The sequence below is a fragment of the Leptidea sinapis genome, chromosome 15, assembly GCF_905404315.1.
Source record: "Leptidea sinapis chromosome 15, ilLepSina1.1, whole genome shotgun sequence".
NCBI classification, from domain to species: Eukaryota; Metazoa; Arthropoda; class Insecta; order Lepidoptera; family Pieridae; genus Leptidea; species Leptidea sinapis.
The window spans coordinates 14,237,948-14,364,125 of NC_066279.1; the positions used below are offsets into that span (position 1 = coordinate 14,237,948).

The 126,178-nt window shown below is 35.4% G+C and overlaps 1 protein-coding gene across 12 annotated transcripts; it reads left to right on the forward strand.

The window, feature by feature from the left end:
• The first annotated feature begins 34,331 nt into the window (after positions 1-34,331).
• Positions 34,332-111,765, forward strand: LOC126968160 (cuticle protein 1). Of its 12 annotated transcripts, none has more exons than XR_007730163.1 (4): positions 34,358-34,411; positions 57,110-57,230; positions 81,494-81,554; positions 82,246-82,408. XR_007730163.1 is itself a non-coding variant. In XM_050813019.1 (3 exons), exons 1-3 carry the CDS (start codon positions 34,397-34,399, stop codon positions 36,288-36,290), a joined length of 276 nt encoding a protein of 91 aa, XP_050668976.1. In that variant the 5' UTR covers positions 34,332-34,396; the 3' UTR covers positions 36,291-36,487. The 12 variants fall into 12 exon arrangements, 1 of the variants encoding a protein (XP_050668976.1); XR_007730162.1 differs by lacking the exon at positions 34,358-34,411 and adding an exon at positions 56,500-56,616; XM_050813019.1 differs by lacking the exons at positions 57,110-57,230; positions 81,494-81,554; positions 82,246-82,408 and adding exons at positions 35,640-35,821; positions 36,212-36,487 and having other exon boundaries at positions 34,332-34,411.
• The last annotated feature ends 14,413 nt before the right edge of the window (positions 111,766-126,178 follow it).

Here is a 126,178-nt window from a genome sequence, read left to right on the forward strand (position 1 = left end):
TTATCCCGGAGGGTAGACAATTGTCTTTGTCTGGGCGCTAAAAAAAACATTTATTAAGTATTAATAGAAACTCATATTGTTGTGCATTTTTAATTACCGCTATATAAATTTAATGTTACCTGAACCTTATCAATATCTACCTTATATATACATGTTACCTCAATACCAGCTATTCCTCATATAATTATTAACACCTACCTGTAATACGAAAACGGGGATTTTATATTAGCTAATTTGCTATATTTATATAAGTGACCTATTTCATAAATATTTGTACTAACGATTAAGGTATAAATAAGAACTTCAATTTGCAAAATGTAGATAAATGAAAAATACTTTGATCAGCACTTACTGATATATTTCACAATCTATGTGAATATTAAATATATAATTAGTTAGATTTTAAGTCTTCTGTAAGTACTCGCCGTAGCTAGTAAAATTACTGGGCAAATGAGACTTAATATCTTATGTCTCAACGTGACGAGCCCAATTGTAGTGCCGCTCAGAATTTTTGGGGTTTTCAAGAATTCTGAGCACTGGATTGTAATGGGTAGGGCGAATCAATTACCATCAACTGAACGTCCTGCTCATCTCGTCCCTTATTTTCATAAAAAAAGTAAATTGTAATAATTCTTAATGAGAATAAACATCTTGACCTCAACCAACGTCAACTACCTCATCACGAGTAATAGGGCATGCGTCCGAGCACATGTAGAGGCACAATAGATCTACAGATTTAAGTGCAATTTTTACCAATAATAATAATAATTATCTTATCAGTAATGTTACTTGAAATAATACGCCGAATTCTAAGCCGACAAAGTCACAGGCGCACGATAGTGTGGAATAGATTTTTAGTTTGGAAATAATGCATGAAACAGCACGATATGTAACATCCGAATTGCGGCGAAGTAATTGTTCGAACATTGAAAAGATATTTCTGGAATGTTCGATTAAATAATGCAATTTTTAGTTTTTAGTTGCCTCTATATATTTGTAACAATTAAAAGGATGCTTTTAAAGTAATATAGTAGTAATAATAAAGATGCTGTAAAAGTAAGTGCTAAAAGTCATTTAATTAATATCCATAAAATTTATTTACAAAATTACTTTTATCGTTAACTAATTTCCACGGCTTCGTACGCAAAAAGCGAACTTTAGAGAAGAAATGATGCGGAAAATTGTCATGGAAAAATTAAATGACTTTTTTAGCACTTGTGGCATAAAAGGAAAAACCGTTGACTCTCACGACGTCGCCACGGTTTGATCACCTCCCGCCCTCCCCCTTGTCAATATGTTTTTGGTTTTAAAATTTATTTGTACATTCATAATACACTTTAAAAGATCTGCAACGCTCTTATATATAAATATGCAGAGCGCACTGTATCTCCAAAGTTAAACGGGCAACGCTGAAAATCAGTGCTGTTTCATAGCCACGGTAGTGTCACAGATAATCCTGATTCGGTGATCTATTTCCTGGAATGCACAGGAACTCTCTAATATTAAATCAATCACTATTTAAATACGTTCTTTTCCGGTTTGTCTTGTACTTTTTTCTACACCTCTTTTTTATCTGTCATATTTACAGCCACGGTCAGACATAGGTTGGATCATAGTAGGTTCATACAATATGAGGTAATGCTTAGTACTACTATATTACATTAATAATATTTTCATGTTTAAATTATTAGACTAAACATTTAAAAGTGAACTATAGAAAAATCTTGTTAATATAATTTGCTGAGAAGCTGCTAGGTATATTTTGTAATTTTACATTTTTTCACGTTGGCTGTATGGTTGTGTGTACCTTTGCCATTCCTTGTAGGAAAAATGAAACCACTCACCAGATTTAAGTATCTATAAAATACATTTCCCGCCCATTTAAGCGGCAACTCGAAAACTTAATAGTAATTGTTAGTTTTATTTTGTTTTATTTAAAATTACGAAGTAGTAGAAAAAATATTGTATGCGACATGCTGTATAACTAGGTTAAAAAACACGAGTGGTATAATTCATTGTGATCATGTGTGTATTTGATAGTGCATAACCCACGCCACTCGTATTTTTGACCCTCATTATACAACTGTTCCATAAAATACTATTATTTAATTCTATTAAATGAATCCTGTGCATGTTTTGTGAAATGTCTGTTTAACAGCAGTTACATTAAGAAAAATATTTGAACGCATTTATAACATAAATATTATTAATTAAACACATAGTTTTCTGTAAATAAATCCGAGCTATTAGCCCTATCGATAACCTTGATATAGTACCAATTAGTACTTGATACATTTACATAATGTTATATGCATGTTGTAGGCAAATGTTAAATAGGCATATATAAATAACAACTAGTTATTTACAGAATACTTCAACAGGTAGGAATTTATAAGATTCCATTGCAGCATTGATTCAATGAAACTTTAAAATGATTTATTTCAGCAGGATTTCCGGGAGTACGCCCGCGCGTTAATAACTCATGGAAATCTAATACATAGGTAGATACTAGAAGTATCAAAGCTGCGTTAAACATGTCACATGTTGTGACTAAATAATCACCAGCGAGTGAGAAGTAATTTAGTATTAGTCAATCAATATGATTAAGTGATCCAGTCGTTTCGTCCCCGACAATTCGAGCAGCTGTGGTCTGCTCTGTCAAATGGTTTGATCTGATACTGGGGTGAACCAGACCAGAGATGACAACAATATGTGGCCGGACCTGCGCTTTGTAGAGCGCTAGAACGTCGGCTGGCTTGAAGTATTGCCGTGCTCTGTTTAAGACGCCCACTTCGTCGAAGCCAATTTGGCTTTGCCTTCCACGTAACCGTCGAATGCCATCTTCGCACGACACACCACAAGTTAGGATATCATCCCCACCATCTGGATGTGTGGCGGTCCTCCAGTGCGGTTTTCAAGGAACTTTCATCCTCGTACTACAACGCTGTGGAATGAGCTTCCTTATACGGTTTTTCCGGGACGATACGACATACCTTCAAAAAAAGCGCGTACACCTTCCTTAAAGGCCGGCAACGCTCATGTGATTCTTCTGGTGTTGCAAGAGAATGTGGGCGGCGGTGATCACTTAACACCAGGTCACCCGTACGCTCGTTTGTCCTCCTATTCCATAATATAAAAAAAACCGCGGAATTGGCAATCGCTCGAAATTTCGAGACCCAGTATTCCGATACTAGGCGAGGCTTTAATCAGCACATACAACGTTTCTATGATATCTATGGGCAGAACGCTATCTTAGTGACGATCTCCACGAAGATTATTATGATAGTGTAACGACGACACTCGTTACGAAAAAGCCGATTGGCCGCGATGACTTGCTTGACTGTGGGCAAGCCAGTAGGGTCAATCCACCAGGACGCATGCCATCGCGGCGGGTTTGACTCTAAAATAGGCGGTTCATAAAAAACGGCAAAGGCACTGCGGATGACTTCATTAATGCTGGCGTGACGACTGATACGGCCTGCCGATTTAGACAAGATAGCCCGTGACGTACAAGAGGCATTGAAGTGGTTCATTATTTTCTTTTCATTTGTTTTCAAATTTAATTTGTGCAATCAAACCCAGAAGTGAGTGTGATCACTTTAAAAAAAAACAAGTCTCAACATCTCAAGTTAATTTCCTAATATGCAAATATTGGGGTTGAGCAGGTTATCAACTGAAAAGTAGATCCTGTAGATGAAGAGTAGTTTAGTATTAGTTTGTAGTTCAACCTGAGAGTTGAACAAAGACACATCAAGATTTATGAACTTTACGTCACTCGAACGGTTGGTTCAGTGGAAGAGCGCTAGCATGGCAAACGAGAGCTCGCCTGTTGTTCATAAATTTTGTTTTCAAATTTAATTTGTATCATTAGTATTATTCATTATATGTTACCAAACTGTTATTGAAACAAATAATAATCATTTAAGAATTCAAAATGGTTGAGGTGCATCTACAAAAAAAAATAACAAATAAACAACTGACTTCAAAAACACTATTACAAAACTACAGATAATATGCACTAAAAAGTATAAAATAATTGTGTATTTTAATACAATCTAATTAATTAATCGAATTCTAGTTACGATTATTGTAATTTTTAGAATCGGTTTCGTTCCGCCGCGATCTGCTCTCGCCTCTCGCCTCCTCACGACTCAAGCACATCTCACCTATAACTATGTATGTAGTTACAAACTAATCTTAGCTGACACCGACCGAGCTTTCAAATAAAAAAAGAATTATCAAAATCGGTTCACCCAGTCGAAAGTTTTGAAGTAACAAACATAAAATAGAACATACCGACGAATTGAGAACCTCCTTATTTTTTGAAGTCGGTTAAATAGTTTCATTCACTAAAGTAGGTACAGGTTGTATCTCGGACATGTCTTATATTGAAAAATAACGGTTTTTGTTTAATTTATCTTTTACGTTCTGATTTCAAGTCAAACCGCAATGAACACGATTTTGATCGTCTCAAATATCGTAATTTGATAATCTGGTCATAGTTTATTTAATAATAAGCCCAAGGCTATATTTAGTTTACTTGTTTCGTTCATTAGTCTGTGCTCCCTCTATGCTACCGTCCTCAGAAACAATCAACACCTTTATTCTTAAAATCACCAAAATAATGTTTATAAGTTAAATATTACTGAACTCAATGGAAATAAAAAGTAGTTAAAAAAAATTAAAAACATGCTTTTTATAGAAAAGCGAGCTAAATAATAAAAAAACATCTTCTTTTTACTTTGGTTTATTTATAAGAGCATGTTTTTAATTTTTACTATGTGCATTGTTGCATTAGAAATTCTCTTTGGTATGTAATCAGATAAAGATTATATTTGAAATTTAAAATTAACATCATTTCTTGCCTTATTCTTACAAAAAACTTATTTTGCACAATGAAAAATGGAAATATATATCAAAGTAATGTATTGTCATCAGTCCTCGAAGAATCCGTTTAAAGTGGGTCAAAATCGCGCCCTAATGAGTCGGTTACAAACCAACATAAGGTGAAGCAAGGTGAATAAAAACGTGTAAAAAGAACATTTGTCAAAAAATATCCCTGAAAAATAGCAAAATGCGTGCGTGGCATCTTGACACTTCATGGCATCTTTCAGATTTTGTAACAAACGCTTCGTGTTATTTTACATTGAAATTGATAAAATACTTAATATTTAATGATGATATGTTATCCGAGTGTCTTTCGTATTTATTGCATTAATATTTTAACAAAGTTTTACTACGCAAACCGGCATTTTCATTTTAATTAATAGCAAAGTTTAACAGAACATGTGGCACGGCAAACGTCACACATTGTTCGAGAATGTCTCGAGTACGCCCACTTGGTCGTATGTACTAGTTGCCGCACTTTGCGACTACGCCTGCGGTATTTAGTTGGAGTTCAGCGGAGACCAATCCTTAATCTAAGATTGACAAATTCAGACCAATTCACAGTTTCATTAATAAATCATAGCGATAAACTTCGTCACCGCTCTATTCAATCCTCACCACTGTTATATTTAATACACGACAAAATTCATTCATGATCCACTTTGGTGATAATTCTTAGTTTAGATTTGCACGAAAACTCAATAAAAATTTGCACACACCTGCCATTTACGCCTGCCTTCCAGTTGGCCACTGTGATCGGTTCGGTATGCAAGCCATGCGAAATGACTAGCAGTTAGGTAGTTATATTTTTCACAACTACCCTCCAACAAACGAATACACCAACCAAGTATGTCGTTAAAACATTTTTTTTAATGAAAATAAGTGACGAGACGAGTAGGACGTTCAGCTGATAGTAATTGATACGCCCTACCCATTACAATGCAGTGCCGCTGAGGATTCTTGAAAAACCCAAAAATTCTGAGCGGCACTAAAATTGCGCTTGTCACCTTGAGACATAGATGTTAAGTCTCATTTGCCCAGTAATTTAATTAGCTACGGCGCCCTTCAGACCGAAACACAGTTATGTTTACGCATTACTGCTTCATGGCAGAAATAGGCTCCGTTGCGGCACCCATTATCTAGCCGGCTTCCTGTGCAAAGGAGCCTCCAACTGGTAAAACATACCAGTATTATGTGTTTACCTACGTCAGTTAAATGAAAATGTACAGAAATGGACCAACGACTGTTCGATGTTACAAAAACAATCACAGCTGTTAAAACGAAAAATAATTAATAATCAGTATTGATGCAAAGGCATAAGCTTGTTTGTAGTTTCATTAATAATTCAATGTGTTAATAAATAACTTAATTACATAGTCATTCAATATGCCAAGAATTTCTGACGCGCGATTAAGTTGGTCGGAAGTTGTCATGGCATTGCAGATGTTAATATAAACCATAGTTGGAAGCCTGTCTTCAATATCCATACCATCACCTGATATACACTTAAATCATTTATATATCTAGATTGACTGTAGATGTGAAAACGTTGAAAAAAATTGAGGTCAACTGTTGACCTCTATTTTGAGCAATGCACGCACACTAACACAAAGTGATATACAACGATTTGCCAGTGTAAGACGTAGATTGTCACGCACACTAAAGAAATAAACCTGGCCTGTTTTCATCGATTGTCTAGCAGCAAGAGGCTCTATCTAGACGTGTAAATTATCCATGATAATACCTTCACTTTTTTTATGAAAATATGACTAGCAGGTCTGTCAGTTGATGGTAATTGATACGCCCTGTAACTGCGCTCGTCACCTTGAGACGTAGATGTTAAGTCTCATTTGCCCGGTAATTTTACTAACTACGGCGCCCTTCAGACCGAAACATAGCAATGCTTACATATTACTGCTTCACGGCCGTTGTGGTACCCATAATCTAGCCGGTATTCTGTGAAAAGGAGCCTCCCACTGGTAAATCAGTTACTTACGTACTTTCGTTAAACTTAATCAAACCAAACTCTAGACGTGAAAGTCAGTTTGGCTTCTTTAAAGCTTGGTTATTTTTATGGTTGACGAGAAACAAGCGTTAGGCTCAGCTAATATTAATTGATTGCCACCACCCACGTTCTCTTGCAACACCAGAGGAATCACAGGAGCGTTGCCGGCCTGTTAGAAATGTGTACGCGCTTTGGTTGTACGTGGAAGAAATTTTCTTGAGAACCTCCTGTAGAGGCATGCCAGTTATGGTGGGACTGATATCCAACTATTGAATTCAAATTGGTAAAAGCCACTGTGAGTGCAAGTGGGAAGCGCAAATTCCTCATATAGTCGGTTCTCATCTATGTTCGGGGGCGAAGAGTGTCTCGAATCATCACGATCTCCAAACGGCTTCAAAAAAAAGTGCGTTCACCTTCCTTAAAGGCCGGCAATACTCCTGTGATTCCTCTGGTGTTGAGAAAAGAAAAAGAGAATGTGGTCGGCGGTGATCACTTAACACCGGGTGACCCGTACGCTCGTTTGTCCTCCTTTTTCCATAAAAAAAGCGAAATACTGTTATTCTTTCTGTTTCTCAAATTATTCTCTCCCTTGCGATGTTTCGAAATTCGAGAGGCTTTTTGTTGATGGAATGGATTACCATGTTCCAACTGATTCGAATTTTTGAGAACAGAAAAGGCAAAAAGTGCCAGAATGCAGGATGGTATAAAATGTCATCTTCATTAGTCTGTTGGCAGTTCTGTGACACAGTTGCCAACTCTTACTATAGAGATATTTAAGCTACCTTTAAGTATAGTTATGGGTACCACAACGGCGCTTATTTCTGCCGTGAAGCAATAATATGTAGCTGTGTTTCAGTCTAAAGGGTGCCGCAGCTAGTGAAATTACTGGGCAAATGAAACTTAATATTATGTCTCAAGATGACGAGCGCAATTGTAGTGTCGCTCAGAATTTTTTGGTTTTTCAAGAGTTCTGAGCAGCAGTGTATTGTAATGGGCAGGGCGTATTACTTAGCATCAGCTAAACGTCATACATTAAGAATCATTTTTATTAGAACAGTCTTGAAATTATTCAGACAATTCCGTGGCCATCTGGAGAGCAAAGCCAAATTGGCTTCGAAGAAACTGGGCGTCATTAATAGAGCACGGCAATACTTCAAGCCGGCCCACATTCTAGCGCTCTACAAAGCGCAGGTCCGGCTACACATGGAGTACTGCTGTCATCTCTGATCTGGCACACCCAAGTATCAGCACGATCCATTTGACTGCGTGCAGCGCAGAGCAGCCGAGTTGTCGGGGACCCAGTGTCGGGGACCCAGACCCAGTCATTGTGTGTCTTCCACCGCATTTATCACGGGGAGTGTTCCGAAGAGCTGTTTTACCTGATTCCTGTCGCCGAATTCCACCTTCGCACGACACGCCACAAGTTAAGATATCATCCCTACCATCTGGATATGTGGCGGTCCTCCACAGTGCGGCTTTCAAGGAGCTTTCTTCCACATAGGTACTACAAAGCTGTGGAATGAGCTTCCTTGTGCGGTGTTTTCGGGACGATACGAAAACATGGGTACCTTCAAAAAAAGCGCGTACACCTTCCTTAAAGGCCTGCAACGCTCCTGTGATTCCTCTGGTGTTGCAAGAGAATGAGAAGACAACCCACTCGCGATTAGGGTTACCATCCCTCCGAATTAATCCGGACATGTCCGGACTTTTAGACTCTAGTTAAGATTTTGAGCGGCACTCTAACTTGTTCAGATTTTATTTTTAATTAGTAATATAACTACATATTAACTAGTATTTAAGGAGTCTTAAATCTTTACGAGAAATGAAATGTAAACGGGATCAACTTATTAGTCCGGACTTTTATCGAAATGTCAGGTTTTTATCAGGACTTTTCAAATCACTTAATGGTTACCCTACTAGCGATATATCTTATAATACATAACATTAAATTTGACAAGAAATACTTTTCTTTCGTTGGTTTAAGGTCGCTTCCTACTCATGTCTTAATAAGAGAAACTTAATCAACAATATGACAAATGTAACCGATGATACTATCTAATAACCTTACAAATTCCTTCTTATTCAAACCATATACTACACGGGTAATACTAGAACAAAACCACGTAATACACACATCTCAAACGGAATAAATGCATAATTAATAACGTACAATTAACCAAATGAAGTGCAATGTAACATAACAGGATTGAATCATGGAATCCAAAAAGCTCTATTCGCCCTAAATGTAGAAACAGGCATTGATGGAAGATGGCCGCGTTGTATATAAATTGGCGCGAAAACATGTCAGAATTATCAGTCTCACTGTATAGTCGAGAGGATACAAACCATCACATCAACATGTACGCTAAACTGGTGAGCATAAAAAATTTCAATTTAATATCATTGTATAAATAAACTATTAGAAAGTTATTGAAATGCTTCAAAAACGAATTGTAATAAAATTTTTGGTCTCATAACTACAGTTTTTTTTACTAGTGAGAATAGGACTAGGCAATGTTTTGAGACAAACAAGACTGTTCTAAAATTGTCTATTTTGTCATTAATGCAATTGTGTTAATTTAGTAGTCAGAAGTTTTTCATTTCATAGTTTTTCTATGGAGTTATTGGCCTTGAATAGATTTATTTACTTTTATCTTAGTGATTTAAATGTATAAAGGCTATAAAATATATTTATATACTTAAACTCTTTTAGACACTCTTTTCAAGTTGTTTAACCTATGTCAGAATAAATTTTATATAAGATTTAGTACCTGTAACGATCTTAATTGAAATAAAATAGTTAACAATGAAGCTATTTTTAACAGATTGTAATATTAAAAGTTATAATTATATTTGTATAACAAAATCAATAAAGTACAAAACAATACTGATTATTTAAATAAAGTATTATAGGTACCAAAATAACAGTTGGCTAAAAAAACAAACAAGATAACTCTACTGCATTATTTCGTATATTGTAGAACTAATAATAATAATATTTCAAGTCATTAAAAACAAAATTGATGGACAATTTTTGTATTATTTACATAAATACAAAATTTAACATGCCTCACATCAATTTTTTTTCCACTATTTTTTCTGCAATGAAAATTCGAGTTCTTCTCAATTATCATAAAATACAATGAAGTAGGCGTTTCACATTAATTATATAGTATATATAGTCGTGGTTTGCATTAAATCTTAAATGAGCTTAATAAGGTTTTACTTATAAAAATGGCAAAAAATTGGCCTCTTTAAACTTTTCGTATGAATTTTGTCATCTGTCATTCGTCAGAAACTGTGATTATTTTTATTATTTTATTTATTTATAGTATTAGTAAGGAGACCATCAGCTCAAATCAAAATACAATATAAAAATTTAAAACGATTTTTTCAATATATTTGATTGCAAAAAATCTTTGTTAGGCTATGGGAAAAATTTCCTAATGTAGGATCGACATTCTGAAAATCTGATTCTGTCTGTCTGAAATGAACTCTTTCAGCAGAACTTAAACGATAACTTAATCACCTTTATTTATTCATACATTTTACAAGGTTATTCATTTATCTTTCTACACCTCTTTCCTGCCTAAACTTATCTGCGTGCCTGATAATAATCTTATCAAGGATCTAAAGTTTTCGCATCACGTTTTGATCCAATACTGTCCTTCTCTGTCCATACAAAATAATAATTACGTTGGCTGCACTGGGTGGTACAATTAGTAGGCGCAAGGCTGACAATCAAGTGTCATATGAATGTCTAATTACTGATTTAAATAACAATTACGATTACAATTATCATTTACATATTAGGTAGTTATTACACCTGACTGTGATTGGTTTTACTGTAGCTGTAAATAGGTGTTGGTATATAAATATATATATACTAGCTGATCCGACAGACATTGTTCTGTAGATAATAAAAAAATACTGTTTTATAGGAATTTGCCGATAATATTTCAACAAATCAAGAATTATGTCCTAAAAAATGCTCTCTGTTGTTATAATGAAATTGTTTCACAGCAGGAGGTCTACTCGCAAAATCGACAACGATACATTCGGAACGATACGATAATACTCCGAATATATCGCAACTAACCTACTCTAACAAATGTTCGAATTCCTTATCGCTTATCGTTACTATAGACTAATATTTTGATTTTTTTACGATGTTAGTGTGAATGTAATATGTTCAAACCTAAACATTATCTGTGCTTTGTCGCTGTGAAGTGTCAAAAGTCAAAACATAGTTTAGGCGCTAAGGACCATGCCAGACTCTGCACCACCAATTTGGTATCATTTACACATAATGTAAATGTTAAAAAAATATGTAATGAATATAATATGACCATTTAAAATTGAATAAATAATACAAAACTCGCGGATAATAAAATGTAAAAAAAAGTAACTCAACTCTTCTCGTCGACTTCCTATTTCTCAGGCGGCCATTTGCATTATTTCTACGCATAAACGATCAACAAAATGACTTAAATGACTTAGTAGTAAAAAAATCCTCTTGAATAGTAAATCACATATAATTATTTTAGTGATATTTATTAACTATGTATATTGTATGGCAAATATATCTATACAACTTGAAACGATAATAGCAATGACAGCCTAGATGGTGTCGTTGAGATTATCGTAAAAGTGACGTTTGATTATTTGTGAAATTCGAGTATTCGTCTCTGACATTTTCAACTAAGAGTAGAGTAAGGACCGATAATATCGAATAATGTTTCGTTCGTTCAATCATCGTTTCGACATTGAATACGACGTAACTAAGAGTAGGATTCGACACAACTAATGCCACGATTTATCGAATATCGATTTTAGGAGTAGGCCCCCAGAACTGTCAAACTGTGCGTCACTAAATTCTCTAATAGAAAATATGTCCATACGAAACAAATATTGAAAATAAAAACAATTATGGGTCCCAAATCGAAATAAAAAGTATCCTATCTCTCAAGTTGGACCAAACTGCACTCCATTGAGTAATACCAATTAAAATCCGTTCATTAGTTTAGGAGTATATCGCGGACAAACAACGTGTCACGTAATTTATATATATTAAGATATAATAAATGAATAGAATGTAAATATAAGTAGCTATTATAACGAATAAAAACAATAAATTGATATAACATTTTTTGTTTCTAATTTTACAATAATGTAATACTTAGGTAAGTTATCTTTTTATCAGTAATTTAAATATCCGTCCAATTAAATTTTATACTTTTGGAGCAACAGTCAATTATTAATATTTTTTGTATGTCAATTCTATTTTATTGATATACCGTATACACAGATATCTTAAAATTACCAAATAATTTTTAATTCTGAACAAAAAGTTAAATATATCCCACGAAAATAGGAAATCATTGACAAATTATTGAGACACAAGAATATTCAACTACCCCCAACACATTCTTAATTCTTGTTACGTTATTTTTATAGTTGGTAGAGAGATTACGTCCAAAAAAAATCTACATAATTACGATCTCTTAACTACTTTACACTTTTCAACCTTTTATGCTACTTAAAAACTCGTGCTTTTTTACTACACAGTGAACCTTACACTTGTAACATTGTAAAGAAACAGCGGTGCAACATACCAACGTTACTAACTATTTACAAAACCAACATGCAATGCTTAGACCAACCGTTTCGCTCCATTTAACGTCCACGATACATACGTTATTAAAATAATTAGCTGTGATATGCAGGTGAAAGGTGCACCTCATGAGCGACCATCATGGCCACTGGTGTGACCTTCGACGAGAAAAACCATAAAGACTAGATCACATATCTTCGTAGGTGTCGGTTTTTCTTTACCAATAATCAAATCGAATCAAGTATTTTCTTTTACATACATACAATCACACCTATCTCCCGTAGGGGTAGGCAGAGATAACGGACATCCATCGTGTTATGGTGATGGTGTGGTATATGGAAAGAATGGTATTCGTGTTGAAGTCCGATTAACAGGAATGCACCGTCCTGTTACTACTCTATTTTATTTTATTATTATTATTATTACTTCGACAAACCTATATCATAATAGATTACAAGATTGAAATTTATTAATAAGCCAATAGTAAGTCCTATCAGTCATTACAACAATTTCAATTAAGTAACAACAAATAATATAGAAAAACAAACAAAATGTATATAGGGTAATATTAAATAATTAATAGAAACTTAATCTTCGTCCTCACCATTTGAATATTATATATTACCACTACAAAGTGATTCTTAAAGATATAACTTCCACGTACAACCATGCTTTGAAACGAACTATCTTCCAAAGCACTGTTTTATACAATATCTGAAGAAAAGCACTTAAAAAGAGCAGTCTTATAAATATTTTTAAGTGGATTCTGTTATATTTTATAATAAACTCCCAAATTATATTATAATATTACTTAAATAAATTAACATCTAAGGCCTATTATAATGTGAAGGATTATTTGAATGATAAAGATAGTTGGAATTAATGTTTCTTAATTTTGTTAATGAATATTGTTATACTCATTTGAATATTATTGTAACTTTTGTACTTCATTCTGACTTGCACTAAATAACTTAAAAAGTTTTACAGTGAATATAGATTTTTTGAATTTGAATTTGAATTTTATTTAAGAAAACTCATCGTCGCTGATTTCAGCAGCTAAATATTAACAGTTAATAGTTAATTAACAGTTAAAATACACGACATATTCGACCAGCCGTATTACAATCATTGCATTCCACGCCAATTATAACCTGTTATAATTATCCATGATTACATATTACTACGTAGGCGTTAGAATTTCAAACATCCAAATTAGTATTCTGTTGTCATTGTTTTGAATTGGAATGTCATTGCACTAAATATTAGTCTTACATAAATTATACGTTTATATAGAGTCTCTTACTGTTAGACAACCGATAAAAGCAGGCCAGGAATATTAGTTTAATGTGTGTGACAAGCTACATCTAACACCCGCAATTTGTATGACGCTTTGTGTTAGTGTGCGTGAATTGCTCAAAATAGAGGGTACTTCTAAACTCAAAACTTTTTCGACGTTTAAATGATCTAAGATATTTGTACATTCATTGATACAGTGTATGGCTTCTTCTTCTAGCGAGACGACGAAAAAAAAATCATTTGATACAAGCGAATGCCCGCGTCTTTACCGAGCAGATTTTGGCGTACTATTTTCATGTACTTTTTGTAAACAATGGAATGGAATTGGAATGAAACAAAGAAAAAATAAGACAGGTATCTTGCCGAAATACGTCAATGAAAACTACCCGGTTATTTGTTCAGGCATTTTTGTAATGAGCGTGCAAAAACGCACAGTTATTCAATCACACAAAAACACTTCTAGAACTATTTTCGGCCTTGATAACATAAGGACAAAGGTGCAATAATGACATATAAATAAAGCAATAAATTAAAAGACAAATACACACAAACACGCCTTTTTCCCGTCAGGGTAGGCAGAGACAATAGAACGCCACTTGCTTCTATCCTAACAGACTTCCTCTACATTCATTACTCTTTTCATACATGATCGCCGGTTCCAAGTACTATGGACCATTTCTTTATTCAAAACATCCCCAATTTGGCCGACGAATGTCCTACGAGGTTTCCCAACACCGACTTGCCCACACACACTTGTCTTATATATTTGATTAGTCATTATCTGTCTGTCCATTTGGACACGTGAAGCGAATGAATTAAAATTTAATAATGCAAATATTTCATTTCGAAGAGCGAGAAGAAGAATGTGGAAGATTACAAATTATTTAGCATAAATTAATTTTGGAAGTGAAAACTTGTTTAGCTTCGTTGGGATTTGAATGTCGATGAAACGAAAAAGCCACAGTTAAAAGAGACAGACATAAATTGATAGAAAATCAGATAGGAAGCATTATACAGTGTTTTGATACCAGGCGATCATAGTTGAGAAAGAGATTGTCTTATGTATGACGCGAGTTTACCTTAATATATTCTCATATCATGTGCACGACTAATTACTACATAGACACTAAGAGAACATAAATATGGTGATAGTAATGTCTATCATAGCGGTTGAAATCATGTGTTATCCTAGGAACATGTACCAGGACGTCATATGTAGTTTAGAGGTTCATGAACAATGCAGGTTTCACTTCTGACATGTGTAGTTTGTACGCAAGCAATAATTCATAAACTTATTTTCAGTTCGTCGTCTGTGCCCTGGCTGTGGTAGCGCTTGCCCGCGAGTACCCCGCAGGCGTTCACCCCGCAGTTTGCCCCAACTACCCCTTCTGTGAACCCGGCATTCTCGCCCGGTTCACTGCAGATGGCATGCCCATACCAGAATGGATCAACAACCCATCCATCCTACCTGTCGCCCCTGCTGAGTAAGTTTTTATACTTACATCATTTATACGTCTTGATAAACTGTGGCAGATGTGAAAATTTCGAAAAAAAAATGAAGTTGACAGTAAACCATTTACATTGGGCTGTCTCAGCTTATACTCAGTCTGAGCAAAGTTTACTTAAACTTTGCTCTGCTCTAAATTAAATCTATACAAGCTGAATTTCAGACTATTTTTGATGCATCTTTATTTCTTTAATGACATGTAAATCAATCTTTTGTTTTTTTTACAGCCCAAACGTCGCCGCTGCTCGCCAATACCCAGCTGACGTAGACCCAGCTTCCTGCCCCAACTACCCCTACTGCTGGTGAAACCCCAACATCAATGGACATTCCTTAACACCAGACTCTTTTCTGCCAAAGGACCGTCAGAACCGTTACATGCCATTTACCAGTCTCACAGTGACATTGACAGCTCCGTTATTGCCATAGTAAAAAATCTCTCGTATGAACTGTAATACTGAATTGTAAATAATTTGTCGATTATTTCAGTTCTAGTCTTGAATGCTGAGCATTTGGTTTTATAAAAAAAACGTATGTAAAAATGTAAATAAAGATGTTAAGCCTTACACTTTACCATTTTATTTATGTGACCCGTTGCAAATAATATAAACATTTCTCGACTCTACTTATTCCATTTATGCTATAAATAAATTGTATATAAAGCTTGGATAGAGTTTAAATAAATCAGATTAATCTTGAACATACTAACCCCATTTCTATTGTCAATAGAAGTGACGATAGTAATACTTTCTAAAGACTTCTCAACAAAGATCAAAAATGTTTAAAAAAATAACATGTATAAGTGAAAAGATGTACTTATACAAGCATATTTGTTTAGCACTAATAACTTAAATAAATAAAACACTTTTAAAGGATTACAACGTGTGTTAGTAAATTTTATTATTATTTTAGTTAACTTGACCAAAGAGAATTTAAAAACTATGAACCTGACGTTCCCAGACCATTCCAGATCACATCTTCAGGGGGACTGCGGTGGAAATGAGTCATGATAGTAATTGTCATTATTATCATCTTAGATATTATTGTCATTGTGTGTCTTCTACCGCATTTATCACGGGGAGTGTTCCGAAGAGCTGTTTAACCTGATTCCTGACGCCGAATTCCACCTTCGTACGACACGCCACAAGTAAGAATATCATACCCACCATCTGGATGTGTGGCGGTCCTCCACAGTGCAGTTTTCAAGGAGCTTTCTTCCACGTACTACAAAGCTGTGGAATGAGCTTCCTTGTGCGGTGATTCCGGGACGATACGACATGGGTACCTTCAAAAAAAGCACGTACACCTTCCTTAAAGGCCGGCAACGCTCTTGTGATTCATCTGGTGTTGCAATAGAATGTGGGCGGCGGTGATCACTTAACTCCTATTCCATAAAAAAAAAAAGATAATTTATACGTTTAGATAGTCTCTTGCTGTTAGACAACCGATAAAAACAGGCAAAGAATATTAGTTTAGTGTGCGTGACAAGCTACGTTTTACACTAGCAATTTATATGACACTGTGTTAGTGTGCGTAAATTGTTCAAAATAGAGGTAACTTCTTCAATCCAATTTTTCAACATTTTCACAGCTGTCATAGCCTATCTAGACATATATATGATATAAGGTTGTCATTATGAAGTTTAGCGAAATTTATTGCCTCGTACGTGGTATTTGCTGTAGACAGATGGTTTTTGGCAAAATTTACTGACAGTGTCCTCTTATTTTTTGGTGTGTGTAGTTTTGGTCGGTTTTTAATTTAGAGATTATTAGATCCCAGGTGTTATCGAATTTTAGACCACCTTCTCCATTGACATTTGGGTGTTTTTTCTAATTTCAATGCGGGAGTCTTGGGAGAAATCTATTCTCTTTTCCCAAAACTATTGGTTGGTTGGTAAAAGAGAAAAGATTTCTGGGACCTGGGAACTGTGAACAGATAAATATATTTCCGAATCCCGGTAGGTGCAAGCATACTTTATATGATGAATATAGATGTTTGTTTCCGAGTCAAGGATGTTTAAACGTATTTATGTGTGTTTATATGAATATATGTATGTTAGTTAGTATATTGTATTAAATATATCATTGTCTTGTAACCCATAACACAGGCTATATATGCTTAACTTGGGGCAAGATAATTAGTGTAAAAAGTGTGTCAATATTATATATTTATAACGATGAAGTTGTATAATATGTACATAATATCTAAAGTAAAAAAATATACATGCAATAAGATAAAGTCATTATAAAATTCAATAATCTATATAAAATGATTTTGAACTATGTGATTGAGTCATCACGATATCTCTGGAACCATAAGGCTTTAACCAAATAAAACCTAATAAAACCTTTCACCGAATAGAGGTCAGCTAAAAACTTTACTAATTCAACCCGCAAAATGAATGATCTAAATAATATGAAATAAGTTTATGTTGTATTTAAAAAAAATCTTTGTTTTGTTTCAGAACAACGCCTATAGAGTCAGCTAGTTATTATAAAATTCTTATAAGTATAGGTATGAATAAAAATTAATTTAAGAAATTCCGTGGGTGCGATTAAATAGAACTCAAAACTGCATTTTTTATGGAATAGGAGGACAAACGAGCGTACGGGTCACCTGTTGCTAAGTGATCACCGCCGCCCACAATCTCTTGCAACACCAGAGGAATCACAGGCCTTTGAAGAAGGTGTTCGCGCTTTTTTTAAGGTACCCATGTCGTATCGTCCCGGAAACACCGCACAAGGAAGTTCATTCCACAGTATTGTAGTACGTGGAAGAAAGCTAGTGGAAAACCGCACTGTGGAGGACCGCCACACATCCAGATGGTGGGGATGATATCCTAACTTGTGGCGTGACGTGCGAAGGTGGGATTCGGCGGCAGGAATCACACTAAACAGCTCTTCGAACACTTCCCGTGATAAATGCGGTAGAAGACACACAATGAAGCGACATCTCTACGCAACGCCAAGTGATCCAGCCGTTCACAGAGCACTGGGTGCCCGACAATTCGAGCTGCTCTACGTTGCACGAGGTCAAATGGATCGAGCTGATACTGGGGTGCGCCAGACCAGAGATGACAGCAATACTCCATGTGTGGCCGGACCTGTGCTTTGTAAAGCGCTAGAATGTGGGCCGGCTTGAAGTATTGCCGTACTCTATTAATGACGCCAAGTTTCTTCGAAGCCAATTTGGCTTTGCCCTCCAGATGGCCACGAAATTGGCAATCGCTCGAGACCCAGTATTCCTATACTAAGCGAGTTTAGATTCACAATTTTATCGGATGAGAAATGTTTCTTGGAATTATTTATGTAGTTATGTGTTGCTCTGGTCAATTGGATTGTTTAGTTTCAATGAGGTCCAAGAGTAGCGCTGCGATCGCATTTAAAGTTTATTTGCTCTTAATGCATATCAGTCAGCTACTGCGCAGTTGTGCTGCAATCGCATTCAAGTTATATTTTATTTCGTTGTTTTTTAGTACTGGTGTCGTATCTTGGTGTGGTTACAGTTTTATATTTCATTTCATTCTTGCTGTGTGAGACCCGGAAGCTTATGTTGCGACCGGATTCTTTAAATTGTTTCTGTTACCTTTTTGGAATATAAGTTAATTGCGTCGTAGTTTAGTGTTGTTATAACAGGAAGGATCGTAAGTGCTAGAATCACTTATTTAGACGTGTTTATTGAGAATTTTTACCAGTGCCGGTTGGATTATGAGTACCTCAACGGCGCCTATTTCTGCCGTGAAACAGTAATGTGTAAGCGTTAATGTGTTTCGGTCTGAAGGGTGCCGTAGCTAGTGTAATGATTTGGCAAATGAGACTTAATATCTTATGTCGCAGGGCGATCAGCGCAATTATAGTGCCGCTCAGAGTTGTTGGGTTTTTCAAGAATCCTGAAAGGCATTGCATTGTAATGGGTAGGGCAGTTGAACGTCATGCTCGTCTCGTACCGTATTGGCATAGAAAAAAGACGTGTAGGTCTAATTAACAAAAGTACAGATCTTCGCTAATGGGTGTATTCCCGGAAACAGCCGAATCATTCAATCGTAAGAGCCCTAAACATTGCACTTGCATTTTGCACCTTGTGCGAAAGAAATAGGAGTCAAATCATGTGTTCACAATACGAAAACAAATCGGGCAGTCGGATGTGTCATGTGGTAGCCGGTCGGTCAGTCGTCTTCAAGTATTGGTGTTGACTGCACGTGTTCAGTCTATGTGGAATTATATAGAGCTCCTATTACACACCCCTCTTGTTATTATTATTGTAATATAATTCTACTAAATAATGCAAAAGTAATGCATTTTACCACTCTATATAGATATCGTCTCCCGACGGTCGGGAAATACGACCGTTGCCGGAAAGTAGCGAAGATCTGTATGCGTATTATTAATTTGGGAGCACTGTAGTTGACTTTTGCTTACACTTTACCTCTACCACACGTTATGTAGTAAGCCGACTTTGTTTTTCAGAAAATATCAGATGCCATTATCTTCAGATATTTGACTCGTGAGACTTCAATGATAACAAAATTTTCTAAAAAATTGTCTCTTTTTAATCGACTTCAAGAAGAAGGAGGTTCTGAGGTCGCTGAGATTTATGAACCGATTTACGGGATTCTTCTTAAGTTTGATGCGGAATAGTTGCCATTTGTATCCCATCGAACAAAAAATTCAACATCCCATAAAAATTTCATATAGCTTGGCCGATTACTTTTTATTTTATGAATATTTTTTCTTTTTTTTATTTACGTGGATGATGTTATTGTTTACGTGGATGATGTACTTTTATTTAGTGTAAGGCTTCTTAGGAGTTTTCATTTAGGTTGATTATATATTAGCCGCGTCCCAATAATTGGGTTTTCGGCTACCTGTCATTCATTGGTAACAAACTTTTTTCACGATATTCCGCTATCTCACAACAAGGCAACAGCATTTTTCCGTTTCCGTTTATTGGGATCTATATTTTTTAAGGCGCAAGGTACTTCTCGTAGGCCTAACCTATCTAAAAAAATACTAATTAATGTATTATGACAATATAATGCAACGAAAGATTATAGTTTACCTATGTTATCGAGAAAAAACCTAATGTAGTTTCCAGAACAATCTTTAAGAGACAATTTTAGAGAATACTAAGGTTAAAGACGGTTAACTGACATAGATACGGCGAGATTAGTATACTTTAGTTATTTTCATAGTATTATGTCCTATGGTATATTGTTATGGGGCAGTGCGGCCGATATTAATACTATCTTTGTGCTGCGGAAGAGGGCTATTCGCGCGATTATAACCTAGGTCCTAAAGAATCATTAAGAGAAAAATTTAAAGAAATAAACATTTTGACTGTTGCTTCTCAATACATTTTTGATAATGTTTTGTATGTTCATAAGCACATTGAGGAATTTTCTAGAAACTGTGGCATTCATAATGTTAACACGAGGAACAAACATAAACTTGTTATGCCTACTACTCGGTTGGGTCGAGTTAGTAAGTCTTTTGTTGGGCGATGTATATGCTTCTACAATATGATCCCAGAAAATGTACAAAACAAATGTGTTACGAAATTTAAAAGAATTGTTAAAAAACGTTTGTGTGGGAAAGGTTATTATAGCATAAACGATTTTCTTAATGACACCACGGACTGGGAATAAAGCGAACACCCTCAGGCTCTTTAATTATATATGTTTATTGTACGATATTACATTGTAATCCATATTTTATATTAAAAAAAAAGCCCGCTGAGTTTCTTGCGCCCATTCTTCTCAGGTCTGAGGCAGTCTCTTTTGAATGGGTGGTAGATTTTGACGTTCAATAAGTGATTTTATATCCTATTTTGAATAAAAATATTTGAATTTGAATTTATTTTGTTTAGGGTTTGGCACTGACTTTAAACTTATCAATATGTAGCACATACAAATAATAGTATTTTTATAATATTAAAGGTTTATAACCTTTGAATATGAGGTTATTACATTATTACGTCATTTTTTATAGCTGCAGTTTGTTTAAATGTTACTGTACCTAATATTTCTTCAATTAGACAACCATCTTTTGTTTTGCACTGAGCTGCTTCGTGCATTTTGGAGCCTGTTATTCGTCATAGCTCTTTTACAAGGAGACATCTTGATTCCTTCATTTCTTCTCTCCTTCCAGAAGTTCAGAACACTCCTGGGGTGTTCGCAGACTTCCTGGAGCGACCTTGTATTTACTAAGGTTTGTGCCCGTTGGTTGGCCACCCCAGCACATTCCAGGATTACGTGAGTGACCGTTTCATCTTCGGTTAGACAGCCCCTGCACTTAGGACTGTCCGTAACGCCGATTGTAAATAGGTGTTTGTTCAGTGATGTGTGACCCGTTAGGGTGCCGACCATAATGCGGATGTCATGTCTGTTTAGGCTAATAAGTCGACGTGTCAATTTGGGCGATAGTGCAGGAATCGCCTCTTTCGACTGTCTGCAGCCTGAGACATTTGTCCATCGGGTTCCATGTAGGTTGTTGGTGAGAGAGCGTATCCATGACCGCATTTGGCTGAAGGGTAGCGGCAGGACTGGCCCTGGGCCAGCCACTTGCGTTTCCGACCCCCGCCTTGCAAGTTCATCCGCTGCATCGTTCCCCAACGAACCGCTGTGTCCTTTGATCCATTGCAGAGTTACCCAGTTGTTAGAGGCAGCTCGTTCTAAGGGTCGGTGACACTCGTATATCAGCGCTGAGTTATAGGTGTTGCTCCCCAGCGCAGTCAGTACTGCCATTCTATCGGATAGAATACGGATATAATATCAGTGTATTTTCCTTCTTAGTATCGCGTCTGCAGCTTCCTTGATGGCTATGCATTCGCATTGGAATATGGAGCTGTGTATGCCTAAGGGTATAGAGGTGTGTATATTCAGTTCCTGTGAGAAGATGCCAGCTCCAGTTCCGGCTGCCATTTTGGAGCCGTCTGTGTAAATTCTGAGTTCATTTACACCTGACTGGTCTTCTCCCACTTCGAACAGTTGAATACGGTAATTCTTTTGAAAGATGTGTGTTTTGGGAATTCTATCACAGGGTGCCTCACAGAGTGGGAAATCCTTCCTTACTCTGTTCCAGAGGTTTCCTGTGAGGCAGTCATCATTCTTGCATACACCCATCAGCTTCAGGCGGAGAACCGACATTGTCGCCTCATGTTGGATATGTATGTCAAGCGGTGTGAGCCCTAGAATGGTTTCTAGGGCAGATGTTGGTGTAGTGCGCATGCAACCAGTTATGGCTGTGCAGGCCAGCCGTTGGAATCGCTGCAGCTTGGTTTGTACTGTTGTTAGCTCTGTCCTGGGCCACCAAGCTATTGCTCCGTAGGTGATAATTGGTCTTATAACTGCTGTATATAGATTTACATATCTTTGGAGCAAGACCCCAGGTTCTCCCTACGAGTCTTCTACACTGCCAAAATATTATACATGCTTTTTCCAGCTTGTGGTCTATGTGTTTATTCCAAAGCAGGTTACTGTCCAGTATGACCCCCAGGTATTTAACTTCTTTAGTAAGGCTTATCTCGGTATTGAACAACTTAGGTAATGTAAGATTGCCAAAATTGCGTTTGTTAGTGAAAAGTATTAGCTCAGTCTTTGATGGATTAGCGGTTAGCCGATGTTGTGTGCACCATTCCTCGATTATCTTAAAAGCAGATCTCATGAGATTACATAGGACATTCTCGAATGGACCTGTTATTAGAATGGCGAGATCGTCCGCATAGCCTACTGTGTATAGTTTCTTTCTGTTTAGCTCCGCGATGAGCTCGTCCACCACAAGGTTCCAAAGGAGTGGTGAGAGTACCCCTCCTTGTGGGCATCCAGTTGCCACCACACATCTTGTGCTGGTGTTCACAGTAAAACGTAACGCTCTGTGCCTCAACATGTTGTCTATCCACCCGGCAATTGTAGGATCGACATTGTGTTCAGCTAGCGCTCGGCCTATGCTAGTAAAAGGAGTTTTGTCAAAGGCGCCTTCAATATCAATAAATGAACCTAAAGTTGATTGTTTACGTGATAGACCTTTACCTACAAGTGATGTTACGCAGTAAAGGGCAGATTCAGTTGATTTGCCTTGACTATAGGCATGTTGGTTGATGTGTAGTGGTTTGTGTAGGAGAGCATTTTCCCTAATATCCCTATCGCAAAGTCTTTCTAAAGTCTTCATCAGAAAGGATGTAAGACTGATTAGTCTGAACGATTTTTGATTCGTGTAGTCACTCTTGCCGGGCTTAGCGATAAATACTACTTTCACCTCCCTCCATTAAAGTGGCACGTATCGGTGTGCTAGACAGGCCCTGTATATAGCTGTGAGATGCAGGGCCAGCACCCCGGTGTCTCCTCATTGTAGCAGCCCCGGAAAAATAACGTCAAGGCCACCTGTTTTAAATGGAAGAAAGCTATTGATTGCCCACATTACCTTATCTGTGTCTACCACCCTGTGAGCTGCGCTCCAATCCGTCTGATCCGTTTGAGATTGATCTCCAATCTCTGACTCTGCGACGCCTCATTCCACGACTGGTTGTTGGTGATGCGGCAGCCAGGGAAGTGAGTTTTCAGGAGCAACTCGCAGGTCTCGGTGTCGGATTTGGTGTGCGTTCCGTCAGATTTTTTCAGGCAACCTAAGTCTCGCTCTGGGTCGCGTGAGAGTATGTTTTTAACTTTAGCCGCTTGATTAGTGGATTCTATACTGGTGCAGAAGCGTCTCCATCCTTCCCTCTTCCTATCGCGGATACGCTTCTTGAATCGGTACTGGGCTTGCTTGTACGCGTCCCAGTCGTCTGGTGCCCGGGTGTTCTTGGCTCTGTTGAACAGCTTCCTTACTTTGCCTCGCAGCCTTTCCAGCTCTGGACCCCACCACGCAGATCTGTTGCTTGAAATGGACTTTGTCGAAGTAAGAGGGCACGTCTGTTCATAGCTGTTGATTAATGCATGAGATAAGTCAGTTATATGTGTGTTAATACCCGCCGTGTCGTTGTATTCATTCGGTATGGTGATGGACTGAAGCTCATTCCTCACCAATTTGCTGTACTTGGCGCGGTCCGTTTTGCGCGGATTACGCCTTGGTAGGGCAGGTTTTATGTTTATGTGTAGGTTATACCTAATCCACCTATGGTCCGAGCATAAAAGTTCATCCGACACGTGCCAGTCGGTGATGTGTGTGGATACATGATCGGTTGCTAGCGTCTAGGTCAATAACGGTTTGGGCTCGCGTTGTGACAAAGGTCGGCTCGGAGCCCCTGTTTAGTATATTAAGGTTGGTTGAAAAGAGAAAAGTAAGTAGATCCTCACCTCTTTTGTTGGTGTTCTGGCTGCCCCAGATGGTGTGATGCGCGTTGGAGTCTGCGGAGATGATGAGCTCGAGATCCTCTGTCTCGCAGTATGTCACCAGCGCAGAGAGCTCTGACGATAGTACTTCTTCGTCGCCTGGCATGTAGACCGATGCTAGGACCACACTTGGCAGGCCTAGGCGGTCATCTGCTTGGAGCTTGACAGCGTTTGATCTCTGGAACATAGCTCGTTTATAATGGTAGTCGTTACATGCTTTGGTGTGTAGATACATGAACCTGGTTTACCTTCGGTGGCAGTGTCCACTAGAATTTTGCCTCCGATGTTATTCAGACCACATATTTTGCTATGTCTAATCCACGGCTCTTGGATTAGGGCTATGGTCCCGGTGATTTCCTCCAGCACCCTTCGCAGGTTAGCCGTTGCGGTATAACTGTGCTGGAGGTTTGTTTGTAGTATTTTAAGGAGTGGAGGTGGATGGGTCTGGGCTGCCATCACTATGCAGCAGACTTTCCTCCAGCTCCTTTAATTGATGGTCTTCCCCGACCCCTTGCTGCCACCAGTCCTTGGAGTGCGGCTTGGTCTCTGTGGGAGCTCCACCCTCTTTAGGAATGGTGGTCACAGAGACACCGTCTGTCCCCTGACGGGTGGCCGCAGGGGCTGTTCCTGAGATGAGGTCTTGTCCACCCTCCGGTTCGTCATCCATACGGATGTCGGGCGATCCCTCAGGAGCAGACGAGGTAGGCAGATTCGGCTGCGGTGCCGAGTCCGGTTTGGGTTTCGGAGGCTCGCTGCCCTTACCTTCCTCGTCGGGGAAGTGGAGCCACATTTGTACGAGACTCGTCGGTCTCGTTTTTTGAGCTCCACTACGTCTTCTTCCGAAATACCAAAGACGATGCGAACTTTGCCATTTTCGTCCGGTTCTGGAATATGGTACAGACTTCAGGTGCGGACGTTGTACCAGGGATTTTGACCGGCGAATCTGGTTTGGAGTAGGCTCAGATTTTCGCCCTTGGTAAACCTCGGAATGATCATCACCGCCTTTACCTTCTTGGGAATATCGGCTTGGCGCCGAACAACCAGTCTGGTGTGTGGCAGTGGCGAGCTGATCTTTGCGACCGTTTTTCTAAGCCATTCCACGGTGTACGTATCCTCGCACCAAAGCTTGAGGGTACCCTCACCGTGGTTGGCTCTGCCTCTGAAGCTGGGCAGCCTTAGCGGGTCTGTAGAGGAGGTGGCGGCGCATATGTCTGCATCTATCGCTTCCTCTATAGCCATCTGGATTGCCTCGGCTTTAATATATTTAAAGGGCTCATTCATTATAGCGACTAGCAGGTCGTTAGACTTGCATATGTCCGCATAATTTATGAGACCCTTTTTGGGAGTGGCCCGCGGTTTCATACGCGTGCGCTTTGTGTTATCACGTGGTGACAAAGTGTCATCAGGACGAGCTCGTTTGTTGCCCTTGGGAGGGTGTGATCCCTGCCCGGAAGCAACTCGAGCTTCTGCCCTTTCGTGGACTAGTCTGCCCGCGCGTTTTCCGCGCGGCCTTTTCTGTGCCTGTTTGTCTGTTTCTTTCGGTGGGATTTGAGGCTGCTTGAAGCTTGCCTTGCTTGAAGAGTGGAGAGGTCTAAAGTCTCTTTTGGCGCTGTAGGAGCAGCCGAAGTTTGGGTCTTAGGCAACTTTGCGGTCACCTGAATAAGCGCTCCCGGGAGAGCAGCTGGATCGATAGGCGTATCAGTATTTCTCTTTTTATCCATACTTGAAATTTTTGAAAATTTTCATCCCCGACAGCGCCCCACCCGCCATGGAGCCTCAGTAGGGGACGCCATACACCCTGATGTGCATGGACGCCAGGACTTCTGCGGGGATATAGCGACCCTCACCGTGAATGACTGATGACTGACGGTCGAGAAATGCAGGAGCTGCATACGGGGAGAAGAGAGCCCCCCGCGCTCACCCCAGCACCCGTGACCGGGCCATAGGCACCCACATAGATTTTAAGTAGCTCGCCGGCAGCCCTCTTACGGGAAGCCACAGCCGATTGTTCGAGGGTGGCTGGCCCTCGACCGCCCGTTTAAGAGGAAACCCAGGACCAAAGAGGTGTGTTACGTCAAGCAGGTAACTGACCGACCCGCTATCCGCTCAACCACCAGGATTCCCTGCTCCCTCCGTACGGGTATCCACGCACGGCACAAACACGTGGGTGGTCGAAAGTCTCTTACCCATTAGTGTAATGAGCCTTCGACCTCACGACCACATGAGGTGAAGTGAAGGAGGAAGGGGGGGAGGAAGGGATTAGGGGTTTGTAAAGGTTGTGGGGCGGCCAGAGGTTTTTGTCTAGCCAATTGCCTTAAGTATTTGTGACTCTACAAAGGTAATTGGCCAAAGAACGGGCGGCAACCTCGTGAAGGATAGTCCACTGGCCTTGTTTAGGGGATCACTTTAATGGAACTCCCCTAGACCATTCGCCAAACCCAGCCACAGACGCTGGGAGTAGGGATTGCGTCAATCAATATCTATATCGATTCACTGACGATACCCCCGCCCTATTTATTAGGTAATAAACAGACATATTTTCCACTTCTTTTATTCACATACATAATGCGGGAGCGACCACTGTATTCGAAGCTCTCGAAAATTTGGTACTACTTTGTAAAAACAGTAATTTATTTTCTGCTCTATTTCATGACATCAATCTTTAATATTAATCATCTTCAATGTAGTACCGATATCTGAAATCTTTGATTTTTTTCCAGTAACACTTTACAGAAGTTGTTGAAGGCTTCTAGCTTTTTTTCGAAAATAAGGGACGAGACGAGCAGGACATTCAACTGATGATAATTCATACGCCCTGCCCATAACAATGCAGTGCCACTCAGGATTCTTGAAAAACCCAAAAATGCTGAGCAGCACTACTATTCCGCTCGTCACCTTGAGACATAAGATGTTAAGTCAAATTTACCCAGTAATTTCACTAGCTACGGCGCCCTTCAGACCGAAACACAATAATGCTTACACATTACTGCTTCGACGATGTTGACATTTAAAATGCTGCGGCATGTTTACCACCACCTGGCGGCAAAATCATCTCAGGATAAATTTAAAATTTCTTTCTCATTTTCATCGCTTTCATAATCCAAACTGCAATGATATGATTTTACACGTGTTGCCATGTGATATCACCTGCCCTTTTAACTCACTCTTAAACAATGGCACAATCACCATAGTTGTTTCCTACCGATCAGAAATATTTAAAAAAAAAATTATTAATAATATATCAATTATTAAAAGAATAGTAATAGTAAATCGTCATTATTTATCCATTAAACAGTACATAATATTCGATGTCTGTGATTAAAATCTGGCACGAGACTCAAGAGATTTTGGCGAGACAACACGTCCTGAGGATGCCTCGTGTAGAGGCGTAACACGTGTCGAATTGTTTAAAAACAAATATTGGCGGAATTAACACCAAAGAAAGCTTAAATCATTTGTATAATTATGGATTTCCGCAAAGTAATGTCTACTTCAATAAAAAGAACTAAAAGAATTTGGTATCAGACATGCACTGCTGCTGCGAAGTTAAATTAGTTGAGGTTTATAAAAAAAATATAATTACATTTGATTTTTCGAAATTGTTGTAAGGTTAGGCAAAAGTGTAGCTTACTTACTTTTCATTTTTATTCCTCGCAAGTCGGCAAGATAATCCCTTTTTTTCAAAATAGTGGGCAACGATACGTCTATCTATTTAAGGTATATAATCTGATTACCCATTTCCAGATCCACATTCACTAGATATGAAAGTAACAGTAGTATAATGCACAGACGAAAAAATTCAAATAAGAAATTGCGGCCGCCGAGTACAGTACATACTGAGCGGGCGGAAGGAGTTAGTGTTGACGTGTGACGTCACAAAACGGCTACGCGTCCGCGTGGCAAAGACATAGTTATGGGAATTTTAAATGTGTATTAAATCTAAACTGATTGGTATTTTGTAATGAAATAAAGATAAGTATATTTATAAACATATAGACTTTATTGTGACAAAGTTTCAAGTGATTTTGCATATCCATTAACATTCTTCATTCATACCTGGATAGGATTTTTGTCTAGTGACGAGCAAAACTAAGTTCGTCGCTAAGTAGTAATCACATAATAGAACATATTTAAGCCCAATGAGATGTTTGCATCTAATTATATTATATTGATGCATAATTAACCGCAAATAAAGATAATTGTGAAAAACTTGATTAGATTTATTGTATAAATTGTCACGAAAACTTGTCAGAGTTATCAGTCTCACTGTATTGTCGAGAGGCTTCATACATACCATCACAACAACATGTACGCTAAATTGGTGAGTTTAATTATTGATGATTAAAAGTCTTTCAGATATATTTAGTATAACTGTGATAAGCTATGCATAATAAATATGGCAATTACAAAATATAATGTTATCGATTTAATTTTTCATAATCATCAAATGTATAAATAAATAAGAGTATTATTTTCAGTTTATCGTCTGTGCCTTGGCTGTGGTAGCGCTTGCTCGTGAATACCCCGCAGGCGTTTACCCGGCAGTTTGTCCAAATTACCCCTTCTGTGAACCCGGCATTCTAGCTCGGTTTACCCCAGACGGTATGCCCATACCAGAATGGGTGTACAACCCGTCCATCTTACCTGTTGCCCCAGCTGAGTAAGTTTTTTCTTTCAACAAGAAGTAGGGTTAATTCATTATAATATTAATATAACATAAGTAACTCATATTTTCTTATATAAATGTGTTCCTAGTTAGTAATGACTTTATTATAATTTGGAATATCAACAAAAATATTTATTTATTAAATATATTTATTGTACAGCCCCAATGTTGCCGCTGCTCGCCAATACCCAGCTGATGTGAACCCAGCTTCCTGCCCGAACTACCCCTACTGCTCGTGAAATACTAAAATCCACGGATATTCGTTAATAGCAGACTTTTAGTGCCAAAGTAATCGTGATAGTGATGGTAATATTTAACACTAATGTAAATATGCAAATATATAGTTAAATTTCACAGTTTGTCATTTCATTTTTATGATATAAATAACTAATGTAATCGTTAGCATTTAGTTAGTTAGCATCGAGACGAGCAGGACGTTCAGCTGATGGTAGTTGATATGCCTTGCCTATTACAATGCAGTGCCACTCAGGATTCTTGAAAAACCCCAAAAATTCTGAGCGGCACTACAACTGCGCTCGTCACCTTGAGACATACGATGTTAAGTCTCATTTGCCCAGTAATTTTATAAGTTCGGCGCCCTTCAGACCGAAACACATTAATACGTATAGAGATACGTTAAAAGGATATACTTACCGCAGTCACTTTTTTTTATTTTGACTGTCAAACATAGCATGTGAAAGATAACGAAATATTAACTTCAAATATACTTTCTGCAACTGGTGGACATTCCGATATAATTGGTTGGAAGGATGTCTGCTGTCACAATTTTTAAGGTGTCTCTATGGTTGCGCGTATAATTTGATCATCGCGCCCGCATCTACAGGTCCTACCGACGTAATGCACAGATCAGTAATTGCCTTTTAGTCTGCATTCAAGTGCTTGCTTCCACTCTGCTAAGATCGTAGTCTAGGGTGACAAATACCGTGAAATTTCATAGTGCCGAAAGTATTGGATCAAGCACCATAGACTATGCAGGTTGATTTTGATCTGTCCCTATTAGCTGATACGCCCAAGCAGCTCTCAGATGTCGTCGTCTTTGGATCTTCTGCGGAATACACATCCCGGTAGATACCAGGTATTGGCACGTCCAACGATTGACTGGTCAAGAGTGTAGTGCAAAAAAGAATACTAGGAGGGTTTCTTGCGCCGTTTCTTCTCTCTCAGTACGCCATTTGTTTCCGAAACGGTGTTTCATATGATATCAAAAAGAATTCCAAACCAATCAATTTTGAGAAAATAAATGTATTTTTATCGAAAGCCCGAAAGTTGCAGGAAACCTTAAAAAAGTAACTTTTTTAATTTTTTTATTACTTTTATATTTACACAAGTAAGTCGAAATCGTTGACTAATTTTATTTGTAATTGCTTGCCATTGAATTAGTGTTTCATTTTTTGTAGATAATTTTCTGATGTGGCCAGTGGAAGGCGCCTTTGCACAGGATGCCGGCTAGATTATGGGTACCATAACGGCGCCTATATTTGCCGTGAAGCAGTAATGTGTAAGCATTATTGTGTTTCAGACTGAAGAGCGCCGTAGCTAGTGAAATTACTGGGCAAATGAGACTTGAGATCATATGTCTCAAGGTGACGAGGGCAGTTGTAGTGCCGCTCAGAATTTTTTGGGTTTTTCAAGAATCCTGAGCGGCACTGCACTGTAATGGGCAGGGCGCATCAATTACCATCAACTGAACGTCCTGTTCGTCTCGTCCCTTATTTTTATATAAAAAAAATGTGTTTCTATTCAGATCATATCATCACAGCTTAGGGTATCTCTCTGCAATACCCTAAACATATCAAGTGTGCTATCAAAAGGTGTTAATACATTTAGGGCCAATATTATTTTACCTTAAGAAAACTGAAAAAAAAATTATGAACTTGTTATTGATATAATAAACTTGTTATGCCTACTACTCGGTTAAGTCGAGTTAGTAAACCTTTTATTGGGCGATGTATATGATTTTACAATAATATGATCCCAGATAATGTACAAAACAAATGTGTTAGGAAATTTAATAGAATTGTTAAAAAACGTTTGTGTGGAAAAGGTTTTTATAACATAAATGCTTTTCTAAATGATACCACAGACTGGAAATGAAGCGGACACCCTCAGGCTCCTTAATTATAAATATGTACGATATTACATTGCGATCCATATTTTTATAAAACAAAAGCTCGCTTAGTTTCTTGCGCCCGTTCTTCTCAGGCAGTCTATTTTGAATTGGTGATAGTTTTTTACGTTTAATAAATGATTTTGAAACATATTTTGAAAACTATTTGAATTTACTAGACTTTGAAACCATATGACTATGCACGCGGTCTCCAAAGTGTCAGATGCTCTCATAGTTCCTCTTAATTATTTTGATGTAGAAGCAATGGCTGTTCAAATTTTCTTCTTTAACTCCACACTTTAATAGTATAATTAATATTAAAGTGCAGAGCTTAGAATCGAAAACATATGTCTGATTTCTATACAAAAAAAGTCAGAAGGTTTTAAACACAAGATATCCAAATAGTCTCATAATTCCCTTCTGTAGAACTGCATCTTTTAGTAGAAATTGTTACAGCATGTCTTTGAAGATATATAATAAATTGCCTAATGAATTGAAAGATTTACCTCTAAAAGAAGACTGCATCAGTGGTTAATAAATAAGTGCTTCTATAGTTTAAATGAATTTTTCAATACAAAATGAATTATTAGGTATTATGAATTAGTCTATAATTTACTAGTTATATAATAGTATAATAATTAATTAGTTTGATAATAATATATGTAAATTATTTACCTTTATGACATTGAATTTGTTGACATGATACATAGGTACTAAATGGATTATTAAATTATATGTAGGTATAGAATTTAATGTTAAGTTTATATAAAAATAATAGATATGATATGCACAAAAAAGTATAAAAATAATAAACCAAGTTTTAAATATGACTTAATAATTAATAACGCTGTTTATATAAATAACTAGCTGACCCGGCAAACGTTGTTTTGCCATATAAAGTATAATTCACGCGATAGTTTTATAAGTAATAAAATATTGCCTATATTATAGCCTGTACATCATTTTGTTCCATTGTCAATAGTTTCTGCAGCGCACGCAAAAATAGGTTTTCGATTTTACACCTTGTGTTACAAAATAGCAATTTTATTACGGATCCCTATGATCCTATTTTGAAAAAAAAAACATAGCCTATAGACTACCCAACACTGAAAGAATCATTCAAATCGGACCAGTAGTACCAGAGATTAGCGCGTTCAAACAAACAAACAAACAAACACTGCAGCTTTATAATATTAGTATAGATAATAAAATAAAAGTTAAATAATCTAACAAAATTAATAAATTACAAATAGAAAATATCATTAAGATCGCTATCGGCAGGTAAGGTGCCCATGAAGCTGGCAACGTAACCTCTTTGTATAGCCAAACTTATCCTTAGACAGAGGTACGTAGATTATTAAATTACTTACGTCTTGTAATATAATATCTTTAAATTTAAATTTTATAAATATGTATAAATGATAGAATTGTGAAATCTGACATGTTTCAGTATAACAGTAGTGTGTTGGTATTTAGACAATTTTATAACATATTTTGTATGTCAATTGACGAAACATATTGGATTATCAATAATATTATGTTAACATCTTATGTACAATGTTTCTTGCAAATAAAATTTCGTTTCATTTCATTTCATAGGACAATCTATGTTAAATATTTATGGGATCAAATTAACTTTTTAGAATCACGAAAATCGGATTATAAATGACAGCATAATCATATCATCGTGTTCATACATACAATTTACCAATCAAATTAAAAACTCCTCCTTTTTTCAAAACCCACTACAGTGGTTTAAAAATAATAAGAGGTTAATTATTAATGTTAGGAATCTTAGTGAGTTTGAACCGGAAGTTTTATTGAATACCAGTAAAACATTGCGTGATATCTGAAATTCAATTGAGTAATTCGTTAAAACTTATTCTAGGAAAAACGTGTTTTTGAGTAATCCTTACAAATTTGAGAAAAAAACGTAATATAAAATCTCCATTACATGCGCGAGATTTCTATCGCAATGTTTTCTTTATTTTTATAATTTATGAGTATATTACGAACGGCCAAAGTTCAGGTTAAATTTGTACAAAAATGCATTGAGGAATGTTATATTGAAGGGTCATACTGAATTTGTTTCTTGAAATAATATGTATTTTCTGCATTGATAGAAATCTAGATACAATACAAGATATCTGTCAGTATTTTTTTTAGATAAAGATGCGTTAAAACACCATAATCACGTACGAGCGTTTGTATGAAAAATATGACAGATTGACTTACGGATAAAATAATTATCCAGTCTAACGGCCGTTTTCAATAATGTATCTCTAGTTACGGATACATTGCTGTCACCTTTTAATGACAAGATCTTATCTATCCTTAGTTATGTCCAATATATTATATAGACCAATGCTTAATGTCGATAGGTTAAGTTGAAATGTAAGTAAGCGTAAAAGGATAGATTTGTTTACCTCTAGTTAGTTATACTAAGGATAGATAGTTCATTAAAAACGGCCGTAAGTCATCAATAAATATCAAAAGGCAAACAAATATTATTGGGACTATTCTAACATACTATATCTAGTTTATTTGTAATATATAATAACCATTCAAAAATTCCTGTCAACGATAACATACTCATAATTATTGTAATTACAGAACTTTAATTTTCCTCCAGCCATATAAGAATTCCAGTTAAATTAATATTTAATTTCAAAAATAAAAACACACGTCAACTTCCATATTGTGAATTATTGTATTAATGTGTACTACTTGCGTTGCGTATCTACAACTAATAATAAACAATCAAATATCTAATTACGTAATAATGCATTAGCCACAAATGAAGAGCAATGAACAAAACTCCTGTTTCTAATTAAACCATAAAATACAAAGCATTAACTATTTATTCAGATACATTTATGGAATACCCGTTGTATAAAATGGCGGGAAAACATGTCAGAGCTATCAGTCTCACTGTATAGTCGAGAGGATTCATACATACCATCACAACAACATGTACGTTAAACTGGTGAGTTTAATTAATAATATTTTAATATAATTAGGCATATTCTTGCAATACGATAAAATACTTATATTGTAATAATTGTACTTATTGAACTTTGATTTTGAAAAAGAATGATAAAGGCTACGGTATTGTGATATTTTTATACAGAAAAGTAATTGTTATATCAATATGGATTTTAATTAAGTGTATATAAATAATACAGAATGTATTTTATACGAACCGGCATCTTTGAGTTTTCCCGCGTAGATTTGTTTACATAGCAATGTGAATTTTTATATGAACTGGATTTTATTAACAATTTTCATGAATTTTTTTGCCATAGTTTTAATAAAGTTACTCCTAACATAAAATTATTCTTATTGTTTTGACTATAAGATTGGGCAAAAGACAAAAAGATATAATATTTTTAATAAACTAAAATTCATTGTTTTACAAATTACACTTAACAAAAATTTTTGCTATTTTGACTTAGTGCGTTTGTTGAAAAGCACATATTATTTCAAAAACCTTTATTTTAATTTTTGATCTTTCAATACCTACAACAAACTGCATCCAAATCGGATTAAGAGAGTCTGAGTATAGCGTGTGCAAATAGACGAAAAATTCTAAAAAAGTTTTTTCGTTCTCGGTATCCTAAGTACAATCGGTTTAACATATAATATACATAATATACACATACATATCGTGATGATCGTGAGATCCACTTATCGAATATACCACAAACATACTTCGATCCAGACTGACTCCTACCAGTGGGAGGCTCCTTTGCACTGGATGCGGGCTATATTATGGGTACCACAATGGCGCCTATTTCTGCCGTGAGGCAGTAATATGTAAGCATTACTATGTTTCGGTCTGAAGGGCGCTGTAGCTAGTTAAATTACTGGGAAAATAAGACTTGACATCTTATGTCTCAAGGTGACGAGCGCAGTTGTAGTGCCACTCAGAATTTTTGGGTTTTTCAATAATGTTGAGCGGCACTGCATTGTAATCGGCAGGGCGTATCAAATACCATCAGCTGAACGTCCTCCTCATCGTCCCTTATTTTTATAATACAATAATAACTATATATATATATTTTATAATAATATAGTAGGTTGCAAATATATTTCTATAACTAAAAAAAACGTTGTTACTGAAATAATAGCTTAACCCAAACGAATTGGTTTGGAGGGAACTGATTTAAGAGAGCTTAAGGTGTTAAAGTAATAAATCACTGTTTTATTTTCAGTTTTTCGTCTGTGCCCTGGCTGCAGTAGCGCTTGCCCGCGAATACCCTGCCGGCCTTTTCCCCGCAGTTTGCCCCAACTACCCCTTCTGTGAGCCCGGCATTGTGGCCAAATATACCCCAGAAGGCATGCCCATACCAGAATGGGTGTACAACCCGTCCATCTTACCAGTTGCACCTGCTGAGTATGTATTTCTAAAAATTATTTCTAATATAATATGACTTTCTTATAAAAGAAATAAATTTGAAATGTTAACTCTTATTTGCCCAGTAATTTCACTAGCTACGGTGCCCTTCAGACCAAAACACAGTAATGTTTACACATTATTGCTTCAAGGTAGAAATAGGCGCCGTTGTGGTACCCATAATCTAGCCGGCTTCCTGTAGAAAGGAGCCTCCTACTGGTAAAAGTAAACGTAAAAATATTCTGATAAAAATGATCTTAATTGAAATTTCATTTAAAGTCATTCAAAAATATTACAATTCAATGAATATACTATCATAATTAAGATACAAGTATTTAGGAATTTTCGAGAAATTGAATGTCAAAATTAAACCATTTAAATATATTTCAGCCCCAATGTCGCCCCTGCTCGTGAATACCCAGCAGACGTGGACCCAGCTTCCTGTCCCAACTACCCTTTCTGCTCATGAAGAACCAACAACAACGGACCACTGATTACCAGACCATACTTAACGACGAAGAAGACATTACATATAGTCCTGACATTGACAGCTCAAATTGTGCCATAGTAGTTTAAACCAACGTTATTTCCTGTAAATGTTAATGCTATGCACTCAGTCTTTGTAAATAAAAATTCAAAGATATAAAATATATGTTAACTATTTTATTTGTGTGGCCTTTTTATACATATGGGAATTTTTATGTCAGAGGTACCCATGTCGTATCGTTCTGGAAACACCACACCTGGTAGCTCATTCCACAGCATGTTTGTACGTGGAAAAAAGTTCCGTGAAAATCGCACTGTGGAGGAACGCCACGCTTCCTTGATTCCTTTAGAAATCTTTTTGATGTCACTTTTAACACTAACACCGCCTCGGAAACAAATGGCTCTCTGAGAGAGAAGAAGCGCTGCCCAATCTCTCCCAGCATTTTTTAATAAAATATACAATATCATACTGTCATAGTAATTGCTATAAAATAATCATTATCTAGTCCCAGGCTGTCCGGTCACTTAGGTATTTAGCTGTGGAATAGTTATTTAACGACAGACCCATTTATTTAAAAAGCATTTAAATTTATTTATAGATAATACGTGCACAGTGGCTGGGACTTTATTATAAAAGTGTATACATTTACCCTTGAAGCTATTATGTATGTTATGAAGCCTACTAAAATTTGTTTCAAGCAATCCCTTATTTCTAGTGTAATAATAATTAAAATTACTATTCAGAGCTAAAAGGTGACGACTTTTGGGAATGTAAATTAAATTTTCATAAATGAACAGTCATAATATTAAGTTCCTTAAATTTTTCTTTGAGTGGCTTTTTATTTACCAAGATAGTTCCGCTCAGAATTATTGGGGTTTACAAGGATCCTGAGAGGCAATGAATTGAAATGGGCAGGGCGTATCAAGCTGAAAGTCCTGCTCAACTCATCCCTTTTTCTTTTTCGTGACACTCTTGACAGAATAATCGTGGTAATCACAAGTGACATCTTTTGGGGCAGATGTAATTCGCCCCACGAGCATTCGCCACTTTTCGCTGCTGGCCGACAGCCTGGTACACTCGTTCATTGGACCACCCAGAGAAGACATAATTTGGTCACTCCATCGCATAGGTGATCTTTTTAGCCCTCTGGTGCCCTCCACTTAGCCCTGCACAACAAGGCGCTCAATGGTCTCACTCTCGCGCCGAGAGACGTGTCCGAAAAACTTAAGAAAGCTATTCTGCACTAACACCGACAGGCGTTCTTTTATGCCAAGTTCTTGGAGAATGGAAACGTTGGTGTGAAACCAAACCAAACGAACGAACCAAGAAACTCCTAGCATTCTCCTCCAGTATCCCTTATTGTCTATAAAAAATGATGACTATAACATGAATTAATTTCTTCATAATTGGTACGTCTTAGGAATGGAGCAACAGCCTTTTATTGCAATGAAAATTCTATTTTTAAAAAAAAGCCTGCTGAGTTCTTTCGGTGAGTTCTTCTCAGTTCTGAGGCTAATATTTTCCAATAGATGGTAGATTTCGATGTTTAATCTTCTCCTTGAGGTGCCGTCTCCTACCGGAGGTCGGCTATCATTAGTGCTATTTTTATCTATGACACAGCAGCTCGGGACAGGGATCCTGTGCTAAGGTTGATCCATGTCCGGAAATTCTTAACGAAGTACGCCTTCTTCCGGGAGGACGCTTTCCTTGGATTTTCCCTTGCATGATGAGTTGGAGCAGGTCGTATTTATCATTACACATTATGTGACCAAAGTACTGCAGCTTGCGTTTCTTGACAGTATTCAAGATAGACCGTTTTGTTCATCATCTGCAAAACTCTTTCATTCGATATTCTATCCGTCAACGATATCTTCAGTCGATGTTTAATGATTGATTTAAAAGTCTTCTTTGAAGAAAATTAATTCTATTTTTCCTTCACGGATTCCGGCCAATCTAAGGTTATAAACTCCAGTGCAGGATTGTCACCAACCGAATATTATCGTCACGTTTTTATTAAAATTATAATAATAATATTGACACACTTTTACACAAATTATCTTGCCCAAAATTAAAAATAGCCTGTGCTATGGGTTGCAAGACAATGATATATTTAATACGATATACATACTTAAACACTTACAAAAATATAGATGACAAGGAAACAAACATCCATATTCATCATAATATAAATGTTTACACGTACCGGGTTTCGAACCTATACTCGTATTATAATGCTGACCTTTATGCATTTTTTTCCTTGACTGTGTGTACGTACTATGTATTGTAATTCGAGTAAATTCTAGGTTTATTAATACTGCCTGATCGATCAAGAAGTCAGTCCGAGATAGTTTTCTTTTTTTAAGTTTTGGTCGCTCTATATGATAAATGGCAGATGATCATAACCAATCATAGCCTCATTAACTCCATTAAATTAAACGTGTTTGTTGACGATTAAAATTAGTTCAGAGACTTAGGATGAGGTGAGCGAGATATACCTACTTTTATAGTACGGAAACACAAATAAAATTTGAAAAACAACATTTTATGAACGATGCGGGATTCGAACACACGACCTCCGGCGTTGCGTGCCAATGCTTTAACCAACTGAGCTAACCGTTCGAGTACCGCCTCGTTATAAAATTCTGTTTGCTTTGTTCAACTCTCAGGTTGTGGCTTCATCTACACTCTACAGGATCCACTTTATCGTTGATAACCTGCTCAACCCCAATATTTGCATGTTAGAAAATTGACTTGAGATGTCGCTCTTGTAAATCTAAACAATATGTTATGTTTTCAAAGTGATAACCCTCACTACTAGGATTAATAAACAAATAAAATTTGAAAAACAACATTTTATTATGAACGATGCGGGATTCGAAAACTCCGGAAGTACGGAATCACTTTTGAAAATTATTTTTATAGAGAAAGGGCAGTCTCTCGGCAAGCTGAGGCGGTTCCAAGTGGTTGCTTCTATGTTTTTATATATATATTATAATGTGAAAAACGTTTAGTTAAGCCATTATAACTATAATAACATCTTTTTTGGATAGTCTGGATGATTAATATCACACAAAATATGTACGCGATGAGACAAGCAGGACGTTCAGCTAATGGCAATTGATAGGTCCTGCCCATTGCCCATGCACCAAATGCAGTGACGCTCAGGATTCTTGAACAACCCCAAAAATTCTGAGCGGCAATACAACTGCGCTCGTCACCTTTAGACAAAATATGTTAAGTCTCATTTTCCCAGTAATTTCACTAGCTACGGTGCCCTTCAGACCAGAACACAGTAATGCTTACACATTAATGCTTCACGGCAGAAATAGGCGTCGTTAATCTAGCTGGCATCCTGTTTATAGGAGCCTCCCACTGGTATATTAAATGATCTGTCATTGTAACAAAATTTAGAATTAGCTGGAAAAAAAGACACAGCTGCACAGATTGCACAGAAATATGTGCCGGTCCTCCATAAAGACGCAGAGTAGGACAGATACATACATGTCTGTCCCGTACGTGTTTAAAGGCATAAAAGGCATTAATTTTCTCAAAATTGATTCCTTTAGAATTATTTTTGATGTCATTTCTAATATACTAGATACTACTACCGCTTCGGAAACAAATGGCGCTTTGAGAGATAAGAAGCGGCGCAAGAAACTCTCCCAGCATTCTTTTTTGGGGCTCTTTTCAATAAAAATATACAATTAACAAAATTTTGTGCCGCAGCGTACGTAGTTCTTAGTGAATAATAATAATTAAAAAAATGGTGTTTAGTCAGCATTATGTTCGGAATTTTACTTCTCAACGCTGGTAGACACCGAGACGCAAACTTCGAGAATTAAATATTTATTAATAAAAATAGATATCCAATCCCGCAAGTCAACTGCTACCATAAATATTGGCAATGAAATTTATATATACTAGCTGACCCAGCAAACGTTATATTGCCATATGAAGTAATTAAAAAAACTCAATAATTAAAATATTTAGAGTATAAAAATTAGATGGAACCGATTCTCAGACCTACCAAATATCTAGAACTCAGAACTACAATTAATGTATTCGATTGCCATCTGGCAAACCTATAGCGGTTTTGTGGATGGCACAGAATAATATAAAAATCGCGATACAAAAATATTTGTAGATCGTACAAGGGCGGAAATTTTAAGTTGTATATATGTATTTTTCACTGCTGAAAGTTTGTTTGTTTTTACATTCACCAAACAATTTGTTATTTCAAGATGATATGATTTCCGTCCGAGCGCTCTTACCAACACGAACATTTGCCTCAGTTCACATCGTTCATAAATTTTGGTTACAAAAATTTGTACACTCACCAAAGCGTTGGTTGTGATGCCGATATAAATAAAACCATAGACTTAGAGTATACCAAGCGTATAAGTGACTTGACAGCCCGATGATTAGAGACCATTTTGATTTGTCAATGTGTTAGTTAAATACTCAAAATACTAAGAAGCTAATGTCAAGCTAGGCTGACTGTTTACGACTTTCATCAAAAATTGTTTATAATACACAACAAATTCGCTTAACTTTTCTATCTTGCTGTATCTCCATTATAGATGTTCTTCTCTCTAGAGTCTAGCGCGCTTTGAATTTCTTTACGCAAATATGTTGTAAGTCTATGATTAAAACACTCTTCTATAGTATAATAATACAGCACATAATCTAACTTAATTTGGCCTGATTATGTTATTAAATATATTATAAACAATATGTTATGTTTTTAAAGTAATGACCCTCACTTTTAGGATTAATACACAAATAAAACTTGAAAAACAAAATTTTATGAACGATGCGGGATTCGAACCCACCTACCGGTGCTCTAACGAACTGAGCTAACCGTTCGAGTACCGCCTCGCTATAAAATTCTGTTTACTTTGTTGAACTCTTAGGTTGAGGCTTCATCTACGGCACGGAACGCCGGAGGTCGTGGGTTCGAATCCCGCATCGTTCATAAAATTCTGTTTTTTAAATTTTGTTTGTGTAAATATTATTATATTATATTCTTAATTTATAATTTATTAGATATTGTTAATGATAGCGAACTGAAGTGGCAGGGCATATAGTTCGTCGAACAGATGGCGTTGGGGCAGTACAGTCCTCGAATTGAGACCACGTACACACAAGACACAGTGTGGGTAGCCCCCCCCCCCACAAGATGGACCGATGATCTGCTCAAGATTGCCGAAATACGTTGAATGAGGATTATTTAAAGAATATTGTAATATTTATCTGAGGTTTCGATAAATCTCCAGTTTAAGATTGTTATGTTATTTTTTAAATTAAATAATGCATAATTTCAGAAATAAATTACACGCGCCTTAATGATTAAAATGATTTATGTAAATGTGATATATTATGTTATGTTATGTTAATAATAGAATGTCAGTTTCGAATACTTTCGATAGAAAATTAAAACAAAATAAATATCTCATTACATAATAATGCGTAATTAACCACAAATAAAGTGTAATACTTATTTTATTAATCATTAAAGCATGAAATGCAAAGCGTAAACTATTTATTAATTTAAATACATTTATGGAAGATGGCCGCATTGTATAAAATGGCGTGATAACATGTCACAGCTATCAGTCTCACTGTATAGTCGAGAGGATTCATACATGCCATCACAACAACATGTACACTAAACTGGTGAGTTTAAATAATAATATAGTAATTACACAAAGTTGAATAAGAAATAATGCTGTTTCAAAATGTTGAAAATAATGTCATTGTAGTATTTTTGACGCCTCAGATAATTCAGTGCGTAAAGAGAATAATACGAGTAATTATACCATAATACGTATTATTATTTTTTATGAAATTAAGGGACAAGACGAGCTGGACGTTCAGTTCATGGTTATTGATACGCCCTGTCCAATACAATGCAGTGCCGCTCCGGATTCTTGAAAAACCCAAAAATTCTGAGCGGTAATTGCAATTGCGCTCGTCACTTTCAGACATGAGATTTAAGTCTCATTTGCCCAGTAATTTCACTAGCTACGGCGCCCTTCAAACCGAAACACCATAATGTTTACACATTACACGGGTAGCCGTCTTGAGAGGTTTAGAAATAATTTGGTAAATACGATACCATTTTTACACTGTGGTGAAACTGCTAATTTTCACTATAACTTAGTCTTCAACTCCTTCTGTGAGGAATTTGACAGGATTTTTACTCCAGTAACGGTGACAGTAAACAACAAACATAGTTTTAATGATTGGGCAACAATGGGTATCCACAAAAGTCGTAAACGCTTATATGACCTTTATTATGAGAAACATTACAATAATAGTGAAGAATTTAAAATATATGTAAAAAAATACTCCAAGCTTTTTAAAATAGTTTGTCATGAAGCGAAAACACGTTTCATTGCAGATAAAATTAAAAACAGTAATAATAAAGTAAAAGCGACTTGGAGTGTAATTAACAATGAAACTGGTAGATCGAATTGCCGTAACACCTCTATCTGTTTAAATATTAATAATCGCGTTATAAATTCGGAAATAGAAATTGCAAATGAATTTGATAAATACTTCTCCGAAATCCCGATTGTCACGACCAAATACCTTAACTCTTCGCCAAAAGCAGCATATGATATGCTTAAATTACACGTACCAGTATCTTCTACTGACTTGAAATTTAAGTATGTTACAGGTAGCGATATAATAAAAATCTTCAAATTAATTAACCTAAAAAATACAAAAGACCTATGGGGCCATTCGACTAATATTGTTAAATACATACTTGACATTATAGCACCTGAATTAGCAATAATATTTAATGAATGCATAGATGAGGGTGTGTTCCCTGACCTCATGAAATACAGCAAAGTTATACCTTTGTTTAAATCGGGCAGTTCTTTTGACCCTGCTAATTTCAGACCTATTTCAGTGCTGCCTGTTTTTAGTAAAATTTTTGAAAAACTTTTGCTTCAACAGCTACAAATGCATTTTTGTAAATTAATGAACAAAAATCAGTTTGGTTTCACTAGGGGTTTATCAACAATTAATGCGGGTACTAGACTCATTGAGCACATCTTTGACGCCTGGGAAGAGTCACAGGATGCATTGGGCATTTTTTGTGATTTGTCAAAAGCATTTGACTGCGTCCACCATGAAACTTTACTCCTAAAACTAAAGCATTATGGAGTGAAAAATAGAGCCCTAAATCTGTTAAAATCATATTTAAGCGAAAGAGTTCAGATAGTCGATGTAAATGGCAAACGGTCTTCGGGTAAACCTGTGGGAATAGGTGTTCCACAGGGTTCTATTCTCGGTCCTTTCTTGTTTCTTATATATATTAACGATCTACCGTTTGTGGTAGATGATAGCCATGAGATTGTATTGTTTGCTGATGATACTTCACTTATTTTTAAAGTGAAGCGACGTGCGGATATTGATGACGAGGTAAGCAATGCACTCTCAAAGATAGTGCGTTGGTTTGAGACGAATAATCTGCACTTAAACAGTAAAAAAACAAAGTGTTTACGGTTCATTACACCAAACACAGCGGAGGTAGAAACCAACGTACTTATAAATGACCAGAGATTGGAACTTGTGGACACTACGGTCTTCCTGGGTATCACGTTAGATAAAAAGCTTCAGTGGGGTCCACATATTACCCATCTAGCAGATAGACTCAGCTCTGCGGCATATGCAGTTAGAAAGATTAGAGAGTACACGAATGTTGCGACCGCTAGATTAGTGTACTTTAGTTATTTTCACAGCATCATGACGTACGGTATATTACTATGGGGTCATGCTGCTGACATTGATATAGTGTTTGCTCTGCAAAAGAGAGCTGTTCGTGCTATATATCAGCTTGGTTATAGACAGTCTCTCAAAGAAAAATTTAAAGAAATAAATATTATGACTGTTTATTGTCAGTACATTTATGAAAATTTAATATATGTTCACAAAAATCGTCACCTTTTTGCTCTTAATAGTGATTTTCATTATTATAACACTAGAAATAAGGGATTGCTTGTAACTAATTCTAGTAGGCTTCATAAGATACATAATAGCTTTAAGGGTAAATGTATACACTTCTACAATAAAGTCCCAGCCACTGTTCAGGCATTGTCTATAAATAAATTTAAATGTTTTATAAAAAAATGGCTCTGTCGTAAATCCTATTACTCCACTGCTGAATATCTAAATGATCGGACAGCCTGGGACTAGATTGTGATTATTTTATAGCAACTGTACAATATTGTATACTTTTATTGAAAAGAGCGCAAAAAAAAAGAATGCTGGAGAGTTTCTTGCGCCGCTTCTTCTCTCTCAGAGCGCCATTTGTTTCCGAAGCGGAAGTAGTATCTAGTAGTATAAGAAATGACATCAAAAAGAATTCTAAAGGAATCAATTTTGAGAAAATAAATGCCTTTTATGCCATTACTGCTTCACGATAGAAATAGGCGCCGTTGTGGTACCCATAATCTATCCGGCATCCTGTGCAAAGGAGTCTCCCACTGGTCCATAATTATAGCGAATACAACAAAAATATTATTATATCCCAATACTTCATTAAACATAGGGTACGTTAAGATTTAACTCAAATTTAACGTTAACAATAATGCTGACTATAACATAGACTGCGGAATGTGTGGCACAGCCGTGTTCCATAGTTAAAGTTAAAGTTGAAAAGTTAAATATAAAGTCAATATCGAATATTTATTTGAAACTTTTGACAGGTCGGTATTTTATATTATATTACTTTTTTGTTAAATGCAACATTTGGTTTTGTTCATAAATTATAACTTATTTTTACGATACTTAGGAAGTTATTAGTCACTTTAAAGGAAAATTATAGTCAGTATTATTGTAATGGAATGATGTGTTCTCCTATAATTGGTAGTACATATATACAACTGTTGGAGATCCATACAGATAAATTAACAATAGCTTTAACCAGCGAAGATTCGACGGTTACCGTTAACAGTTAAAATTATGACGATATCTAAAAATTATCAAACGGTGCAACTCATTTTTTGCTTAGCCGGACCTTAATAATAATGTTAGTTGTAGGTAAAGTTAGTTGGTGTAAGTGTGCCAGGCGCACCATGTCAAAAAGACATTAGAAAAAGACAGACATAGAAATTAGAAATAATTAGTTTACTTCAAATATATAATTTCAAGCTCTCCTTTAGGAATCCTGTAAGGGTAAAAGTAATAAATCACCGTTTTATTTTCAGTTTTTCGTCTGTGCCTTGGCTGCAGTAGCGCTTGCCCGCGAATACCCTGCTGGCCTCTTCCCCGCAGTTTGCCCCAACTACCCCTTCTGTGAGCCCGGCATTGTGGCCAAATTTACCCCAGATGGCATGCCCATACCAGAATGGGTGTACAACCCGTCCATCTTACCCGTTGCACCTTCTGAGTAAGTACATATTTATACAAGATTGATGAAAAAAAAACTGAAAGAACGAACTGACGCTTAGAAATTGACTAGCGGCCGTTTTCATAACCTATCTCTCCTAAGTTTAACTTACTAGAGGTAGACAAATCTATCCTTTTACGCTTACTTACATTTCAATAACCTATTGACATAAAGCATTGGACTATAACTATATTGGACATAACTATGGATAGATACGATCGTGTCATTCAACGGTGACAGCAATGTATCCGTACTTGAACCACTGACTTACAATACACTAGCGAATATACAAACAAAGCGCTCTAGAGAGATGATCATCTCTAACGTAGATACAACAAGAGAGAAACGAAAGGAGAAATTAACTATTACTGTAACCGATTTTGATTGACAAGTAGTAAACTGTCAGCCACGCTTGGCATTACCTCCTCAGTATTATGAATATTAAAACACTAGTTAGCGCTCAAAATCGTAAATCAAAATTGTTCACACATTATAGGGCTGATGGGTCGTCTATAAGCTGTGTAGATTTGAACGCTTATAATACATTTTAAAGTCATGTTTATTCGATATCGTACCATATAGGTATGTTATATGTATTATTAGGTTAGGTTACCACAACGGCGCCTATTTCTGCCGTGAAGCAGTAATGTGTAAACATTACTGTGTTTCGGCCTAAACGGCGCCGTAGCTAGTGAAATTACTGGACAAATGAGACTACACATCTTATGTCTCAAGGTAACGAGCGCAATTGTAGTGCCGCTCAGAGTTTTTCAAGAATCATTAACGGCACTGCATTATAATGGGCAGGGCGTATCAATTACCATCCGCTGAACGTCCTGCTCGTCTCGTTCCTTATTTTCATAAAAAACTAAATATACGTACATATATAATAAACATACTTCCACGTCATGGTTTGCAACCTTATAAAGATTTAACTTCAAACGTTACATTTCGTATACAATTAAATCAATTTACGATAAATTTTGTACATTATTGATAATTTATATAAACAATATATCCTAATTAGTGGCAGACTTATTTTCATTTGATTTAAATATAATATGAGTATATACAATAATACAAAAGCAGAATTAACGCAGTTGAGATGCGATCACTGCGTAGTATGTGTGGGGTAAGACTGACTGATAGAATTCCGAATGCGGTTATACGAGCGCGCTGTGGTTTGAAAGAGGATGTTGTGACAAGGACTGAAAAAGGAATGCTGAAATGGTTTGGACACGTGGAGCGAATGAGTGAAGAGAGAATGGCGCATCAAATATATAAGGCAAGTGTGTGTGGGCAAGTCGGTCACGGGAGACCTCGTAGAACCTTCGTCGACCAAATTTGAGAAAAGGAGAGGTTCGAAGCACCCACAACCGGTGAGCATGTATGAAAAGACTAATGAATGTAGAGGAAGCGCGTGAGGTTTGTAAGGATAGAAGCAAATGGCATTCTATTGTCTCTGCCTACCCCGACGGGAACAAGGCGTGAGGGTGTGTATGTGTGTGAGTGTATATATACAATAATTAATAGTGAAGAATCAATCAAAGATGTCTAGAAACTTAAACTTTAGAAACAAAAGATAAAATATGTATTTAATATTTTACAGCCCTACTGCTGCCGCTGCTCGTCAATACCCAGCTGACGTAGACCCAGCTTCCTGCCCCAACTACCCCTACTGCCAGTGACGATCCAACATCCAAGAACATTCTTTAAGGCTCTCGACCGAGCCAACGGCCTTGTGGAATCGATTGGAGCTAGGTTACATCTCTCGCACAAGATCGCCATAGTTTTAATTCAGAATTAGAAGCATATTGAAGTTATTAACAAAACAAATCTTATAACTATATTTACAATGCAATGACTACATAAAATTAAAAATATCATTACGTGGAAGCGTACCAAGAATAATGACAGCATTTTCGAGTTGGATAGCTAAGCTGATCCGTTGACCGAAATAGCTGCCAGCGCTTGGGTTTCCAGTAGGCGCGAAGATGGTATTTTGAAAATTCTCCGCGCCTCTGGGACCCACGGGCCAATTTAATTTATTACAAACATAGTACAATTTTCTTTACAAAAATAACAAAACTATGTCATTTTTAATAATTTTGCATACAGTTTATACCTAGATTGAATGATTAGTATGGCTCCAACTGTAAGAGTTAGGGATACTTTGGTGATTTTTATCCTCAATGTCTATTAAAGATAGAAATGTAAATATAAAATGAATTTTTGTCTCATATTCTGTAGACATATTATAATTATTTTTTGTAAATATAAAAGATTTATATAGACTGTTAGAAATCGTTTCTATTATGCGCTATTTTGGCGATATCTCGGGATAGCGGCATTAAATTAATTTCGTTTTCGCTAAGCGTTACTATGTCCAGTAATGTCAGTAACTACAAAGAATTTTAATTTTTTAAATTGTAATTATTGTGAATATTATGCTTTTGGTTTTTTTTAATAAAAATTATTTAAAAGTTATGTTTGCCGTTTAATTTGTGTAGCCTTTACACACCCTAGCATTCAATTTATTTGTGTAGACATAACGTGGCATTTACAAATACATACTTATGCTTATACATCTAGATAGACTATGGCAGCTGTGGAAACGTCGAAAAAAAAATTGACTTAACTTAAAATTTAGGTTAACTGTCAAAGTTAACTTCAATTTTGAGCAATGCACGCAAACTAACACAAATCGCGAGTGTAGACATAGTTTGTCACGCACACTAAACTAATATTCCTGACCAACCATATTATCGGTTGTTTAACAACAAGAGACTCTATAAAAATTTATTAATTATCTAAATTATCTATCTAATCTTTTTAAATTACTTGATGAACGTCAAAAACTATAATTCGAAAACATATGCCATAGACCTTACAATATTTCGGTACGAAACTCAGCGGGCTAATTTTTATATTAAATTTGGCTACAATAAAATTTCTTATTTAAAAAGCCAGTGGACGGTGGCTCCATTCCCATATTGTGGTATCATTATGAAAGCAGTTTATGATATAGTAGGAAACCTTTACCACAAAAACGTCTTTCAACAGTTCTATTGAATTTTGTCACACTTTTTGTACATTTTTTGGAATTAAATATTGTATACGTCGTGCAGTATATATCAAAATCAAATCAAATCAAAATCAGTTTATTCACGTAGGTCACGAAAATGACAGTAATGAATGTCAAAAAAAAATTTTTCTTATTGAATCTATAGTAACTTCGTAAAGGGTTGAGCTAATGAGAAGTAGTAGCAAGAAACTCATTTATATCGAGATTTACATTTAAGTACATCGATTTACAAATCATTTCAAATTACAATATAATATGTAAAATGATGCAACAGACACACTCAAACGTCAAATACTCAATGTCTTACACGAGTAAGTCAAAAAAGTAAATGTAAATTAATTCAAAAGTTATTGAGTACAGTAGCTGCATCATCCACATACACCATAAATAAATAAGTAAATAAAGGTATTCTGTGAACATTTTATAAGCGATTATAAATAAATAAATATGTATATATCCCTACATATATTAAAACACAATAACTTTTAAGAATCTGAAACTGATATAAGTCTCGATTTAAGCATTACATGTCTTATTCCAGGTCATTTGTCTATTTATGACGGTTCTTTTTTAATCATTGAGTACCTTAGCTATAAGATAAAGTCTATGCTAGGTAAACGTCACTCCAACTTAGCATTATACACATATCAGACCATGCAAATCATTGCACCCGCTTTATCCATCCGAAAAAAAATCTCATAAGAGAATAACTTTCTCCTCTCTCTCTTAGAAATTTTAAAAACATGAAAATTTCACTAGAGAATATAGGCTAAAATTATTTAACTACTGGGATCCAATTTTTTATAAACCAAAAATTAGACATACCAATAACCTCCGAGGCTATAAATGGGTGTGAACTTCCCTGTAATTAATATGACAACTACCTTCTCGACTCCTGTCAACCTCCCTGAAACTATGAGCCTACAAAGGTGACGAAATGTAGGGTTAAATAAATAATAATAGAATTGACGCCGAAACCTAATGTAATAATACAGTTAGTTACAGGGGTTTATTCTTTAGAAAATATTTTATTTAAATAATTGACAGCTCAAATTATGCCACTGTAGAAATAGTCAATTAACTGGATAGTTAATATGTTCAACTGTAACTGTGTCTTTCTGTTCATAATCATCATCATCATATCAGGCGGAAGACGCCTACTACTTGACAAAGACCTCCCCCAAAGATCTCCACGACGATCGGTCCTGCTCTGCCCTCATCCAGCGTATTCTGGCTATATTCACCAGATCATCGGTCCATCTTGTCCTACCAACACTGTGTTTTTTTTTTTTTTTATGGAATAGGAGGACAAACGAGCGTACGGGTCACCTGGTGTTAAGTGATCACCGCCGCCCACACTCTCCTGCAACACCAGAGGAATCACAAGAGCGTTGCCGGCCTTTAAGGAAGGTGTACACGCTTTTCTTGAAGGTACCCATGTCGTATCGTCCCGGAAACACCGCACGAGGAAGCTCATTCCACAGCTTCGTGGTACGAGGAAGAAGGCTCCTTGAAAACCGCACTGTGGAGGACCGCCACACATCCAGACGGTGGGGATGGTATCGTAACTTGTGGCGTGTCGTGCGAAGGTGAAATTCGGCGGCAGGAATCAGGTTGAACAGCTCTTCGGAACACTCCCTGTGATAAATGCGGTAGAAGACACACAATGAAGCGACGTCTCTACGCAACGCCAAGTGATCCAGCCGTTCACAGAGTACTGGGTCCCCGACAATTCGAGCTGCTCTGCGTTGCACGCGGTCAAATGGATCGAGCTGATACTGGGGTGCGCCAGACCAGAGATGACAGCAATACTCCATGTGAGGCCGGACCTGCGCTTTGTAGAGCGCTAGAATGTGGGCCGGCTTGAAGTATTGCCGTGCTCTATTTATGGCGCCCAGTTTCTTTGAAGCCAGTTTGGCTTTGCCCTTCAGATGGCCACGGAATTGGCAATTGCTCGAGATTTCGAGACCCAATATTCCGATACTAGGCGAGGCTTTAAGGGAAGTGTTCTCGAAGAGCGGTGATACGGCAAATGGGGTTTTTTTGTGGTAAACGCGCAAACTTGTGTCTTCTGGGGGTTAAATTGGACAAGGTTCAACTTACCCCATTCCGCGACCTTCTCGAGAGAGGACTCGATTTAAGACACAAGTTTTTCCCGGCACTGGTCGACGTTTTCCCGAGAGAGACCTGCATGGCCCGTGTATACGGCATCACCAGTGCTGTCGTCTGCATAGCAATGCATGTTGGCGGTGTCCAACATATCATTGATATGCAGAAGAAACAGCATGGGAGATAGCACACAGCCTTGGGGCACTCCAGCGTTCACGGGCTTGGGATTCGAGCAATAACCGTCGATAACGACCTGTATGCTGCGCCCAGTGAGGAAGCTGGAGGTCCACTTGCATAAGCTCTCGGGAAACCCAAATGATGGAAGTTTTGCGAGGAGCGCCTTGTGCCATACACGATCAAAGGCCTTCGCTATATCCAGACCAACTGCCAGGCCTTCCCCCTTGGTTTCAATAGCCGCCGCCCATCTATGTGTTAGGTATAGCAGAAGATCGCCAGTCGACCGACCATGGCGAAAGCCGTACTGCCAGTCGTTGATCAACTGGTGACCCTCAAGGTATACCAAGAGCTGGCGGTTAATTATGCTCTCCATGATTTTGGAGAGCATAATTACACCGCAACACCGCGGGATGGTCGGCGGTGTTTTTCCGTTGTCGTCAAGAGTCGAGTTGGAGGCAAAAAGAGTGCACAGGAGATCGGCTTTCTCTTTTGCAGTATGGGCCAGGGTGTCATCCCTCATGTGCAACGGCGGCATGGACGGCTGGTTGAAGTTACCAAGAGCAGCTTTCGACAACGACCAGAACTTGCGTGTTCCGGTCGGATAACTGGAAAGCTGCTCGCCAATTTTGACGACGTGCTTCGATTTCGCACGGGCGATTTGCCGCTTAAAAAATCTGGAGGCACGGTTATATTTCCTCTTCAGAACTTTGCAGTTCGGATCCTTTGAGCCCAGCGCCGCAACCCAAGTTCGATACGCCTGTTTTTTGCAGTCAGATGCTGCTTTAACTGACGTATCGAACCAGGGCTGTGATCTGCCACCGATCGGTACAACAGAGCTTGGTATAAAAATATCCATGCCCTGCAGTATCACATCGGCTACTGCAACGGCGCAGGCACTAGGATCATCCGAAGGGAAACAAACCCTGCCCCAAGGGTAGGATGCAAAAAAGGAACGCATCCTATCCCAATCTGCTGACTTGTAGTGCCAAACGCGGCGGGTCGCTGGTGGTCTGCGACGTTGGCGTCGGATAGGCACTACACTCCTGACCACGCAATGGTCGGACGTTCCGAGAGGGGCGTCGACAGAGACCTGGTAACCATCGGGATGTGTAGTCAGCAGAAGATCTAATAAGGACGGCATGTGGCTATCCACATCCGGGAGCCGCGTCGGCGACTCAACCAATTGGGACAGACCATACGCCAATGCAAAATTATGCACAGATCGCCCTGCGTAGTCTGTGGTACGTGATCCAAGCCATACGGCATTGTGCCCGTTGAAATCACCCAAGACTACGATTTCAGCGGAGGGGATCTGAGCAAGCACGTCATCAAATGCCGCTTGAACGCAGCCCATGAGGTGATCCGTTTCTGCGTTTCCACTATGGGACCTGTAGACACACGCATAGATGCGGACGCGGTCCTCTAAATCTACGCGGAGCCAGAGAGTAGACAGGCCCCCACCCTCAAAATTGCCGAGACGGCGACAGCAGATATCCTCCCTAACGTACACACATACCCCGGCATGAGGCATGAAATTATGCTCAATTTTGTACCCGGGGTACGTTAAATATGACGTATCGCTAGGTCGAGATATCTGCGTCTCCGTAAGGAAACACAAGGCCGGCTGCGCCGTCTCAAGGTGGTGGTGGACGGCGTTTAAGTTGGAGTGAATTCCCCGGATGTTACAAAAGTCCACATTAAGCGTGGAGCGGGGTGCCGTGGTGTTGCTGCCCTGTTTGTCCTGTGACATACGCGGTACTGTGCCCTCCCCAGAATACGAGGGGCAGCCCGAGCGCGAATGCTCGGGGAGGGATTCTCCGGCTCTACAAGAGCCGGTACCCTCCTGGGGTAATTTCTTTTTTAGGACCGCTCTCATATTTTGTTTGGGGGGGGGGAAGGACGGGGGAGAATGGCCTCCGGTCCTCGACACTAACCTATGCGAAACATAGCGGCACTAGGCCGCTACTTCACGCCGGTATTCTGTGCGAGTGTGGTAAGTAACCCGGACGAGTCTGGCCCGATTGTGCTGACGTCATAAGACAGCAGCGTGACTCTCCCACTTTCAAAAAGCCCGTAGTCGCCTCTTACGACACCCTTGGACCTGGGACTACCCTATTCTTTTTACGCCCCGGGGCAGCACAGGGCAGCCTAGCGAAACTGTCTAAGAAATAAGCGATTCACTCGAGTGTATGAAACGTGCTGTGATTAATAGATTGACAGATGACGGCTATAATCTTGTTAAAAACGGAGATCTACTACGTTGTAAGCAAGTTTTCGCTTTTCGTTTCGAAAATTCCATGACACGAATAGTAACAGGTGAAGGTAATACAAACAGGAATTCCTTCACCAATTTCGCGCAGTCATAGATTAGTGATCCCGTAGTAGGTTCGTTATTTTTAAAATATAAAGAATTAATGTAGATAAATAAACATTAAAATATAATATATTATTTATAAATTGACACTGTCACGGCAAACAAATTATTTCTGTCTCTACTTGATGTTTGTTTTACATGATGAACATTTTTTTTTTATGGAATAGGAGGACAAACGAGCGTACGGGTCACCTGGTGTTAAGTAATCACCGCCGCCCACATTCTCTTGCAATACCAGAGGAATCACAAGAGCGTGTACGCGCTTTTTTTGAAGGTACCCATGTCGTATCGTCCCGGAAACATTCCACAGCTTTGTGGTACGAGGGAGAAAGCTCCTTGAAAACCGCACTGTGGAAGACCGCCACACATCCAGATGGTGGGGATGATATCCTAACTTGTAACGTGTCGTGCGAAGGTGGAATTCGGCGGCAGGAATCAGGTTAAACATATGTCAAAAATCGTTCACCCCACCAAAGAACGGTTACCAACCGAAACTTCTCGTCACTTTTTATGATCGGTAGCATGTGATACTGACCTTGTATTTGTCTCGTCTCGTTGTATGTATATCGAATGACAACTTATTCGTGAAGGTTCCGGGTAGCAGCAGTTTCATTAATAACGTTGAAAAGGGGCAATGCACTGCCGTTGATAATTATAAAATTCGAAACACACTTTAGCTTGTATTACAAGATGAAGAACTTGTATTAGGCGTTATAGTATGAAATTGCCATTTTATTGTAATCAGTACTTCGAATTCACATAGAACCTTCATGGTTTCAGATTTTTGAGTGAAACTTTTTCAAATGATATTTATGTAGATCTTTTTTTTAAATGTGCAACGTTCGTTTATCGACTTTCAGTTGTTGAAGTTATACTTCTTTAGGCGCGTTATGAAAAAATTATAAGAATGAAATTTTAAGATGCGCGCGCATGACTGTAACACAAAAGACAAAAAGATGGATACTTCGAAAATGTCGATAGATTTTCGAACACGAGTTTCGATATAAAATGATAAATAATAAAAATTAATTTAAATGTTTCAGTACAAATCGGCAAATTCATACTTCAACCCCTAATACAAACTAGATTAAAATTTTTTGAGAAATAATAAAAGATTGATCAGCGATATACTATCACTTATTAGGATATAATTATCGAATTCAAATACACTAAGATACATTAAACATAACGTTAAAAAATTTAACAATGGTGTACACCATATTGAGACGAGTCCCAGAGAATTCCAGCCCTACGTCGACTCTCATTTCTATTGTTTTAAACTCAGAATATGAAATTAGAAAATAGATCATAATCCCTTTTAGCTTAAAGCTTCCTTGCCATCGAATTTTTTGGAACCTTAAAGTCATCCAAGGTAGGTTATACATACAAGGTAGTTATAGGTGAGATGTGCATGAGTCGTGAGGAGGCGAGAGGCGAGAGCGGGTCGCGGCGGAAGGACACCGATTCCAAAATTAACAATAATCGTTACTAGAATTAGAATTATTAATTAGATTGTATAAAAATACGCATTTATTTTAATACTTTTTTAGAATAGTGTTTTTGAAGTTATTTGTTTTTTTTGTTAAAAATTTGCATAATTTTGGATGAAACGAGTATCCACTTTTGAAATAATAAAGATAATAATTATACATAATAAATATATTATTTGATCTTATTGTGGGTTTATTATATAAAAAGCTTTTACAGAGAGTGAAAAGTGGATGGAGAATATTAGATAAAAATGCAAATAAAAAAATACGCTTTTTGTTATAATATGTTTGACTGACAATGTATTACTTGCTATGTGTATTTTTGCTGTACATATTATTGCCTAGAAATTTGAGTAAGCATAGTCGATGATAAAACTTAATGTTTAACAATTAGGTAGGTTGTTGAGTCAAACAAACCTGACAAAGTTCAAAGTCAAAGTTAAAAATATTTTATTGATTTAAAATCAAAACATTGCTCATCAACGTCAGTCACAAAAAATATAATTCAGATACATACATATTAATTACACAAAATTTTAAACCTATACATATTTTAAAAAAATGCAATCCAGTGAAACAATACAAGGCTGAACCATAAAATCCATAAAAAAAAACAACTATAATACTATTCAATTCCATATTGTAATATCGTTTACGTAATCTTCAATAATGTAATAAGCCTTCGACATAAGTCTGCGTTTGATAAAAGATTTAAATTCATATAAACTTTTTTGGTAATTTATTGTAAAATTCAATTTCATCGCATGTTATTTTACAGAGCCTAGTAGGGGACACTATAAGCTTGTAGTTATTTCTAGTACTCAAATTATGTTTGTCGATTAGTTTACTGTATCAATTATAATGTTTATGTATGTGCAGGAGATTGCTATAAATATATTGACCGTACATGGTCATAATATGAATATGTTTGAATTTTTCCCTTAGAGAGCCTCGTGGGCTCATTTTGTTTATTGGCACGTACAGCTCTTTTTTGAAATATGAAGATGTTTTTTACTTCCGCTGCACTACCCCATAGTTTAACTCCATACGACATAACGCTATGAAAATAACTAAAATAGACAATTCTTGCTATATCTATGTCAGTAAGTTCCCGTATCCTTTTTACAGCAAAAGCTGCTGAACTCAATTTACTAGATAAATTATGTAAATTAGGCCCCCACTGAAGTTAGGAATCTAATGTTATACCTAAAAATACTGCATTATCATCAATTTTCAATTCTGTGTCATTGATATTTACTTTTGTAAGTACCTGCCTTACATTTGGCAGCTTAAATTTCAAACATTCTGTTTTTATTTTATTCAATAACAAATTATTCAACCTTTACATTACATGAATAATATTGAAATACAGTCATACAAATAACTTACGCATATTATTTTTAATGAACCATATCATTATAATGTAATTAAATCATAAAAACATCTCCAAATTAAATACATATAATAAATGCAAAATGAACCGCAAATTGAAATTAATATTCAAAACAGGATTGTACTTAAGAATGCAAAGAGCTCTATAAACTCAAAATAAATTGATGGATAATGGCTGCGTTGTATAAATTGGCGGGAAAACATGTCAGAGCTATCAGTCTCACTGTATAGTCGAGAGGAATCATACATACCATCACAACAACATGTACGTTAAACTGGTGAGTATAATTTAAAAATAATAAATATACCTTTACCGTATACCTTTCAAAATATATTTATAGCGATGATATCATAATATAAATACAAATTCAGACTTTATTTATTTTACTAGATTTGTTTAGTTTATATTATATTAATGTCTAATGTAATAAAAATATTAATTAATAAGATTTTGAATTATTAAAAATTCCTTGGCTTTGTTTGAGATAGCCTTATGACTTATACCATTTATACGTAGATAGACATATAAAAGCTGTGAAAACGTCGAAAAAAATTGAATTTAGAATTAACCTCTATTTTGAGCCATGCACGCACACTAACATAAAGTGTCATACAAATCGCGAGTGTAAGACGTAGCTTGTCACGCACACTAAACTCATATTCCTGGCCTATTTATATCTGTTCTCTAACAGCTAGAGACTCTGCCTAGGCGTATAAATTATATAAGCCTCAAGAATTAAAGTCCATTCAGTGTAATTTAATTATTTCCAGTTCATCATTAGCGCCCTGGCTGTGGTAGCACTTGCCCGCGAGTACCCTGCCGGCGTCCACGCCGCAATCTGCCCCAATTACCCCTTCTGTGACACTGACATCCAGGAACGGTTTACTCCAGGTGGCATGCCCATTCCTGAGTGGGTGCGCAACCCATCCATTTTACCCGTTGCCCCCACGGAGTAAGTATTTTGTTTGTCAACAATAACAAAAGTAGTGATTTTATAAATATTTTACATAATTATAAGCCTATAAGTTCAGTTACAAATAAAAATATGGTTTCAAATCAAATCAAAATAACATTATTCGTGTAGGTCACGGAAATGACACTTATGAATGTCAAAAAGATTTTTTTTCTTCTTATTGAATCTACTGCTACTTCGTAAAGGGTTGAGCTAATGAGAAGAAGTAGCAAGAAACTCATTGCCGCTCTTTGAAGTCAAGATATACATTTTCATCGTTTTACAAATCATTTCAATTACAATTTAATATGTAAAGTGATGCAACCAACATACTCAAACGTCAAATAGTCAATGCCTTATACGAGAAAGTCAAAAAATTTAATGTAAATTAATACAAAAGTTATTGAGTACAGTAGCTGCATCATCAACACACACTTTGGGTAGGTGTTGTCTTGTGACCAGATGCAAACTCTTGCTGTAAAGGCCTGGATATCTTTATAAAAACAGTATTGCTAAGAAGTTTCACAACATGTTCTAACACAGTTTCTTGATACACTTTGACTCGAGTTTTCCGACAACTTGTGGAGCTTCTTTGGAGCTATGTATGTACTCATTGTCATGTTGGTAGTATTTTACATGAATATGATCGATGGCTCTATAATGTTAATAATCATTCCATCATTTTAATTTTATATAAACCTCGAAAAAGTTACGTGAAGTGGTGAATAATTTAAAGTTCTAACTTAATAAATGCCTTAAAATTTTGCTTAAAATATTAGGTTTTAAATGTTTCAATATTTATGGTATAACTAGTTATTTCATTGATTGAACAATATTGAAATCAATAAAATAATATATATGATATATACAAGAATTATTTCGTAATAAATGCTCCCTGTTGTTATAATAAAATTGTTTCACAGCGGAACTGTCAAACCGTGCGTCACTTAATTCTCTCATAGTGAATATGTCCATACAAAACAAATATTGAAATTAAATATAATTATGGGTCCCATATCGAAATAAAAACTATCCTTTCTCTCAAGTTGGACCAAACTACACTCCATGAAGTAATCCCCATCAAAATCCGTTCATTAGTTTAGGATTCTATCGAAGACAAACAACGTGTCACGTAATTTATATATTTTAAGATGTGTTCCTCAATTCCAGTATTTATAAATAGTGGTTAATACTGCGCCTAAGACGTTCAAAAAATTATTATCTGATCTAGTAAAATAATTAAATAATTTTATTCTTTTTCTACAGGCGCCAATACCCAGCTGGTGTCAACCCTGCGGAATGTCCCAATTACCCTTACTGCTGATGAAAACCAATCTTCTTTTGCCAACCTGACAGTGAAATCAACGGCTGAAATAGCCGTTGATTTCACTGTTAATATAATATTTATTTTGTGATAAAAGTGTGATAATGTAAAGTACATACAATTAAATGTAAGATTACCCACGTTTGGCTGTTTTATTAATGTTTAGTCTTTCCGTGCCATCCCTCAGCAAAAATATTATAAGGTTGACTATTTTTAAGATGTTTTAGGATGATATAAATAAGATCCATCTTGTACCCAGTTGCCTCAAATATGTCGTAGACCTAGTGTATCATACCAAAAGAAGAATTACGATCAGCAAGGAGTCTATTTCTGTAAAATAATACTTAAACACTCAAGTGGACTGTCTTATAATGATAATGTATGTATAAGTAGATTAAATTTCACTTTTTTTAAATGTACTACTGATATTTTATATTCTCTTAGTTTTATATTTTTTTTTTGCCTTCATACAGACATAAAATTACAATTTTTATATTATATTATTACTATAGAGAAAACTTATAGTGTCAAAAATAACAATGTTAAATTACATAATTAATACTAAATATAAATATAAAATGCTAACATTAACAACAAACGTGTACTGGAAATAAAGTTAAATATGTTTTTCCCCGTAAGAAACAAGATAACATAAGTTTGTGATTAAACTTCTTTATAAATTATTTTAAGGTAACATAAAATTATCCATATTAGAAAACTCATTATAGAAATTATGTGCTCGTGTTATAAAGCTATTGAAAGCATGATTTTTTTGTGTATTGAAAATATTTAATTTACGATAGATCCGGATGAGCAGTTGGGCGCTTGCTAATCAGGACAGTCAATCTTATTTTAGTTTAGAATTTTAAAGATGTAAATACTATCGATGAATTTGCGACAAAATCAAAATCAAAACGTTTTATTGAACTAAATACATTGATTATGTATTATGATTATTACAATGGCTTAAGTTCAGTCATACACTTAATTTCATAACAATAAATAAATAATTCAAACAAATCAAATAAAATAAAAAACATTCAACGATTAACATCACATAAAAACATATCACACTAAGTAGAGCAATTCAACTCCAGGCTGCTTTATCATTTAAATAATCTTGGATATTGTAATAGCCTTTGCTGCTTTATTTACTTTTTGAGAAGGCTTTGAATTGGTTTATAGACATATTTACTATCTATTCGGGAAGTTTATTAAAGAAACGAATACATTGAGATTTAAAAGAATTACTGACTATATGGAGTCTTGTGGCAGGTATGGCAAATTTACCCTTATTTCTAATAATAATATTATGTAACTGTGCACTTAGTTGTGCGAAATTATTTTTATTCCTTTGCACGATTTCAAATCAAATTCTCGTTAATGTATTGTGAGGCCACTGTCATGATACCTATTTCTTTAAATTTATTTTTTAACTACTTTCTAGATCCCATGTTATAAATGGCTCTAAATAAAAGGATACCATAGCTCATAATACTATGGAAGTAACATAAATATAATATTCTGACCATATCTATGTTAGTCACTTCTCTTATTTTCTGAACTACATATACTGCAGAGCTTAATCTGTTTGCTAAGGCAGATATACGGTCACCCCACTGAAGTTTCTCATCTAGAGTTATACTCAAGAACACTGTCTTATTTACAAGATGCAACATTTCTCAATTTAATTTAATATGTGTGTTAATCTTTTTTACATTTCGTAATATGAATTTGAAGCATTTCGTTTCCTTACCATTAGAAGAAGATTGTTTACTTTGAACCATTTTTCGACCTTATAAATAGCATTATTTACATCTTCTATAGTAGTAGCATGTCGAATAACTTTATATAATAGTGATGTATCATCGGCAAACAATACTATCATATGTGTTCTTTATAAGATAGGTTAGGTCATCACGTCTAACTGAGTTAAGAATTTTATATTTTTCAAGTGAGTCTGCATAAGAAAGAGTTGTATTATTGGAGTGGTAATTTAATGTAATTATAATTTTCTTGTACAATTATTCTATTCGATTTACACGTTCCTAACTTATAGTAAGGTCCATACACAACAACCAAATTCCAGAAGACGTGATCTTACAAATAAAAACTTCTTTTGTTTTTTAATAATACACTTATACTTAAATAATAAATATTTATAGAATATACAGTATTTTACAGTCACGATCTGTCTCCTATCTGTTCCAATGTGCAATGTGTTCAAAGTTATAATATTATATACTTACACAAAAAATCTCATCCTTCGTGGCTTTTTTTAAGTATCACTTAATTCTTATTATTGTTTTATTGTACAAATAATGATTTAATTATCTATAATTATCGAACAATTTGCGTTTAAGTGATAAATTAGAAATAAATAACTATGTATTATTCCTACTTACTTACATGTGATTCGAGAATAATACAAAAATATTAATATACGAACCATTTCATTTTGTGGATTTTATTGATATATTATATTTATGTGTATATTTTAATAATTATTCATAATAATCTTATCAGTGGCCAGAATGTCACCGGGAGGGTACGTCTGGACATTAAGAAAGGGCGTGTTGGTTCCCCGCGTACTCATTAAGGCGAGGTTTTCCCAACACTTTAGGTAAAAATCGCTCGAACGTATTTGGGATCATTTTTTAAATCCAAGATGGCCGCTGCGCAAAATTATGAGTTCAACAATATGGGTATCGTATCCGAGGTTCTCGAGGGTGCAGAGAACTATTTTGCGATCATTTTTGAAATCCAAGATGGCCGTGTCGCAAAAATATGTATTCAACAATATGTTTATCGTATCCGACGTTCTCGAGGATGCAGAGAACTATTTAAGGATCATTTATGAAATCCAAGGTGGCCGCCGTGCAAAATTTAATTTCATCAATATGGGTACCAAATAATGATATTTACGATATTCATAGAGTTAGTTCCAGAAAAAAGACCATTTTAACAGGACAGGTAGCACAATACATTTAATTATTAAATTAGGTGGAGCCCACAAGAATTATAATTATAGAAGAAACTGACTAGCCACTCTCTTCAATACGAAACACATGGATATTCCGCGTAATTTGGGATCATTTATTAAATCCTAGATGGCCGTGCAAAATAATCATATAATTAATAGTATTTAGTAGATAATTATAAAATATTTTATTTCACCTTATTTTGGGTTATTTATACAAAAGGCTTTTACATAAATATTTTTAATACTGATGCCCACGCCGAGAAAAGTGAATGGAGAATATTAGATACAAATGCAGATAAAAAATTACACTTTTTGTTATAATATGTTTGAGTGACAATATAAAACTTGCGTTGTGTATTTTTTCTGTAGCCTAGAAATTTGAGTAAGCATTCGATGAAACAATAAATGTTTATCAATTAGGTAGGTTGTTGAATCAAACAAACCTCCCAAAGGAAAAAATTTAAAATTATATGAATAATGGTCAAATACGGTCCTACAATATAATGATGTCATTATAATATAATTATATTTATTAATTACATCTCCAAATTAAATACATAGTAATTAATGCGAAAAGAACCGCAAATTGAAATTTATGTTCAAAACAGGATCGTACTAAAGAATGCAAAGAGCTCTAGTTACTCAAATTAAATTGATGGATGTTGGCTGCGTTGTATAAATTGGCGCAAAAACATGTCACAGCTATAGTAGCTATAGGCCTATTAGCTTAATTAACTCGATCGGGAAACTTTACGAAAGATTAATTCTCGCGCGTCTTAATCATTACATCGCGGAGCTTAACCTGATACAGTTCGGATTCAGAACCGGTCACTCGTGTCCCCAGCAGGCTCACCAACTCACCGAGTACATCCTCATACGGCGTCAATTTCACGCTACCACGGCAGCCGTGTTTTTCGATGTCGCGAAGGCCTTCGACAAGGTATGGCACAACGGCTTACTATTCAAGCTGTTATCAACTGGGAGTGCCAGACAGGCTCGTGCGCATCATATGAGCCTACCTTACTGATCACTCCTTCCGATATCGAGTAGAGGGCACCATATCCTCACCCAGACTCATCAGATCTGGCGTGCCACAGGGTTCGGTCCTCTCTCCCACTCTTTTCTCGCACTTCACGAGCGACATTCCCAAGTTTCCAAGTGTCCAGCTCGCTCAGTATGCTGACGACACGGCACTCTACTTCGGCTCCAACCGCTCAACCTTGAGCAAGAACATTAAAGTGCTTCAAGGGGAGTCGATGAACTAGGCAACTGGTTCAGAAAATGGCGGATTGAAGTGAACCCCACCAAGAGTGCAGCGGTACTCTTCGGTAACGCGAATAGCCGCGCTAAAAAAACAACCGACCGACGTTATTAAACTGTATGAAACACCCATTGACAAGTGACGTTCAACAGCAATATGAACTTCAGGAAACATATTGATACGGTATGCAATAGAGCCCGATTTGTCCTCAGTCGCCTTTATCCACTTGTGTGTGGGCGAAGCAAACTTCCGCTCAAACACAAAGTGACGCTGTACAAAACCATCGTACAGCCCATACTGTCATACGCAAGCGTCGTTTTCGCGCACACCCGACCGAGCTACTTACGTCGTTTGCAAGCAAAATAAATTCACGCGCATGGCAACCGGAGCCCCGTGGTTCATCCGAAACGTTGACCTTCACCGCGACCTAGAGCTTCCGACGATAGCTCAACACTTTAAAGAGATCTCGCGACGCTTCTTTGACAAGGCGCTTAACCATCCCAACATCTTGGTTAGGAAGGCATGCGGGTACACCCCCCTTCACCATAGTCTCAACCCAATAAGACACGTAACGGTAGACCCGGATTACGACATCACCATCGCGAACGCGACACCCACACAAACACCGACACAGACACGCACACACCTCCTTCGCAGGCGTAGGCGCGGTCAACCACCGCAAACCACTGGCACTCGTCACTCTGACGATGGCCAGCGGCACGAACCCTAGATACACCACACATTGTTTTGATACCCGACGAGACGCTTGTCCTCGTCCTGTAATCATTTCAATACACTCACTCACACACGGAGTGACTGACGGACTGACATCCACCACTTACACAATCACAAACACACTCCACAAACAGACACAAACACAAACATATATGCACACAAACATTTACACTACTTACATACATACAAACATACAAACATACAAACATACAAACATACAATCATAAACACATACATACACACTTACATACATTACACAAAAATTCACCACACTCGCCGGCGAGTGTGTTCTTCTCATCTTTCATCTTTCATCCTCATTTCATCTTCATTTTCATTCTCTCTCCTTCCCACAAGCACACAGCCGGTCTGAGGTTCGATTCTCCTTAGGAGACGCCCCGCGGCTGTTGTTGCATAGTCTTTGCGGCCTCCACGGCCCACGTCCTACTTCGCTGTGAAAGCCAGGGCTGCTAACAGCACAGAGGAGGTTTTAGTCGGTATGGGGCGTCCGCTTACGCGGACACTCGAGTCCGACATACTACGCCCCGTTCCGGGGCGTAAATACATAACAGTATTTCGTCCTCTCAAAAAAAAAAAAAGTCACAGCTATCAGTCTCACTGTAAAGTCGAGAGGATTCATATATACCATCACAACAACATGTACGTTAAACTGGTGAGTTTAATTTTAAAATAATAAACTATACCTTTCTAGAAATATTAATAGCAATGATATGATTATATACGCACGAATTCATACTATATTTATTTTACTGGATTTGAACACGGACGAGTCAAAAAAGGTACGCCGTGATTAACAAGTGAAGCACCGTTATGCTAGTGTGTGTGCGGTTACGGGGGATACTAGTTACACAATTTTTTCTCCCTTAAATAATCATATATGGCCACAAATACATAAATAGTATCATTTTTACACTTTTTCTCTTTTCTTTTATTGAGACGGAAACTGATCTGTCACAGACGATGACAATTCTCATAATAGCCGCCTACCGGCCTGTAGTAGTGTGTGTGTGTGGGGCTATGTATTTACACGTTAATCAGCTTGTTTTGGTGCTACACTGTTATGTAAGGTGACACAGGGTCCTTTATTTTTTTCTAGTCCGTGGATTTGAATAGTTTTTTTGTATGCAATGTCTAATGTTATAAAAAAGGCATTATTCATTAATAAGCAGTAGTTCAAAACTACTTTTTTGAATTATAAAAAAATCATTGGCATTGTTTGAGGTATTTTTAAGGTAGTTTTCATTATTTAAGAATTTCATCAAATCGAGATCTGCGAAAGAGCTGAGAGAGCTGTGAAAACGTCGAAAAAATTGATTGAATTTAGAATGAACGTCTATTTTGAACAATGCACACACACTAGCACAAAGTGTCACAAAAATCGCGAGTTTAAGAAGTAGCCTGTCACGCACACTAAACTTATATTCCTGGCCTGTCTTTATCTGTTGTCTAACAGCAAAAGAATTATTTTAATTATTATTTTAAATTTTTTACGCCTTAAGAATAAAAGTATCCGTTCAGTGTAATTTAATTATTTTCAGTTCATCATTAGCGCCCTGGCTGTGGTAGTGCTTGCCCGCGAGTACCCTGCCGGCGTCTACCCCGCAATCTGCCCCAATTACCCCTTCTGTGACACTGACATCCAGGAACAATTTACCCTAGATGGCATGCCTATTCCTGAGTGGGTGCGCAACCCATCCATTTTACCGGTCGCTCCCACAGAGTAAGTATTTTGTTTGTCAACAATAACAATAACAGCGATATTGTAAATATTTGCCATGATCATAAGCTATAAGTTCTTTAACAAATAAAATGCTTTGGATAGATCTGGTCTTGTGAGCAGACGTAAGCTCTTACTGAAAAGGCCTATATACCTTTATAAAAAGCGCATTGATAGAAAATTTCACAAGCTGTTCTAACACAGTTTCTTGATACACTTTGACCCGAGTTTTCCGTGCACTTGTACTGCACGAACTCTTTGTCATTTTACTTGTTGTGATTAATTGGTTTTGTTGGTGGTATTTTACTTGAACATGATCGATGGTTTGTGCAAGGTCATCACTGTAATTCTGTTTCATTTAATGCTTACATCATTCCATTATTTTGATTTTATATTAACTTCGAAAAAGTTATGTGAAATGATTGAAGTTTCTAACATAACATGCACTCAAAATTTGTTTGAAAAAAATTATGGGGGTATATTTTCTTTCCATTATTATGGTATTACTAGTTATTTCATTGATAAAAAGATTTTGAAATTAATAAAGTAATATATAATATGGACCTATTTTTATAATGGTATGTGTTCCTCAATTCCAGCAGGCTTTTAAAAAAAGTGGTTAATATTGCGCTTTTGACGTTCAAGAACTTATTTTCTGATCTAGTAAAAAAAAATATTCTTTTTCTAGAGACGCCAATACCCAGCCGGTGTCAACCCTGCGGAATGCCCCAATTACCCTTACTGCTGATGAAAACGGATCTTCTATAGCCAACCTGACAGTGAAATCAACGGCTGAAATGTAAATATTTATTTTGTGATAAAAGTGTGATTATGTAAAGTACATACAATTAAATGTTAAATTACCCATTTTTGGCTGTTTTATTAATGTTTGATATTTCTTTACCGACCAGCTTTAGAAAAATATAAGTTTGAACATTTCTAAAATGTTTAAAGATGACACTCATATTCATAAAATTCATCTTGTACCCAGTTTCCTCAAATATGTAATAGACCTAGTGTATCATACCAGAAAAAGTCAGCGAGGAGTATATTTCTGCAAAATGTCTGTCTTATAATGTAATGTAGCTAAAACCTTAGCGTAGCGTAGCACCTTTTCTTTGTCCAGCAGTGGACGTCTTCTGGCTGATGATTATGATGATGTTGATGTCTGAAAGGACTGAATCAAATCCACATAATATACGACTCCTTTCATTAAAACAATAAAAAGGGAAAAAGCAAAAGTACTTGGGAGCTATACGATAAACTAAAAGATGCTATATTTTCTTTTTAATAAGTGTACGTGCTTATGATTTCTCTGGTTTTGCAGGGGAATGTGGGTGGCGATGATCACTTAATATCAAGTCCGCTCATATTTTTTTCATGGAAAAGGAGGCCAAACGAGCCTACGGTTAAGTGATCTCCTTTGCGATTCCTTGCGATTGCAAACGCCAGAGGAATCACAGGAGCGTTGCTGGTCTTTAAGGAAGGTGTACTCGCTTTTTTTGAAGGTACCCATGTCGTATCGTCCAGGAAACACCGCACAAGGAAGTTCATTCAACAGCTTTGTAGTACGTGGAAGAAAGCTCCTTAAAAACCACACTGTGGAGGACCGCCACACGTTCTGATGGTGGTGATGATATCCTTTTTTCGCCTCTTTTATAAAAACAGAAGGATCTTCAACACATTTTATAAATAAACAAAATGTCCAATCCACCACAGGAGCGTGATCTCAGCGAAATATTTTTAGAACGCAAAATAAGGAGAGTTTCTTGCGCCGTTTCTTCTCTCTCAGAGAGCCATTTGTTTCCGAAAAAATGCATTTTATGCCTTTTAGAACAAAGTTTAAGCTTAGGTAACACTAGTAAAGGGGCACGCGCTAACGAAATCACCCAGGCACAACAAGCAGCGTCCGTATACAAGTATCTTGCTCTAACTAGCCATTAAAAAGCATTTATTTTCTCAAAATTGATTCCTTTATAATTATTTTTGATGTCATTTCTAATATACTATACACTATTACCGCTTCGGAAACAAATGACGCTCTGAGAGAGAAGAGGCGGCGCAAGAAACCCTCCCATCATTCTTTTTTTGCGCTCTTTTTAATCAAATATATAATGTTGCACTGTGATTGCTATTGCTATAAAATACTTATAATCTAGTCCCAGGCTGTCGGATCACTTAGATATTCAGCTGTAGAGTACTAGGATTTACGACAGATCCATTTTTTAATAAAAAATTTAGATTTATTTTCATTTTCTAAAAATTTAATATATTTAATTCCTGAACAGTGGCTGACTTTATTATAAAATTTTATACATTTACCCTTAAAGCTATTATGAAGCCTACTATTTATTTATTTTAATCTATTTATTTAAGATGTACCGACAATAACTCAACTTAACATTAACAATTGATTTGCACTTTCATACTAATTCTAGGTTGGTTATTCTAATTAGGTAGGTACATTCAGCATTTTAATTATGAAAAAATTAAGTAACTTAGTAATAAATCTTAATTCTAGAAACTATACAATGTAAATAATTATAATGTGGTAAGTGTGGAATTACAAAAAAATAAAAGTAAGAATAATAAGTCAATGATATTTAAATTTTTTTGTTTTTATAATTTATTTTATTAACTAATAGTGTCAAATTTCGCAATGTTAAATTACATACCTAATGCTAAATATAAAATGTTAAGGTTGGTTAATAATCCTTATAAGGTTGAATATGTTTTTCCCCGTGAGAAATAAGATTACATAAGTTTGAGATAAAACTTCTTATGAATTATTTATAAAGTAACCTAAAATTATCCATATCAGAAAACTCCTTACTATAGAAATTATGTGCACGTGGTATAAAGCTATTGAAATTTACGATAGATCCGGATGGGCAGTTGGGCGCGTGCTGTAAATGATATTTTTAAAGAAACATATGGACAGTCAATCTTATTTTAGTTTAGAATTTTATAGATATACATAATATCGATGAATTTACGACAAAATCAAAAATCAAAATCAAAACGTATATTGAACTAATTACATTGATTAACAATGGCTTAAGATCAGTCATACACTTGATTTCATAACAATAAATAAATAATATCAAACTGATAAAATTATTATCAAACAAATCAAATAAAATAAAAAATATTAAACAATTTAAATCACATAAAAACAAATCACACTTAGTAGAGCAATTCAATTCCACGCTGCTTTATCATTTAAATAATCTTGGATATTGTAATAGCCTTTGCAGCTTAATTAACTTTTTGTGAAGGCTTTGAATTTGCTTATAGACTTAATATTTGCCTATTCGGGAAGTTTATTAATAAGAAAGGAATACATTGACATTTAAAAGAATTACTGACTTTATGGAGTCTTGTGGCAGGTATGGCAAGTTTACCCTTATTTCTAGTATTAATACTATGTAAACCACTTAGTTTTGTGAAATTATTTTAATTCCTTTGTACAGACATCAAATTCACGTAAATTTAATGTGAGGCCACTGTAATACCAATTTCTTTAAATTTATTCTTTAACGACATTCTAGATCCCATGTTATAAATGGCTCTAACGGTTCTCATCTGCAGCACAAATATCGCATTGATCTCAGCATTACCCCATAAAAGGATACCATTGTTCATAATACTATGGTAGTAACTAAAATATACTATTCTGGTCGTATCTATGTCAGTCAGTTCTCTTATTTTATTAACTACATAATATACTGCAGAGCTTAATCTGTTTGCTAAGGCAGATATATGGTCACCCCACTGAAGTTTCTCATCTAGAGTTATACTCAAGAACACTGTCTTATTTACAAGATGCAACATTTCTCAATTTAATTTAATATGTGTGTTAATCTTTTTTACATTTGGTAATATGAATTTGAAGCATTTCGTTTCCTTACCATTAGAAGAAGATTGTTTACTTTGAACCATTTTTCGACCTTATAAATAGCATTATTTACATCTTCTATAGTAGTAGCATGTCGAATAACTTTATATAATAGTGATGTATCATCGGCAAACAATACTATCATATGTGTTCTTTATAAGATAGGTTAGGTCATCACGTCTAACTGAGTTAAGAATTTTATATTTTTCAAGTGAGTCTGCATAAGAAAGAGTTGTATTATTGGAGTGGTAATTTAATGTAATTATAATTTTCTTGTACAATTATTCTATTCGATTTACACGTTCCTAACTTATAGTAAGGTCCATACACAACAACCAAATTCCAGAAGACGTGATCTTACAAATAAAAACTTCTTTTGTTTTTTAATAATACACTTATACTTATATAATAAATACTTATAGAATATACAGTATTTTACAGTCACGATCTGTCTCCTATCTGTTCCAATGTGCGATGTGTTCAAAGTTATAATATTATATACTTACACAAAAAATCTCATCCTTCGTGGCTTTTTTTAAGTATCACTTAATTCTTATTATTGTTTTATTGTACAAATAATGATTTAATTAGCTATAATTATCGAACAATTTGCGTTTAAGTGATAAATTAGAAATAAATAATTATGTATTATTCCTACTTACTTACATGTGATTCGAGAATAATACAAAAATATTAATATACGAACCATTTCATTTTGTGGATTTTATTGATATATTATATTTATGTGTATATTTTAATAATTATTCATAATAATCTTATCAGTGGCCAGAATGTCACCGGGAGGGTACGTCTGGACATTAAGAAAGGGCGTGTTGGTTCCCCGCGTACTCATTAAGGCGAGGTTTTCCCAACACTTTAGGTAAAAATCGCTCGAACGTATTTGGGATCATTTTTTAAATCCAAGATGGCCGCTGCGCAAAATTATGAGTTCAACAATATGGGTATCGTATCCGAGGTTCTCGAGGGTGCAGAGAACTATTTTGCGATCATTTTTGAAATCCAAGATGGCCGTGTCGCAAAAATATGTATTCAACAATATGTTTATCGTATCCGACGTTCTCGAGGATGCAGAGAACTATTTAAGGATCATTTATGAAATCCAAGGTGGCCGCCGTGCAAAATTTAATTTCATCAATATGGGTACCAAATAATGATATTTACGATATTCATAGAGTTAGTTCCAGAAAAAAGACCATTTTAACAGGACAGGTAGCACAATACATTTAATTATTAAATTAGGTGGAGCCCACAAGAATTATAATTATAGAAGAAACTGACTAGCCACTCTCTTCAATACGAAACACATGGATATTCCGCGTAATTTGGGATCATTTATTAAATCCTAGATGGCCGTGCAAAATAATCATATAATTAATAGTATTTAGTAGATAATTATAAAATATTTTATTTCACCTTATTTTGGGTTATTTATACAAAAGGCTTTTACATAAATATTTTTAATACTGATGCCCACGCCGAGAAAAGTGAATGGAGAATATTAGATACAAATGCAGATAAAAAATTACACTTTTTGTTATAATATGTTTGAGTGACAATATAAAACTTGCGTTGTGTATTTTTTCTGTAGCCTAGAAATTTGAGTAAGCATTCGATGAAACAATAAATGTTTATCAATTAGGTAGGTTGTTGAATCAAACAAACCTCCCAAAGGAAAAAATTTAAAATTATATGAATAATGGTCAAATACGGTCCTACAATATAATGATGTCATTATAATATAATTATATTTATTAATTACATCTCCAAATTAAATACATAGTAATTAATGCGAAAAGAACCGCAAATTGAAATTTATGTTCAAAACAGGATCGTACTAAAGAATGCAAAGAGCTCTAGTTACTCAAATTAAATTGATGGATGTTGGCTGCGTTGTATAAATTGGCGCAAAAACATGTCACAGCTATAGTAGCTATAGGCCTATTAGCTTAATTAACTCGATCGGGAAACTTTACGAAAGATTAATTCTCGCGCGTCTTAATCATTACATCGCGGAGCTTAACCTGATACAGTTCGGATTCAGAACCGGTCACTCGTGTCCCCAGCAGGCTCACCAACTCACCGAGTACATCCTCATACGGCGTCAATTTCACGCTACCACGGCAGCCGTGTTTTTCGATGTCGCGAAGGCCTTCGACAAGGTATGGCACAACGGCTTACTATTCAAGCTGTTATCAACTGGGAGTGCCAGACAGGCTCGTGCGCATCATATGAGCCTACCTTACTGATCACTCCTTCCGATATCGAGTAGAGGGCACCATATCCTCACCCAGACTCATCAGATCTGGCGTGCCACAGGGTTCGGTCCTCTCTCCCACTCTTTTCTCGCACTTCACGAGCGACATTCCCAAGTTTCCAAGTGTCCAGCTCGCTCAGTATGCTGACGACACGGCACTCTACTTCGGCTCCAACCGCTCAACCTTGAGCAAGAACATTAAAGTGCTTCAAGGGGAGTCGATGAACTAGGCAACTGGTTCAGAAAATGGCGGATTGAAGTGAACCCCACCAAGAGTGCAGCGGTACTCTTCGGTAACGCGAATAGCCGCGCTAAAAAAACAACCGACCGACGTTATTAAACTGTATGAAACACCCATTGACAAGTGACGTTCAACAGCAATATGAACTTCAGGAAACATATTGATACGGTATGCAATAGAGCCCGATTTGTCCTCAGTCGCCTTTATCCACTTGTGTGTGGGCGAAGCAAACTTCCGCTCAAACACAAAGTGACGCTGTACAAAACCATCGTACAGCCCATACTGTCATACGCAAGCGTCGTTTTCGCGCACACCCGACCGAGCTACTTACGTCGTTTGCAAGCAAAATAAATTCACGCGCATGGCAACCGGAGCCCCGTGGTTCATCCGAAACGTTGACCTTCACCGCGACCTAGAGCTTCCGACGATAGCTCAACACTTTAAAGAGATCTCGCGACGCTTCTTTGACAAGGCGCTTAACCATCCCAACATCTTGGTTAGGAAGGCATGCGGGTACACCCCCCTTCACCATAGTCTCAACCCAATAAGACACGTAACGGTAGACCCGGATTACGACATCACCATCGCGAACGCGACACCCACACAAACACCGACACAGACACGCACACACCTCCTTCGCAGGCGTAGGCGCGGTCAACCACCGCAAACCACTGGCACTCGTCACTCTGACGATGGCCAGCGGCACGAACCCTAGATACACCACACATTGTTTTGATACCCGACGAGACGCTTGTCCTCGTCCTGTAATCATTTCAATACACTCACTCACACACGGAGTGACTGACGGACTGACATCCACCACTTACACAATCACAAACACACTCCACAAACAGACACAAACACAAACATATATGCACACAAACATTTACACTACTTACATACATACAAACATACAAACATACAAACATACAAACATACAATCATAAACACATACATACACACTTACATACATTACACAAAAATTCACCACACTCGCCGGCGAGTGTGTTCTTCTCATCTTTCATCTTTCATCCTCATTTCATCTTCATTTTCATTCTCTCTCCTTCCCACAAGCACACAGCCGGTCTGAGGTTCGATTCTCCTTAGGAGACGCCCCGCGGCTGTTGTTGCATAGTCTTTGCGGCCTCCACGGCCCACGTCCTACTTCGCTGTGAAAGCCAGGGCTGCTAACAGCACAGAGGAGGTTTTAGTCGGTATGGGGCGTCCGCTTACGCGGACACTCGAGTCCGACATACTACGCCCCGTTCCGGGGCGTAAATACATAACAGTATTTCGTCCTCTCAAAAAAAAAAAAAGTCACAGCTATCAGTCTCACTGTAAAGTCGAGAGGATTCATATATACCATCACAACAACATGTACGTTAAACTGGTGAGTTTAATTTTAAAATAATAAACTATACCTTTCTAGAAATATTAATAGCAATGATATGATTATATACGCACGAATTCATACTATATTTATTTTACTGGATTTGAACACGGACGAGTCAAAAAAGGTACGCCGTGATTAACAAGTGAAGCACCGTTATGCTAGTGTGTGTGCGGTTACGGGGGATACTAGTTACACAATTTTTTCTCCCTTAAATAATCATATATGGCCACAAATACATAAATAGTATCATTTTTACACTTTTTCTCTTTTCTTTTATTGAGACGGAAACTGATCTGTCACAGACGATGACAATTCTCATAATAGCCGCCTACCGGCCTGTAGTAGTGTGTGTGTGTGGGGCTATGTATTTACACGTTAATCAGCTTGTTTTGGTGCTACACTGTTATGTAAGGTGACACAGGGTCCTTTATTTTTTTCTAGTCCGTGGATTTGAATAGTTTTTTTGTATGCAATGTCTAATGTTATAAAAAAGGCATTATTCATTAATAAGCAGTAGTTCAAAACTACTTTTTTGAATTATAAAAAAATCATTGGCATTGTTTGAGGTATTTTTAAGGTAGTTTTCATTATTTAAGAATTTCATCAAATCGAGATCTGCGAAAGAGCTGAGAGAGCTGTGAAAACGTCGAAAAAATTGATTGAATTTAGAATGAACGTCTATTTTGAACAATGCACACACACTAGCACAAAGTGTCACAAAAATCGCGAGTTTAAGAAGTAGCCTGTCACGCACACTAAACTTATATTCCTGGCCTGTCTTTATCTGTTGTCTAACAGCAAAAGAATTATTTTAATTATTATTTTAAATGTTTTACGCCTTAAGAATAAAAGTATCCGTTCAGTGTAATTTAATTATTTTCAGTTCATCATTAGCGCCCTGGCTGTGGTAGTGCTTGCCCGCGAGTACCCTGCCGGCGTCTACCCCGCAATCTGCCCCAATTACCCCTTCTGTGACACTGACATCCAGGAACAATTTACCCTAGATGGCATGCCTATTCCTGAGTGGGTGCGCAACCCATCCATTTTACCGGTCGCTCCCACAGAGTAAGTATTTTGTTTGTCAACAATAACAATAACAGCGATATTGTAAATATTTGCCATGATCATAAGCTATAAGTTCTTTAACAAATAAAATGCTTTGGATAGATCTGGTCTTGTGAGCAGACGTAAGCTCTTACTGAAAAGGCCTATATACCTTTATAAAAAGCGCATTGATAGAAAATTTCACAAGCTGTTCTAACACAGTTTCTTGATACACTTTGACCCGAGTTTTCCGTGCACTTGTACTGCACGAACTCTTTGTCATTTTACTTGTTGTGATTAATTGGTTTTGTTGGTGGTATTTTACTTGAACATGATCGATGGTTTGTGCAAGGTCATCACTGTAATTCTGTTTCATTTAATGCTTACATCATTCCATTATTTTGATTTTATATTAACTTCGAAAAAGTTATGTGAAATGATTGAAGTTTCTAACATAACATGCACTCAAAATTTGTTTGAAAAAAATTATGGGGGTATATTTTCTTTCCATTATTATGGTATTACTAGTTATTTCATGGATAAAAAGATTTTGAAATTAATAAAGTAATATATAATATGGACCTATTTTTATAATGGTATGTGTTCCTCAATTCCAGCAGTCTTTTAAAAAAAGTGGTTAATATTGCGCTTTTGACGTTCAAGAACTTATTTTCTGATCTAGTAAAAAAAAAATATTCTTTTTCTAGAGACGCCAATACCCAGCCGGTGTCAACCCTGCGGAATGCCCCAATTACCCTTACTGCTGATGAAAACGGATCTTCTATAGCCAACCTGACAGTGAAATCAACGGCTGAAATGTAAATATTTATTTTGTGATAAAAGTGTGATTATGTAAAGTACATACAATTAAATGTTAAATTACCCATTTTTGGCTGTTTTATTAATGTTTGATATTTCTTTACCGACCAGCTTTAGAAAAATATAAGTTTGAACATTTCTAAAATGTTTAAAGATGACACTCATATTCATAAAATTCATCTTGTACCCAGTTTCCTCAAATATGTAATAGACCTAGTGTATCATACCAGAAAAAGTCAGCGAGGAGTATATTTCTGCAAAATGTCTGTCTTATAATGTAATGTAGCTAAAACCTTAGCGTAGCGTAGCACCTTTTCTTTGTCCAGCAGTGGACGTCTTCTGGCTGATGATTATGATGATGTTGATGTCTGAAAGGACTGAATCAAATCCACATAATATACGACTCCTTTCATTAAAACAATAAAAAGGGAAAAAGCAAAAGTACTTGGGAGCTATACGATAAACTAAAAGATGCTATATTTTCTTTTTAATAAGTGTACGTGCTTATGATTTCTCTGGTTTTGCAGGGGAATGTGGGTGGCGATGATCACTTAATATCAAGTCCGCTCATATTTTTTTCATGGAAAAGGAGGCCAAACGAGCCTACGGTTAAGTGATCTCCTTTGCGATTCCTTGCGATTGCAAACGCCAGAGGAATCACAGGAGCGTTGCTGGTCTTTAAGGAAGGTGTACTCGCTTTTTTTGAAGGTACCCATGTCGTATCGTCCAGGAAACACCGCACAAGGAAGTTCATTCAACAGCTTTGTAGTACGTGGAAGAAAGCTCCTTAAAAACCACACTGTGGAGGACCGCCACACGTTCTGATGGTGGTGATGATATCCTTTTTTCGCCTCTTTTATAAAAACAGAAGGATCTTCAACACATTTTATAAATAAACAAAATGTCCAATCCACCACAGGAGCGTGATCTCAGCGAAATATTTTTAGAACGCAAAATAAGGAGAGTTTCTTGCGCCGTTTCTTCTCTCTCAGAGAGCCATTTGTTTCCGAAAAAATGCATTTTATGCCTTTTAGAACAAAGTTTAAGCTTAGGTAACACTAGTAAAGGGGCACGCGCTAACGAAATCACCCAGGCACAACAAGCAGCGTCCGTATACAAGTATCTTGCTCTAACTAGCCATTAAAAAGCATTTATTTTCTCAAAATTGATTCCTTTATAATTATTTTTGATGTCATTTCTAATATACTATACACTATTACCGCTTCGGAAACAAATGACGCTCTGAGAGAGAAGAGGCGGCGCAAGAAACCCTCCCATCATTCTTTTTTTGCGCTCTTTTTAATCAAATATATAATATTGCACTGTGATTGCTATTGCTATAAAATACTTATAATCTAGTCCCAGGCTGTCGGATCACTTAGATATTCAGCTGTAGAGTACTAGGATTTACGACAGATCCATATTTTAATAAAAAATTTAGATTTATTTTCATTTTCTAAAAATTTAATATATTTAATTCCTGAACAGTGGCTGACTTTATTATAAAATTTTATACATTTACCCTTAAAGCTATTATGAAGCCTACTATTTATTTATTTTAATCTATTTATTTAAGATGTACCGACAATAACTCAACTTAACATTAACAATTGATTTGCACTTTCATACTAATTCTAGGTTGGTTATTCTAATTAGGTAGGTACATTCAGCATTTTAATTATGAAAAAATTAAGTAACTTAGTAATAAATCTTAATTCTAGAAACTATACAATGTAAATAATTATAATGTGGTAAGTGTGGAATTACAAAAAAATAAAAGTAAGAATAATAAGTCAATGATATTTAAATTTTTTTGTTTTTATAATTTATTTTATTAACTAATAGTGTCAAATTTCGCAATGTTAAATTACATACCTAATGCTAAATATAAAATGTTAAGGTTGGTTAATAATCCTTATAAGGTTGAATATGTTTTTCCCCGTGAGAAATAAGATTACATAAGTTTGAGATAAAACTTCTTATGAATTATTTATAAAGTAACCTAAAATTATCCATATCAGAAAACTCCTTACTATAGAAATTATGTGCACGTGGTATAAAGCTATTGAAATTTACGATAGATCCGGATGGGCAGTTGGGCGCGTGCTGTAAATGATATTTTTAAAGAAACATATGGACAGTCAATCTTATTTTAGTTTAGAATTTTATAGATATACATAATATCGATGAATTTACGACAAAATCAAAAATCAAAATCAAAACGTATATTGAACTAATTACATTGATTAACAATGGCTTAAGATCAGTCATACACTTGATTTCATAACAATAAATAAATAATATCAAACTGATAAAATTATTATCAAACAAATCAAATAAAATAAAAAATATTAAACAATTTAAATCACATAAAAACAAATCACACTTAGTAGAGCAATTCAATTCCACGCTGCTTTATCATTTAAATAATCTTGGATATTGTAATAGCCTTTGCAGCTTAATTAACTTTTTGTGAAGGCTTTGAATTTGCTTATAGACTTAATATTTGCCTATTCGGGAAGTTTATTAATAAGAAAGGAATACATTGACATTTAAAAGAATTACTGACTTTATGGAGTCTTGTGGCAGGTATGGCAAGTTTACCCTTATTTCTAGTATTAATACTATGTAAACCACTTAGTTTTGTGAAATTATTTTAATTCCTTTGTACAGACATCAAATTCACGTAAATTTAATGTGAGGCCACTGTAATACCAATTTCTTTAAATTTATTCTTTAACGACATTCTAGATCCCATGTTATAAATGGCTCTAACGGTTCTCATCTGCAGCACAAATATCGCATTGATCTCAGCATTACCCCATAAAAGGATACCATTGTTCATAATACTATGGTAGTAACTAAAATATACTATTCTGGTCGTATCTATGTCAGTCAGTTCTCTTATTTTATTAACTACATAATATACTGCAGAGCTTAATCTGTTTGCTATGGCAGATATATGGTCACCCCACTGAAGTTTCTCGTATAGAGTTATACTCAAGAACACTGTCTTATTTACAAGATCCAACATTTCTCCATTTAATTGAATATGTGTCTTAATCTTTTTTAAATTTGGTAATATGAATTTGTAGTATTTCCTTTTCTTATCATTTAAAAGAAGATTATTTACTTTGAACCATTGTTCTATCTTAGAAATAGCATTATTCACATCTTCAGTAGTGGTTGCATGTCGATTAACGTTAAATAATAGTGATGTATCATCCGCGAACAATACTATAATACTATTAATATCATGTGTGCCAAAGGCAATTTTCAAAACTCTCCATACGCTTGGTATTAGTAAAATATTTGTGTACTGGGCTATTAAGAGGTACAATGAGACCTCCTCTGTTTGAGACAGAAAAAGACCTGACCTTCGTACGAAAAAGGTGGTCAAAAGCAGTAAGGGAAAGAATTCGAAGAAATCCTCACTTTCGGTGAGATTTTAGCCGAGGAAAAGATTTTATCTCGGGAGATGAAGATAACACCTAGAACCATGTCGCGTAAATTAATAGATGACTAAAGACTCGAAGCCTATAAGAGACGTACTGGTCATTTCTTAACTGATAACTTAAAAAAAATAAGGGTGGTAAAATCGAAAGAGCTACTGAAGCGGTAAGCAAATGGAGGTCACAGAAAAATTTTGTTTATGGATAAGATAACTGAGCAACATTTTAACAAATAATATGGCCGTATTTATGCTCAAAGCTCTAAGGAAGCTTCACAATTAGTCGACAGTGTGCAACGTGGGCACTATCCAACATCGGTGATGGTTTGGTGGGGTATTAGCTATGAAAGAGTGACTGAGCCATACTTTTGTAAAAACGGTATCAAAACATCGGCACAAGTGTATCAAGATACCATTCTTGAGAAAGTAGGGAAGCCCCTTAACAACATAATGTTCAATAACCAAAAATGGTCCTTCCAGCAAGACTCGGCGCCGGGTCATAAAGCTCGGTTTACGCAGTCTTGGTTGGAAATGAACGTTTAGGACTTCATCAGACTTGAAAACTATTCGTCGTCTAGTCCTGATCTTAATCCGCTAGATTATGATTTATGGTCAGTTTTAGAAAGTACGTCTTGCTCTAACTCTATTGGCAGTGAAGAATTTTCCCATGGATCTTTCCATGCGTGCGTGTTTCTATTGATAAATGGCCTCAACGTTTAAAGGACTGTATTGGAGACCAATTCAAATAAGCTTTTTATATTTTAAATTGTTTTATATTTATGTATTAAACTATCACACTGTAAAAGTAATAAATGTTAGTAATTGTAATAGATTTTTTTTTCTTTGTTGCAATATTTATGGCAAGACTAGGTTTATTATGTATAATAAAAAAATCTCATTCAATGACTAATATAATGAATTTTAATGCAGCTTGCTTAGGCCTTCGGTAAATTGCCGCTGACGAGCGCAAAACTATAGTTATTACTAGTAAACTATAGTATAATAAATTAAAAAAAAAACGGTGTTCCAAGTTAGTTATAAATCACACTGCGTCAGAAAATTTCTCAAATTGCGTCGCCATCTTGAAGTTGGAATGAATATAAATTACAAATATTCCATCACAGCATTTGTTACAGTTCTAGCATAAGAAGAGGAATTCGTTTGTAGTTAATTGTAGATTAGAGACTCCACTGTAGCATCGTTGCCAACCGAAACCTCTCATCACTTGTTATGGTTAATGGGATGCGATATTGACCTTTACATTTCTCTCGTCTAGTTGTATGGTACCGTAAAAAGGCATGAAAAGCATTAAGTTTCTCAAAATTGATTCCTTTAAAATTCTTTTTGATGACACTACCACCGCTTCGAAAACGGTGTTCTGATATAGAAGAAGCGGCGCAAGAAACTACTACAGCATTCTTTTTTTTGCGCTCTTCTTTATAATATATATAAAAACTTATATGAAAAAGATCCGAAGTGAGGTTTACAAGTGTAAACTTGGGATTTAAATTTTTCTTCGCACTTTAGGAATAATAAAGGATTGATCAGCAGCAAATTATCATCGATTTAATAGGAGATTGAGGCCAAATTTAAATACAGTTATTGAACATAACATAAACTTAAAAACTAAAACAGTGTTACACTCATATTGACTGGATTCCTGGAGATGTCCAACCAGACGTCGACTTTCTCAAAGTAAATAATATATTCAAGCCAATTTTCATAGTGATCGTTTGAATGGTGTGGGATGTACCGAACATCAATTTTTACTTCATAAATCAAGTAGGACTGTTTTATATATTAGTATATCTACATATATAAAAATGAATTGCTGTTCGTTAGTCTCGCTAAAACTCGAGAATAGCTGGACCTATTTGGCTAATTTTGGTCTTGAATTATTTGTGGAAGTCTAGAGAAGGTTTAAAAGGTGAATAAATAGGAAAATGCTGCTAAATTAAAAAAAACAATAAATTTTTTTTCCTTTGCTGAGTTCATACATAATTTCTATGAGAGAATTTATTGACGCACGGTTTAACAGTTCTGCTGTGAAACAATTTCATTACGACAGCAGGATGCATATTTTACGAAGTAATTTTTGATGTTATGATATTATATTATTGACAAATTGATATAAAAACATTATTTAATTTATTATATACAGAACAGCGTCTGTCGGGTCAGCTAGTTGATCAATAAAAATTAGTTTACTACAATTAAATAGGCTAGTGAATAAGATAAACCTCACAACATTCAAACTTATTAAAAAAATTACATGAATAATTCTCATTTACAATTATGCAAATAACTCTCGCATATTTTCTTTAATAGACCATAACATTGTTATACACTAAAATTTTAAAAACATCATCAAATTAAATGCATAGTAATTAATGCGAAATGAACCAACCGCAAATTGAAATTAATATTCAAAACAGGATTGTACTAAAGAACGCAAAGATCTCTACAACTCAAAATAAATTGATGGATGTTGGCTGCGTTGTATAAATTGGCGGGAAAACATTTCAGAGCTATCAGTCTCACTGTATAGTTGAGAGGAATCATACAAACCACCAGAACAACATGTACGTTAAACTGGTGAGTTTAATTATGATTAAAATAATAAACTTTACCTTTCTAGAAATATTTATAGCAATGATATTAACATACATACAATTACAGACGTTTTATAATACTAGATTTTAACAGTTTTATACATGAAAATGTGTAATGTAATAAAAAATGATTTTCTTTAATGAGCAGTAGTTCAAAAATTATTTTCGTATTTTAAAAATTAATTGGCTTGTACAAAGATTTTAAAGGTAGCTTTAGTTTTTAGAATTGGTTAACAATATCATTCTCATGATCGAAACGTGATTGCCTAAGGATAAAAGTATCCATTCAGTGTAATTTAATTATTTCCAGTTCATCATTAGCGCCCTGGCTGTGGTAGCACTTGCCCGCGAGTACCCTGCCGGCGTCCACGCCGCAATCTGCCCCAATTACCCCTTCTGTGACACTGACATCCAGGAACGATTTACTCCAGGTGGCATGCCCATTCCTGAGTGGGTGCGAAACCCATCTCTTTTACCTGTCGCCCCCACAGAGTAAGTATTTCGTTTGTCACCAATAACAGTAGTGATGTTATAAATATTTAACATATTTATAAGCCATTAGTTCTGTTACAAATAAAATATTTCTCTTCAATTATTAAAAAAATTTCATCAGTGACAAATAGGTACATTTCGGCGCTATTCACCTTATTATTAGTGAATTTAGGGCATTTTCCTGTATATCCTGCATGTAAGTTTGGATCTTTGATGATACTTATATGATCTTCATTTATCACGATATTTTTTTTTGTTTCTTTCTAGGATTTTGGTAAATTCTACATTTAACAACATTAACAGCTTTAGCTCTAATAGCGCGCGACCGACCCAATCTTTTATGGTCATCTACAAAATAAATCATGTGTTTGTATATCTTTTGCTAATATAACCTTTGATATTACCGTTTTAAAGTGAATAAGACTGATGCATCAATAACCATGTTCTGCAGGGTCATCACTTTATTAAATCATTAATTCTTTGCTGTGATTTTATATGATGCTAAAAAAAAGTTACGGGAAATGGCGAATGATTTTGAAATAAATAAACTACTGTATATGTTCCTGTTATATATCCTGTTATTATAGTATGTGTTCCTCAATTCCAGTATTTATAAATAGAGGTTAATATTGCGCCTTTGACGCTTAAAAAATTATTATTTGATCTTGTAAAAAAATATTCTTTTCTACAGGCGCCAATACCCAGCTGGTGTCAACCCTGCGGACTGTCCCAATTACCCTTACTGCTGATGAAAACGGATCTTCTCTTGCCAACCCGACAGTGATATCGACTACTGAAATGTAAATATTTATTTTTGTGATTAAAGTAGATACAATTAAATGTTAAATTACCCACGTTTGGTTGTTTAATTTATGTTTGATATTTCAATACCGACCCTCAGCTTTAAGAAAATATAAGTTTAAACATTTCTAAGATGTTTTAAGATGACACTCGTATTAATAAAATCCATCTTGTACCCAGTTGTGTCAAATATGACGTAAACCTAGTGTATAATACCAAAAGAAGTCTGAATCTACGATCAGCAAGGATTCTATATCTGTAAAGTGATGCTTAAGCACTCAAGTGGTCTAACAATGATAATTTAGATAGTTATAATTTCGCCTTTTTTTATTAAATGGACTATTGATATTTTATATTGAAGTGAAAACTTTTTTAGCATCGTTATTATTTGAAAGTCAATAAAACGAAAAAGAGTGACAGTAAAAAGACACAGAAACATAAATTCATAAGATTTAACGTGGGAGAAAATGAGATAGGAAGCATTGTACAGTGTTTTGGTACCAGGCGATCATAGTAGAAGAACATATTATTGGCTTATGTATGACGCGAGTATACTCCAGGAGAACATAAATATGGTAGTGGTGATGTGTAATGTTTTTCATAGCGGTTAAAATCATTTGTCAACATAGCAATTTTATATAATAAAATAAAACATGTAACAGGATTTCATATGCAGTTTAGAGGTTCATGCACATTTCAGGTTTCACTTCTGACTTGTGTACTTTGTACGCACGCAAATTTGTTTTTATTTATTTAATTTATAAATATATCTTTCTCAAACATGCATGGAAATATTGTAATTATTTTTGAAAAAAGAACACGTGAACGTATCGAATTTTCGGCAAAGAAAACAAAATCTATTGCAGGAGCGTTTTTTGAATTTGGAACATTACCACGCTCCTGCAATGTTGTATGAAACGGCGCGGGCTTGCTGGAGTTATTAAATACTCTTGGATCGGATCTATTTTGTCATTCTTGGCACGGCACAGATGATAATAAAAATTAGCGGCAAAGCTGAAAATAAAAATTAAAATGAGTTCCAACGGTTCAGAGAGTGAAATGGAGATTGATTGTACACGACCAGATTTAAGATCAAAAGCCAAATTGGCAATGGAAAACCTGCTTCCAGCGAAGTCAGAAGAAAAATACATGAAAGTATGTGAAAATTTTATGAGTTGGGAAAACGAGAAAAAGGTGAACCTTTTGCTCAGAAACAGTATTTTTGGCGTATTTTAATGAGATTGCTAAAACTAAAAAGCCATTTATATTATGAGCAATTTATTCCATGCTGAAATGTACAGTTCATGTTAAAAACGGCATTAAGTTGAGAAATTATTGGAATTTAACTACTTTTCTTAAACGACAATCGACCGGATCCAAAAGCAAGAAATCGAAATATTTACAGGCGAAAATATAAACCAATTTTTAATTAAAGCCCCAGATGATATACTGGGTGTACCAAAGTAATGGGAGCTGGGAGGGACGGAGAGTAAGCTGCGCAAATTTATGATTTCAACAATATGGATATCGAATTCAAGCTTCTCGAGGGTGCAGAGAACGAATTTGGGATCATTTTTGAAATCCAACATGGCCGCCGCGCAAATTTATGATTTCAATAATATGGATATCAAATCCGAGGTTCTCGAGTGTGCGGAGAACGAATTTGGAATAATTTAAGAAATCCAAGATGGCCGCTGCGCAAAATTATGATTTCAACAATATGAATATCGAATACGGGGTTCTCGAGGGTGCAGATAAGGAATTTGGGATCGTTTTTGAAATCCAAAATGGCCGCCGCACAAATTTATGATTTCAACAATATGGATATCGAATCCGGGGTTCTCGAGGGTGCAGAGAACGAATTTGCGATCATTTTTTAAATACAGTGTCTATATGTGCGAATAAAGTGTCACAAAATGTGGGTCGTTTTTATCCGAGAAGAGGGAGAGGGAGATTGAGACCGACTGAGATAGAGTGAGAAAGGGTGAACGTAGCATGAAGCAAATGGCACCGCTAGTAAGTAGAATAACTTCGCTACAAGCGTTGTATCATGCAGGTTTAGCGTGCGGCCGCGAGTAAGTAGAACATCTTCCATTCTAGAGTTATATCGTACAGTTTCAGCGCGTGGCAGCGAAAACGTAGAACATCTTCCCCACTAGCTTTGTATCGTGAAGGTGTAGCGCGCGGATGCGAAAAGTTGAACATCTTCCCTACTAGCGTTGTATCGTGCAGGTTTAGCGCACGGCCGCGAGTCAGCAGAAGATCTATTAATTTCTAAGATTCACAAAAAACATTTGGTTTAGAGAACAGATTAGGATAATTGATATAAACGAGATTTTCACTTTGTGTACTTTATACGCACGCCATTTTTTTTTTCTATTGACAGAACAGCTCTGTCGGGTCAGCTAGTAAATATTGTACAATACAGTCAAAAGATGTCACCATATCTCTTCCGATGCAGTATTTTTTGTAATAAGTCATTTAATGTACTTTAAGCCGTGCAACAAATAATCATATACTTAAAAGTTTTTTTTTCCTATTACTTTTTTATTTTATAAATAATGCTTAAATTTGCAATAATAATTTTCGACGTAAACAATTTATGAATAAAATAATTGTCTATTATGTATTATACTGGCTTACATGTGATTCAGAAAGCGAAATTCAAGATGACGAACAGAGTCATTGTTTATATTTTTATTTAAAGGAAACATCCAAAAATCTCATGGTAAATATAACCCTCATAAGTGCTTATAAGTGATACGTTGTCTAAGATACAATTGATATAGGGCACGAAGAGCTCACTCTCTCCGCTCTCACAGCGCAAAAACTATATTATTTGAACAGATTCGTTGTACGCACAAATATTATTATTTTATAGATTAAAATTCAACATATTGATGTATGATTCAGGGTGCTTAGTGCATTGTGTTGACGTAAACACGAGAAGTCTTGATAACAAAATAAAGTATTACAACAACCAATAAAGTTTTCCACGAAGTACGAAAACTTATTTGTTTTATTAGTGATGAAAACAAGATCATAACTACGAATCACTTGAGTAGTTTAACTTGAAGTGAACATAAAGGAATATGCCAAAAAAATATGAGTCTTTTATATTGTGACATTTATGTGAATGTCACGGCATAGGGTACAATAGAGCTTGGTCAGTTTAACTCACAGAAGACCGAATGATGATCCGTTTATCATATCACTATTCTTCGACAATAATTCTTTTTTGTGCCTCGTCAAGTGTAGATATAGTAATAATAATATAAGATTTTATTCAGATAGCATAATTTACATTTATATTTACATTATATCCTTAACTAAATATCTATCACTATCTATTTGTCTATTGACAAAGGCCACTTCCAACTTCTTCCACTCTTTTCTATCTGTAGCTATCCTAGACCATGTCTTGCCTGCTATCGTCCTTAGTTCGTCTGACCATATCTTATAGTGTTCAGTTTCATATTTAGGTTTCTGGGATACCAGTCTGTGTGTGATGTCCCGTCCAGCACCATTTAAGTTTTCTTATAGCATAACTAACATTAGTTAATTTTGTGTTGTCCTTTATGTTACTTTGTCTTGTCTAATGTTTCAAACTCTATGTGTTTTATTAATATTCGACATACGAGGAATATTGAATATTACTGGCTCTTTGGCAACTCTCTAGTTTTTTAATCTGTTTTTGTGTAGACGACCAAGTCTGACAATCATAGGTCAATACAAGAAGTAGAGAAGTAATAATTATAAACTTTTCTTTTTATGTTTGTTTTTATTACTTGACATTACTTCTTTAAGTCCCCAGAAAATTTTCCAAGCACGTCCTATTCTTGTATCAATTTCTTTGCCTTGTTCTTTTTGTGATATAACTTCGATATTGTTATTGCTCACCACAATTGGTTTTACTGTCCTGGTTGTCATGGCTTTAGTTTTTAATATATTCAAAGTGAGACCCATTAGGTATATATATATATATTATTAAGTCATCCGCAAATATTACATTACTTAATTTTATACCATTCATATTTAGGCCTTTTCGATCCCAATTAAGATTTAGGAAGATTTCTTCTAGAACTCCGGAAAAAAGTTTTGGTGAAAAGGGGTCACCTTGGCGTCCACACTCTATATTTATTTATTTTTCTTTCTCTGTTTTATTTTAGTTTAGCTTTACTATTTTTGTAGTCATTTCTAATAACTTTAATATATTTGTTTTGAGCTCCCTGGTTTTTGAGAGCCTGTCATATACTGTCATGTTCAATTGAATCTAAGGCATTGTTGTTATCCATAAAAGACTGACCTGTATAAATACCACTGGACAGGCTGTTATATTTGTTTAACAGCTAATTTTTTGTGCCTATTTGAAGCGCCATAATAAATAATATGGCTGCGAAGGAATGTATTATACCTACTCTGAAGTATTTTTGCGTTTTGAATTAATTTCGTTCGTTTTCTGTGTTATTTATACTTCAAGAATCAACGTAATAAAGTACACATTTTTTTTGTTAATAGTTTCCCACCATCTATCGTTGTTTGCTGAGGTTATCATCACTAGTTTTATTACCGCAGACTCTCGCTACATGGCCAATAGTGCCAAAATGGCGAATATCAAACAGGCACAAAAGCACTTTGACAGCCGCCAGTCCAGTGGTATAAATATAATAAAATAGAAATCTTTATATATATTCGAAATTTGGCTTTGGGTTTATAGTTGCCGATATCGTTTTTATTACCTTTTTAATCAGTGTTATTGTTGAGATTTTCCATTGGTGTGGAATGTTTCCCGTGAATATAATATTGTTAAATAGCTTTTGTAAGACAGAAGCGACGATTTCTTTACAGGATAGGAGCATCTCATTAGTTATATTATGTACATATCACAGTGAATTGCATTAATTTACGAAGATTACTTCAGAACTCTGGAATGAGCTTCCTTGTATGTGTTCCATGACAAGCCACCTTCAAAAGATTTCTGGATCCATCAGATCAAATTTAAGAGATGGTTGGCATCAAACACTCACTTTTGTAGACATGGAAGCTACTCTTAAAGTGAAAGGTTAATATTTACATAATCTTAATCCTTTCATATACAGATACACATAGATATACACGCACAAACACACAAACCCACAAGCGCGCACGCTGAACTCTATCGGCCTTACAAATAAAATTGGCATAAAGTTATATTTATTAGTTAAAAATAAACCAAGAATATGTAAAATGTTAACAAATAGACATTTAACTTACGATTGGTTTGTTCGGACGTTTAACGTTTCCCGCGTTTATTTGCAAGGCAGCTTGTCATTCGGACAACTTCAGAATTATCATTGTATTGACAGTGTCATCAACGATATTGTAAACATTTTGCATATTCTTTGTTTATCATCAGTTGTAACTTTATACCAAAATTATTTGTAAGGCCGTATGACTTTTCGCGTCTTATTAGAATCACCATAGAAACTATATTGATTGTCTATGGCTATAAATAGTGTAGCAACCACATGTTCTTTAAATTTGCAATATACTTTTTGTATTTAAACATATAAAAATACGTCCGGTGATTGCTATGATCATGCAAGGGTGTATGAACTGTGGTGATCACTTAACTTGACGCTCGTGTGAACCTTTTTTCCCTAGACAATAAAACGTACAGCTTTAATCAGTTATATATGCTTCTAGAAGCAATAAAATATTTTTTGTTACCAAACTCCTCCCTCCGAAACAGCTTAACCAAATTTGTTTAATTTGTGTGTATATCGGGTAGGTCTGAGAATCATCTATATTTCATATCCCAAAATGATAAGTGTAACCCAACTCTAAATTTTTTTTTTACAATTTTGTTTACTTTTAATTTATTATAATTCAGCATAAAAAAATACATACAACTTCAAATTTTCACCCGTCTACGATCAACGATGATATAAAAATTTTTCGTAAAATAAACGGTCCAGAAGACTGCTCATTGCTGCAAAGGGACATCGAGACTATTTGGCAGTGGTGTAAAAGTAACCGCATGATGCTGAATATAAAAAGTGTCAACTCATTACATTTACTCGCAAGAAAAATCCATTTGTTCATGATTATTTTATCGATGGTAATGTTCTAGATCGTGTGAATGTGATAAGGGACTTGGGCGTCATCTTTGACTCGGATTTATCCTTCAAAAGCCATTACGATGATATTTGTTCAAAGGCAAATAGGATGTTAAGCTTTGTTATTAGAATCGCCAGACCATTTAAACAGGAAAACTCCTGGATATTATTATACAAAGGTTTAGTGAGAAGTATCCTGGAGTATTGCTCAGTGATTTGGTCTCCAATTTATAATGTTCACCGTGATAGAATAGAGTCAATTCAGCGGCGGTTTGTAAGAGTTCTTTGTAGCAGGTTGGGTGTTAGACGTAAAATTCCGGAATACTCTGAACGCTTACGTAAATTTAACTTGCATAGTCTTGATAAACGGAGATGGGTATCTGATATGTGCGTCTTACATAACATTGCGAATGGTTTTATGGATAGTCATCTATTAAGTTTGATAAACTTTAAAGTTCCAACACGATCTGTGCGTATTCCATGTTTATTTTCGATCAATTCCTCAAATAATAATGTATCGCATAACAACCCGATTATGAGAATTTGTAGAGAATTTAACGAAGTGTGTGCTGATTTTGATATATTCTTTACAAATGTAGACATTTTTAAAAATACTCTTTATAAAACTTTCTAGTTTATCTAAAATAATTTAATGTTTAACTAAATTTCGTTATACTGTAATTACTATTGTGTCCACTTATTAATTTTTTATTTTTTTTTACTGTATTTGGTGAATGATGTGTACAATTTTAATTGGATCTCAGGATCATAAAAATATGCTGTACTTGTTATTAGATGATAGTTTTATCTTGTTATCTGTTATTGTACCTACTTGTAAATAAATAAATAAATAAATAAATAAACACCTATTTTTGTATCGAAATTTTAATATTATTCTATTCCATCCACAGATACGCAATAGGGTTGCAAAGTGGCAATCGAACATAATTATTATTGTAGTACGATATATTTGGTAGGTCTGAGAATCGGTCGTCATCAATTTTTATAACCCAAAAAATTTTAATAATTGAATTTTTTATTTTATTTATTTATGGCAATACTACGTTTGCTGGGTCAGATAATATTTAATCCAATGCTTATATTTTTATAATTAAAATAATTATAATATATAATAACTTTTATTGAGATAACCACGGTTAAATGAGAGTTAAGTTAGTAAGTAAGCACGGTTAAAGCCGTCCACGGATGCGGCGAAAGAAAGGTATATGTCAAGGTTAACGCCATTCAAACCAGTGAAATATTGATATGTTTTTAAGTCCTTCGCTCGATGTAATAGATTTTTGCTTTCTACGTACGAAGAAAATTTTTTACTAAAAGTTTTTGAGGGGGCACGATACGAATTTAACTAGACGAGAGAATCGAGAACCCTAGTCCTCTCTGGAGAAGGTTGCGGAATGTGGTTGTTACTTTGGTTTTGGAATCGGTGTTCTCCCGCCGCCTCTCACGTACAACTTCGTACATAGTTACAAACCTACACCTACCTACCTTGGCTGACACCGACTCCAAAAATAACAATACATAATTGTAACTAGATTAATTAATTTGATCATTAAGATTGTATAAAATACGCAATTTCTTTTTACTTTTTAGTGCATTATATCTATTGTTATGGGATATCTTTTTTTAAAGTCGGCTGTTTTTTGTTAATTTTTATTTATTTTTTTAGTTTTAGTGAATCTGAAGTACACTAACTAATAATTTGTCTAAATATGTGTAGACCTAAAATATTTTTCAATACAGTAATGAACTTAAACGCATTGCAATTTGATTACAGACACTTCATCTCCCGAGATAAAATCTTTTGCTTTCGGACAGTATTTCTTCGAATTCTTTCCCTTACTGCTTCAAAGCAGGTCAACCACCTTTTTCGTGCGAACACTACGTGAACGGCCAGATCTTTTTCTGTCACAACCAGAGGAGGTCTCATTGTACCTATTAACAGCCCATTACACAAACATTTTACTAACACCAAGCGTATTGAGAGTTATAGAAATTGCATTTGACTCCATACCTTCTTTGTTTAATGCAATCACAGCGATTCGGTTCTCTTTATCACCCCACTCCATTTTTATATCGCGAAATATTGTACAATGTAATGGCATCAAAATGAGAGCAATGAACAATCATATAAAAACGACAGATTCCAAATTCAAATGGATTGTTTTTTTTTGTAGCAGTATTTATGGCCAGATTTAAATAATAAAGTAATAAAATGATATGCATTGATACAGTATTTGTGTAAACAGTTTTTACATTACCGCTTTATAATTGCCAATTTTTAAAGTATGTAAAATGGATTTAGTATGCCATTGCGGACTTTTCTGTAGAATTATACATATAAGATACACAATTCCACCACCAATACATTATTTTGTTATGTCTCAAAGGTTTTGAACAGCGTTTTTGTTGAGATCTCCCAGAAGGCTTCTTTTTTTCCGATGCCTCCAACAAATATTACAAAAATATAAAAAAATATAGGCAAAAACTTAACAAATTATATACTCAAACCTTCCTCCAGAATCACGCTATCTATTTCTGAAAGCAACATAAAAATCAGTGCAGTAATTTTTGAGCTTATCGCGAACAGACAGACACGGCGGAGGAATTTGTTTTATAACATGTGACTAAGGCTAGGGTTACTATGGATGCGAGTTCTGACAATAATTTGTTCTGACGAGTACGTAACGCTCGAGTGGTTCTGACGACGTCGTGCATGTTCTGACTCGTTCGTCGTTTTCAGTGTAAACACTGTCATTGGATGCCAAGCGTTTGTTTCTTCTGACGAGTTCTGATGGATTCGTCAGAAGAAACAAACGAAATTACTGGGCAAACGAGACTTAACATCTTATGTCTCAAGGTGACGAGCGCAGTTGTTATTTATAAATTTATTTATAAACATATCCCGATCTCTTATTATTAATTCATGCAAAATAAAAAATCTATTTAGTAGTTTTGGCTTTCATAATGTTTGTGAAAGTTTCCTGCTTGCTCCTGTGATGTTTTGCAAGAGAATGTGGACGGCGATAATCACTTAATATCAGATGTACACCCGTACTCTTGTTTGTCATTCTCTTGCAAAAAAATCGCTTATTATTTTAATTATGTTAGAGTACAACGTATTACATTTGAAAATTTTAGTATAAATTTTTATCAATAAAATTATAATGAAAAATTAAGCTGACCTGTACAAATACCATTAAAATAAATACTATCGGTTTAAAAAACACTTTTACTTAAGTTAATCTTATCTATACTCGTAAATGGAAAGCTATTTTCGTTAGGTTATACTGTGAAAACTACTGAACCGATCGAAATAATACTTATATCTAATAATTTACTTATATACGCAATACAAATTGTTTGAAAGTGTTTGATATCAAAATATTAGATACTTCTCGTTGGTTTTACGAAAAGTTACTGATGTCATTTTACTGATTAGGAAATTTACTTTCGATATCAGTCTTAACTTTTTTTGATATCTGTAATAGTTACGGAATAATCGCCTGGTCACACTTAATGATCACATCCTGTATAGTTATAAATTTCCGTAAAATAACGACTAGTTCGCTGTACCAGTTTGAGGCGCCTATGCACACGATGCCGGCTAGAATATGTGTACCACAACGGCGCCTATTTCTGCAACATTATTGTGTTTCGATCATAAGGGCGCCGTAGCTAGTGAAATTACTGGGCAAATGAGACTTGACATCTTATTTCTTGAGACTTGATATCTCAGAATTTTTGGGTATTTCAAGGATCCTTAGCGGCACTGCATTGTAATGGGCAAGGCGTATCATATATACATTAAATGATAAAATAAATGATAAGTTCAGGATAGAGGTATACAAACGAGGTTATGTTTTAGATAAGTTAAAGTATATGAATGGAAAAATAGCTACTTAAGTTTATTTTACTAGTACACTGAGCACAAATTCAAGAAATACATTAATGCTTCTTTGATAAACAAGGCTTACTATAGTAACGTAGATTATATAGAGGATAATGATACATGGTTCCTGTCTGTTTCAGCGCAGGCCACCTAAAATTGTATAATATTATATTATATTTAATATAATATAACAACTTAGCCTATTAGCTAAGTTGTTATACTATTTAAAAGAAATGAGTTTCTTATCAGTTCTTCTCTCCATGATATAGCCCCTTTACAAACTGATGTAGCTTCATAACGTTGACCAAGTGTTTTTGGAGTTTACTCCATAAGAATCGATTTTCATATAAGGCGCCCGGTATGAGAAAAATATGGACAGTTAAATCTGCTCATCAAAGTTTGATAGTAACGTTTTTCTCATTTAAGTAAAAACACTTTGTCAGCTTACAAATAAGACAACAATTAGCATTGTATTTTCCTGTCGGCCACCTAGCGTTACTTTTGAAAATTATTGCAATATGTTATGTTATTGTCTCTATAGTAGATATATTCTATATATCTATTTATTATTTTTAGTTCATCGTCTGTGCCCTGGCTGTGGTAGTGATTGCCCGGGAATACCCCGCCGGTATCGACGCCGCAATGTGCCTCAACTACCCCTTCTGTGACCATAAAATGGCATCTAAACTTTCCGAACAAAGCATGCCCATGAGTGGATGGGTGCACAACCCACGCATGTTGTATATGGCTCGTAATATGTAAGTGTCAATCAACATTAACAATATTATTGATAAATATTTAGGGCTGATTTCACCACCAACACTTCGAACCAAGTTTGCGCTCGTAAACAAGTTTACAGATTCAATACTGATTTCAACAACACAGAGTAAACGCTATTATAGCCTATCAGCCGTTCCCAATATACTATCTACAGGTAGAGATAAATTACTGCCTTCTACTGTCAGTAATTATCTGTCAATAATCTGAAGCTGTCCCAGAATACCCGATAAGTCATTCTTATCGCCTTATATTGGGACGCGTGAATTGCGATTTCCATACATACTTCTATCGCTGGTGAGCTATACGTCGTTCTATTGCCAGACAGCGTATACGGATAAGGTGAGCTACCTCCGATAATTTTATTGGGACAGAAAAGTCAACGATTGTTGCGATTTTTATCTCAAGTAAGAGATAGACTGAATATTGGGAACGGCCGTAAACGCGATTAATTGCTGGCCGCCGTTCAACATAATATTTGGTCGCAATCAAGACCTGACATTGTCGTTATCGTATTAGAAACTTGGATGTGTAACAAATTCGCTTTGTTCAATTACTTATAAATGACAGTTTTGACAGGCATTTGATCATTATGGGTATGTTCCGATATGCACTGCGAGCACTGCACAGTGCTATCACTGTAGAAAATTCGTTCCGTTATGGACTGCCAGTATACTGCCGCAGTACCCTAGGGAAATATATGAGTCATAAATCGCCGCCATATTCTACTGTGAGCACTGGCGTTTTCGAGGTAAGGTACTCGCAGTACTTTGATCACGTGATCAGTAAAAACCACTCGAGTGCCTAAAATATTGATTAAAATATTTTTAATTTGACAGTACTCCAACAAAAGTTTTTTTAATAAACTAGAAAACTTTAATACACTCATTTGAATGCTGTGTCAAAAAATACGGCTGACAGTATACGGGATTGCGTTCCATTTTAAATTGTAACCAGTATAACTGGCTATAAAGGAAGGGCTTCACAGTATACTAAATTGACGTCACACTGTACAGTGGTCGCAGTGCATATCGGAACATACCCTCTATTGTTTATGACAAGTAAACTCAGGTTATGTCAACACACTCAAAAGGTATTAGTGAGATCGCTTTGTGTTTAATCGAGATCAAGACTGTCATTTGAAATCATTTACGTAAAACTTGTGAACTCAGTTTAAGGTGTCATTCGTCAAACATTTTATGATATAATCGATTTTTTTGATAATAAATATGTATTTTATTATTTTGCAGGCGGCTTTACCCTGCTGGTGTCGACCCAAGTAGCTGCCCCAACTATCCTTTCTGCTGAAGAACACGCAAAAATATGCTTACTGTAATCCCCAAAGGACTGTCATCAAAACCATAACTAAAAAATAAAAATCTATAACCGATCAAAATTATTTTTTCATTTGCTGTCACTCTTACATTAACAGAGCCGATGTCACCATACGCAAAAATCTGCCATAACTACTTCAGTGCCATAAAAAAACTACGATTCTCTTAAATTATGCTTAGATTTTCATCAATACAATTGTAAATACCTGTTAAATTTCTATCTTAAGTGTTTTACTTTCTTGACCAAAATCTTACCTTGAGACTACAATTACTTGCCAATTATGAAATTATTTACTTAACGGCTTAACCTTTTTTTTGTTTTTTCTTTATTTCACATCATGTGGCCCGCCGTGGTCGAAGCCGAAGCACGAAAACACCGTATGCCCTTAGAAGAACATGACAGAAGTAAAAACATCATCATTATTTTCAATCCATCATCGTTCATCATTTTGAAACAATAAAACTGTTAGGAGATGTTAAATGTTTTAGTGCTGAAGGGAATGTTTACAAACATTTATAACATTTGAAATCATGACATCAATGACACGGCACGACGCCGAGCATGCTAGAACGTCCCCGCACTCTCTGCATACCCCGCTGTCGCCTGGATATAAAATTTACAAACAATTAATAATAACAAATGTTTTATTTGTTACAATTTTTTATGACAGTAAGGGACTAGACAAGCAGGACGTTCAGCTACAATTTGGTAACTAGCATATTTGTTCCAAAATGGTTACTAACATGAAAAGATTTCATAACATTGTGATCAAATGTTTGTTAGAAAATGTGAGAGGAGGGGCCGAGAAATCGCCAAAATGTGGCTCACGACTTACGTCATGAAAGATACGATCTTCTGGAACTTATTATAATAGGAATAATAGTGAACTAGCAATGCGCGGTATGAAGAGAGTCATAACAGCGAAGTTCGATTGGCCAGCCTTCAGTTGAGAGACATCTGAAAATTAATATCTACATTAAGAAACAACTAAGGAACACTGGAGATAAGCAACAGCTCTTAAAAAGGAATTAATGCACGTTTATTTGACGCTTTCTAAGGTCGGTGATGTTATAATGATTCCTCAGGCGCAGTGATCACATTCTATCTTCTTAAATCTAATATTTTAAAGCAAATGCTTGTTCACTTTAACACATAAAAGTTACTTCATATAAAACATTTTGGCTTTAATAGGGGACGCCCGACTACGGATGCAGGTGTTGAACTCAACAAGAATAATTTCGAGGCCCGGGAGGAATCACATAATGCACTTGGTATCTTCTGCTATTTATCTAAGACTTTCGATTGTGTTCAACATTCAAAACTGGTCAGGATGCTATGTCACTATGGTATAAAAGGATCTATACTCGATCTTCTGATCACATATTTAAATAATAGAATTCAGAGAGTCGATGTGAATGTCAGGAGAGCTCCTGGGTCTCCTCTCGGTGTGGGGGTACCTCAAGGGTCTCTTCTTGGACCGTTCCTCTTCCTAATTTACGTAAATGATGTACCTTACCTTGTAGAAAAAAACACAAGGTAGTATTGTTTACGGATGTCACTTCACTCTTATTCAAGGTGATAAATATCCAAGTTTTATATGACGAAGTAAACAATATTCTATCTGACATCGTGTACTGGTTTAGCGCCAATAGCCTATTGTTAAATAGTCATAAAACTAAATATATTAAATTTACTGCGCCAAATGTCAAAAATTAAATATTTTATTAAACGATGAGGTGGTAAAATTTGATTCCAAATTGCAATGGGGCCCCATATTGAAGGATTAATAAGCTTAGTTTTGCAGCATATGTGACTAAAAAAAATACTTGCATAGATACGGTGCGACTAGTATACTTTAGTTATTTGTTATAGTATTATATTCTATGGTAGCTTGTTATGGGGCAGAGCAACAGATATTAATACGATCATTGTGCTGTAGAAGAGCTATTAATTATAACCTAAGTATGTCGAGGCCTAATCATTAAGAAAAAATATAAAGAAATAAAATATTTTGACTGTTGCATCTATATTCTTGATAATGTTATATATGTTCATAAGCACATTGAGGAATTTGCTAGAAACTGTAACAATCATAATGTTAACACGAGGAAAATTTAAAAAAAGTTGTTGAAAAACGTTTGTGTATTAAAATTATTATACCAAAAATGATTTTCTTAATGATACTATAAACTGGGAATTGAGCGAACACCCTAAGGCTCTTTAATTATAATATTTTATTGTACGATATTACATTATAATCCATATTTTTATAAGATAAAAAGGCCGCTGAGATTCTCACGCCCTTTCTTCTTAGGTCAGAACTAGCCAGCTTTACTTTTTTGAATGGATGGACTTTAAAAAAGAAGAAGGTTCTCCATTCGTCAGTATTTATCGGTGTCAGCCAAGTTAGGTTTGTTACTTCATACTTAGTTATGGCTGGGATGTGCTTGAGTCGTACGCGCGACGAGAGAAGGCAGGAGGCAAGAGTAGGGCGGGAGGACACCGATTCCAAAAATCGTAACAAGAGTTAGATTAATTAATTAGATAGCATAAAAATGTGCAATTATTTTATACTTTTTAGTGCAAATTATATCTATTGTTTTGGAATAGTGTTTTTGAAATTCATTCTATTTTAATTTAATTTTTTTTTAATATAAATATTTAAATTTCACCTTGAATATCAGGTATGTAAGCTCGTTTGTCATACTCTTCCATAAAAAGGCCCTTAAACGAAACTCCAGACATAATGTAGTGTAATGGTATGTATTAATTTATCACTACACTAACTCTTTATATTTCTAACAAAAAAAAAATAGACATAATAAATTCTTAAGAACTTTATTCTTTATTTATTTATAAAACTTATTACACAATACATTAGGGAATACGAGTACACATTCACATACACACTTACTCACACAAACGCTCACATACACACACACCCACACCTTATTAGTGTTAAGTAGGTACCTACTTAGTGATTATAGATATGGAAGAGCGGGATCTTCTGACACAGGTTTTGTCACCTAAAAGAAGGTCCCAACCAATTATATCAGGTAACATAACTGTTGGTACCAATAAAGAAATTTGAAATTTGAATGTAAACAATACACACAGCACAACAAATCGATTGGAATGCTCGTTCAAACTTATTGATGCACTTTGCGAGCGCTTCCGACATAAATAAAATTCCGATAGGTCTGCGTGCAGTGTGGACACAAGACAGGTTGCCTTGATCAAGACCTATCATTCTTCACAATGAAGCACGAACCAGTCCTATCAATAATTAGACCAGGGTCGATAATTTTTTAAACCAAAAAATGGAAAAGGAAGAGAATATGATAAAAATGAAAGGTAAAATAATGAACGGACGATCTGAGTTAAGTGTAAGAAATGAATTATCTCGATTTCAGGCAAAAGTACAAGTCCTATGGAAAAAAAGTGAAATTTCAAAGTTGTAGGTAATAAAAAATCTAAATCTTTGTTCGTTGAAATCTCTACTTCCTGATGGTATAAAAACATACAGTACTTTACAGCAATAAATAGGCATCTACGCATATAATTTTAAGAAGATACTACAACTTTCTCAAAATATTGTAGATGTCTGTCTTCGATTGAAAATTAGGTTCCTTTTTTGATATTAAGTCAAAATAAGGTGAAAAAATAAATATTTGAAATCAAAAACAATCTTAATATACAGGTATATAAAAGTATGTTTGGGACATAAAAAGTTAGGTTTGCACCAAATTTCGTGGAATTTTTTTTTGTTAAAGATAAAAATAAAAAACCAGAATTTGCTTATTAGAATCTGTCACATAAATTTTGAGGTTAGGTACATCAAAAAAAGCGTAAATACAAAAGTTGTAGATTTTTTTATTGCCTACTTTAATGTTTACCTACGTTAATTTTTTTATTACTTTGCTATTATTTTTTTTTCAATCGGATTTGTAATCATTAAGGTCAAAAAATATAACTTATGAATGTTAAATTTGTACATTTTACCATTTAGTTTCACTGCGGCAAAGTTGAGCTTTTTGAGAATATGAGTGGCAAGATACACATCGCCACTGTCTCAAATGAATATTAACTTCAACATTTTACGCAATATTTATGCAACGTTAATGTAAATAATATGTAAAGTGAAGCAAAAAAAATATTTTAACGTTTACAGAGCCTACCTGCAATGTGTGTTATATTATCATTGTCTTGCAACACATAACTCAGGATATGACTAGTTTAGAGCGAGATAATTTGTGTTAAATTGTGTCAACAGTTTCTATTTCGAGCTCTACAAAGTCTAAAAATAATCGATCACATTGATTGTATCACACAAATATTATTAATTTTATAGATTTATGATTGATGCTTAATCCGTTGTGTTTACGCAATCACAAGAAGCCTTGATAGCAAAATACAACAAAATAAAATATTACACCAACCGATAAAGTTTTCCATGATGTACGAAAATTTATTTGCTTTATTAGTGATGAAAACAAGATCACTAGAGTAGTTCAACTTGAAATAAACTTAAAAGAATATGCCTGAAGAAACATGTAAGTATCTTATTTTGTGACATTTATGTGAATGTAAGGGGTAAAATAGAGCTTGGTCCATGTAGCTCTCAGAAGACTGAACGAAGCTAAGCTTGTGCGCTAAGCTTGTGCGCTAATCAAAAAAATATCCATTTACCATATCACTACTCTTCGACAATACCTCTATTAGTGCCTCGCAAAGTGTAGGGATAATAATAATAATATAAGATTTTATTCAGGTTTCATTTACATTTCATTTTACATTTTTAAGTAAATATCTATCTCATCTCTCATAAGCATTCTGTGTAATGTACTCTTCTAAGGACTTATTTATCTTTTCAAGATTTACTTGTAATGGTCAATCATACCAGTGAAAAATTAAAATATTATTAAGTATATCACTCGAAATTTTAATAGATTTTTGTTTTATATTAATCATAAATTTTAATTTTCACTGAGGTTCTACATCTTCCTGCGATTAACTTTTTATTAAGAGTTCCAAGGCAGCATGATTCGAAATTAACAAGACCAAAGTCGTGGGCAAAAGCTAGTAAAGGTATATAAAAATAAAAATAAATCTATCCAGAATTGACAATTAGATAAATCAACTCAAACTAAGATACTAATTGCACCCAGATCTAAATTTTTTAAGGCGCGTTAGGGAACAATAATTATCAGAGTGAATATGCGTGCGCACACCGACACTATATTTCGAGACCCTGACTTCAGCTACCACTAGCCTCTAGTAACTAACATGTTCTGAATCACAACCAATAGAGTTAAATAAATTTCAATATGTATAGGATGTAAAAAAAGCATTTATTTCTAACTATATAAAAATTATTTAACGATATTTAAATAAACTTTATTTAATTATATTTGTTGGTATAATAATATTTTCATTGGTTGTATTTAATACCTTCTTTATCTTTCTACAAACGTTAATCAGCACGAGGACATTTTTTAAGGATTTTTGTTTTGTTACGTCAAAGAACTGAGTACACACTTTTTTATTTTCGGTTTCAAAGAGCTATATTAAAGAGATATCATAATAATATATAATAAACCAATTATATTTAATGAATCAGTATCGAATTCGTTTAATTAGCAGAACCAGAAAAATGGATAACATTGCAAACAAAATAAATAGGTATATTGTTATGTGTAGTTAACCGCATTGACGAATAAATAACACGCAAACAGGATTGAATTGCGGATTCTCAAAGATCAGTTCACTCTAAAAAAAAATTGGTATTAACGTGTATAAATTGGCGGGAGCAGATGTTATTCATCAGTCTCACTGAATAGTCGAGAGGATTCATACATACCATCACAACAACATGTACGCGAAACTGGTGAGTATTTTTAAGTAATATTTTATATTATATCTACTCAATTTGTTATGTTTTTAAAGTGATAACCCTCACTTCTGGGATTAATTACACAAATAGAACTCAAATCAAAATTGAAAACCTGAGAGTTGAACAGAGCATACAAGATTTTATCAAGGATACGTCACTCGAACGGTTGGCTCAGTAGGAAAGAGCGCTCGCACGGAACGCGAGAAGTCGCGGGTTCTAGTCCCACACCGTTGATAAAATTTTGTTTTTAGTATTATTTGTGTAATTATATCTACTGGTTAAACAGTGTGTTTTGCCAGTGATGACACGTGCAGACGTCGTTTCTAACTATGGGCCTTATGAGGAAGCAAATGGTCGCTCAGAGAGCAATCTAGAGGTATGCTCGGAGTCTCAATCTGAGATCGAATCAGAAATGAGGAGATCCGTAGGAGAATCAGTCACTGACATAGCCCAGATAATTGCGTAACTGAAGCGGCAGTGCGTAGGGCACATAGTTCGACGAACAGATGTCCGTTTGGGCAATAAAATCATCGAATGGCGACCACGTACCGGAAAACGCAGTGTTGGTAGGCCCTCATAAGACCGATCATCATGTAGATCTTTGGGGGAGGCCTTGTCCAGCAGTGGACGTCTTTCGGCTGAAGTTATACAAAAAAGTATAATGCCACCAACTTAACTTACTTATTTACCATTCATTCGTGATCACGCTAACTGAAATCTAAGGGAATCATCTAGATACATTTAAAAATTTTTATTTCGAAAAAAATAATATTCATATTCAGTTATAGTATTTTAATGTTTTAATGTTATTTTATCAACAAATGTATAAGAAAAATTAAGCGTATTTGTACAAATACCATTAAAACAAGGAATAACGATATAAAAAACACTTTTACTGACTGAAACCTATACCTTTTTTGTAGTTGTTTAGACTATAGTATTGTTTTTGATAAATGATGATAAAAAAATTAAGATATGTTCCAGAAATCAGATTTCAATTTAGCATGGTATAAAACAATAGATATATATTAAGTAATAAAATGAAATGATATGAATGACGTTATGTTTTAGGATAAGCAAAAGTAAATTATAAATTCTAAAAGCAAATATTGGCGTAGATTCTACAGGATGAAAAATAGCACTCTGTAGCAGCCGTTTTAAGTTAGCGGACCATTATGAGTAAGGGGTTGATCTTAAAAGTAGGTAATTTGGCCATGGGGGTCTGAGGTAAAAGTTCATTTTGGAAAAGGGTTCACTTGTCCAAAATAGTTTGGGGATCCCTGCTGTAGATGAAGCCACAACCTGAGAGTGGCAAAAGGACATCTAAATATTTATGAACGATATCACCGGAACGGTTGGTTCAGTGGAAGAGCGCTCGCACTATACACAAATGTTGTTTACAAATTTAATTTATTAAATAAATCCTAGAAGTGAGGGTTATCACTTTAAAAAATTATAAATTATTTAGATTTGAAAAGAGCGACATCTCAAGTCAATTTCCTAATACTTATGCAAATATTGGGGTTGAGCAGGTTATCAACTGTAAAGTTGATCCTGTACATGAAGCCACAACCTAAGAGTTGCACAAGACATATCAAGATTTATGAACGATACGTCACTCAAACGGTTGGCTCAATGGAAGAGCGCTCGCACTGAACGCGAGAGGTCGTGGGTTTTAGTCACAAATCGTTAAAAAAAAATTATGTAAAAGGAAATAATATTAAATTTATATTATTTTTTTTTAGTTCATCATCTGTGCCCTGGCTGTGGTAGCCCTTGCTAAGGAGTACCCCGCCGGCGTCGATGCCGCAATGTGCCCCAACTACCCCTTCTGTGATGCTAAAATGGAGGCTGAGATGATCGCACGTAGCATGCCCATGTCTCCATGGATGTTCAACCCACTCATGTGGTCTATGGCTAATATGTAAGTGGCAATCTATATTTTTATCTGATTTTGATATTTATCTGCAATGCAAAGCTCATGGTCGCTCAGAGGGCAATGAAGAAGGCTATGCTGGGGGTTTCCTGCGATATCGAATCAGAAATGAGGAAATTCATAGAAGAACCAAAGTCATGGACCCAAATGATTGCGAAACTGAAGTGGCAGTGGGCAGGGGGCATAACTCGCCAGATGGCCGCCGGGCCAATTTTTTATAATAATATGGCATATTAAAAACATATATAATAACTTTAATTTTCAAAACATGAAACTGATTGTCTGGTACAGGATCATCCTGCCATTATAGTATAATGTCCATTGCACCAAAGGTTTATAAATACTTAGTCATATGATCGATTTTATTAATGAAAAATATATCTTTTATTATTTTTAGGCGCCAATACCCTGCTGGTGTCGACCCAATGAAATGCCCCAACTATCCTTACTGCTGATGAAAACCCTACGAATCCGAACACTCAAATATAATAACTGTTATCTCCCAAAGGACTGCCATGACTATGAAAAAAAATCTGTAATTGACTACATAACCAAATTATGCAACAATTAATCTAAAATAAATCAGTTGTAATAAAGTATAAAATTATTTTTTTAAAACAGAGGCGTAAATTCCAATATACATTATAAATTACTCACATAACTGTTTTATTTTACGTGGTCTTATCGTAGTCTTACCTAACCTACACGACAAGAGAGTCACATTTTCCTGTGGCTGCATGTGAAGTTTGCCTGGGTACAACCACAGAGTAGGGATAGGTAGTAAGCTATAACACATAACTATGCTTATCCAGTGGAAAGCTCTTTCGCACAGGCATCCGGCTAGATTACCACAACGTCGGCTATTTCTGCTGTGAAGCAGTAATTTGTAAACATTACTGTATTTCGGTCTAAAGGGCGTAGCTAGTGAAATTAGTGGGCAAATGAGACTTTACATCTTATGTCTCAAGGTGACGAGCGTTTGTAGTGCCACTGAGAATTTATGGGTTATTCATTTAGTATCCTGCCCGGCACTGCATTGTGATGGTCAAGGGCCAAGGCGTATCGTAGCTCTCTGCTATTAAGTCAGCAAGTTCATAGTTCGAAGCCAACCCGAATTGTTTACATTTTTGTGGGAGGGATGGATAATAATAATAATAATACTTTATAACATCTTTTTCTTACACTCACTGCACGTAACTTAATTTACTAAATGTACAATATTTATTGTATAATACTAATTATGAACATCTTTTTATCGTTAATTGCAATAATAATAACATTTGAAAACGGTTTTGCAGTGATATTAAAATGGGTGGACCTCTGACCGCGAAACTAGTTAAAACTGTATCTTCTGGGTCAGTGGTTCCTCGACAAATGACAATGGCCAATGACATAATAAATAGAAATAAAATGTGTATGTGTGTGTGTGCGTTTAATAATTAGTGAGTAGGTTACAGTAGACTTTCCGTTTCTGAATATGATAATTGTTTAAGATGGTTTTTAAGGCGGTGGTTTTCTTTTTTACCTCGAAATTGCTTAGTGTGTAGATAAAAGTCGTCTCATGAATCTTATTGTATAGCTTAGAGGAGAGAGCGTCATATTGATGTTTCGCGAAGGCCGTTTTACATTTTATTATGGGACAAATTTGGGTGCGGCGTCGTCCAAGAACAGTCACGTTGAGGGGTAGGGTCGCATGTTTTCTTAATATACTCCGAAGAATATATAGTTGCCGGAGCGTTAAAACTTGCTATTCTGAGTAAAGTAGGTTGGTAGAGTAAAGCATTATCTTCAGGATAGCTCTTTGAGCTCTTTCCAGACTTAACATAATTGTTACGCGGGCTCCACCCCAAACAGGGATTGACGGTATTTGGATGTTAATGTATAAGTTTGTAATAGTAAAGTTTGTACTTATTTACCTACTTTAATTTGTTTAAATATTAATATTGTCTGTTTTTAATTGATCACTGTCTTTAATATTGTAATTGGTTCACGCCGTTTTATTTAAGTATAAAAATATATAAATAATATAAATAGGTCGAAAATCAGTATAGTCGAAAATCCTATTGGTTGTTTTTAGGCCTCACTCTGGAGTGTACATTGGTTTTCAACATTAACAATAGCAACACTGTAGATCTAACCAGCTGAGTTGCGCTTTAGTCCGACAGCGCTAGGTTTTGAGGTGTAAGTATTGAAATTTTTGGTGCTTCGTATATAGTTTACGGACAATATCTCGCCGTAATTAATCTTATATTTTTTAAAAAGCGCAGTACGCGCAATTTTTTAATTTACTTTCTTAAATTACATTTTTGTAATAATATTCACAATGACACATATATTTTGGTGTTTACCGCCATCTAGCGGTAAAGACACATTATAACCACTTCGTGTATATAATGTATATAACTAGTGGTATATTTAACTAGGTAGGCATTGACTAATTGCCTATAATGTGGCACGCTCTTGGCCTCACTACATAGGTACCTTTTGATAGAGATCCTGCAGAATGCAGTCAAGTCAGGGCACAGCGACATGAAAGCGAAGAGATAGGAGTTCTGCAAGACTGTGTGCTATCTACGAGACTGTTTCTTCTACATATCAATGATAAGTTGGATACCTCCAACATGAACTGTTATGCAATATAGCGGACATACAGGGCAGTCACAAGCAATCACCGACCAATCCGGCAATAAAAATTAATCTATATATTGATATACCTCTGTATTGCAGGCCGCGAAATGTGGTAAAATTAAACTTCTTCAGTTTTTTTTATGAAATTAAGGGACGAGACGAGCAGGACGTTTTGTTGATGGTATTTGATAGGCCCTGCCCATTACAATGCAATAGGTACCGCTCAGGATTCTTGAAAATTACAAAAATTCAATAAAATTGCGGTCGTTACTCGAGATGTTATGTCTCACTTGCCAAGTAATTTAACTAGCTAGGCGCCCTTCAGACCGTAACACAATAATGCTTACAAATTACCTACTGCACGGCAGAAATAGGTACCGATATAGTTTAACCACTCATATTTGTTTAATTAACCAATAATTAAAGGCTATGTAGCGTAGCACCGCTCTTCAATATTACTCCTTTTTGTTCCCCGCCCAGCGGTGTCAATAGAGGGACTAATAATTTCATTAAAACGCTCTATACGGCAAACATCTATATTATAGAGTTTTACTTTTATCTCAAATCTGATGCATACTAGTATCACCACTTCTCTAAACCTCTAAAAACTAAACCAAATCAACGCAGAGCTACTTGAATTGTCGGGGATCGATTATTTTAAACCTCTCCCTATAAATTTATATCTGTTCCATCAACGATTGAGGCACACTACTTCTAATTGAGAAATATAAAACTAGTTTCAATTATTGACAATGTAAATACTAGTGAAGAATTCAAAACCTATATCAAAAGTTCAATCTTTTAAGTGGTTTGTTATGAAGTAAAAACGAGTTTCACGGCAAACAAAACAATAAATATTTTAAAGCAAGTAATAACAACATGGGATGTAATGTCACTGGTAAGCCAAGATTCCACTACGCTAAATTCTGTTTAAGTATTCATCGCATACTTTTAGAGGAAGACTTCTTAGTAAATATTCACTATCGCTTCATAGGAAATAAATATACGTAACCCGAAGACGCGGGTTCGAATCCCTCATCGTCTATAAATTGTGCACTGTGCTGCATATTCTGTGGAACAACTAACAACCTTGTCATCCACGGATGCCATGGACTGGAAATAAGGAAACTGTGTGGGTATAAAGCCAAAACGATTGTCGGTCATTATTCCTGATGATGATGACGGCGATGAAAATACAGGCACGGAATCAACGATGATCAAGGATAATAACCAACATGAATCAATCAAGCAAATTCTAAGCAAAATACGGCATGAAGGACCGTGAGTAACGGCGGCTAGACAACTAATTTATAATTGTCAACGTTTTGTCGATATTTTTTTTTTAATTTGCTTTTCATTGATTTGTATACAACTTTGTTTAAAATAAGATCTATGTTGTAATAACTGTAATTGAAAATAATTGTTCTTGTCTTTTTTAATTTGTGTTATTAAATTGTAAGCGGCTTCACACACAGATAAGCTTCTGAGAGTTTCAGTGTGTGTTATATTTATATTTAAGCTATAAACTACATTTTATTTTAAATAAATATATTTTTTTTTCCATTTCTTTGTATGTATATATACGAAATATGTATCTTTGTCAAACAACATGACCATTTATTAACAAAAGCAAGAGATATTTATCCGAGAAATACAAGAAACGGTGACAGTCTGGTGATTGCACGAAAATTCATAATGCATCCTACGGAAAATGTAGCTATGTCATGCGTATAAAAATATTTAATAAACTCCCTCCAAGCTTACGCGTATTACCCGTCCAACGATTTAAAAAGGATCTTTTTACATGGCTTATAGATAAATGTTTTTATTCCATAAATGAAATGTTAACACATTAGGTTAAATTAAATTGACTTTAAAATATATATTAATTCTAGTCTTTAAATAATGACATTTAAAAATAATAATTATAATTTAAATTGACCTAAGTGCTTAAAATATAGAGTTTGTTAATGTTAAATCAATTATAATAATAACTAAAATTTTGTTACTAATAATTTTGCATGCCAGAAATGGCCGATAACATTGATACAATAAAACTATTTACACCCATTGTTACATGTTTTCAAGCAAAATAATGGATTTATTTATTTAAAAAAATCTTCTTCCACTCTTTTCTATCTGTAGCTATCCTAGACCATGTCTAGCCTGCTATCGTCCTTAGTTCGTCTGGCCATCTATTATATTGTCCTCCCCGTTTCCTTTTAAGGTTTCAGGGATACTAGTCTGTGATTTATTTGCTCCATTTGTCTGTACCACAAAGGGTGCGTCCTGTCCATCGCCATTTAAGTTCGTATAGCATAACTAGTATTAGTTATTTTGGCCGTCAGACTTACCCCCTTATTCATAATGGTCCGCTAACTTTAAACAGCCGCTTAGAAGTGTTTTTTCTCATTCTGACTTAGGTCAATAGAAGAAGATAGAGTGAGAATTAGCAATGCTTTAAGTTAGCAGACTATTATGAATAAGGGGGTTAGTCGCCTGCACAAAAACAGATTATAATACTAGAGACTCGCCAAAGAGCCATGGACAAGAGTACGTTGAATATTAATAAAACACAAAGTTCGAAACATAGATATTAAAGAGAAAACAAAAACAACTAATGACTTAAAACGAATAATAAAATTTTAACGATAACCTGTGTTAGCTTAGTTACAAAAAGAAAAAAACAATCGTAGATTTTTTCTTAGATGTGACATTGACATCCATACAAGCTGTTGCCTGAATTAACGCTAGTAGGCAAGATGTTCTACTTACTTTGGGCCTTAATTTCTTTTGCTTACTGTCTAGCAATTACTTATAGTAAAATCACCAGTAAACATAAGACGACCCAGTCTTTATAATGACGTAACATCCTTTTTCCTAATTCTTTATTGTGGCTCAATATTTTTTTTAATTTTGGTCCATCAATAAAAATTGGAGTCTTGAGGAGATATAAATAAACGAATACTATAATTGGATCAGTTGTTCTCAGGTTATGCGGATACCAACGAACGGAATTTCTTTTTAAGGCTTATTATGCTGTTTGCAAGAACACCTGTAGCTGAATACAGCAAGTTATTTTAAAAACCAATTATATTTTAAAAATTTTTTTACTAAAATAATACGACTTTAAGAAATAATAAACGAATAAGAATTGTATTAATCTGTTGGAAGGTTAAACTTTGCACAAAAGAGATTACAGATAAAATAACATAAATACCAGAACAAAATCTAGAATATTATATTATATACCCACATTAATAATAATAATCCTTATTTGCGAAAACTGCCACCAAATTTTTTACAAGTAGGTACAATAGATAAGAACATTTAACATTATTTAAAGAAAAGAAAATATAACAATACAAATGTTAAAAAACAATAAAGAAAGAGATATTAATGCTTTAAAACATGGAAGAATTATTTAATAACTAGAATGATAACAAACGAGGCAGCAGCGCGATTCGCATTATTTCTAACTTAATCAATAACCATTAATAGTATAATTAATATAGGATGAATGATGTGGCAGATGCAAAATAGGCTTCAGTCATGGAATCTAAAAAGCTCTATTCGCTCTAAATGTAGAAACAGGCATATTTATTGAAGATGGCTGCGTTGTATAAATTGGCGCGAAAACATGTCAGAGTTATCAGTCTCACTGTATAGTCGAGAGGATACAAACTATTACATCATGTACACCAAACTGGTGAGTTTTAATAAAAAAATATTTATTGATAGTAATTAATTGTGGCTTATGTTTAAGCTTTAAAAATACCTTATGCTTTATTAAATTATAAGTAGTTATGTGTTGAAACTATAAACCAAAGAGAATTTAATCATTGCGTTCATTATGACCGCCCGCGTTTAGTTTGAATGACTACGTGAGTAGAGTCATGTCTATTGTCGATGGTTTATTTTGAAGTAAAACTTCCTTAGGCGTGACTTCAGAATATTTCAGGGGTACCTCAGAATATTTTTCTGATGGAAGTAACGTAAGTACTTCATGCAGAAAAGAGTCAATTGAAACAATTTTTAACCACAATTTTTTAATGGTTTAAAAAATTGTGTCATTTGCTCAGTAATATTTCCTGAAAATCTCCAAGTGTATTTGTTCATTTATGACTACTTTTTAATAAATAATTAATAAAAGTTTTCAGTCTGACGTTTGCGACATTCGTTAATTTTGCTTCGTCCATCGGACAAGCAAAAGGTCCGAGCCCATAGAGCCATATTCGTTAATATTCAATAACAACGTTATATTGATATGTGTGATATTAATAATTAAATTATTTTTATTCAATTATTCATTAATAACACGGCTTTAATAAATGTAACTATATATTTAATGGTATAAATTAAATCTTCTTCCAAATTTTTAAGAATATTTGTTATATTTACTGAATGTTCCAGAACAGGTGGGACAAACAAGGGCAAACGAAAATAACATATTTTGTCTATGAGCTTTCAGATAAGCAATAGAAGTATATATATATATATATATATCTGTTAATTATTCCTAAAGTTAATTATGATTAAGTTTTACTTCAATCGCGCGTAATATTACACGCACACACTTTTTTATTTATTTATTCAGTGGCACCGGATGCAATGTCGATGGTTTAAATTCCATTCTGCCATAGACTCCTTCGGTCCATTGTTATTGTTCACTGTTAGTTTTGTTTTCTGGTGTATATTGAATTTGTTCTTATTTCATCAATATTTTTATCTATTTAGCTCCGGGTATAGGAAAAACAACGGGCTTCTCAATAATATTTATTAATTATTTATTTATTTATGGCAGTAGGTGGGTATCCATAGACGGTTGCCTCTCCACTTGAACCCTTTTGCCCGTCCCCCCTCCCCTAATATAAAATATAATTATACATTTTACGACAACTTCGTTCAGAATTAATGAGTACAGCTGGCCAAAAACTTATTGCTACTCCTTTAGAACAGCTTCAATTTTTTTTACATTTTTTTTATAAACAATCTATATGAAGTGATGTACGTAATTAAGTTAAGAAAAAAATCATAAAGAACCTCAATATTATAGATAAAAGAATATAAAGATTAAAGAATGCAGTGATTCTATCAATCCGAATGGACTTTGACTAAATAAAGCTATTATTCGATTTTATCAACATGTGATATAATTAACAATATATTCGCAGGCTATGTAATTACAAATTTTATTGTACAATTATTATATTGTAATGAAATTTTATTAAAAAAACGAGAACCACGAGTTTCTACGCTCGTTCTTCTCAGATCTGAAGATATATTTTCGAATTGTTGGTAGTTTTTGACGTTAGATAAGTGATTTTTAATCTTATTTAGATTTTAATTTTGAATTTTGACTAGCCATCGCCGTCCTCGCCATATTATAGGGAGCCGCGCCACGACGCTGCCATGTACCGAACAAATTTTTTTTTCAGTTAATCATATGCACCCTGGCTGTGGTAGCGCTTGCCCGCGTGTACCCCCCTGGAGTCCACCCTGCCATCTGCCCCAATTACCCCTTCTGTGACACCAGCATCCTATCCCGATTTACAATTGGGGGCATGCCTATTCCAGAATGGGAAAACAACCCGTCCATCTTACCTGTTGCACCAACTGAGTAAGTACAAGGGTATAATTTTTTTATGAGCAGAAGTGACGAGACGAAAAAATTGTTCATCTAATGATAACTTATACGACCTGCATATAATAATTGCGCTCGTCACTTCGAGACTCTCTCTCTTGGGTTATCGTGGTCAGTATAAGGGTTGCACCTGGAACGGATGATCTGCCTCCACCGGTTTCTATCCAGCGCGTTTCTTACAACCGTGAAAAATTTGTATGACGAGTGTTTAATACAGTCCATCTTTTTAGAGAAGAACCGCGCGAACTTTTGTCTTCGGTGTTCCCAACCACATTTAGTTTTTCCAAACTTACATCGCTTCTGCTCACTTTAAGACTATAGATGTTAAAGTCAAAGTCAAAAAACTGTTTATTCACTGTAAAACTTTATATGTTATTTATTGCAAGTCAGGATGAAGCACAGAAGTTACAATAGCATTCAAATGAGTATAACAATATTCATTAACAAAATTTAGAATATTAATTCCAACTATCTTTATCATTTAAATAATCTTTTACATTATTATAGGCCATAGATGTTAGTTTATTTTTTAGGATACATTAACAATTTTAATAGGTAATATTTTAATATCATTTGGGAGTTTATTATAAAATATAACACAATCCACTTTAAAAGATTTAGCAATTTTACGCAGCGTAGTAGATGGAATTGCGAGTTTATGTTTGTTTCGAGTATAGTTAAGGCATATTAGAGCAGCAATATTAAAAGTTAATGTGTTTCCGTTAACACTTCTATATTATTGCCATTTATGGCAGAAAATAGTATATTTATTCCTAAACAAAATATTTAACTTTTCAAATGCGAACATAGTGTCTTACTTTTATCTTATACAAATGCCCACCCGGCAAACGTTGTATTTCGAATATGTAGGTATTTCTAAGTCAAAAAAGTAAAGGTTGCGGATAAGTGATCACCAACGAACATATACAAAAACCATCTGAAAAACACGCTGCATCTTATGGTATAAGTATTATTCAGATCGGTTCAGTAGTTTTCACAGTATAACCGAAGGAAAAAACGGCTCTCCATTTATTAGTATAGATTTAGTGATGACGATACCTTTGTCTACATTCATCAAAAGACGGTTCAACTCTAAACAGATGCTCTCAGATATTTTCAAACAGTTTACCAAACAGATTGAATACAATGAGAACTAAACTGTATATTGTTACAGGCGCCAATACCCAGCCGGTGTGAACCCCGCGGCCTGCCCCAACTACCCCTACTGCCGATGAAAATCCAGCACCATTGACGATTTATAGTATTTGACATTCATCTGCCAAAGGACCGTCATCAAAGTCGTTACGTCATTCTTACATCAAAAGATCCGACGTCACAATACTTACACAAACATCTGTCATCACTGCCACAAAAAAATATGTTTCGATTAGATTATGCTGAGTTTTTCTGCAACATAAATATACTTACTTACCTCTGAAATTTTCTTTTATTTACCTACAATTATACTTACCAGCGATTAATTATTTATTTTAGGGTCTAACCTTTCTTGTTTTTGCATGGAGATTTACTGTGTGGAGCACACGACAAAACTGAGACGTTTATTAAGGCGAGACTAATAATATAGACACAACCATTATCTTTGGTTTTATATTCATAACATTAATAATAAGTGTAAACATGATTGTTTATCAACTGCTCTGGTAAATAGTGACTGAGTGAAATTGACGAGCGTTTCAAGGCCGATAGTAACAGCTCTCTCTAATTAGTGTCAGCCATTCAAAAAAAGTTTATCTAATTTAAAATATAAGCCATTCAATTATCTTACGTTTGACAAGCTTGTAGCAGGTGATACAGCGTATGAGTTGTAGGTATGGTGCAGATCTGCGCGCCGTGTTACACACAAATTGAAGTGATCAACTTCAAAATCAACTTTAACTTCAATTTAAAAAAGGGCGTGTGTACTTTGTGTCAGAATGAAAAGAATTAGTTATGAAGCAAATTTTAATTAAATAAATCCAACGCAGTGTGGTAAATCTATTTTTTTAAGCTTACGGAAGGTGGAGGGGTTTTGCCAAGCGAAACATGTTTTCCACTGTGTTGATCCATTCCTGGATGCTTTGGAGCCATGACTTTCTACGTACAGCGCGATTCTGACTCACCATTTAACTTAGTGATTTTTGTTATGGACACATGAGCGTACGGGTAAGTGATCACCGCCGCCCACATTCTCTTGTAACATCGGAGGAATCACTTGAACGTTGCCGGCCTTTAAGGAAGCTGTACGCGCTTTTTTTGTAGGCCATGTCGTATCGTCCCGAAAGCACCGTACAAAACACTCATTCCACAGCTTTGTAGAACGTTATGTCAAAGCTGTAATAAGCCAATAAATAAATTGCGTGGCGTTGTCTTCTAAGCGCGGTCGAAACATAACTGAACGAAAACTCTGCCTAACATCTGATACGCCAACACCCCGCGAGCCCACAAAAGCCACTTGCAGCTGAGCCGTTTTGGCGCCAAATCCAGCAGTTCGACTTTTTTATTTATAGATAAGGGGGGCAACGGGCTCACGGGATGGGGAATGGTGACGAACCGTACAGGAAGCTCATTCCACAGCTTTTTTGTACGTGGAAGGAAGTTTCTTTAAAACCGAACTGTGGAGGAACGTCGCACATCCAAATGGTGGGGATGATATCCTAATGTGTGGCGTGTCGTGCGAGGGTGGAATTTGACGGCAGGAATTAGGTTTAACAGAACTTCAGATCGCTCATCGTGATAAATGCGGTAGAAGACACAATGAAGTGATGTCTCTACGCAAACGCCAGGTGATCGAGCCCGTCACTGACCACTGGATCCCTGGCACTTCCAGCTACATGATAATGAGAAAGCTGGTGGTCTACTTGCAAAAACTCTGAAGCCCAAATGATGGTAGTTTTAAGAGAAGCGCCTTGTGCCATACATGATCAAGGCCTTCGCTATATCCATGCTATTGCCATGACCGTCAATTGCCGTTTGAACGCAGCCCATTATCATCTCATGGGCATCCCTTCCGTTTCTGCGTTACCACTATGGGACACGTAGACAACGCATAGATGCGGACGCGGTCCTTAAACTATACACGGTGCCAGAAAGTAGACTGTGAGACCTGCCAGAAACACTTGATGTAGTAACCGCTACGTTCGCCGACGACACCGCTCACAATCGCAACAATGCTTCACAAAAGCTCCAGTTTGGACTAGACAAAATTGAAGACTGGCTAAAAAGGGTATGCACCTAGATCAAAGGCTTACTTGGAAAGCACATCCTCAAAAGAAACGAGAGCAACTCAACTATAAGTATCGATAAATAGAATGGTTGCTCGGAAGAAATTCAGTCCTAAGTCTAGACAACAAACTCCTTATATACAAGTTCTAAAGCCTATCTGGTATCCAGCTCTGGGGATCACCATGCAACTCCAACATTGCAATAATACAGATAGCTCAAAATGGCATCCTTAGAAATCTATCGAATGCCCCATGGTTCACAAAAAACAATGAACTTCATGAAGAACTTAAATTTAAAACAATAACGGAACGCTAGCTATCCAACGCGGAAATGCTGCCTGTATTCTTGGTACGCTTCCACGTAATGATAGTTTTAATTTTATGTAGTCATAGTATTGTAAATATTATATAGTAATAAAATTTACGATTCTAATAAAATACTTAGAGGTTTCATCTTATTTTCACAATAACGGAAGAAGTCAAACAATATTCTTCAAGTTACACATATAGCCTAGCAATTCACTCAAGCAAAATAGCATAGCCGATTGGACTTAAATTAAAGGGAAGAAAGGTCGATGGACCACTCTTCCGACAAAACCCTAGACGTCCAACACATCTACTCATAGTTTGAGGACTGATTGCAGATATAATAATGAAAAAAAAATTGTACCCGGGGTAGGTTAAAAATGATGCATCGCTAGGTCGAGATATCTGCGTCTCCGTAAGGAAACACAATGCCGGCTGCGGGTGGATTTTTTTTTAATCATAGCACAGTTAGGTTTATATTTGCACGAAAAATATTTTACGAGAATTGGTGGACTGTCAGTATCTAATAAAATTATAGCAGTTAACTTGGGCATGTATTATGACGGTAGGAAAATGAATTTAAGGTGTGTCACGATTAAATTGTTTTCGATAGTAGGTACGTATATTCGACGCTTTACAAGAGAGGCAACGTTGTGCTTCCTCTGGTGAACCAGGTTCCTATTCCATCGGATGTCCCTATGTAAGCTAGTTTAAAAAAAGCCCTTAAGGACGCGTTTACGTATCCGACAAAAATAAGATATTTTTCGGTAGAGTTTTTGATGAAATGAAACTAAATCCAACCAAACTAAAAATTGCCACAAATAGATTACTTCTTTATCTCCAATTAGCGGGAAATATATGCTTTTAAATTTTGATATTTTATGTCGTAAAAACGATTATCCGGTACGACGAAATGGGGCTTCATTCAGGATCAGTTTTCTGCTACTAATTACATAATTTTGTCGCTTAAAAATTACGTAAGGAAAGCAGATATAATATTTTCAAAAACACGGGAAATAAATTAATGAATATGTTATAAATAATCTCAGAAAAAAATAAAATGAATCGTCTAAAATTCATATATTTTTCTGATAAGCATGAGCTTTAAAGTGTGGTATTAAGGGTTATTTTATTTTGTCCCTCCGTATGCATTGCACAGAGAGATCTATCGAAACAACGTCAGTCCGCGCTCGGCCGCCGTCGTGGGTAGACACTGTGTCGGTTGTAAGTAGCAGCTCGTACTCGGAAAGATCGCTGTACGAACATGAATATTTTTATAAGTTCTACAATACTGTCTTTGATGCTTTACATATTTTGTACGCAGTCAGATTTTAAAAAAATTATGTTTCTATATTTTTTGAAGAATTAGTGATTTATTTTCATCTCAAAATATAAGGTCCATATTAAATCGAAATCCAAGATGCCGCCTATGAAATTTACCAACTTCTCTTCATGGGTGTCATTTTCATGGTTTTCGGGGTGAAGAATAACGAATATCGGGTCAAAATCGAAATCCAAGATGGCGCCCATGAAATTTACCAACTTCTCTTCATGGGTGTCATTTTCATGGTTTTCGGGGTCAACAATAACGAATATCGGGTCAAAATCGAAATCCAAGATGGTGCCTATGAAATTCACCAACTTCTCATCATGGGTGTCATTTTCATGGTTTTTGGGGTCAACTATAACGAATATCGGGTCAAAATCGAAATCCATGATGGCGCCTATGAAATTCACCAACTTTCTACATTTCACCCACAATATTTACAAAACACATTCCGTTACCAATCTAATTAAAAAATCTCAATATTTGATTTTGAAAGACCTATCTAATGATACCTATATATTACATAAATGTAACGTATATCTTCCTTAATCCCACATTATTTTCAAAAGACCAAAGGAAATGTCATGTATCAAACCTGAATCTAACTTTCAAAGACCTATCCATCGATTCCCCACAAGGTATGTCTCCAGTATTTTTTTCAACTCCACTTTTAGGGGAGGTGTCCTCAGGGAGGAAGCTACGTCCAAAGCACCAGACAACACAAAAAATGGCGTGCGTACAAAGTACACATGTCAGAAGTGAAACTTTTTTGTGAAAACCAATTTTTAAGTCTCGTTTATATTAATAATTATCCTAATTTGTTAAATTAAAAAACTCTAAACTCTCTCTAACTCTAAACCAATTGATTTTTGTCAATATTAGAAATTATCAGATGTTTTACTAATTATTATTACTCATTAAACCTGCACGATATAAAGCTAGCAGGGAAGATGTTTTACTTCATAGCTTCATACATTCGAATTTTCTCACTCTATCTCAATCAGACTCAATCTCCCTCCCCTCTTCTTGGATAAAAACGTCCTTCATTTTCGTGACACTTTATTCCGTTTCATCCGTAAAAATGTTACCCTTATGCGGGCAAAGAAGTTTCACTTCAAAAATGATCCCAAATTCGTTCTCTGCGCCCTCGAGAACCTCGGATTCAGTATCCATATTGTTAAAATCATAATTTTGTGCGGCGGCCATCTTGGATTTCAAAAATGATCCCAAAATCGTTCTCTGCACCCTCGATAACCTCGGATACGAAACCATATTGCTGAAATCATAATTTTGCGCGGCGACCATCTTGGATTTCAAAAATGATCCCAAAATCGTTCTCTGCACCCTCGATAACCTCGAATAGGATACCCATATTGCTGAAATCATAATTTTTCGCGGCGGCCATCTTGGATCTAAAAAAAAAGCGTTTACTGCACACGACGTTATGCGACAGAATTGCCATCTAAAGTTCTAATATTTAACTACTAAACGAATACATCAAACAATTATCAATAATACATAGGTATTAAAAAAAATAAAATTCAAACTTGCTAAAGTATCAAATTCATTTGATTCCCGCAATTAACTTTAAGTTCGTGTATGTGTTTGAGCGGTGTCAGTGTAGTGGTGCGATTCGATACCTCTCTGTTTTGAGAACGTGTCCTTAAAACAAACTGCATACACAATGTAAACAATATACCCAACACAACAAATTACTTGGAATGTTCGTTGAAAGTTATTGATGCACTTTGCGAGCGCTTCCGACATAAAGAACCTGTCTTGTGTCCACATTGCACGCAGACCTATCATTCTTTATAATGAAGCACGAAACAGGCCTATCAATGAGTTTAGATGGAGTCTGCTAAAATTCAAACAAATTTCGAAATAGCGAAAAAATTGTTTTGCTCGTCGAATTAATTAAAATATCTAATATTCAGTATAATCATTCATTGAGGTCAAAAAATGTTTATTTTATATAAGTATTCATTTGGATATGAACATTCGTTCTTGTTATTTGGTTGAGTTCTTGTGACAGGCTTCGTTGTTAGGCTTGTGGCGGCGACGTCGTACGGATAGTCCCTAAAATATGGTCAAGGGAGGCAATGGCTGGCCCATGCGTTATGCCCGTGAACCTGGCTCTTCTTGTGGTGGCAGGATGATCCTGTTACCAGAAGCTAGGCTTCATGTTTCTAAAATTAAAGTTACTATATTTTTTACAATCGCTTATAAAGTGCTCAGAACATACTTTTATTTATTTACGGAGTGTGTGGATTAATGCATGTACTGTACTCAATTGCATTTATCTAGTTTTTACGTATTCATTTACAGTTTCTTTTCGACTTACTCGCATAAGGCATTTTAAACCAAAAACATAAGTTCATAAGCCACTTCTTCTCATAAAAGCTCAACGTTTTGCGAAGTGGCGGAAGTAAAAAGAAAAGAAAACTTGACATTCATAACAGCTGTCATTTCCTCGACCCACACGAATAAAGTGATTTTGATTTGATTTGACATCTTAGTGATAATATTTTTATGAAAATTTTACCTTTTACAAAATCCATGTCTGCAAATTGAAGCCCTATTTTTATAAAGTCTCTGATAATTATTTTGTTAGGTCAAGGATTTTCGCCTGGTCCATTCCCGCACACTTGAAAATTGCTAAAATATAATGGCGGGAATTAATGGCGCTATTATTGACACTGACGTGAATGCACAGATTATCAATAATTATCGTAAATTAGTTCGTGCTAGTAACTCAATGTTATTGTTGTAAATTTTAATAGGCAGTGCTTAATTTTCTACTATAATATTATATTTTAAGCATGTAATATGTACCCGATAATGTTTTGCGTATATACGATATTGTTAAAATACTATAATTACAATAGCAAACTAAATGACTTAAATATAAATTCTTGAACTTAAAACAAAGAAAACTGAACCGAGGCATTTTTTTTTAAATATTGACACTTTACACAAATTATCTTGCCCCAAATTAGGCATATATTTAGCCTGTGTTATGGGTGGCAAGACAACGATATATTTAATACAATATACTTACTTAAACATACATAAATACATATAAACATACATAGATACATTTAAACATCCATGACTCGGAAACAAACATCCATATTCATCATATAAATGTTTGCACCTACCGGGATTTGAACCCGGGACCTCTAGCTTAGTAGGTAGGATCGCTAACCACTCGGCTATACAGGTTGTCAAATATACTATCATTTGAATATTCAGAACGGTTGATATTTTACGTAATGAACATTTACGTACAATAAGCAGTTAAGACTCTGCCTACGCGTCTATTAGGCAGAGTTCCCATACGCAACCACAAAGTGTTCAGTGAAAACTGTCCAAATAACAGTTATTGTCCGTCAACAGTAATTAATTATAATAAGTTATTTATATAAAAAGGTTTCCTAATTAAAATTATATTTATTATTATTTCCATTATTTAACGAGCGCAATTGTATTGCCGCTCAGAATTTTTATGTTTTTCAAGAATACTGAGCGCCACTGCATTGTTATGGGCAGGGTGTATCAATTATCATCAACTGAACGTCCTGCTCGTCTCGCCTCTTATTTTTATATATTTAAAAAAACGATATGGAACGCTCACAATAATTATTTTATTTACAGTTATCGGAACTAACAATATTAAAAAATAACACATTGATATCTTTTCGTTTAATTTGTATTTTTGGTTAGTTTTATCGCGTCTATTTTTTATTTACAATATTTAATTGAATATAAGTGAATATTTTCACTTATTTCTACATAATATGTGTATTAGGTACATACCTACTCAAGAAAATTTAATCAAAAGCTGTTTATTTACCTAAATAAATAAATAAATTAAACAAAATGGACTTCTAATAGGAGCTTATTAAAGTAATAAGAGATGAATTAAGTCTATTAGATTTTTGATGAAGAAGTGCCGCATTTCCAACTTCACCAAAAGTGGTGATAGATAGTAAAATTGTAATAAAGTACCTTGCTGTTAGACAACCGATAAAACAAGGCCAGGAATATTAGTTTAGTTGCGTGACAAGCAACGTCTTACACTCGCAGTTTGTAAGACACTTTGTGTTAATAGGCGTGAATTGCTCAAAATAGAGGTTAACAGTCAACCTCAATTTTTTCGATGTGTTCACAGCTGTCTCAGTCTATGTTGGCGTATTAATGATCTAAGGGTAAAATGTTTGAATTTTACATTCATATGTAAGTAGTATTTATTTTCGGACCATAATAATAAAATATTTTAAACTTTTTTGTTTTACATTTTGTTACCTTATTTTGTACAAAATAAATACATATATATTATTGTATTAGAATTGATACCGTCTTATGTAAAGAGCAGCGGGAGGCTCCTTTGCATAGGATGCCGGCTAGATTATGGGTACCACAACGGCGCCTATTTCTGTCGTGAAGCAGTAATGTGTAAGCATTACTGTGTTTCGGTCTGAAGGGCGCCGTAGCTAGTGAAAATACTGGACAAATGAGACTTAACATCTTATGTCTCAGGGTGACAAGCGCAGTTGTAGTGCCACTCAGAATTTTTGGGGTTTTTCAAGAATCCTGAGCGGCACTGCATTGTAATAAGCAGGGTGTATCAATCAAGATGTACACACCTATAATTGGCATACCAGTCACTATTTTTTTTATTATACACAATGATTCCACTGTATTTAGTGTATGTTAAGCTGTTGGTGGGTCAATAAATAAGTAAATAAAAAAACTTTGATCTATTTTTGATGGTCAATTTCCTGACAAGGTCACTTATGTCTGATTACTTTCCTAGTGTGAACGGACAAGCTCGTCACATCTGCTATAAAAAATACAACATCCTTGTTGACACTGATATAGAAACATTCATTACTGCTTTTGGTCGCATATATTTACATCAAATTCCTAAGTGTAATCGAGTAGAATCTCTATAAATGCGTTAAATAATTAATTTTATGCATAAACATGTTTATATCTTGTAATATCTTATTATAATTACTAACTACTATAGTAATAACATCTTGGGCAGGATTTTCTTTAGTTATCATCAAGTAGACTCATATATGATCATATGACCTTGTCAACTATATATTATTTTTATGAAAGAGGGGGACAAATGAGGGGGCCCACTTGTCACCTGATGTTAAGTGATCATCGCCGCCTGGCAACACTAGAGAAAGCACAGAAGCGTTGTCAGCCTTTTGAAAGGTGTACGCGTTTTTTTTGGAGGTAGGTACCTATGTGGTATCGTCCTGGAAACACCGCACAAGGAAGTTCATTGCACAGCTTGATTGTACGTGGAAGAAAGTTCCTTGAAAATCATTCGAAAGTATAGTATTTCGAAAGAAAGTTCCTTGGAAACCGCAGTGTAGAGGAACACCACACGTCCAGATGGTAGGGAAGATATCCTTATTTGTGGCGTGCCGAAGGTGAAATTCGGCGGCAGAAATCAGGTGAAACAGCTCTTGGGAACACTCACCGTTATTAATGCGGTAGAAGACACACAGTGAAGCGACGTCTCTACGCAACTTCACAGAGCATTGTATATTATTAACAACGAACCACCAATCGATTTTGCCTTAACTTCATATTTTTGGTTGAGATATTGTGACAGGCTTTGTAAATTTTGATTTAAAAGAGTGGCAACGAGTTTCTTGCCCTTCTTCTCATTCAAGCTCAACCTTTCCCGAAGTGGTGGTAAATATAAATAGAAAAGAAAACTTTTGATGTTCTTCCAGATGTTCGGAAAGCTTGTGAGAAGAACTTACCTACGTGAAAGAAACTCAACGGCCACTAACGGTGAGAGAATTTTACAGTGGCAGTAATATACATAACAAATTAGTTTGTAAGGTCCTGCATCCAATCCGTATTTAAATATCAAATATTTCATAAAAAGTACTAAAGAATAAACTGTACAAATATAAACTATCTTATATTGGATGCATCAACCTTTAGAGCTTGAATTGATTGTTTGTGTAAGATTATTCATTACCATAGAATTCTGCTTCACTAGATCTGAGGAAGCGTTAATGAAATGCAGCATGAAGTGACATCCAAACAGTTATCATCACTTTTTTATGAGTAAGGCTTTAGGGCATTGGTACTACGGCGTGGGCAATAACTTATTCCAAGATGCGCTTAAAAACACCGACTTCCAAGCATGGCACATCCTTTCGTATCTCTCTCTCTCTTGTCTATATAACAATAATACCAGCATTTCATTACAATGGTTTTAACAAACGTGCGTGCAGTCTCCCGCACTCAGTCCCAGATTAGGCGCGACCGCAAACTCCTCACACTCACCCTGATAAAAAAAACTTCGATTGTTAAAAGACCTATAAGGATAGGACGTGCGTTAAGCTATTTTCACTAATATTTATACATATAATTCTTCTGTACGTGCGTTGACAGTGAAGTCCTCCTAAACGGCGCCTATTTCTGCCGTGAAGCAGTAATGTGTAAGCATTACTGTGTTTCGGTCTGAAGGGCGCCGTAGCTAGTGAAATTACTGGGCAAATGAGACTTAATATCTTGTCTCAAGGTGACAGGCGCAGTTGTAGTGCCGCTCAGAATTTTTGGGGGATTCAAGAATCCTGAGCGGCACTGCATTGAAATGGGCAGGGCGTATCAATTACCATCAGCTGAACGTCCTGCTCGTCTTGTCCCTTATTTTCATAAAAAAACAAAAAAAAAAACGGCTGGACCGATTTGAATGAATTTTTTGTGTGTCTTCCAGCGGATTCGAGGATGGTTTAGAGTCACAATTGAACTCGTGTGTATTTGAGAATGGTTTAGATTCTCAATTCAGTCCATATATAATACTCCTGCCCATGTTAGTTAACTCCTCCTAACGGCTGGACTGATTTCAAACTTAAGACGTATGTACAAGACAACGTCTGTCGGGTTCGCTAGTATGTTATTAATTCTGTTATTTTCCTGTAAAAAAAAACTGACTGCATATTTACGATCTCTCAAAGCCCGACCTTTTGCATTTCTATATCGTGATGTAGAACTTGGTAAATCATTTATAAAAAGTAGAAAACAAAAGAGCTCTAGAATACTGCCCTGTAGTACACCATAACAAGTTCAATTAGATTCATTGTATTGGATTACAATTTTGTCTAGTTTATTATATGAACACATTATTTTCTATTTTTAATATAAGTTTCTAGCCAGTTTAAGTTTAACCTTTAAACTTTAACCGTAAATCACCACCCTTAAATAAAATTTACTTAATAATATATAATGATTCACATAGTCAAATGCTTTAGTCGAGTCAAAAAATACACCCGAAACTCTTTCTTTGTCAATATATTTTAAAATAATATGATCTGCTAAATTAAATGTAGAACTTGTGGTGCATTTTTCTTTTTGAAATAGAATATAAAATTTTGTCAAAAACAAAACCAGTCTACTTTACATTAATCTATACATCTTTACATATAAATAAAATTTGGGTGTCTGTTTGTAATATTGAAATAACCGTTTTTCACTACACCTATATAAATATATATACGGTACATACACCAAAGTAACATTTTTTACAATTTTTGTCTGTTTGTTTGTTCCGGCTAATCTCTGAAATGGCTGGACAAATTTTGACGGTACTTTTATTGGCAGGTTGCTGATGTAATAAGGAGTAACTTAGGCTACATTTATTTTAGAAAAATTCTTTAATTTTTTGTAAAATAAAGTAATGTTGCAATGTCCAAGAAACGGTCCAACTCTAAAAATAATTTATATGGCAAAACGTCAGCTAGTTTCTGATATAAGTTGGACACACAGTTTAACAGTTTTAGTGTCCATAGTTGCCTGCGTCTGCTCTATCACATATTTTGTGAACTTGTCTTATTAGGCAATTTAATTATAAATTTTATTGTACGATATTACATATTATATTATAACAAAATAGGGAAAAAAAACCAGGCGAGTTTCTTGCGCTCATTCTTCTCAGGTCTGAGGCATACTATTTCGAATGGGTCGTAGTTTTTGATGTTAGTATTTTAGTATTTTGAATAAAAATATTTGAATTTATTAAATATTTCAGCTTTTCTGGAAGTTTTCCCTGGGCAAAAGATAGATTTATTAGATACGTGAACAGTTCGATAACCAAGATATAGGTAGTTACTGCAGTATTTCGGTAGTTGGGTAGAGATCTCATCGTAACCTGTTGACATTGTATCTCTTAAAGACTAGTGCAGCATTTATTTCAGCGTGAGTGAATGGCGTCAGATATATATATTTTTTTAAACCATTTATTTCTGATACAACATTACAAAACGATGTGTACATATTATTCTGCCAAACTGCGCAGCAGTTTGTCGGCAGTAATTCTCGTGTTTCGCAAATTATCAAATCAATATTATGTTTTTGTGTGTGACAATTTAAAAGTCCCTACCAGTATTTCTTAAGTCTATTTATTATGGACATTGTGCTAAGTAGAACTTTCGCAATAAGTTTTTCACCTGATTTTTTGTTTTACAATTCGACAATTGTGAAGCTGTATGGGTAGTTAATTCATTTATTAATGTAGGTATTACCCATTGCATGCTACGCATACCGTAATAATTACATATTTTAGGTACCACTAGCTTGTTTTTGTTAGATAGCCGAGTTGAGTAGGTATGCACTCTCTGTACTACAAATTTATTTATATCTCGATATTGTTCGATTAACGTTAATAATTTTACCTTTTTATCAATTGGAATAATACTACATATTTTAAACAAGCGTTCATAGTTCCCGTTAAGTTTGTTTTTTATATTTCTGTTCACTAAGAGCTTTAATGTTCTTATTTGCAAAGTTTTGATTTTATTTTTATTCGTAGTAAAAGTTAGTCCATAGCTACTCAATCCGTAACTAATTGTTGCCTCGACCAAAGAGTGATACAGGGTGTACAAAATATTTTTACTCACCGATGACTTTAAGTGATAAATTTTACCAAATACTGTGCGGAGTTTCGAACATACTGAGTTAACATGTGCATTCCATGAGAAATTTTTATCAACAATGAGCCCTAGATATTTATACGACGTTACCTGTTCCAACTGACTACATTGACATATTTGTGAGGAACTATGTAAGCAAGAGTAACTATGTGCTATTATTTTAATTTTAATATCTTTATATTGACTATATGGTGAGAATATAGGCATACATTTTGTCTTTTCCATATTAATAATAATTCCATTGTCATGTGCCCATTTATTAATATTATTAAAATCTTGTTGCAATATGATTTGAATAAGATTTGGGTCTCTACTACTATACAATAAACATGTGTCATCAGCATACATATATGCTTTACAATTTTTTATAACTTTGCTCATACTGTTCACTTTCGCTTAAACTTTTTTATAGCCAGTAATAGTGTTATTATAATTGGAATTTGTCAATTTGGGAATATTTTATTATTCAAGTGATCAGCAAATTGTGGTCTGGTCAACATCGCCGGAATGGGTTGGATGAGGGCAGCGCTGGACCGATCATCACGGATATCTTTGGGGGATGCCTTTACCCAGCAGTGGACGTCTTCGTTACATCTGGCCCATACTTCTATACAGATGTGGAGCGTGGATTATTAAAGAAGACCTCAAGAAACGTATAAAAGCTTTCGAAATGTGGGGATATAGACATATGTTGGCCATTAGTTGGACACACAAGGTCCCGAATGTCCACTACCAAGATGAGGAATGTCGCATGTTTGGGGAAAGTGAAAAACTCTTACAACTCATAACGATTGAAGTGAAGTTGCCGGAAGAAGAGGTGTAGGACGCAGAAAAAGTCATGGCTGCGCAACATCCGAAAGTGGATAGGAATCGCAAGTGTGGCAGAACTATTTAGCCTCTCGAAAAACAGAGTTGAATTTACAAAGCTGACTACCAAGAAGAGGCACGCCAAGAAATCATGATAATAGGCTACTATTAAAGTGAGCACCATAGTATGGGCTATGCCTAGTTTGGGACAAGATATTTTGTGTAAATAGGCGTCATAAGTTTATTGGAATATATATTTATATAATATACAAGCTGACCCGGCAAACGTTGTTTTGCCATATGAATTATTTTTGGAGTTATACCGTTTCTTGGACATTGCAACATTATTTTATTTTTCTAAAATAAACGTAGCCTACGTTACTCCTTATTACATCAGCTACCTGCCAATAAAAGTCCCGCTTGGTTTGATGGTTTCACCTGAATATTGGTTTTTTGTTTTATGCAGACTGATAGTAGTGACATAAATGTATAAATTTTGAAAAAAGAAACGTGTAACTTTCAACCCCGTGCTCGAGGCTGGTTGTTACACAACATGGGGCAAATTTTTACAGTAAAAACAAACGTATTAAAACAGTTTTTATTAGGAACAACCATCACAATTATTAGTTACTTTTTTAAATTTAAATAACATTACATTATGTCCGTAAAGTAGTCTTTTTTCTTATTACAATGAAAACATAATAATCTAAAAAAACAAAATTACTTAATATTTAGTGTAATACAACCTACACCTGGCACCTACTACTGAAAAAACCGTATTTTTAAATTGAAGAAAAATTATGCTTAAAAAAAACTACTACTACTACGGAGAGTTACAAGAGTCCCTCTGCTGATGTCATAGAACCAACTAGCTTAGATCCTTTCGCAGCAAAAATTTTTCACAACACACGTCAGTCAATATAGAAAAGGAAATACCAACATTCGTTTCATAAAATTATGTGGCTCTGT

Coding starts and splice junctions, on each gene's coding strand:
- LOC126968160 (XM_050813019.1), top strand. Junction 35,822..36,211: donor TTACCAGTTGCACCTGCTGA/GTATGTATTTCT, acceptor AATATATTTCAG/CCCCAATGTCGCCCCTGCTC.